This window comes from Erinaceus europaeus, chromosome X, assembly GCF_950295315.1.
Source record: "Erinaceus europaeus chromosome X, mEriEur2.1, whole genome shotgun sequence".
Classification (NCBI taxonomy): domain Eukaryota; kingdom Metazoa; phylum Chordata; class Mammalia; order Eulipotyphla; family Erinaceidae; genus Erinaceus; species Erinaceus europaeus.
Window position 1 is genome coordinate 58,101,790 of NC_080185.1, and position 144,179 is coordinate 58,245,968.

The window sequence follows — 144,179 nt, forward strand, 5'->3', positions numbered from 1 at the left end:
CTGGCATTCTGTGGTGTCAGTTGTGATATCTCCTCCATCGTTTACAATTCTATTAATTTGAGTCTTCTCTCTTTTTTGTTTGGTGAGTCTGGCTAGGGATTTGTTAATTTTGTGTAATCTTTCAAAGAACCAACATTTGGCTTCATTGATCTTTTGTATGGTTCTATTATTTTCGATGTTGTTTATTTCTCCTCTAATTTAGTGATTTCTGTTCTTCTGGTTGCTTTAGGGTTCCTTTGTTCCTCTTTCTCTATGTCCTTGAGGTGTGCAGTAAGGTCTTTCGTTTGAGCTTCCTCTTGGTGTTTAATATGTGATTGTATGGCTATAAGTTTCCCTCTCAGTACTGCTTTATCCTTGTCCCAAGTATTTTGATAGGTTGTGTCTTCATTTTCATTTGTTTCCAGGAACATTTGAATTTCCTGCTTGTGTGAGTCTCTGACGCAGTGGTTCTTAAGGAATATGTTGTTTAGTTTCCAAATTCTGTGACTTTTAATAATTTTCTGTTTGTTGTTAAATGTTAGTTTACTCCAATGTGGTCTGAAAAGATACTTGGAATGATTTCAATGTTCTTGAATTTATTGATGCTATCTTTGTGGCCTAACATGTGGTCTATCCTTGAGTATGTGTTATGTGGATTTGAAAAGAAGGTGTATTCCATTTTTTTGGGGTGGAGGAGTCTGAAAATGTCCAAGAGGTCTAGTCTGTCGATCTCTTCATTCAATTCTCTTGTATTTTTATTGGTTCTCTGCTTTGTTGATCTGTCTAAGTGTGAGAGTGGGTTATTGAAGACTCCCGTTATTATTGTATTACTATTGATGTATTTTTGAAATTCTTTCAGTAAGTGCTTGAAGTATTTATATGTTCCCTCATTGGGTGCATAGATGTTAATGATTGTTAAGTCTTCTTGGCTGATTGATCGTCTAATCATTATGTAATGTCCTTGCCTATCTTTTATTACTTGATTTAATTTAAAATCTATCGTGTCTGAGATGAGAATGGTTGTTCCTGCCCTTTTTTGTGGTCCTTTATCCTGTATGATAGTTTTCCATCCTTTCACTTTAAGTCTGTGTTTATCTTGTTGTGTCAGATGGGATTCTTGCAAGCAGCATATGGTTGGGTTATGTTTTCTGATCCATCCCCCCACTCTGTGCCTTTTGATGGGTGAGTTCAAGCCATTGACATTTATTGACATTATGGATTTAATGTATTGTAGTGCCATTGTTCAAAAAAAATTTTTTTGTTTGCTCTGATATATTGCAAGTATTATAGTGATGTTGTTGTTTATAAGAGGTCTTTTAGAACCTCTTTCAGGGCCGGTTAGGTGATGGTTGCCTCCTTTAACTGTTGTTTGTCTAAGAAGGTTTTGATCCCTCCATCTAGTTTGAATGAAAGTCTAGCAGGATATATTATCCTTGGTTGAAACCTTTTTTCATTCAGGGCTCGATAGATATCTTGCCATTCCCTTTTGGCTTTTAGCGTTTGAGTGGAGAAGTCTGCAGATAATCTTATGGGTTTTCCCTTGTATGTGACTTTTTGTTTCTCTCTTGCAGCCTTTAGGATCATTTCTTTATCCTTACTTCTTCTCATTGTGACTATGATGTGTCTTGGTGTCTTCAGGTCTGGGTTTGTTGTTTTCGACGGGTTATGTTGTTTTCGCCGGGCTGGCTTCACGGGCAGGTAACAGACGACCAGGGACTCATGGTTGAGCTGTAGGCAGTATCTCTTTATTCATGCAGGACACAGCACAATCTAAGACGAGCTAAGTTAAACTCAAAGTACAGTACTGTAAAACTCACAATGCTGTCTTTATATATCCTTGCCAAGTAAGGTGGAAACAGGATGTGACATAGAGAGGGTGGAGAGAAAAGTGACTGGTGAAAATCAGAGTGTGACAAAGAGGGGGCAGATTAGGCGAGAATCCTATCACTGAACCACAAATGCCCTGGAGGGAGGGTGGAACTTGTTAACAGTGGTTATGTAAATAGAATGAAGTGGTTATGTAAATAGAATAGTGTTAAGCAGGGGGGATTTAAACCAAATGAAACAGAAGGGGTCTCATGCATACCAACAATTCCCCCTTTATTTTTAACTAATGGCCATTGTGGGGTGAACAGAAACCTATATTGTACAGGCGTTTTCAAAAGAACTGGCATAAGACATGGGAAACAAAATAGGCGAACAGCAATAACCAGTGTGATGTCAAAGGATACGTTTCTTGCCTCAAAGGGCAAGGCCTAGCAGGCGAAAGGGCATATCTTGCCTCTGGGAACGCTTCATGCCTCTGGGGGCATCTCTTGCCTCAAAGGGCGTTTCCTGCCTCTGTGGGCATCTCTTGCCTCTTGGGGCGCTTCATGCCTCTGTGGGCATAACCTAATAAGGAGGGGGAGTTTTCTGCCTCTGGGACAGAGCCTTCAGGCGAGGGGACATGGTCTATAAAGTCTCAAGGTAATTGGCTGAAGTTAGTCTTTGAGAAACACAGCAGCATGTACCAGTAAGTCCGATGGAGGTGTCAGTCCAAAGTAGCTGACCACAGAAGAAAATGCCAGAGGATGAAACGCTGCACGTCTGTCTCGATGGGGAATGTCGGCCACCAGAATTCTGCTTTTCTGTAGAGAGTGAGCTTTGGAATCTGTGAATCTGTTTCTTCAGGTCGTGCCAGGTCTCATCATTGGTTTCCGGGGGCGATGTCAGAGAACAGGATCCAAATGGATTTCCAGGAATTCCATTTGAGTAAATGCTTTTTCATGTGAAGACTTTGACAGCTGAAATTCACTTACTTGTCAAACAAAACTTGTAGCAGATTAGAAGTTTACTATAATTGATAACTCCATTATAATTGGAAGTCCTTTCTAGTATGATTTTAAGGTTGTTTAAACAGTTTAAACTCAATAAAATGTGGAAAGGTAAACAGAAGAACCACGGTTAAAAGCCTCAGGCATGAGAATAATTAACATAATCATTGCACTATCTGCCCCACCCATAACTCATACAGTTTTCAGGATTAAGTGTTTCAGATTCATGTCAAGATGTAAAAGAGAAATCAAAGGAGGCAAAAACAATTTTTTTGATTGTTTCTGGATGTCTCTAGAAATCATGACTGCGTCCAGCATTTTTTTTAAGTCAATGTCAAACAAAAATTCAGTCATTCAAATCATTCTCTTATGAAATGCAACTTGAACCAGATTATCAAGATCTCACCATTTAGGATTAAGAATCCCCGGAGGGCATCCTAGTCCAAGAAGGTCCTCGAAATTCCATTTAGGGTGCTTCTGACTGTTCCTGCTGGATTGCTTCAGGCACCCATTTTTAAAAGCGTCTTCCCATCGAAGAAAGAATCCAATCAGGAGAGTAGAACTAACCACGTGTCTCCATACTTGGGAACTGCCAGGGTACTCGAGAATGTTCTTCAAATTAGAGTAGTCCTTCTCCACAGGAAACATTCGAGAAGAAGTCCAGAAAGTTCCAGGGGAAATCTCCATGCATATCCCAAGGTCTACGATCACAGTCATAAAGAACCAAACTGTGGCCCGGAGCAAAATGTAGTCCTTTTCCTCAGGAAACATGGGAGAGGGAATCCAGAAAGTCCAAGGAGAAATCTCAGTGCATCTCCGAAGCTCTATGATCCCAGTCATAAGAAACCAAACTTCCCGGTCAGGGAACCGAAATGTGGCCCAGAGTAAAATGTTCCAGAGACAGAGTAACTGTCTCATGATGAAACAGTAGAGGCTTTGGCAAACATCTTCATAAGTAGAAGAGGAGACCATAGTGCATAGGTAGGCAAAGTCTTCAATTATCTGGGAGTTGCGCAGGTCCGGTCCCATGTTGTAGCGCCATATGTTGTTTTTGATGGGTTATGTTGTTTTCAATGGGCTGGCTTCACGGGCAGGTAACAGACGACCAGGGACTCATGGTTGAGCTGTAGGCAGTATCTCTTTATTCATGCAGGACACAGCACAATCTAAGACGAGCTAAGTTAAACTCAAAGTACAGTACTGTAAAACTCACAATGCTGTCTTTATATATCCTTGCCAAGTAAGGTGGAAACAGGATGTGACATAGAGAGGGTGGAGAGAAAAGTGACTGGTGAAAATCAGAGTGTGACAAAGAGGGGGCAGATTAGGCGAGAATCCTATCACTGAACCACAAATGCCCTGGAGGGAGGGTGGAACTTGTTAACAGTGGTTATGTAAATAGAATGAAGTGGTTATGTAAATAGAATAGTGTTAAGCAGGGGGGATTTAAACCAAATGAAACAGAAGGGGTATCATGCATACCAACATGGGTTGATTCTGTTTGGTGCTCTCTGGGCCTCTTGAATCTTGATGTCCTTTCTGTTATTCAGGTCTGGGGAGTTTTCTTCTATTATTTCCTCTAGAATGTTTGCTTCCCCTTCCTCTCTTTCTTCCTCTGGCAGGCCAATTATATGAATGATACTTCTTTTGAGATCCTCCCATATGTCTCTGTTGTTGTTTTTGGTGTCTCTCAATCTCTTTTTAAGCTCTTTCACCTCTTTCTTTGTTTTCTCTAATTCATCCTCTGTCTGACTAATTCTGTTTTCTGCTTCTGTTAGTCTGCTTTCCCTTGCCTCAGCTTCTTTCTTCATTACAGCTATTTCAACTTTCCGTTCTCTAATTGCCTCAAGATAATCAGTATTTTGCTTGGGGGTCTCAACTGTTGTTTCCCTAGTACTGCCATTCCTTTCCTCCAATGTTGTTTTCATTTATGTGATTAATAAGTTTATTATTGCTTGCATACTTTTCTTATCTATGGTTACTTCTGGCTGATTTGTAGCTTCTTCTGAGCTCTTGTCTTCATTCATTGGAGTAGCAGTTTTATTTGTTTTTGATCTACCCATTTTTTTGATTTATGTGTTTCTTTTTTATGCTCTGTTGTTCCTCAGTTGTTGTGTCTTGAGTACCAGTAACCTGTACTAAATACCTTTATGACAATTGCACTCACCAACCTCAGGAATTACAGTAGCAATTGAAGCTAGTATTGAAGTAGTTTAATCGTTACCGGTTAGCCAAAAAATTTCTCCAGTCTGTGAAAAAATAGTAACCAAATCCCAGTGAGGGAAGAGAAAAGAAAGTAAGGATAGCAAGAATAGACAGTTATGCAAATCTACTCTCCACTGTATATTCTAGGAGTAACAAGAGGGGAAAGGGAACTAGAGCAGAGATACACACATAGAGAGTCCACTCTGAGTCAGATTTCTTCCCCAAAATAATTCACAAATTCAGAAAGGCAAAGAAGAAGGAAAAAGTGTATGACAAGATTAAAAAAAAGAGAGAGAGAGAGAGAGAGAGAGAGAGTCAAGAGAGAGAAAAGGGAAAAGATAAGATAAAGAGCTGTAATTAAAGAGCAGTGAAAGGAAATTCCCAAATGTGTATCAGTGAATTCAAAAAAGCACACTGTTTGGTGATGTGGGGCTGGGGGCTGTGACTTTGGAAGCTGTAGGATTAAGGAAGAAAGGATGACAAGAATGAGAAAAAGAAAAAGAAGAGAAAGAGAGAGAGAGAAAAGAAAAAGATAAGAAAAAGAACAGTCATAAAAGGGCAGTGAAAAGAAAAGGTTTTTTTTAAAATTTATTTATTTTTAATTATTTAATTAGCTATGTGGGGTGAGGTGGGGGGTGGCTACTTAGAAAGAAAAAAGGCCAGAGTTTTCAGAAGGGTATAGACTTAGAATGAATGATACTCCCTGTTGGGACAGGAATCTTAGTAAAGAAAGAAGCTCAGCAGGGGAGCCTGCTAGTAGCTGTTCCCCAGGGACTGGTTATGGGGGCAGAGGGAAGGGGGAGGAGATGTGCTTAATAATTTAAAAGAAAGAAAAAATTTTTCCCCTTTTTTTCTACTCTTTTTTAACCCAAATTAAGTTATAGTCACCTCCTTGGTGTCACCACTAGGACCCCTTATTGACTGGCCTACTAAAGGCTGAAAATCCTACCGTTTCCAGAAGATGTCGTCAGAGCTCAAGGCACTAGCAGCTTCTCAGTCCGCCATATGTCTTTCCTTCTATAATTCTTATTTAGTGAATCTGGCCAATGGTTTGTCAATATTGTTTATCCTTTCAGTATACTGGTGCTTGGCTTCATTGATTTAATGAATTTTTTGGGTTTGTCTTCAATGTCATTTATTTCAGTTTTAATCTTTATTATTATCTTGCTCCTTCAGTTTGCATTGGATCTTGTTCTTCTATGCAGGTGTGAGACTAGATTGTTTATTTGGGTTTTATCTTATTTCCTGATATGTGCCTGTATTATTGTGACCTTCCCTTTAAGTATTCTTTGACTGTGTCTCAAATGTCTTCATTTTCATGTTTCCAGAAAAATTTTTTCCTTTGATTTCTTTTTTGACCCAATAGCATGCTATTGACTCTCCATATTTTTAACTTTTCTTGGTATTTTAGTGGTTGATTATTAGTTTAATTTCAATGTGGTCTGTGAATATATTTGGAATGATTTCAATGCTTCTGAATTTATTGATGATGCCTCTATCTGAAAAAAAATTAGCTCAGAGCAATTCATTCCCAGAGATGGTAAAACATTGTTTCTACACATACACAAATGGCTAGTAAATATTTTAAAATATATTCAATGTCACTAGACATTAGGACAATGAATACTGACACCACAGTGAGTTGTTATTTTAAAATTATTACTAGAATGACCATTTTGAAAAATGGAAAGCACTCTGTTTTGGAGAGGATATAGAGGTTTTGGGACTTTTGTGCATTGTTCCTCATACTTTAAGATGTTTTAGTCTTCATGGAAAACCATTTGACAGTTTATCAAAAAGTTAGCCTTTCTATTCAGTTGCAGCCATCAGGTAATCCAAGATGGATTCTTATAAATGCATGCAGAAACTGTGGAGGAAGAAGCACTTTGTTTGTGGTGCACTTTGTTTTCTTATCAGAGTGTGTTGTTGGCATTATCACTAGCTCTTCACACTTTATAAAGTTACCTCCATCTAACCTACCTTTGCCTGACCTGTCCAGAAGAAAACCCACATATATAAAACCAAGCAAGTTTTTGTCATATTAAAAAAAATACTACGGAACACAAAATTTGTAATTTAAAGTATCTTCTTTTTTAATTTATTTTTTATTTAAGAAAGGACAAATTAACAAAACCATAGGGTAGAAGGGGTACAACTCCACACAATTCCCACCACCCTATCTCCATATCCCATCCCCTCTCCTGATAGCTTTCCCATTCTCTATCCCTCTGGGAGCATGGACCCAGGGTCATGGGTTGCAGAAGGTGGAAGGTCTGGTTCTGTAATTGCTTTCCCGCTGAACATGGACGTTGACTGGTCTGTCCGTACTCCCAGTCTGCCTATATCTTTCCCTAGTAGCGTGGGTCTCTGGGGAAGAGGCGTTAAAGTGCAGTGAGAGTAATCCAGGAAGTACACAAGAAGTTACACTAGAGTCAGGGAAGAAAATAACAGAATTTTCAGTTACATTGGCTTGTTTTTATTCTTCTGCCAACTCTGAATTGGGGCACTTCTTGATGCCCTTACTGACTACATAATGTATACATACATGCCTGTGTAGGTATCATGTTAAATGACATATAATGATAGAAAATAAGCTATTGGAAATTTCTTCTGTGTAATTTTTATAACTTCTCAATCAGAAATATTTAATGACCTTTTAATTTAAAGAACTCAGAAACTCCACGACAAATGGCATCTGAAGACACAGCAAATAGAGGCCAATAATGAATGGTGAGTCAGCTACTTCAGTCTCCTGGGGACTAACAACTACTCTGCCACTTTAGTATCACCACGGACTAAAAATATCTATCATAATGTAGGGATATAAAGATGTCTTCTTTACCGGTGAAAGACTTTGTCACTCTTCGACATATACAGACACAGATAAATTTGTATAAAAAATTTTTAAAACTCAAAGCTATGATAACTACAAGACAGGGATAATACTGGTACAGTGTTCAAACTGTATTATATTAAAATAGCCTGGTTAAAATGTTCTTGCTTCAAGGATACAGTAGCATTTTTCAAATTTATAGAAACCAGAATGTCATCATAATGTTCTGTTGAATGTCAGTGGACTAAGTAATCAAAAAATGCAATTCATCCCTGAAGGCCAAAGCATTATATATATATTTCAGCCATACAGTACCTTCCCACTATAATAAATGAATTAAAAAGTAAAGACAGCAGCATAGTTCATAGTTGAGTTGGAAATATCAGGTATATTTCAACCACTGGAATATGGAGGGGAAAAATAAATTTTTTTCCCAGAAGGCTACTTACTATTACCAGTGTAACATATAAATACAGATTTAAGGTCCCATTTATGATGACTTTCTAGGCTGACATAACAGTGTAAGGCTAGAAAACATCTCAAATTCTACACTGCCCTTACAACTCAAGTAACATGGAAGACTCTAAAACTCAAAGATGGGGAGAAGAAGGATATATCTGAGATATCTCCAATATATTTAACATTATTCCTCTATTCAAAAGAAACTAAAACACCTATCCAAATAAATCTTTGTACAACTATGTTCACAAAAGTGCTATTTGTAATAATCCAAACATGGAAGCAACCCAGATTTCTAACCTCAGATGAGTGCATAAGAAAGTGGTTGTGGCCTTTAGGTCCATGATTGCTCAACAATTTGTTTGGCTTTGTATGTTAACTCTCTTTTCAGCCACCAGGTTCCAGATGCCAGCATGATGCTGATCAGGCTGCTCTGAACTAAAGACCCCACCAATGTGTCCTGGAGCTCCACTTCCCCAGAGACCCACCCTACTAGGGAAAGATAGAGGCAGACTGGGAGTATGGATCGACCAGTCAATGCCCATGTTGAGTGGGGAAGCAATTACAGAAGCCAGACCTTCTACCTTCTGCAACCCACAATGACCCTGGGTCCATACTCCCAGAGGGATAGAGAATGGGAAAGCTATCAGGGGAGGGGATGGGATATGGAGATCGGGTGGTGGGAATTGTGTGGAGTTGTACCCCTCCTATCCTACTGTTTTGTTAATGTCTCCTTTCTTAAATAAAAAAATAATGATAAAAATAAAGAAAAAAAAAGAAAGTGGTTGTGGGAGTCTGGCGGTAGAGCAGCAGGTTAAGCACACGTGGTGCAAAGTGCAAGGACATGGGTAAGCATCCGGGTTGGAGCCCCCAGCTCCCCACCTGCAAGGGAGTCGCTTCACACCATGAAGCAGGTTTGAAGGTGTCTATCTTTCTTTCTTCCTCTGTCTTCCCCTGCTCTCTCCATTTCTCTCTGTCCTATTGAACAACAACAACATCAATAACAACAATAATAACTACAACTATAAAACAACAGGGGCAACAAAAGGGAATAAATAAATATTTAAAAAAAGAAAGTGGTCGTATATGCACATAATGGAATCCTATTCACCTATCAAAAATGATTAAGTAATATTATTTGGCTGGAACTTGAAGTGATAATGATAAATGAGATAAACCAGGGAGAGAATAATAAATACCATATAATATCATTCATAGGTAGAACTTCAGAAACAAAGAAAGGAAGGCAAAACACAGGGTGAAACTTGGGCCAGACTTGGTCTATGGTAGCAAGGCCAGTGACTTGGGAGGGGACAGAGAAGGAGACTGAGTGGATGTTGGGGACCTAATCCACTATGGTGAAGAAATATCAAGGTTGGCAGTGGGAATAATATAGACATATATCATGGAAAGATGAGAAATTGCACCCACATGGCAACAATTGTCTTGTAAAGTACTGCTCCTTCCATTAAAACAATAAAAAGGTATGATTGTATATATATTACTCAGGTGCAAAAAATAAGATCTTGCCTTTCACTACAAATCTGGATGGCATTGGAGGGAATCATGCTAAATTAAATAATCAAAAAGGAGAATGACAGATTCCACCCGATGTCATTACTGTGCGAGGTATAAAGGACAAGACAATCAGAACCCTGCTCAGCTCTGATTCAAAGTGGTGCTGAAGGATTAAACTAGGGAACTCAGAGCCTCAGGTATGTAATTCATTTGCATGACCATTATTATGTTATCACTCCAGCCCTATTGTGACCCCAACAGGAATTTGAGGCAATGATGTCAGCCTGAGATACAGCACACTCACAAGGGAATGTGGGTGCAGGGACTATATAAACCAGGACTTGCCTCAGCTTGCTCTCTTGATCAGATTACCTTCATCCTGGCACTGCTGTTGGTGTAGCTCTGAATTGATCCTGATCTCTTCACTTAGTGGTCTTGGGTAACTTAGTTGAGGACTCTGAGATTTTGCCTATTTTCTTAGCTAGACATCTCCTCTCACATTCACAGTGATTTTTATGAGAAGACCTCTCTTTTGTTTAACCTTAAATGGAGCCACTTGTTGTTTATAACACAGCCCTATTATAATTAAATGAAGATTCTCAACTTTTGTCTAGTTACTAGGTCTGTTTCCAGATCTACAACTCAAAAGGCATTTAAACTTCCCTGCACAAATGACTACATGGTGAAGTGTCTGGAACCCTCATCTCTCCAGAGCCCTATCCTATTAGGGAAAGATCAGAGACAGAGCAGGTCTGTCTGAAAGTATGGATCAACCAGGCTATAATCCATCTCAGTAGGTAGTAGTTCCAGGAGGTTGAAACTTTGTTTTTTAGCACCTCAAATTTTGGGTCTGCAGGAGAAAATATTGAGGTCAGAAATGACAGGCAGTACCTGGGGGAACAGACACAGCTGCACCATGCCTGAACATATATTCCCCAGACACACAAAGGTGTGCCTGGGGGAAGGAAATTGTTGCAAGAGGAAATGGAAGTGTTAACAGGTGTGGGTGTTGTTCAGAAAGGAGGTGATGTCTGGGCTTGTTCTCTGCCTAGGTGAGCCAGTCAAAGTGTGAGTAAAGTCTCCCTATAGAAAGAGAGAGGCAGGCTGGGAGGGTGGATCGACCAGTCAATGCCCATGTTCAGCAGGGAAGCAATTACAGAAGCCAGACCTTCCAACTTCTGCATCCCACAATGACCTTGGGTCCATACTCCCAGAGGGATAAAGACTAGGAAAGCTATCAGGGAAGGGGATGGGCTACAGAGATCTAGTGGTGGGAACTGTGTGGAGTTGTATCCCTCTTATCTTATGGTTTTGTTAGTGTCTCCTTTTTATAAATAAATTTTTAAAAAGGCTATCTATCTATCTATCTATCTATCTATCTATCTGTCTATCTCTATCTTTCTCTGCCTAACATGTGAATGTTCTCAGTTTTCCTGAATAAAGTTTAAACTTCCTGAAAAAAATCAAGACAACAGCAGGAACAATAAAAGGGGGTTGGGTAGTGGTGGTAGTGCACCCGGTTAGGCACACATATCACCCTGTGCAAGGACCTAGGTTTGAACCCTTGTTCCCCACCTATAGGGGGAATGCTTCATGAGCAGTGAAATAGGTCTACAGGTATCTGTCATCATTTCCCCCTGTCTTCCTTCCCATCTCAATTTCTCTCTGTCCTATTAAATAAAAATAAAAAAATTAAAAAATTGCCACCAGAGCGGTAAATTCATAGTGTATAAAGCAAACCCAAACAATGACCTTGGTAGCAAAAAAAAAAGTCAGTGAAACATTAATATATTGTTGATCTATAGCTGCAAATATGAGGATACTAATGGGTGAGATGTTATATAAAAAAAAAAAAGGCCAGCCATGACATCATCTCCCCAGACATTAACTTAGATCCACCTGCATATCAGATGTCAGGCTCAGAAAAAAAAAAAAAAAAAAAAAAAAACTACTGTAGTTATGAGCCCTTTGGAATATAACTAAAATAGGACTACTAATTACCTACAAAATGGAGACCCCGAAATCTTCATCTGCACTGTTCCAGCCTTTAAGTCCATGATTAGTCAACAATTTGTTTGTCTTTATACGTTAACTCTTTTTTCAGCCACCAGATGCTAACATAATGCCATCCGGACCTCCCTGGGCAGACGACTCCACCAATGGGTCCTGGAGCCCTGCTTCCCCAGAGCTGCGCCCCACTAGGGAAAGAGAGAAGCAGGCTGGGAGTATGGATCCACCTGCCAACGCCCATGTTAAGCCAGAAAGCAATTACAGAAGCCAGACCTTCCGTCTTCTGCACCCCATAATGACCCTGGGTCCATATTCCTAGAGAGAGAAATAGTAGGAATGCTATCAGGGGAGAGGATGGGATATAGAGTTCTGGTGGTAGGAATTGTATCGAGTTATACCCCGCTATCCTATGTTTTTGTCAGTGTTTCCTTTTTATAAATTAAAATTAAAAGAAAAGGAAAATGGCCTAATTCCCTGTTGTCAAGAAAAATAACAATTTGCTGACATGTAAAGTGTGTTAACACATATTTTGGGAAAACAGAAAGATGTACCCCTGAGATAACAAAAGTTTTATAAAAAAACATATCTTTGATTAGAATAAAAATTTAACAAGAAAAATCACAAATAAACAGCTCACATTTATAATGGAATGAACTAGAAAAAGGAAGAATCAAGCCAAAATTAGTAGAAGGAAATAAAGATCACAGCAAAAATAAACAAATAAATAAATAAAGTGTAGAATAGAAAGCAATAGGAAAAAAAAACAAAACTTAGTTGGTTTTTGAAGACAAGGAAAGCTATAGTAACAAACCTTTACTTAGACTAGATAATTGATAAAAGAGAAGGTTAAAGTAAAATCAGAATTGCAAGAAAGAATATTACTATTTATACCACTTAAATAAAAAGGATCATAATATGTTTTCATGAAAAATCAAATGTCAACAACTTGGATGTCCTAAAGGAAATAGATAAGTCTACACAAGAGTAAGTCATGATGAACCAGGAAATTTGAAGAGATACATGAGTAAGGAGACTGAATTAGTAATTGTAGATACAGAAAATCCTATGCCAGATGACTTCACTAGTGAATTGTACCAAACCTTTAGAGAATTAACATCAGTTCTTCTTCAATGCATAAAAAGAAGGAACACTTCCAAGTGATGCTGTCAACAGATGGGCAGGATAATAAGCACCCCCTCTTCATAACACCTATTGTAAACATTGGCAAGGAATTATCTAGGTTTGGAGGTGCTGAAAGTGGAGATCTCTAGATAATTTGGTTTAGCAGCAAAAAATCTGCAGTATCACAGGTAAACACTAGAGAGAAAACCGGTGTCATCGCTTGCTACACTTGCAAGTGTCTTCTACCACAGATAAGTATCAGAGGGAACTTTTGAGTATAAATAAGCAAACTTCTTTGACTAGGAAATGATGCATAAAAAATCAGAGGAAATAGAATCCAGAAGAGGGTTAAAGGTACCATCAAAATCTCAAATTGGACTGTTAGGTGAGAGTTCTCCACACAGAAAGCCAAACTGTAAAGACTGGACAAAATGCCCAAATTCTAACCAACATTAACAAGGTACACAAAAGAATGGTGAAATGTAATTGAATTAAAGAAATAAATTATTGCACCAAGGTAAAAAACTCTGGAGGGAGGGTGAGTGTAGATCTTCAGCTTCACTATGGGGGCGGGTTGGAGGTAGGGACCCAGATCTTTGGTGGTGGGACTAGTATTAATATATACTCTTATGAATTTATAGTCTTATACTTCACTATTTAGTCTGTATGAGAAGGGAAAAATGGATTGAATATCTCAAACTTTTTTATGCATAGACCCCAATTCTGAGTATATATCCCTTTAATCTAAGCACTTAAGGCTTCAAATTGGTAACCTGATTGAATTTTAACAGTGAGCTTAAGTTGTCAATACATTTCTAATAATAACTTTAAAAAAAATTAAATCACCTATAATCACAGACCAGAGAGACCAGAAGCAAGTAGTTGTGTCACTATATTAGATACAGCTATATGCAAATAGCATTAAATGACATACATCCTGGTGACATCTTGTGTGATACTGAAAATCCTAACAATGGGATTGTAAAAGTCAACCAAATTTCCAAATAACTTGGTGATAATAATAACAACTATTTACTTCCTTCTTGAACCCTCAGACAATAGCAATCCTCCCTATTCTCTATAAAACCCTCATTTTTCCCAGTCCTGGAACCTGTGGGGTGTGGTTCGTTTTTAAGCAGGCTTCTCTCGACCCATACCAATTGATACTCTATTTGCTGATCTCAACCTAATCAATGCAACCAGTACAACCTCAACATGTTTTCCTTTAGACTATGTCCACAGGTAACAGGCCTGTGATGCCAACCCTTCAGCTCCAATACTCTGACACCAAGTTGCAGACACTACCATGACGCCAACCTGACTTCCCCAGGCAGACGATCCTACCAATGTACCCAGGAATTCCATTTCTCTGGAGTCCTGCCCCACTAGGGAAAGATAGAAACAGGAGTATGAATTGACCTGCCAAGGCCCATGTTCAGTGGAGAAGCAATTGCAGAAGCCAGACCTTCCACCTTCTGCATCCCATAATGTTGTTAAAATTCGGAGACTCCAGCTGGCCGGGCTAGCTTCACAGGTGGGTAACAGAGACGACCAGAGACATACGGCTGGGCAGGGAAGCTGTATTTCTTTATTCAGGAACAACGATTTATAAACTAAGACAAACTAATCACCAAACAAAACTCTGCTGTCTCTTTGTGGCGGCGCAAGCACTCTCTCTAACTCTGCCACTCTGGAACTCTCCCCGGGTTCTTTTTGGGCGGGGCCAAGTGGGCCCGCGAAATTAGCAAGACTGATCCAATTTTCTTGGCGGGGGAGACCTAGAACAACCCAATGTAAAGCATACAACACCATAATGATCCTGGGTCCATACTCCTAGAGAGATTAAGAATAGGAAAGCCTCCAGTGGAGGGGATGGGTTATGGAACTCTGGTGGTGGGAAATGTGTGAAATTTTATCCTGATTAACCTTTGGTTTTGTCGATATTTTCTATTTTTACTTTATAAATAAATTTAAAAAAATCCTTGAAGTTCTTCTAGAAAAAAATAAATTAAATTCCCAGAAAATGATCCTATAGAAGAAGAGATGTGCTAATTACTAATCAAGAACTTTGAATAACAGGATACTTAAAGAATTAAAGGAGATCGTAAATAATACATTAAATCATAAAAATGATACAAGACCAAAATAAGTATGTCAACAAAGGAGTAGAACAATAAAAGGGAATCAAACAGAAATTATAGAAATTAAAAATATAGTAGCTTTATATAAATGTTCACTTAAATTGCTCAATAACAGTTTTAACTGTATTTAACTTCCAGGTGGAAGAATGAATTATAGAATCTAGAGAAAGCTCATTTAAAATGATCTAGTCAGAGGCAAAAAAGAAAAAGAAAAGGAAAGGAAAGAAAAAAGAAGAAAGAAAAATAAAGAATCTAACAGATTCCCAGGGCAGTGACATGAAGCAGAATAAAGGGTACATTACTGGAGTTCCAGAAGGAAAATAGTGAAAAGGATAGAGAACATACTGGAAAAACAAGTGGCTAAAATTTCCCTAAATCTGAGAGAAATAGAAACACAGTTACATTTAGTGTAAAGGAACTATGAGTAGTTGGGGAAATGGCTCAACTAGTAGAGCATTGGACTTATATGCCTATGGTTCCTGGTTCAATCCCCAGCAGCTGGAGTGGTATTCTGACTTGTTTATCTCATTATCTTTGCATAGTGTGACTGTCTCTTAAATGTAATAAAAATCTTTAAAAAGAAAATAACTATTTTAAGCAACAAGGTCTGAATAAGCAATATTTGAAATATTGTTATATTAACATTGGTTCGTTAATCATACTAAATACAGCATAGTAAAGTAAGTTGTAAGTACTTGGGAAAGTCATGTGAGGGGGCTGTGGGAATGCTGTTTTCTCAGTTTTTCTGTAAACATATAGCTATTCTACAAAATTATGTTTTTTATATTTATTTGTATAATGAAAGTGTTTATTTGTTATTGCCACCAAGGTCATGGCTGGAACTTGGTGCCTGTACAAGTCCATAGCTCCTGGTGGTCATATTTTCCTTTTTTTTTTTTCTTTCAAACAGCTTCATTGAAATGTTCACTTAAATGGCTCAATAACACTTTAAGTGAGAGAGGGAGAGAGAGAGAGAAATAGAGACAACTACAGCACTGCTCCACTGCTCATAAAGCCTCCCCTTGTAGGTGAAGATGGGGGACTGGAGCCTGGGTCCTAATGCTTGGAACGTGTGAACTGTGGGTGTGTCACCACCCACCCATCGACACACACACACACACACACACACACACACACACACACACAATTTTTTGAATAGAGATAGAAACTGAGATGGGGGAAGAGAAGAGAAGAGAGAGACATCTTCAGGAACTCTTCAACACTCATGAAGCTTTCCTTCTATAGGTTGGGGGCCAGAAGATTGAACTCTGGTCCTGGGAATATATCTAAAGGAAACAAAGACACCTATCCAAAGTGATCAGTAGGGTAAATGTTAGGGGAAGATGTCCATAGGGCTCTGAACTCCAAATCTTTTTTTAAAATATTTTTTATTTATTTAAGAAAGGAAACATTAACAAAACCATAGGATAAGAGGGGTACAGCTATGCACAAATGCCACAACACTATTTCCATATCCCATCCCCACCCCTGATAACTTTCCCATTCTCTATCTCTCTGGGAGTACGGACCCAGGGTCATTGTGCGTTGCAGAAGGTAGAAGGAGAAGAATGGTTGGTTCATAGGATAGGTCTAATTCTAGTGTTCTGATGCATCTCCAGATTATTTTCTATAAGGACTGTCTAGTTTACATTCCCACCCAAAATGCAAGAGAGTTCTTTTTCCCTTAGCTTCTCCAAAAGTTGTTCTCTCCCTCTCTCTCTCTCTCTCTCTCTCTCTCTCTCTCTCTTTCTTTTGCCTCCAGGGTTATTGCTGGTGCTCAGTGCCTGCACCATGAATCCAGTGCTCCTGGAGGCCATTTTCCCCCCTTTTGTTTCCCTTGTTGTGGTAGCCTTGTTGTGGTTATTATTGTTGTTGGGTAGGACAGAGAGAAATGGAGAGAAGAGGGGAAGACAGAGAAGGGGAGAGAAAGATAGTCTCCTGCAAACCTGCTTCACAGACTGTGAAGCGACTCCTCTGCAGGTGGGGAGCCGGGAGCTCGAACCAGGATCCTTAGGCCAGTCCTGGTGCTTTGCCCCACCTGTGCTTAACCTGCTGTGCTACTGCCTGAACCCCCCCTTTTTTTTTTACCAGAGCACTGATCAGCTCTGACTTATGATGGTGCAGGGTGATTCAACCTGTGATTTCAGAGCCTCAGGAATGAGAGTCTCTTTGCATAATCACTATGCTATCTATCTTGACCATTTCCCTGTCTTTTCTAGTGTATGACAGTCTCACTGATATAAAGTGATACTCAGTTATAGATTTTATTTGGATTCCTCTGATCATCAGTGACTATGAGCATTTTCAGTTGATCCTTTGCATTTCTTATTTGGTGAAGAATCTACTCATGTACTCTTTCCATTTATCAATGGGAAATTTTGTTTGCTTTACTGTTGAGTTTTGTGACTTTTACAAATACGTTTTAGTTATTAGCACATTGGCTGATGTGAAGGGAGAGTCTTTTTAACAAAAGGTGCTGGTAAAATCAGATCAAAATATGCAGAAATATGAAACTGGACCACTACATTTCACCACCTACAAAAGTAAACTCCCTATGGATCAAAGATTTGGATATTAGACCAGAAACTATCAAATGTGTAGAGGAAAACATTGGCAGAGCTCTTTGATGTAAGCTTTAAAACATTTCTGATGACTCAAGTCCAACTGCAAGGTAAGCAAAACCAAAAATAAACCAAATGGGACTACATCAAACTGAAAAGATTATGCACAGCAAAAAGGAATAACCACCAAAACAGAGACTCGCTATGAGAAAGAAGATCTTTAAATGGCAGTAATCATTTCTAAGAATAAACATTATGACATCCTTTTCAATATTGTATTTTATAATTTCTAACACACTTTTGTTTATCTGTAATTTGATTTTGTTTTACTATTTTGTGCTAGTATATTTATTCTGTTTTGTTGTTCTTGTTGTTTTGTTGTTGTTGTTATTGATGCCATTGTTGTTGGATAAGACAGAGAGAAATGGAGAGAGGAGGAGTAGGCAGAGAGAAGGAGAGAAAGACACCTGCAGACCTGCTTCACCGCTTGTGAAGCGACTCTCCTGCAGGTGGGGAATTGGGGGCTCAAATTGGGATCCTTACACCGGTCCTGGAGCTTTGCACCACCTGTGCTTAACCCGCTGCGCTACTGCCCGACTCCCTTGTGCTAGTATATGTAAATTGACTTCATTTTTATAATGGATACACAGAAGTTAGTTTCTGAATAAGCCATTGCCTATTATTCTTCCTTATGGGATTCCTTAAATATATATATTCATGACACAGTTTAATGTTAATTGACTCCTTTTATTTAATTAATTAATTTATTTATTCCCTTTTTGTTTTCTTGTTGCAGTTATTATTACTGTTGTTGTTATTGATGTCGTTGTTGTTGGATAAGACAGAGAGAAATGGAGAGAGAAGGGGAAGACAGAGAGGGGGAGAGAAAGATAGATGCCTGCAGACCTGCTTCACTGCCTGTGAAGCGACTTCCCTGCAGGTGGGGAACCAGGGGCTCGAACCGGGATCCTTAACTGGTCCTTCTGCTTTGCGCCACCTGAGCTTAACCCACTGCACTACTGCCCAACTCCCCATGACTCCTTTTCTTATGACTAGACTGTTTGTGTGACAAGGGTGTGGGTTCAGTCTCTTACTGTAAAGAGAATTTTAGAATGTCATAGTATAGGAAGGACATGTTAGTGTTATTAATTCTGTGACAATTTCATTATTTTTCTTCTTCCTACAGGGTTATCTGTGACAATTTCATTCTTATGATGACTTAAATGCATTGTACATTCAAGGGAGATAGAGGTTTTCAGCAAAGATATGTATTGACAAGAACATCTAAAAACCAGCTTCTGGTAGTTGGATTTTGAAGTGACCTTGCCTGTATGACATAGTGAATGAGGATACTGGTTGAAAGTTGACAGGGGGGTCTGAACCCTTTTGTCATGTGATTTACACCTGAGACAATGAAAGGGTATAGACGTGTCTTTTAGAAAATCTTTATAATGGGGGCTGGGTGATGGGACACCTGGTTGAGCAGTGCACATGTTACAGTGCACAGGGATGTGGGTTTGAGTCCCCGGTCTCCACTTGCAGGTGGTGAAGCATTGCTGCAAGTGTCTCTCTGTCTCTCCTTCTCTATCACCCCCTTATCTCTAGATTTCTGGCTATCTCTATGCAACAAATAAAATAAAAATTAAAAAAAGAAATTCTTTATAAATTATCATATTTTACCTATTAATTTTATTTCTGCTTCATTATCTATTATATTTCAAATTATTTTAATTTTTTCTCTTTTTTAAAATTATTTTCCCCTTTTATCATCGTTGTTACTATTGTTGTTGTTATTGCTGTCATTATTGTTGGAGAGGACAGAGAGAAATCAAGAGAGGAGGGGAAGACAGAGAGGGGGAGAGAAATGTAGACACCTGCAGACCTGCTTCACAGCCTGTGAAGCAACCTCCTTGCAGGTGGGGAGCTGGGGCTTGAACAGGGTTCCTGATGCCAGTCCGTGGGCTTCATGCCATGTGTGCTTAACCCACTGCGCTACAGCCTGGTTCCTTATTATATTTCAAGTTCTTGTCAGAGAAAACTGAGAAGGAAAGGGGAAAAAGAGTGGGAGAATGAAAGATAACTGAAGCACTGCTTCACTGCTCATGAAAATTTCCCCCTGCAGGTGGGGACCTGGGGTTTGTATTTTATACACTGTAACATCTACAAGTGTGCCACTAACCCCCAAATGCTTTGACTATGCTTTAATTCTCTTTAAAAGACTCTCCTTGAGAGTTTCCATGTGGAAATAAGAGCACAATTTGAATTGAGTGATGACTATTTCTTTCAGAACCAGTATGCTATGGATATCTTGTTAAAAGCGCATTGAGCTTAGACACAAGTCTGACAGGAAAGCCTAGCTGAACTGAACTGATTGCATCTAACATAGCATAGACATAGTTTATGAAGCCAACCTGACTTCCCTGCACAGATGATTTCACCAGTGTGTCCTGAAACCCCACCTCCCCAGAGCCCTACCCTACTAGGGAAAGACAGAAAAGGCTGGGGGTATGGATTGACCTACCAATGCCCATGTCCAGTGGAGAAGCAATTATAGAAGCCAGACCTCTGACCTTGTGCACCCCATAAAGATCTTTGGTCCATACTCCCAGAGGGATAAATAATAGGGAAACTTCCAATGGAAGGAAGTAGATATAGAACTCTGGTGGTGGGAATTGTATGTAATTTTTATACCACAATTGTATGGAATTTTATACCTTTTTATACCACAGTCATGTTAATCATTATTAAATCACTAAAAAATAGTTTTTCTCTAATGTATGTGACTTGGTGTTTTCTCTAATATTGATTTCCTCACTTATTGTACAGAGATTCAAGTGTCTAAGGTAGAAATTCAACTTTTGCCTCTGAGGATGAATTTGCAGAAACCAGTTGCCATAGAAAACTGATGTGAGCCATAAAAACATTATGTACTTTTTGGTTTCTATGACAACTGAACTATGCCATCTTACCATGGGGGGGACCATTTAATGTGAATGTTTACAAGAAGAAAGTGTGTGACATTTGCATCAAAACAAGAACATTCATGTATGTACCAACATTATGAGCATGTATGTCTATGAGGGTGTTGGAGTAATTGAATATATGATTGTAAGTGCAGGGACTAATCATTCTATTGTTAGTAGAGACTGGCAGGCACTGCTGAGAACAGACTGGAGAGGGTGAGTCACCGGTTATTCAATTTCCTCCTTTATTCTGTGTCCCTGGATGATACCCTACAGAGTGAGGGTTCTGTAATTTTCAATCCTGAAAAGTCAGATGTTTTAAGCCTTTTTTTCTTAACTATGCCTCTATTTTCAAGAAAAAATTTTGCAAATAGCCCTAAAAGCTTATCTTTATATCCAACAACGAATTGTGTCAACAAGGGCAATAATAATAACCACAACGAAGCTACAACAAGGGCAACAAAAGGGGGAAAAAAATGGCCTCCAGGAGCGGTGGATTCATGGTGCAGGCACCGAGCCCAGCAATAACCCTGGAGGAGGAAAAAAAAAAAAAAAAAAAAAGCTTATCTTTATATCTATACATATTAAGGAAATTGGGGGGGTACTGTGAATGCACAAATGTTGAAGTAAATGTATTATGAGACAAAATGAATACAATAGAAGTGCTAATACCTTTTCCTGGACTCTAATGGCATTTACACATGTATACCTAAACATCACTGGAAAGTACTGGTATAAAGAACTTTTAAGATATTACATCACTAATTGCAATCTGTGAATGAAATTCTATTTCTTTTTTAATTTGATTATTATTTTTTTTATAAAAAGGAAACACTGACAAAACCATATGATAAGAGGTACAACTCTACACAATTCCCAACACCAGAACTCCATATGCCATGCCCTCCCTTGGCAGCTTTCCTATTCTTTAACCCTCTGGGAGAATGGACCCGAGGTCATTGTGGGCTGCAGAAGGTGGAAGGTCTGGCTTCTGTAATTGCTTCCCCCGTGAACATGGACATTGACAGATCGATCCATACTCCCAGCCTGCCTCTCTCTTAAGTGGGGCGGGGTTCTGGGGGATCGGAACTCCCGGACACATTGGTGGGGTTGTGTGTCCAGGGAAGTCTGGTTGGCATCATGCTAGCATCTGGAACCTGGTGGCTGAAAAGAGAGTTAACATATAAAGCTAAACAAGTTGTTGACTAATCATGAACCTAAAGGCTGGAATAGTTCAGATTAAGAGTTGGGGGGGGGTCTCCATTTTATAGATAGCTAGTGGGCATATATAGTTATATTCCAAAGGGCCTGTTGCTATACAAGTTTTCTCCCCCTGAGCCTGAAATCTGATATGCAGGTGGATCCTAGTTATTGTCTGGGGAGATGATGTTATGGCTGGAAAAAGGACCAGAAAGCTGGATCAGGGAGAAATTCTATTCTTATATGCATAAAGCACAAGTTCTTTTTTTTTTTTTGCCTAAGTCTTTCATTTTTTAATTTTTAAAATTAAATTTTATTTGTTATTAATAGTTTGGTACAAGATTATACAATTACAATGTACAGTTCCACAACACACTCCCTGCCAAAGTTCCATATCCTGATAAAACTTCTAGTCTCAGTGGTTGAATTGTGTGACTTCTATAAACACAAAAATATTATCAGTTATATGATGATGCTTAGAAGATTTCACAGGTATAATTTCACACCTGACCCATCACCAAAGTGATGTCCTTACCCCAGCAGCATAACCTCCACAGTTCTCACAAAGTCTGAAAGATAGTTTTGTTTCCCCCTTATTTTTTTGAAAAATATCTAGACTTTTATTACCTATTATCTATGGGTGAGCCCATCCTGTAGTTGGATTTCACCTAATTTAATTAAGTATGATAATTTCCATTTCCATTCATTTTGTCTGGAAGGGTGCAATATCCTCTAGTATCCTACTGAATATGTGTCCCACAAATTCTTAGCCAGTTGTCTGTCAACAGGCAGTTAATATAAAAATATTCTTCATCATAAATTAAATGATTTGTACTAAATGTATAAATCTACACAAGCATAACCACAAACTCGGACATTTATAGGCTTGTAAACTGAAGCTATCTCTAAAGAGACATTTCACTGAACATTTACTTAGTAAAACATGTGCTTCAAATGATACAGTATCTCTGGAAAATGCAACTCCATAGAAATGTAAAGCAGATTTTTATTTATCTTGAGTCTGAAGTAGAAAACTGGGATAGACTGCAAATGAGCACTGATCATTTTGTAGTGGTAGAAATTTAACAAAATGAGGGTCAAATGGCGGCGCACTTGGTTGAGCACACATGTTACAGTGCACAAGGACCCAGGTTCGAACCCCCAGTCCCCACCTGTAGGGGGAAAGCTTTGCTAGTGGTGAAGTAGGGGTGCAGGTATCTGTCTCTGTCCCTCTTTATCACCTCTTTCCCTCTCAGTTTCTGGCTGTCTCTATCCAATAAATAAATAAAGACAATAAAATTTAAAAAAGAAATTTAACAAAATGAATAGAATGTGGTTTGTGACTATGTTTGCATCACTTTGTAAATACAATACAAAATAATTGTATTTTATAATTAAATATGTGAATTTTTATGTTTAGAAAATTATATCTATTTCAATCAATGAGAGAGAGGTAGTGACTATTGGACTATGACGTACTGACTAGTCATGGAAGAAAACAACTACCTCAGTAGCTGAGGGAAAACAATATGGAGCGGAATTCTTTATACTTTGGAGTCAACTTTTTTTTTTAATTCCTATGGCTTGTGATTGAATTGACAAACCATGTTGGGGTCCAGTCAACTACTATTGCCACTTGACTTGTTTATCAAAACTGAACATCCTTAAATATGTACAAACACTATGACCAGTGCAACTGTGTTATAATATGATTGACACAAACCTATCAATACCTGGGTATTCTGATACACCCATGACATCAGTGGCATGCATGGATGTAAAAGTTGCATCACTCACTCAATGACATTATCAAAGAAATGAAAAGAAAAATATGAAAGAAATCCCTTTGGGTTATATACTTGTTTGTGTTTGAGAGTGGGTCAAACAATATCTTCTCATTAAGGATTATGTCTTATCTCTTGTGATTATTAGAGGTGACACCAACATTTGGGCCTTCTGTGGAGACACCATATAGAGCTGTCCTACATGGGGATGTGGTATTACTTGGTTCTATACCCTAAGTGTATCTATACCCTAGAGATGATAAGAAACTCAATTTCACAAATTTTATTTCTTTATTGTAGACATAGGTGAAATAAAATTGATGAGTGACCAAACTGAAATAAAAATAAAATCCTGGACATTGACAACATAACTAAGGATACCTGAAAGGAAGAAGGTGAAGGTTGGGATAAAAGGTTAAAGTGGATATAAGAGAGCGTCTCAGAGCTTTGTTTCTTTTATATTTTCAGCAACAAAAGCCTAATACTGTGATTTTTTAAATGATTTTATTTATTGATTCATGAAAAAGAGGAGGAGAGAGAGAGAGAGAAAGAACTAGATACCACTCTGGCACATGTGCTGCCGGGGATTGGACTCAGGACCTCATGCTTGAGAGTCCAGTGCTTTATCCATTATGCCACCTCCCAGACCACAGTACTGTAATTTTTATAACATGAAACAGAAATCTCATACCAAAAGTTAACATTCTTTGCTTTTCTTACTCCTCATTAATGTTAAGCAAGCAGCCCCCAATTCTATCACATATATCATATTTCTAAAATTCTATTTAAAGTGAGTCATCCATTTAAAATATTAAACCTTTTTCTTTCTTTCTTTTTTCTTTTTTTGTTGTCTCTAGGATTATTGCTAGGGCTTGGTGCCAGCACTATGAATCTACTGCTCCTGGAGGCTTTACTACATTGTGGTCTGAGAAGATACTTGGGATGATTTCAATGCTCTTGAATTTGTTGATACTGTCTTTGTGGCCTAACCTGTGGTCTATCCTTGAGGATGTGCTATGTGGATTTGAACAGAATGTGTATTCCAGTTTTTGGGGTGAAGGACTCTGAAAATGTCCAGGAAGTCTAGTCTGTCCATCTCTTCATTTAATTCTCTTGTTTCCTTGTTGATTGTCTGCTTTGTTGATCTAGGTGTGCGAGTGGGGTGTTAAAGTCTCCCACTATTATTGTGTTACTATTTATGTATTTTTATAGTTCTTTCAATATGTGTTTGATGTATTTAGATGGTCCCTCACTGGGTGCATAGATGTTAATAATTGTTAAATCTTCTTGGTTAATTGATTCTATAATCATTATGTAATGGTCTTGCCTATATTTTATTACTTTATTTAATTTAAAGTCTATGGTGTCAGAGATGAGAATGGCTGTTTCTGCCTTTTTTCCTGTGGTCCATTAGCCTGTATGATAGTTTTCCATCCTTTCACCTTAAGTCTGTGTTTGTCTTGTTTGGTCAGGTGGGATTCTTGCAAGCATCATATGGTTGGGTTGTGTTTTCTGATCCATCCTCCCACTCTGTGTCTTTTAATGGGTGAATTTAAGCCATTGACATGTACTGATATTATGGATTGAATGTACTGTAGTGCCATTATTTGCTGGGGCTCACGTGGCATGACTCCAGCCAGGAATGTAAGCTGACCAGTTCCCCCTCACTAGCTCGAGGGCTCAGCGATATAGACAAGAGATACCGGTACGAACACTTGATTTATCAGGGGTGGGCTTGGGTATATATAGAAAGTTAAACAAAGAACATTTTTCAAATATGTCAGAAATTACAGGTTTCTTAAAGGTCAGCTTGCCCCCATGGTAGGGGGTTGGTATGACAAGAATTGATAAAAGTCAAGACAATTATTCTCCATGATGCAAACAGGTTAATTATCTAAAGGCATTTGAGAGAAGCATAGGGGTTAAACCAGTAAGGTAAGATGGAGAGAAGATAAACAAGGCTTGATGTAAATCATAGATTTCAAGGAACATAAAGAAATAAAAGTTTTGTGGGTTTTCTCTGTCTGATGTTTGAGGTTTAAGATGGAGTGTTTTTCTCCTTTCTGATCAGAAGGTGAGGTGAACTTTGAGTAAATGAACCTTAAAGCAGGCAGCCATGTGGCTTGCTGCTTGCAGGGAAAACTGTGAGATTTCTGTGAGGTTTGAGAGTCTGACAAGGGGGAACTGAGTCTAGGAGACTTTTCCCTCTTGGCTTATCTCTATATGAAGAGAGGCTAACAAGGGGATGTCTTTCCAGACCTCCATCCAAGGATGGAGGGAGTTTTCCCTAAGATCTACCAAGCTTTCATATAGTCCCACAATTATTCAATAATTTTTATTAGCTCTGATATATGGCAAGTATTATGGTGATGTTCTTGTTTATAAGAGGTCTTTTGGAACCTCTTTCAAGGCAGGCTTGATGGTTGCCTCCTTTAACTGTTGTCTATCTGAGAAGGTTTTGATCCCTCACTTCTGTTAGTCTGCTTTCCCTTCCCTCAACTTCTTTCTTCATTTCAGTTATAGTATTGGCTTGTTCTGCTAATTGGCCTTTTAGCTCAGCTATTACAGCTTTCATTTCTCTAATTACCTTGAGGTACCTTGTGTATTCTTTGAGGTTCTCTTCTGTTGTTTCCCTAATTCTACTAGCCCTTTCCTCCATAGCTGTCTTCATTTCTGTGATTATTAGGTTTACTATTGCTTGCATACTTTTCTTGTCTATGGTTATTTCTGACTGATTTGGAGTTTCTTCTGGGCTCCTGTCCTGATTCATTGTGGTATCAGATTTATTTTCTGTTGATTTAACCATTTTTTTTACTGATGTTGTTTTTATTTTTCTCTTCTGTCATTCTTCAGTTGTTGTATTTTTGAGTACAAGCCATGCTATACTAAAGACATTTATGACAAATACAGTCAACAATCTCAGAAATTATAACAATAGTAACTGAGGCAAGAATTGATGAAGTTTAACCAATAACATTTAGCCAAACACCTCCAGTCTAAGAAAAAATAGCAACCAAAAAAAAAAAAAAGCAAAAGAAAAAGACAGGAAAAAAGGGAAAGCAAGAATAAACACTTATGAAAATCTACTGTCCACTATAAATTCTAGGGAGAGAAAGGGAAATACAGAAGACACACACACACAAAGATTCTTCCTTCCTCTCCTTCCTAAGTAATGCCCACAGAGGCAGGAAACGCCTGTTGAGGCATGAAGTGCCCCCAGAGGCAAGAGATGCCCACAGAGGCAGGAAATGTTCTTTAGCCTGATAGGCCTTGCCCACAGAGGCAAGAAACGCCCCCCTCAGGCCTTCCCTTGGCATCACAATGGTTCTTGCTGCTCTCTTATTTGTTCCTCCATGTCTTGTGCCAGTTTTTTTTTTTTAATTTCTGTACGATATAAGTTTCTGTTCAACCCACACTCCTGATACTATGGTCAATTAGTTAAAAAGAAAAGGGGAAATTGTTGGTATGCTTCTAGTTCTGCTTCTGGGACCCCTTCTGTTACATTGCTTGATGTTGTAGTCTATTTACATGGTCATTCTATTACATTGGTTTGGTCTCACTCCCGCTGCCTCCGGGAGATTTTGGTTTAATCATTACTGGTTTGTGCTTCTTTCTTCTCCCCACCCCTATCATATGTATTTTCCGTTGTTCTTGATGCTGCGGCCGGAGGAGAGAGAAGCAGGACAGAATTGGGTCGTGATTAGAAGATAATAGATTTTTGAACTGCATCCCCGCTCGTGAATAAAGATTGAACTGCGTTCTCAGCTCAGCCATGAGTCTCTGGTCGTCTCTGTCTCCCGCCTGCAAAGCCAGCCCGGCAAAAATGACAGGCAACAAAAGAGGAAAATAAATAAATAATTTTAAAAAGATTAAAAAAATGTTTATTCAGCAAAACCCATGTAAACTCTGTGTTTATTAGTTAAATAGTTCAGGGATTCACAGGATAAATTAAGGTGGGCAAAAAGAGTTTGTTTTCATTTTTCCTCTACTTTCACTGACTTAACATTGGTAAACAATATTATAAAATTTAGGAGTATAGTTTCACGCACATGCATATGTGTGTTTATGATTTACCACAACTACAACAAAGTTCCAGTGCTATTATACCAAAAATGACCCTTATACCTATAATCCTACTTCTGCACCCTACTCTCTGACTCCTACCATTACAGTCTCAATAAAGTCTAAATACAACTTGGTCTTTATGATAATTTTTTAAGTTTCTGTGTGCTAGCTATTTGTGTTCCACAAATGAGTAAAACCATTAGGCAGTTACCTTTATGTTCTTACTTATTTAATTTAGTTTAAATACTATAAATAATATGCATTTTGTAATTATAAGGCACAGAGTATTCTTTTATGATGGAGTAGCATTCCACTGAGTATATATCTTATACCTTTATTCAATCTATTTATAGGCATTTAGGTTGGCTCCATGTTTTAGATATTGTGATTAGTCTATAGGGTTATTTTTATTTGTTTTTTTTGTTTTGTAAATAAGTGGTTTTCTTTCTTTCTTCTTTCTTTCATCTTTTGGATATATGCATAGGAGTGGCATTGCAGGATCATAAGTTTTTTTCCATTTTTAATTTTATAGTTTCTCCATTCTATTTTTCTGAGGAGGTCAACTAATTTGCATTCCCATCAACCATGTAGCAGTATTCCTTTTCCTCCACATCCTTGATTGCATTTGTCATTTTCAAATCCCATTTCTGTAGGCTATTCTCACTAGCGTGAGGTGGTAATGCTTTAGAAAATCAGGTACACTATCAAGGTGAGATATCTTGCTTGCCCTGATTGAGTCTACTCCCAAAATTCCAAGTTAGTATGAATTTTGCTAAAAGTGTACTTCACACTACCTAAAAAAAGGGAATTCTTTCCCTTTTTGGTGGTGGTGGGGTTTGGGTAGTTGTTGCTGGTGTCTTACTGCTACTGGTTCATTTTTGGACAGAAAGCAAGATACACAAAAAGAAACAAAGAAAGAATAAGAAAGACACTACAGTGCCAAAGTTTCATCCAGTGCAGGGGGAGCTGCTCTTGAACCTGAGTCACATTGGTGGCAAAATAATGTACTATCTAGTGGACTATTTTTTTTTATTTAGTGAATCTCTTTGGGAAAGTATTCCTTGCATTCCTATAGCCTCTTAAATTTTTATTTATTCATTTATTTTGGACAGAGACAGAGGGGAATTGAGAGGGAAGAGGGAGGCAAAGAGGGGGAAGAGAGAGAGAGAGAGAGAAAAAGAGAGAGAGAAAGAAAGGGGGGAGAGGGAGGGAATAGAGAGGGGAGGGAAGAGATATCTACAGCATGGTTTCACCAATTGTGAAGTTTCCTTCTTTCACCTGCAGTTTGAGACCAAGGGCTTGATCCTGGGTCCCAGCACACTAATGTGTGCTCTCAACCTTTTCTGTTGCTTCCCGACCTCACCTGTAGCCTTCTATTTGTATTTAGAACTTTTGTGTTGGGTGTTTCTAAGGTCATTAGGTGTCTGTGCACCAGTGTGCTTTTGTTGTGGATTATTCTTTCTTTTTATAAAAATTTATTTATTTTCCCTTGTATTGCCCTTGTTTTTTATTGTTGCTGTAGTTATTATTGTTGTTATTGATGTTGTTGTTGTTAGATAGGACAGAGAGAAATGTAGAGAGAAGGGGAAGACAGAGAGGGGGAGAGAAAGATATACACCTGCTGACCTGCTTCACCGCCTGTGAAGCGACTCCCTTGAAGGTGGGGAGCCGGGGCTCGAACCTGGATCCTTAGCCAGTCCTTGTGCTTTGCACCACAGGCGCTTAACCCACTGTGTTACTGCCCAACTCCCATGGCTTATTCTTTATATAAGAGACTCTTGCAGTGTGTGGGTGGGTGTGGAGTACAATTTGCTTGTGATTACTTCTTTACAGCTCTACTCGTGGAAGGTAAGAGTTTACTTTTTAAATTAGAAGAAGTATTGAGAAAATTCAGCACTGATGAGAAAAGTAAGACTTACAGAACTTCTTTCCTTTTTAAAGATGATTTTATTAATGAGAGAGATGGGGGGAGTCAGGCGGTAGCACAGGTGGCACAAAGCACAAGGACTGGCAAGGATCCCGGCTCGAGCTCCCAGCTCCCAACCTACAGAGGAGTTGCTTCACAGGCGGTGAAGCAGGTCTGCAGGTGTCTATCTTTCTCTCCCCATCTCTGTCTTCCCCTCATCTCTCCATTTCTCTCTGTCCTATCCAACGACATCAATAAGAACAATAATACAACAAGGGCAACAAAAGGGAATAAATAAATAAATATTTTTTTAAAAAATGAGAGAGTTGGGAGGAATGAGAAAGGGAGACAATCCTGGCACCTCACTCTTGAGAGTCCAAATCTTTATCCACTGCGCCACCTCCTAGACTGCAGAAACTTACAGACTCAACACAAGATATAGACACATAGAACTCTGAGAGAGATACTGTATTTTCAGGGTTAAAAGAAGCCACATAGTGCTTGCACAGAATCCTTATGTCTTTGGGGTGATGGATGTGTGACTTTGACTTATTTACAGATTATTTTCATTTAATAATTCTTTTTGTTGGTGATTTAACAAGGGCTAACAAAATCACAAGGTTTCAGGGATATAATTTCACACTCATGTGTATGTAAAAGTCACTGCACTCTATGAATATAGGATGATCTCACTCATAGGCAGAAGTTGAAAAACAAGATCAGAAGAGAAAATAAGCAGAACTTGTACTGGAGTTGGTGTATTGCATCCAAGTAAAAACTATGTGGTTGGGGGGAGGGTTCAAGCCCTAGAACATGATGGCAGAGGACCTAGTGGGGGTTGTATTGTTATGCATGTACAAACTATTGTTTTAACTGTTGATTATAAAACACCAATCCCCCAATAAAGAAAAAAAAACTAGAGCAGTTAAAACAAAAAGTCACTGCACTCACAAAGTTCCTGTGTCCCTCTAACCTTCCCTCTGATATCTACCACTGCTTTCACAAAATCTGAGACAATTTGTTTATTTCTCCTTGACAAGTTTGCTCTGGTTTTCTGTATTCCACATATAAGTGAAACCATCCAGTAGCTATCCTTAACCTTTTTACTGATTTCATATATCATAGTCATATCTGATGCTATTCATTTTGCCTAGGATGAGACAATAACATATTTGTAAATTAGAAAGCCATTCTATTTAATCTTGTGGTTATTAGGAAAAAAAAACAAAAAACTTCCTCTTCTCCATTCAACCTCTGTTGCTTACCCTGAAAATGTTTAAGACTCTGAGTCTCTATTTCTGTCTCTGGCTCAAGATTAAACAATACATGTAAAGAAATTATAGAGATGCTGTATAAACATAAAAAGGTGGTAAAACTGTTTTTGCTTCTATTAGAATGGACCTTTAAAAAAACAGTAAGGGGGAGTCAGGCGGTTGCGCAGTGGGTTAAGCGCAGGTGGTGCAAAGCGCAAGGATTGGCATAAGGATCCCAGTTCGAGCCCTGGCTCCCCACCTGCAGGGGAGTCGCTTCACAGGCGGTGAAGCAGGTCTGCAGGTGCCTGTCTTTCTCTTTCCTCTCTGTCTTCCCCTCCTCTCTCCGTTTCTCTCTGTCTTATCTAGTAACAACAACATCAATAACAACAGCAATAATAACTACAACAATAAAACAACAAGGACAACAAAAGGGAATAAATAAATATAAAAAAAAACAATTAGGATGGCATTTTGCCTGAAGGATGAAATGTGAGTATCAACGAGAGATGATATTCTTGTTGCAGCCCCATTAGAAGACAAGATGGAGAGTCCTTAAAGAAAAAAATGCCCTTCTGGGAGTATGGACCACAGTTCTTTTTGGGATGCAGACGGTGGGAGTTCTGGCTTCTGTAATTACTTCTCTGTTGTATATGGATGTTAGTCAGTTGATCCAAACCCACAGCATTTCTCCATCTTCCCCTAGTAGGTGGGACTTTGGAGGGGGTAAGGATCTGAGGCATGCTGCTGACGTTATTTGCCTAGGGAGGTCAGGATGGAACTGTAATAGCATCTGAAACTTGGTGGCTGAGGCAACATGCTTCTGTACACATAAAACAGAGAGGAAAGAGACAAAGCAGAGGAGTCCATTGGTCCATGTGGGGCTGAGGAGCCTCTTAGGAACTTCAGGCGCCCAAGTATAATACTCTACCACTTAGCAGTTTAGCACTCCAGGACAGCAAGCAAGCTCCTCCTAGTGATGCAAACCTCTGCTGTCTGGACCCTGCTCAGAGAGTATGCTTACTTCAGTGTATTTTGCAAGATTCTCAATTCTCCTCAAACATTAACACATTGGTTTTTTTTTTAAGTATTTAAGAAAGGAGACATTAACAAAACCATAGGATAGGAGGGGTACAACTCCACACAATTCATACCACCCGATCTCCATATCCCATCCCCTCCCCTGATAGCTTTCCCATTCTCTATCCCTCTGGGAGTATGGACCCAGGGTTGTTGTGGGTTGTAGAAGGTGGAAGGTCTGGAGGTTTTTTTTTTTTAAGATTTTATTTATTTGTGAGAAAGATAGGAGGAGAGAGAAAGAACCAGACATCACTCTGGCACATGTACTGTCAGGGATTGAACTCGGAACCTCATGCTTGAGAGTCCAGAGCTTTAACACTGCACCACCTCCCGGACCACACATTGGTTATTTTTAAAATTTATTTATATTTACTTATTTTTTTTGCCTTCAGGGTTATCGCTGAGGCTTGGTGCCTGCACTATGAATCCACTGCTCCTAGAGGCCATTTGCCCCATTTTGTTGCCATTGTTGTTGCTGTTATTGTTGTCATAGTTGTTGTTTAGGACAGAGAGAAATCGAGAGAGGAGGGGAATACAGAGAGGAAGAAAGGAAGATAGACACCTGCAGATCTGCTTCATTGCCTATGAAGCAAGCCCCCTGCAGGCAGGGAGCTGGGTGCTCGAACTGGGATCCTTATTCTGGTCCTTTTGCTTGCACCATGTGTGCTTAACCAGCTGCGCTACTGCCCATGCCCCCACATTGGTGATTTGTAGTTATAACCAGGGAGAAAGAGAAAGAAGCAAGACAAGAATCCAGCTCAAGCTTCTGTCTTCACTGTGATCACACACTGGGCCTCAGGTAAGCATGGTCTGTGTTCTAGAGCTGAGAAATCCATCTGCCCAACACCAGCATGTCTTCCTCACACTTTTTGCCAATGTGTAAAATGTTGAAAATTAATCTTTGTGAGTGAAAGTGGGAGTTCAGAGGAAAACAGTAGGTGATTGTGGTAATTAAAAAGTAAAGGACTTTATGTACAACTTTGGTAGGATTTAAAACAAATGGAGAGTTTATTACATGGCAGTTATTTAGGTCCAGCAAAAATGGAGAATGGGGCAGAGAGACTGGCTAGTTATTATGGCCAGAGGGGAGAATCTTAAGCTAAGTTCTACCAAAGATAAGCAACATATGTTCAAGTCCCGGGAGAAGCAGCATGGCATGGCATGGTGGCCTGAGGTGAAGGAAAGTACAGGAAAAAGAGCTCAAGTTTCAGCAGGCTGGTGCTTAAATCATTTCCAGCACACCTGCTGGGAAATTGTGCAGATGCAGAGAGGGGAGAGTCTTAAGCTAAGTTCTACCAGAGATAAGCAACATATGTTCAAGTCCCGGGAGAAGCACCATGGCATGGCATGGTGGCCTGAGGTGAAGGAAAGTACAGGAAAAAGAGCTCAAGTTTCAGCAGGCTGGTGCTTAAATCATTTCCAGCACACCTGCTGGGAAATTGTGCAGATGCAGTCACATCTGCCATGTTGTCCCCTCAGGCTACTGCTAGTTCCTGGGAGAGTGGGACATTCTCGGAGTGCCTGTTTCGCCATGTTGTGCCCTCAGGGCATTGTCTATTTCCCCGCGATATTTGGAGTGCTTTGGTCACTCCTCCCCCTTCCCATTCTCATGAGAGTTATTATCCTATCCTGGAGTGCTATGGTTACTCCTCCCTCTTCCCATTCTCGTGAAAGCTGCTCCTATAAAAGCCCTTCCTCTTCCGCACCTCACTCTCTTGCCAGCACTTCACTTCGGTGTTCAGACGCAGGAAAGGTTACTGCGTGAGGCAGCCATTTTCGCTACCTCCACATGGCCCAACCTGCTTCTCTAGCACTCAACTCTGAGGTGCCTGCGCAAATAAAGATTTGTGTTCCCTCTTCACTCCAGACCTCCTCTCTCTCTTCTCCGCGGCCCACACAACAACACACACCCAGGAAGCCCTTGTGGATTTACCTAAATCCATCAGTCTGACATCAGCCATATGTTAATTATGTACAGCCCTATGCTAATTACATTTGGCTCCCAACAGTAATGGTTTCCTGGTTGGGGGGGGGTGGGGTACAGGCAGTTGCCTATTCTTTGCCATTGGCTCTGGCCCCCAGCAGACTCCAGGCCTCCTGCACCAACTGTGAACATCAGCCCAACTAAGGGCTGCTGGCAGGGACTCTGTGACTGGGCACCATGAAGAGTCAGCCATAGGAGCCAGTGCCCTTGGTGGGCCTGGAAAGCAATTAGAACATGACAGTGGGGTGGGGGAGGTAGCTTCATGGTTTATGCTAAAGATTTTAATGCCGAGGCTGTGAGCTCTCAGGTTCAATTCCCAGCACTACCACAAGCCAAAGCTGAGAAGTGCTATTCTGTCTTTTTCACTGAAAAATAATAAACAAACTATTTTTAAAAGAAATAAAAATGGAATTACTGTATGACCTAGTACTACTACTCTTAGGCATTTATCCAAAGGACATACAAATGCTTATCCAAAAGGGACATATGTACCCCTATATTCATAGTTGTATTATTCACGGTGGCTAAAGAGTGAAAGAAGCCTAGATGCCCACTGATAGGTGACTAGCTAAAGAAGGTATGCGACATATATTCCATGGGATATTACTCAACAATAAAAAAGACAATATTGTGGGTTTTTTTTTTTGAGGGGGGAACAAAATGAATGGAACTGTAGATGATTATGCTTAGAGAAATAAGTAGAGAGATGAAAGGTCTGGGGAAACAGCATAATGGTTCTGCAAAAGACTCTCGTGACTGAGGCCCCAAGTTCCCAGATTCAATCCCCAGCACCACCATAAGCCAGAGCTGAGCAATGTTCTAGTCTTTCTGGCCTCATTTTCTCTTTATGTCTCTCTCATTAAAATAAATAAAATTTCAAAAAAGAAATGAAGGGCAAATACCAGAGGGGTTCACTCATATATGGATTCTAGAGAACTGATACACATGAACTTGCAAAAAAAAAAAAAAAGAAAAGAAGAAGAAGAAAATTGATTCTATGGAGTTGGGCTGTAGCTCAGCGGGTTAAACACACGTGGCGCAAAGCACCAGGACCAGCGTAAGGATCCCGGTTCGAGCCCTGGCTCCCCACCTGCAGGGGAGTCGCTTCACAAGCAGTGAAGCAGGTCTTCAGGTATCTATCTTTCTCTCCCTCTCTCTGTCTTCCCCTCCACTCTCCATTTCTCTCTGCCCTATCCAATGACAACAATAACAATAATAACCACAACAATAAAACAAGGGCAACAAAAGGGAATAAATAAATAAAATAAACATTAAAAAAAGAAAATTGATTCTAAAACTTGTAAAAAGTATGGTGGTTATCTTTGGGAGGTGGGAAGGTAGGAGACACAGAACTTTGGTGCTGTATGTGGTATGAGACTATACCTCTGGATTCTTTATATCTTGTGAAGCATTATTAAATCACTAACAAAATGTTTAAAAATCAAAAGAAAAAAAAAGAAGAGTTCCTCAGTAAAATGCCAGTTTCCTCACTAAGCTGAGTTGATTGTACATGACAGGAAGGACAAGGATAAATGAGCTGGACAAGTGGATCAGAGTCACTTAGTAAATAGCTTGTATGCTGAATAACATTAAAGAGAATTTGAGGGCCTGCAAGACAGTTCATTGGGAAGGTGCCTGCTTCCTCACACATTCCATCCAGGTTCGAGCCTGACCCCCACTACTTCAGTGATGTGGTCGTTTTCCCTTCATCACAACCCCATTTCATTCTTTCCTCTCTGTATTTGAAAAAGTTTTACCACAGCAATGAAATCCCAGTGATGACCAAAACAAAACAAAAGAAAACAAAACAAAACATACTTGAATGACAGACATAAAGAATCAATTAGAAGGCTACTGCAAAAGTCTAGATCAGGGGTGAAGGCTAGAACTAAAGCTAATAGAAATTGTTTGAAAAGGCCTCAGAGGGAATAAGTATCATGGAGATAACTTTGGAGAATGAAGTGAAAACAGAAGTTGTAAGTCACAAACTAAATCTTAGATAACCAAGGAACCCTTTTCTTTTTTTGTGCCAGTATCTAACGTCTTGTCCCAAAATGGAACTCAGTTATGATAAAATCATAGAGGAATAAATGACAAGATGAACATGAAGCTACTTCAAGGGTTTATTTTAGTAGAGGGATTTGTAGTGTTAAAACAGGATGTCAGACGGCAGCAGCAGACAGCATTTTTAGCAGGTGTGTAGTTAAATCTGAGATGCTAGCCTCCCTTCCCCACACACACATTCCTCAGAGGAATCTCCCATACCTTTGAGCCAATTCCTCAAAAAATATAACACTTGAACATAATAGCTCCACCACTAGCAAAATGTTTTAAGTAACAACTTTTATGTCTGCCTTTCTATGGTTTGGGTTTCCTAGAATTATAAAAATAAAGATTAGAAAGGACCTCAATTCTCAGCTGGGAAAAGCATTAGAATTATCTCCATAAAGTTACCAGTAAGTAGTAATGTAGTTTGTCCTTAAATGTCCCCAATGATGGGGGCCTCATTCCACTTTTGCCTTGTCCTCATTTTGCTTCTTCTTCTTTTTTAATTTCTTTATTGGGAGATTAATGTTTTACAATAGTTTGTACGTGCATAACATTTCTCAGTTTTCCACATAACAATACAACCCCCACTAGGTCCTCTGTTATCCTTTTCCAGGACTTGTACTCTCCCCACCCCACCCAATTAACACGTCATTAACAATTGTATATCACTATTCTACTGTGTAACTAACTACTCTTGATGTCTTCATTTCATCTCTTTTAAGCCTTGTAACATTTGATTTTACAGATGAGGAAACCGAGGAACAGAGATTGTGACTTGTGCAATGTCACATACCAGATGACTGCCCAAACTAAAATACTGACTCCTACAGCTGACTCTGGTATCCCTTAGTTATAACCTAGACTAATCAGAATCTGTCTTCTAGATTTTCTTGATGAAGAGATGAGAAATTGTACCCATGAGTCAACAACTGTTCTGTCAACTACTAATCACCCAATACAAGGATAAATAAAAATATTAAAAAACTGTCTCCTATAAATTCAATCCACATCTAGAGTTATAATACCCCTTCTTGGAAGGAGGGTGGTATGTTTTTGCTATAGTCGAAGAGCAAATCTGGGCTTCTTTCATCGTCAAAGCATGAGAAACACTGATTGAGACTATCAAAATGAAAGTCAATGGCATACAGCAAAGGTTTCAGAAAGAGAGTCTAGCACTGCTTTGTTTGACTTTTCCACACATACCACTAAGCTGTCTGCTCTCATAGTGTTGCACAGTGAATCCTCTAACCAATAAATCTGATCCTCACTTCCATTATCCTCATCTCCCATGAGCTCCAACTTCTAGAAACATTCTAGTCTCTTACTCAATGGTATGTATACATGTGGGATGGATCTTCAAGGAAGTATAGAACCATGCTGTGCAAAAAGGGACATCATAATTCATATTTTAACTAAAAAAATCAACACTTAAAATTCAAAATAGTTACTGCATAAGTAAAATGCTATAAACCAGATTATTGTTTTTAATATATAACATATATGTATATATTCAAAACCAAAGACTTTTCTTTCTTAATTTTAATTTTTTTTTATACCAGAGCACTGCTCAGTTCTGGCTTATGATGGTGCACGGTATTGAACTTGGGACCTCAGAGTCTCAGGAATGAGCGTCTGTTTGCATAACCATTATGCTATCTCCCCTATTAAGAAAAGTGAAAGACTTTTCTTAAGGTCTAGAAATGTAGAACTCTAAGAAAACATAGACAAAAGTTACATGACACTATCTCACAATCATTTCTTGGATATGACACTACAGGAACAGACAACAAAAGAAGAAATAGATAAATTAAATTATTCACAATTTTTAAAATTATGGGCCTCAAAGCATACCATCAAGAGACTTAAAAGACCACACCAAGAATGAGAGAAAATAGTTGCTCAGTATCATCAGTGCTGTGGGAGTGGTGTTCTAAATGAGTAGAAAAGGATACACAGGAAGGAAAATGGGTTGTTTGGATATAGTTAGTGAAGTCTGAGTTGCTACATTGGCCTTGGTTCATGTAAATATACAATTTGAGAAGAAAAATGATTAAAAAAACAGAAATAGTGTCTTTGATTCTCTTTTTAATAATTTGATTGGAAAGGCTAACTGGTTCACAGTACAGCTGCTGATATGAGTACAATTCCTCATCTCCCCATGGTAGGTGTCTACAAAACACTTTTATCATTAGGTGGAATGAAATAGCAACTGTGCTGCAGTCATTTGACAGAGATGACATTTACCAATACAATTTAGAGATGATCCAACTTTCAAGGACTTCATTCACTAGTTGTATAAGGAAACACAGACTAATAAGGAAAAGGGGGAATTATTAAATCTCTTCAATGCTATTATTTGTAACAGGACTAGGTCAGATCTTAATGCTATAACCAAGTTCCAATCTCAGTCACCAACCTCAAATCTGCCCCTTAAGCATACCCCAAGGGAAAAAAGTTGGTAGAACAGCATATATTTCTTGTAAGACCTCTAGTTATCAAAAGGTAATCCATATGGGAGAAGAGAAAGAAGAGTAACTGAAAGGGCCAGGCGGTGGCGCACCTAGTTAAGCAATCACATTATAGTGCTCAAGGACCCAGGTTCAAGTCCCTGGTCCCCACCTGCAGGGGAAAAGCCTCACAAGTGGTGAAGCAGGGCTGCACGTGTCTTCCTGTCTCTCTCCTCTCTGTCTCACTCTCCCCTCTCAGTTTCTCTCTCTACCTGATAATAACTAAGTAAATAAATAAATAAAATATCAAGAAGAAAAGAGCTACTGAAACTCGGCAGTATAGTGTGAATAAAAAGTTTTATTTTATAGACAGATATCATCAGCTTCTTGGGGAAGTTACACAGAAATGCATTATCTCATTTGGAAGCTCTGTCTTTGGTTTTAAATGTGACGAGGGGAAGAACACAATTTGACTGGTACAGCTCACAGCTCACTGTAGGGAAGATCACAGGTGGTTATATGCCATCTAGATTCATAAGAAGTTATTCCTGGGGCTGGGTGGTGATGCTTCCAGTTGACTGAATATATGTTACCTTTCACAAGGACTCAGGTTCAAGTCCCTGGTTCCCACCTGAAAGAGGAATGTTTCATGAAGAGTAACGTAGTGCTGCACATTTTTTTCTTCTTTACTATCTCACCTTTTCAGCTCATTTTCTCTGTCTCTATCCAATAAAATAAATAAATTTTAAAAAGTTATTACTGAGGAAACTACCAACTTGGTGGATGAGATAAAAAAGAAAGGACAGCAGAAGTACACTAGAGTTTGCAGTGAGTACCTCCCTAACACTTCCTCTCCACTATTCCAAGCTTTGGGTCCATGAGTGCTCAACAAATTGTTTGACTTCGTACGTTAACTCTCTTTTCAGTCACCAGGTTCCAGATGCCATCAAGATGCTGGCCAGGCTTCCCTGGATTGAAGACCCCACCAATGTGTCCTGGAGCTCAGCTTCCCCAGAGACACACCCTACTAGGGAAAGAGAGAGGCAGACTGGGAGTATGGACCGAACAGTCAACGCCCATGTTCAGCGGGGAAGCAATTACAGAAGCCAGACCTTCTACCTTCTGCAACCCACAATGACCCTGGGTCCATGCTCCCAGAGGGATAGAGAATGGGAAAGCTATCAGGTGAGGGGGTGGGATATGGAGATTGGGTGGTGGGAATTGTGTGGAGTTGTACCTCTCCTACCCTATGGTTTTGTTAATTAATCCTTTCTTAAATTAAAAAAATAATAATAATAAAAAAGAAAGGACATGGGAGTTGGGCAGTAGCTGCAGCGGGTTAAACCCACGTGGTGCAAAGGCAAGGACAGATTAAGGATCCTGGTTGAGCGCCCCCTCATTCCCCGCCTGCAGGGGAGTCACTTCACAAACGGTGAAGCAGGTCTGCTGCAGGTGTCTATCTTTCTCTCCCCCTTTGTCTTTCCCTCCTCTCTCCCTTCTCTCTGCCGTATCCAACAACAATATCAATAACAACAATAATAACTACAACAATGAAACAACAAGGGCAACAAAAGCAAATAAATATTTTAAAAAAGGAAGGACACTTTAGTGGTCAGTGTGGTGAGTTGTACACACACACATATATGGGTGTGAACCTTGCCCACGGTATTTTATAATTCTGTAAACCTATCATAACAAAGTTACTACAGGCTTATTTAGCTTGATAGAGGGGATTGCCCTTTACCATTCATGACTGTCAGGTGAAATACCTTCAGGTGAACTAGTTTATATGCTTTATATGTAAACCACACGGAAATAGTTTCACTATGATCAGGACATTTATCTATTAACTATGCCAATTATCGTGGTCTGGGAGGTGGCACATTGGATAAAGCATTGGACTCTCAAGCATGCGGTAGTGAGTTCAATCCCCAGCAGCACATGTACCAGAATGTTGTCTGGCTCTTTCTCTCTCCTCCTATGTTTCTCATTAATAAATAAATAAAATATTAAAAAAAGAAGCCTATGCCAATTATCCATCTGATGGTAAATAATGTGACTAAGGTGTCCCTTTCAAAGGGACACCCATATAACCTTACTAATGAAAAATGTAGGAGAAGCTTAGGAACCTTTGTTGAATTAGTTGATCTCAGATAAGAGAACAGGAAAAGGCAGAAAAGCAAATTGATAAAAACTGACTTAACATGGTGAAAAGCTACTAAGGAATAAGGTAAAGCAAATAAAAATAAGTGAAGTAGTGAGGAAACAGAAAGGGGGAAGTAACAAGAGTCATCCCAGCAAGGTGAAAATCATTAGATGATTATTTAGAAATAGAGAAGGAACCGGATGACTCAGCAGATAGAACATTCATTTTGCAGTGTGTGAAACCCTGGCTTCAGTCCTTGGCATCATGTGGACAGCAACAAAGAACTTCATGGATGGTGGAACAGTGTTTTTGTGTTTCTCCCTCACTCTCTGCTTTCTGTTTCTCTATCAAACAATACAGAGTGGGCAAAAAGATAGCTCAAATGGTATGGTATGTGCTTTAACAATGGTAAGGCTTTGGTTCAAATCCTGACATCATACAGAAGGACCATAGGTGGCTCCAGTGGATCTCCAGAGATGGTGGATTGGTTCTTCGATGTCTCTCTTCATTGTTTTTCTCTTCCTCTATCTCTAGTTCTCCCACCATCCACTTGTCTGTGTATGCACATATCTATCTATCATCTATCTGTCTATCTATCTATTATGTATCTATCTATCTGAAAGAATGAAGGGTTGAACCCCATGGAGGCTGCTCATCAGTAGTATCATGCATGTGAGGTCACAGCATTATATTAAATACACACAGACACATTAAACTGGGTCAAAAGACCGTTCGGTGGCATAACACATACACGAAACTATGGCTTCGTTCTCCAGCACTGCATGAGAGAAGGAAAGAAAGAAGGAAATGGGGAGTTGGGTGGTAGCACAGTGGGTTAAGCACAGGTGGCGCAAGGACCAGCGTAATGATTCTGGTTTGAGCCCTGGCTCCCCACCTGCACGGGAGTTGCTTCACAGGCGGTGAAGTAGGTCTGCAGGTGTCTATTTTTCTCTCCCCTCGCTCTCTCCCCTCCTTTCTCCATGTCTCTCTGTCCTATCCAACAACAACAACATCAATAATAACTACAACAATAAAAAACAAGGGCAACAAAAGGGAAAATAAATAAATAAATAAATAAAAATATTAAGAAAAGAAAGGATATGGATAAAGTAAATACTAGTGGGGTTAATAAAGCCAAGTTTTTAATACAGCATATCCAATTGCTGGAAGGATCAAAAGGTCCTCTAGTGGGCCGCCAACTATATTATAGTACCACCAAACAAATCTAGTCTAACTATCCCCCATTTAAGTTTTGGGAACATTTAAAAGTCTGAAGGCAGAGGTCACATTAAGAAATTTGAACAACAATCTCCTTGGGGTAGTTATTAAGCAGACTAATAAAATTAAAGATAGAAAGGGTCAGGTCCTTCTGACCAGACCCTATTGGGACCCCACTATATTTTTACTATTAGACATATATCTGGTTATTTCTTCAAGTCCACAATGATTTCCTGTTCCTTGAAGCTATCTTTCTTTTTTATATTTATATTTATTAATTTATTCCCTTTTGTTGCCCTTGTTTTATTGTTGTAGTTATTATTGTTGTTGGATAGGACAGAGATAAATGGAGAGGGGAGGGGGAAGACAGAGAGAGGGAGAGAAAGATAGACACCTGCAGACCTGTTTCACCGCTTGTGAAGCGACACCCCTGCAGGTGGGGAGCCAGGGCTTGAACCAGGATCCTTATGCGGGTCCTTGTGCTTAGCACCACCTGCGCTTAACCCGCTGTGCTACAGCCTGACTCCCGAAGCTATCTTTCTTTTACCAGAGCACTGCACAGCTCTGGTTCTTGGTGGCACAGGGGATTGAACTTGAGACATTGGAATATCAGGTATGAAATTGTATTGCATAACCAGTATGTTACCTCCCCTACCTTGCAAATTTGTTTTCATTATCTGTTTTTTTCTTCAGGTTGTTATTTACAATCATTTTTATCATGTAGCTATTTATTTTTGACTATGTGTTCACATATTATTGGAAAAAATCTGTAAAACAGATTTCATTTCTAGAAATACATAATATTCCTGCAGAGACTATTTTCACTTCTTTGGACTAATAGCTGGGAATATCCCCTGTCAAAGACCACTACAATGGGAATTCAGGGTTTGGAGTTCCTTGGGTCACTCATGTGAGGGTGATCCATGCAAAGGCTTGTTACTTCCAGCTCACCATTATCCCAAAGAAATAACCACCTTAGTTACAGCTTAAAATATTTGATGTCCTTAGCCGATATACTCAATTGAAACTTGACTTTCAACTTTTGTCCCTTTGTACACGAAATCATCAAAAAAGGTCAGTTTCACAACTTTCTTCTGGATTCTGCAAATGCCTTCAGGAAGTTGCTTTGAGAGGTTCTATTTTCCTCTTTAGGTTCTTGTGTTCTCAATTTTTCCCTAAAGGTTTCTTGGCTCTAGATGAAGAAGAACATTTCTTTCTTTTTTTTTTTTTATTTCCCTCCAGCTTTTACTTACTGTCTTTCCCCCTTCACTTCCTCCTTTTCCTTCTCCTTCTCCCTCTCCCTCTTCTTCTTTTTCTTCTTTTTCTTCTCCTCCTTCCTCTTCTTCTTCTCCTCTTCCTCCTCCTCCTCCTCCTCCTCCTCCTCCTTCTTCTCTCTTTCTCTCTGCATATCACCACTTCTGGGTTGCCTTTTCATTTACAAAGGTGGGGGGTGTGGGAAACCATAGTATCAGAGTTCCCCCTATAGTGGTGGTCTTAGTGTTCAAACCTGGGCCACATGCTTAGTAAGGTAATGTGTCTTACCTGGTGAGTTATCTCTCTAGTCAGTATTTCATCCAGTTTTTCAACATTGTTACAACTGTTATATACTCCATAGAGTATATAACTCTTGCAGTTTCAGAAAAGATGATGAAGGGAATTGGAGGCGATGATACTGTGTGAAGAAAGGAGCTGAAAGAGAACTACCAGGTGGACACTTTCAGAAGTAGAATATACAGATTTGAAACACAGAAAAAGAAAAAAAAGTAGTCAATTTGTCTCTAAGACTTTGTGTGAGAACAAAGGTGGTTATCATTGGGGTGAGAGTGAGGGTAGAGGAACAGACAAATGAATTTTTAGTTGTTATCACTGGAATAGTTAGGCTAATTTTTTTAGTCTGCCCTTTACAGAAGCAAAGGTATGCAACAACCTCCCAACTGTTCTGTTCATCCCGTCTCTTCCTTTTGGGTAATTCTCCATAAAATAATTTAAAGTTTCTTGATGATTACTTGCACATATCCTTCAAAATATTACTGTTGGGTGTACAATAGGATTCTAATTTCTTAGTTTAGATAGTCAGACCTAAATATCTCTCTGTTCTCTGTCTCTATCTCTTTGCAGCACTTATTCACTGAGCTGATATTTTCAGTCATTGAATGGTTGATCCTCATTAGGTCTGGTGTGTTTAGGGGACCACAATGTATCAAAGAAATTGAAATGAAACCCTCACTTTCCTTGGACACATGGGTGAGCCAGACATTAACATGGACAGTTTGTACATCTTGTCCAAAAATTCCACACTCTGGGAGGAAATAAAGCATAAGAACCATAAACCACCCAAGGTCATGTCGACCATTTACCATCAAGAATGCACAAAGAACAGATGGCTCATGATATCTTACTCCTAGTTCCAAGAACAGGGTAGATAGAAAATAATGATCGTGCTTGGTTGCTCCAATGAATAGATGACACTGGAATAGGAGACACATTGTCTGGCTCAGTCTAAGTTGCAAAATTAAAAAAAATATTTATTGCAGTTTCTCATCATATATATACAGTATATAAAATCTTCACATCAGGATTTAATTTTTGGACCAGTTCTTTCAGAGCAATTTAAGGACTGCTCCAGGGTTCATGTCCCTTCTGTTTCAAATCCTCAGTATGATTCCTCATTTAATTAAAAAATAGTCTATTTATTTCATGTGATTACACACTCACACACACATACACATACACACACACACACATAGAATCATATGAGAGAAAGAGAAGTCAGCTCACCCCTTTAGTAGATGTAGTTGCAGGGATTCAACTAGAAGCCTCATATATTTGAGTATTCTGCTAAAACAGTTGAGTTGTTTCTCCCAGACATTCCAATTCTGTTCTTTAATAAACTTAACCTTTCTTTCTCTGATAAACAAGGGACTGGCAGTGGTATTTGATTCCAGGGGCTAGGGTCAAACTCTTTCCAAGGAAATCTACTCCCACCCACTGGCCATTTCTGGATATGGCAGTCAAAATCTTCTATGAAAAAAAAAAAAAAAATATATATATATATATAATACCAAAGGTGGGGGAGATAGCATAATCGTTATGCAAAGAGACACTCATGCCTGAGGCTCTGAAGTTCCAGGTTCAATCCCCAGCACCACCAGAAGCCAGAACTGAGCAGTGCTCTGGTAAAAATGAAATAAAAGAAATATTTGAAAAGAACACTCTTCTGGTGGTGGATCAACCTAGAAACAGGGTTCTAATTTTGGCCTCTGCCACTACAGACATATAAAATGATCTTTCTAATTTTGTTGTTATCATTGAAGCTTTAGCATCATGGAATACTTTTTTTTGGGGGGGGGGCGGATGGAGAGAAACAGGGGAAGATTTGGAAAGACACAAAGATGAAACTACTCCCAGGGACTGGGGTTGGGTTTGAGTTTGGGTAATGTGCAAAGAAAAAAGATAGGCATGCTGAAGATGGGGACTGAGGATCTGAACTGGGTCCTTAAGCATTGTAACATGTGTACTCTACCAGGTATATCACTGTGTGGCCCCTCCTTTCCATTAAAATGTTTTTATTAGCAACTTATTATTATTATTTACAAAATCATTAACTCTCAGGAGTATTTTAACATCCACACATGTTGTGTGAAATCCTCACAAAAGTCCTGTTTCCCTCTTCTTCCAACCACCCTTCCTACTGAAGACATCTTAAACTCTCACAAAGTCCAAAAGACAGTCTGGATATATATATTCTTTTTTTTGCAAGTTCATTTGCCTTAGCTATCTATATTCCACACATGCATGAGTGAAACCATCTGGTAGTTGTCCATTTAACTCTCATTTTACTCAGCACGATCACCTCCAATTCTATCCATTTGCTACTCCTATGTAAAATATGTACTACGCAAAGAACAGCAAAGAACATGGAAGCATAAGGATATATGTACCACTGAGCTTATAGCTGCATTAGTTAATACTGTCTCTTCTTTTTTTGACAGGCAAAGATTGTCTACAATCTGGAATGACCAGGGGTAAAGGGTTAGGATTAAAAGTAATATAGGTGGGCTGAAATTTTCCACTACTATATCAGACGATTAATGATGAACAAGTCTCCACAGTTTTTTCTTTTATTTTTTTTAATTTATTATTGAATAGAGACAGAGAAATTGAGAGGGGAGGGAGAGCTAAAGAGGGAGAGAGACACCTGCAGCTCTGCTTCACCACTCGTGAAGCTTTCCCCCTGCAAGTGGGGACCAGGGGCTTGAACCTGGGACCCTGTGTGCTGTAATGTGAGCACTTAACCACCTCCTGGCCCCTCACACCTTTTTTTTTCTAATCTTGTACCAGGTGGGAGGGAAATTTTTGTCTCATTGTAGGGGGAAAGAAAACAGGAAGGAAAATAAATGCAAGCATGAGGGAACTCTGCTGGTTAAAGGAAGGTGGGGACTCATAAGACACATTTTTAAAGTGTGACTCTAAAAATGGTAAAAAAAAAATGGGGCTGAACTTGGATAAATATTTAAATCTTGGGGGTCAGGGCACAGGGGGTTAAGTGCATGTGGCACAAAGCTCAAGGACAGGTGTAAGGATCCCGGTTGGAGCCCCGGCTCCCCAGCTGCAGGGTAGTCGCTTCACAGGCAGTGAAGCAGGTCTGCAGGTGTCTGTCTTTCTCTCCCTCTCTCTGTCTTCCCCTCCTCTCTCTATTTCTCTCTGTCCTATCCAACAATGACTACATCAATAATAACAACAATAATAACTACAACAATAAAACACCAAAACAAAAGGGAAAATAAATAATAAAAAAATTAAATCTTCAGTGCAAGTCTCATGGTCCCATGAAGAGATCTATACAGCTGAAACTGTGCAATACTCTGGACACAAACAGTTCTAACACATTTCACCAAAACCTGAAGGAAAAGGGGAAGGGGAGAATATATCTTCTTGAATGTTCTGGTAAATGTTGAGTGAACTTGAAATCCATTTTGATTTCAACACTTAGAATTGGTATACTTTAGGAGGTTCAGGGCTGGTGAATTCTCTCTATTTGTTAATTCCCTGATTTAGGTGTCCTTTATGAAATGACTTCCTGATGGATCTAAGATGGGGAGGACAAAAGGCAAAAGCCAATGAGCACAGGCATTTTTCGTTCTCTAATAGGCTTCTATTCTACAAAATAATGTTCATAGTCAATGATCTTTGAGCTACTGCCATAAAGGCAGGATTGAGAAATATCTGGGTGGGGCATTAAAGTGTGGGACTTCAGAACTGGGTTAATGTAGAGAGCGGCTCCCACATAGAAAAATTAAAATGACATATATATATAATCACATCAATCTGACCAAGGAGCCCATATTCAGCTTAGGAGCCTATGTAACCTCTACATTCCTGTAGATCTGAGCTCTCATTCTGTGGTCATGAGTAGGAACATTCCAAGCTGCCCCCATTTCAGGAACCATCTTCCTCAGGTGGTAGATAGGGTTTGTTGTCCAGCCTCCCTTTGGAAGATGGAACATTCTTACTGTTGTTATTCCACATTGAGGGCAAGACCCTATGGGGGCCCACAAAGGGGTCCACTGTGTTGTCCTCATGGAGATGACCTGTGCCAATGGAGAGAGGGATCTATTTGAGGTCTAAGCCCATCATGTCTGTTTGGGAATCCCAGGACTCCACAAATAAGGCTCCAGCTGATGGAGAAGCCTGATACTGACTAAAGAGTCATCATTAAAGTATGCAAGTCTCTTGCCTTTATTCAGCTTTTGTAGTCCTTACTTTGATAAGGTTAGTATTGGAGTGACTGAGGGAAGTGTCATAGGAAGTAGGCGAGGAGGGTATCTAGGTCTAAGGAGAAACTATCTCATTGGAACCTTTTCTTTAGAAGGCCTTTATTAACAATCAGGTGTACCAGTATACTATATAAGATCAATACTCAAGATGGTGACATGATATAATGATTACCATGTCTTTAGTATGGTTTTTTAAGACCACTTAAACATTTTAATGGTAGACAATGTTCCATCCTCCAAAGGGAGGCTGGACAACATACTCTATGCTACACCTGAGGAAGATGGGTCCTGAAATTGGGGCAGCTTGGAATATTTGTACTCATGACCACAGAATATGAGCTCAGATATACAGGGATGCAGACGTTACATAGGCTCCTAAGCTGAATATGGGCCCCAGATCACATCAAATCAGTGGGGTTTATAGTCAACAATATTTCTACACCTTTCCCATATTTGGGAGCTACTCTCTTCCCTGATCCAGCTTTCTGGTAATTTTTCCAGCCATGACATTATCTCCCCAGACAATAACTTGGATCCACTTGCATATCAGATGACAGGTTCAGAAAAAAAAAAGAAAGAAAGAAAACTGGTATCATCTTGGGCCCTTTGGAGTATAGCTAAAATATGCCTATTAACTATCTACAAAACAGAGTCCCCAAATCTTCATCTGCAATATTCCTGTCTTTAGGTTCATGATTAGTCAGCAATGTGTTTGGCTTTATATGTTAACTCTTTTTTCAGCCACCAGGTTCTAAATGCTACCATGATGTCAACAGGACCTCCCTGGGCAGACGACCTCACCACTGTGTCCTAGAGCTCCACCCCACTAGGGTAAGAGAGAGACAGGTTGGGAGTATGGATTGACCTGCCAGTGCCCGTGTTCAGTGGGGAAGCAATTATAGAAGGCAGACCTTCCACCTTCTGCACCTCATAATTACCCTGGGTCCATACTTCCAGAGGGATAAAGAATAGGAAAGCTATCAGGGAAGGGGATGGGATATGGAGTTCTGGTGGTGGGAACTGTGTGGAGTTGTACCCCTCTTATCCTATGGTTTTTGTCAGTGTTTCCTTTTTATAAATAAAAATTTTTAAAAATTAGGTCTTTAAGATTGTGACAGACCTTACATGAGAACTACATACTTCCATGGTGAAAAAGATAAATTAAAAAAAAAAAAAAGAAAAAAAAATCAGACTGAAAACAGTTCACTTAAATTCAAGTAGCTGGATCATAGAGATTTCTTTATGAAAACCTAAATCTAGGTTGGGAAATTACCACATGTAGTCGAAGAACATTGATTAAAAGTAAACACTTTTAGACTTTAAAAATCTTTGACAGACGATTTTGTGACAGTGTTTCTCAGTAATGTCAGTGGCAATTAAAGGCTAATTTTGTTGTGGATTAATTTTCCAGAGTTACTGAATAATCTGGGGCCCTCAGATTAATTCTGTAATCTGTTACATAGCTATATCACATAGAGAGTGGTTAATATTACCACAAAGCGAAGAACATTGGAGCTGGTTTTAAACTTTTGGACACTTTCATTTTAGCTGGAACAGGCTTGTATCTAGTCTCCTATAGAGATAAACATAATAAAGTTAGCAATTTAAGTAGAGCAATTATACTGTAACCTTAAGGATAGTTAAAAACCATGTCAGATTTTTGGCTAGCTAGTGTTTAAGACTCGACTCATTTGAATGAGCACTAAGGATGGGTCTGAGGTAGGATTTTCAGGGGGCTCATGTGAAGCAAAAATGAACACCCTTGAGACCCTTTTAAGGTGAGACTAAAATCTGGGTAGCTCTGTGAGGCAGGAAGCAATTCAAAGAAGAATTTTACATACTTTAGCTCATCTTTTCTTCCCTCTTGCTAGCAATATAAATCTAGATGAATAATCACATGATAAGCTTTAGAACCATAACAGGGCTATGTTACCCCATTTGGCAAGTTTGTACCCTGGCCACATGACAATACAGTAATGCATCAGGTGTTTCAGTCTGTCCCCGTGTACCCAAACTTCTCCATTCTTTAAGAATGATTCAGGGCAGAGGGTAGAAAGCTTAATGGTTATTCAAAGAGACTCTCATGTCTGAGGTTCCAAAGTCCCAGGTTCAACCCCCCACACCACAATAAACCAGAGCTGAGCAGTGCTTCCGTAAAAAAAAAAAAAAGTTTCTAAGTGGTGATTCCCGTGGGATCCCTGGAGGTACTGAGTTGCAACTTCCCTTTTGTATTAAAATATGCTTTCTGGTAGGGAATTCGCCCATAGGGCCACTTAGACCCTCCTATATCTGCTTGATCTCCCAATAAGCGTCCTTAGTGAAAGCACACACAGTGGGGAACAATTAAGATGTCTCCTTTTCTTAGTTCCCCTGGCATTTCCTATTCATACTTCTGTGAACTGAGTAGTTATCTGGCTAAGCGTGCACTCTAGTGCCTTACCAGCAAGGTTACGAGTAATCATAGAGGCAGAAGTTGTTGTAAAACTCTCCACTGTATTCTTAAAACTGGGTTGTAACATAAACTCTCTTTAGTAATGGTCTGTTAATCTAGTTTTAGAACATAAAATAAGAGCTTCTTTGGCCAGAGGAAAAGCTGGGAAAAAAGGAAGAAAGAAATGGAACAATATTATTATCCAAATGAAAATGTAAAAATATCTCATTGTTGTCTTGATTTGCATTTCTCTGACAATCAGAGACTTGGAGCATTTTTTCATGTGTTTCTCGGCCTTTTGGATCTCTTCTGTGGTGAATATTCTGTCCAATTCCTCCCCCCATTTTTGGATGGGGTTATTTGTTGTCTTGTTGTTGAGTCTGGTAAGCTCTTTATATATGTTGGTTAAAAAAATGCTCCAAGTCTCTGATTGTCAGAGAAATGCAAATCAAGACAACAATGAGATATCACTTCACTCCTGTGAGAATGTCACACATCAGAAAAGGTAACAGCAGCAAATGCTGGAGAGGGTGTGGGGTCAAAGGAACCCTCCTGAACTGCTGGTAGGAATGTCAATTGGTCCAACCTCTGTGGAGAACAGTCTGGAGAACTCTCAGAAGGCTAGAAATGGACCTACCCTATGACCCTGAAATTCCCCTCCTGGGGATATATCCTAAGGAACCCAACACATCCATCCAAAAAGATCTGTGTACACATATGTTCTTGGCAGCACAATTTGTAATAGCCAAAACCTGGAAGCAACCCAGGTGTCCAACAACAGATGAGTGGCTGAGCAAGTTGTGGTATATATACACAATGGAATACTACTCAGCTGTAAAAAATGGTGACTTCACCGTTTTCAGCTGATCTTGGATGGACCTTGAAAAAATCATGTTGAGTGAAATAAGTCAGAAACAGAAGGATGAATATGGGATGATCTCACTCTCAGGCCGAAGTTGAAAAACAAGATTAGAAAAGAAAACACAAGTCGAACCTGAAATGGAATTGGAGTATTACACCAAAGTAAAAGACTCTGGGGTGGGTGGGTGGGGAGAATACAGGTCCATGAAAAATGATGAATGAAATAGTGGGGGTTGTATTGCTAAATGGGAATCTGGGGAATGTTATGCATGTAAGAAAAAAAAAAAGAAGTAGAAACGCAAAGCAGAAATTGACTGAGTTTGGAGTATGGCACCAAAGTAAGAAAGCAGAAGTATACTAGAGTTTGCAGTGAGTACCTCCCTAATACTTCCTCTCCACTTTTCCAATCATTGGGTCCATGATTGCTCAACAATTTGTTTGGCTTTGTATGTTAACTCTCTTTTCAGTCACCAGGTTCCAGGTGTCATCAGGATGCCGGCCAGACTTCCCTGGACTGAAGACACCACCAATGTGTCCTGGAGCTCAGCTTCCCCAGAGACCCATCCTACTAGGGAAAGAGAGAGGCAGACTGGGAGTATGGACCGAACAGTCAACGTCCATGTTCAGCGAGGAAGCAATTACAGAAGCCAGACCTTCTACCTTCTGCAACCCTCAATGACCCTGGGTCCATGCTCCCAGAGGGATAGAGAATGGGAAAGCTATAGGGGGAGGGGTGGGATATGGAGATTGGGCGGTGGGAATTGTGTGGAGTTGTACCCCTCCTACCCTATGGTTTTGTTAATTAATCCTTTCTTAAATAAAAAATAAATAAATAAATAAATAAATAAAAAGAAAATGTAAAAATAAGTGAGAAAATTAAAAATAATAATACAAATCTAAGTAGTAAAATGTTTAGGAATTAATTTAACATGCTATAAAACATTGTTCCAGTAAGTCCTAAACATTTCACATGAACTAAGTCTCAAGAAAAAACATTAACCATCCTAGATTTTTTCAAAAAAAAAAAAAAAGAAAAAAACAAAACTTTTCAAATATGGTAGACATACCTTGCATCTGAGATCACGTGGTCGGTAGTCACGGTAACTTTAAACCAAGATGGCTGCCTGTAACCACGTGGTAAGTAGTCATGGTAACCATAAACAAACATGGGCTCAGAGACCAAGCAAGTGTTTGAAGGCAAAACCAAGATGGCGCCCATGGAGGCAGAGATGGGACCATGGTCATGTGATTAAAAATACAATTGAAGGGAACCGGCGTTAAGGATCCCGGTTCGAGCCCCCGGCTCCCCACCTGCAGGGGAATCGCTTCACAGGCGGTGAAGCAGGTCTGCAGGTGTCTATCTTTCTCTCCCCTTCTTTGTCTTCCCCACCTCTCTCCATTTCTCTCTGTCCTATCCAATCCTAATAACGAATTGCGTCAACAAGGGCAATAATAATAACTACAACGAAGCTACAACAAGGGCAACAAAAGGGGGGGAAAATGGCCTCCAGGAGCGATGGATTCATGGTGCAGGCACCGAGCCCAGCAATAACCCTGGAGGAGGAAAAGAAGGAAAAAAAAAAAGAAAAATACAATTGAAAAGGGAGAAAATAAAGAAAAACACAGGACTTCCTTGGTCAAGTCTCTTGGGTAAGGAAGACACAGATTGGCCCTCCTATTCCTTTCAAAGGACACGCTTATTAGGATTAAACACGTGGTTACAATGGAGATTGATTTAAGAGAAAGCCTAGTCTTTTAATTTTGTTAGGTTCGGTAATCCAAGAAATTCACCAAGAGACCAGGGTGATGTAAAGACAAAGAGCTTTATTTACTAGCCCGGGATAGGGGCTAGGGCCGAGACCCCACAGCTGCATTGGGTGCTCGACCCCTTATCTAAGTCTTACTAGGGTTTATATACAATTCAGAATATGAGGTACATGACAGTGTTACAACTATGGTTATCTATTACATATGTATGGGGAAAGTGAGGATTCTTTTTACAGCCCTGTGGTTATCTTCTTTTCCTGCCTTCGGATTCTCAGAGGTGTCTTTTTTTTGTTATGATTTCTCACCTCACCTCAGGGGGCTGCAGCTGCAGCCTGCACTGAATTGCTTTCTCTAATTGTTTGAATAGCTTTCAGGGTGCTGGAGTCCAGGCCTGCCTATCTTTTAATTACCAATTTTACATTTATTTTTCAGCTCATCTCTACAATTTAACCATAATTTCAGGTCCCATCTGGGTCGCCATTATGTTAAAGGGATGTGGGGTTGGGGTGGGGAACAGCCTCTGTCCCTGTTCTGAGAGTTTGCCATATCTTAACACTGAATTGATAAGAGAGCATTATTCAGGTAAATTAAACTTTTATTGAAAACAAAACATGTTAGGGAAAGAGAGACAGAGATAGAGATAAAGAGAGAGAAGAGAACTAACAAGCTTTATGTTCCCTGGTGGTCCCAGGAAAGAGCGAGGTACCCCCTCCAAAGGTTCACCCTTTAAAGCCAAATGCCCCACCTGCACCTACACCTTGCAACCACTCCCATTTCTGGGTGTGTCTTCTCTCCCTCAACAATACTATCCATAATAATAATACTATCCAGAGGTAGCTCTTTTTAGCACTTAGATTCAAAAAAAAAAAAAAAGGAAAAGAGAAAGGAAAGAATGAAGGAAGAAAGAAAGAGAGAGAGAAAGGAAGAAGTCATTTTGCTGAAGCATTAGAGAGGTCTGCTTTACAGGGACTAACTCCCTCAAAGACTGACACACTGAATTTTACTGTCTTTCTCTCCTCAGGTGTCAGCAGAAACTGAGCCTCACATGTACTCTGAATCCCTTAGTTAAGGGAGGTTGGAGGGATGAGTACTCGGAACCTAATTTCTCTTCTGACAAAGGACTAGTCCAGATGCCACTAGAGCAAAATCATAAAACCCACTGGTTGATCTTCATCGTTCCCCACTCAAAGGTGAGACACTCAGGTTCAGTCAGGTATCTACAGACAGACTATGACCCACATAGTCAACGACTGCCACCTCTCCAGATTCAAAGGAGGTCTCGAAACTTTACATCAGGCTCAACCTGACGCTGTTGACTGGCTACTGAAGAAGGGCAAACGCTAGAAGAAGAATAAGTCAGGTGTCTTGGGGAGGGCCTGTAATCCAGTTCTTTCAGGTTCCCCAAAGATATTCAGCTTTTTCAGAGTGCAGATTCAGTAAGGGCAGTCAAATCACATCACTCCCTTCAGCACACAAAGAGCAAACTCTTGGGCATGTGCTGTTGTTCTCAGAGAAAAGCATCTTTTGCAATTTTGTGGAGGACAACGGCAGGGCGGGACACACGAGTCGCCAGAGAACTGGAGTTGGCCCGGGAATACCTACATAGTTCTGGAGTAGAGGGACACAACACTGCCTAGGTTGTAGTAGCAGGAGAGATCGCTGGACCCTCCCAGTGGCTTTTGCTCTGGGAATCTATGGGATTGACTAGTGTCCCACAACCTTGTCGGGTGGAGCTAGAAGCAAGGCTGCTTCCAGAGTCACAGAGTGACAGCTGGAAGTGGATTCCGAAGGCGCGAGCTTTAAATCTGTTGGATTCATTCTTTGGCTGTTGCTGCCTAGCGAGGAGACTTTGGGTTGCTGCTCCTCTAGCTATTCAGTGGCTATGGAGCCCTGACCAACACCCCGCTCTGCTCTCTCTGCACCACTGTCTCTTGATGCATTTTTTGTTTGTTTACTTTAGAAACAACTTTTTTTTTCCCAGAACAAACAGTCTCCTCCCCACCTCTCCAGCTCCCTCCCTCCTCTCCCCCGCAATTTAGTTTCCTCTAGCCTAGCTTTTTCTGCTTTATGCTTTTTCTGTCGTCTTCACAATGCACGACTGTTCACACCCCCCCCACCATTGTATCAGTCTAGCTATGGTATCCAGGGCCTCCTGGGACATCTGTGCTCCTACTGCTCATAAAGATTCACCTCAAAAGCTCACTTTGACTTGTAACCTCCTTTCCTCAAGAGTCCCTGATGTCGTTCTGGGCCCCTTTAATAGGTATGTGGCTAAGTAAGTGGCATCACTAGTTTGCCATGAGCTTGGAGGGCAGTGGGTAGTAGGCAACCTCTGAATGAATCAGCTGGGGAAGATGTGATTCTGGGTTTATGAGACTCTGCTCACATTCTCTGCTTGATGGTCAGCTCCTTAGAAAGTTGGTGGTGAGGATGGGAGGGGACAGTTGAGTTGGGGCACATTGGTTCAGCCCATATACTACTGCGGCAATAGATAGCACCTGGTATGTGTTCACATTACAGGGAGTGGGACTGAAGATACCCTTGGGGACAACAATCTCTTCCCAGTAAGTAAGATCCCAGGCATTGTGTGTGTGTGTGTGTGTGTGTGTGTGTGTGTGTGTGTTCTGGTGCTTTTATAACTTTTTTGTGCAGTGACAGATTAAAACCAGCATTTTTAACTTATTGGTTGTCCTTTTAAGATTTCACAGAGATAATTTCCTTTCCAGAATAAATTATTCTTACACTGATTTTTGTTTTGTTTTAAGATGTATTATTTATCATGGAAGACGTAAAAGAGAGACTGAACCAGATACTGCTTAGATCTGGTATAAGGTATGGTGCTGGGATTGAATCTATGACTTCTGGGGCCTCAGAAATGCAATTTGTTTTTCTAACAGATTGAGTTGTCACCCTGTCTAATGCTGATTTGTTAACTCAACAAGCTATATTTCACCACTATTACGTACAATATATGGTAGGGAATATAAGGAATGCAAGGTCTTAAACTCCAACAAAAAGTTTGCATTACTTTGAAAAATGAAAAGCACCAAGCATGAATACAGAGAAAGGAAGCAAATTAAATTGAAACAAAAGTCCACAATTTAATTTCTAGGGGAGCCAACATTAGCTAAGAGTTTATATAGCAAAACATTTGGCATTTTTCTCGCAGAAAGAGGAAGGGATGCACCTGTAGTTAATCCCTCGCCCAGGTGTCATGATGCTAGAAGCCTCTCCCTTAACTTGGGCCAAATTAAATAATGAACATTGGTATTAATACATAATTGATAGTATTATCAACATAAATTCACTGCATTCAATCCATTGAGTAGAGTAGCATGTCCATGATAAATGATAGAAACCATAGGGTCATCAAAATTGAGTAAATTTAAGGCATTCGTCAGTCTTGAAGTCCTAAACTGCAACAAGTGGCCTCAACTGTCTATTTTTGTCAACTCTTGGCTATTAGCTAAAAGTTTCCCCCCTTGGGGTAAAGGAATCTAGTAATCATTTGTCTTATACAATACATGTGTAACTACACACATATAAATACATATTCATACACATTACATAATATATATATATATATATATATATATATATGGATACACATATGTATATCCTCTCTCTTTCTCTCTCTCTCTCTCCCTCTCTCTCCATATATATTCTGGTTGTTACTGGGACTTCACCACTCCAGGCTAAGTTTTTAAGATAGAATGACAGAAACAGAAAGAGGGAGACAGAGCGAGACACTACAGCATTGAAACTTCCTTTAGTGCACTGGGGGCTGGGATTGAACCTCAGTTGTGCACATAACAAAGCAAGTGCACTATCCAGGTGAACTATCTTGTCCTTCCTCCATAGGTTTTGTTTTTGTCATCAACAGAATTTCGTAGCTACAAGCTTATTTTTTTTTTCAGATGGAGAGAGACAGAGAGAGATGGAACAAGAAAAAGATGCCACAGGACCTAAGCTTTCTCCAGTGTGGTGGAGACTGGGCTTGAATCTGGACTGCACATGGCAAAGCCGGGACACCATCCAGGTGAGCTGTCTTGCCTGCCTGGCCCTTTTCCCCTGTATATTCTATATTGAATTTATATACTGAAATTATAATCCACAAAGTAACTTTATTTGGATATAGGCCCTTTAAGGACACATTTAAAGCTAAATGAGGTCATATGGATGGGACCTTATTTCAATAGATTAGTGTCTTTAGAAGACTAGATACCAGAAATCTTTCTCTCTTTCCACATATATACAAGGGAAGGTCCCTCTGAGGACATAGCAGGAAGTTTGCTGTCTGGTAATGACAGAGATCTTATTACAATTTTTATCATGGACTTCTAGCCTTCAGAGCTGTGAGAAAGTAATTTTTGTTTAAGCCGACTAGTATGTGGTATTTTAATGGTGGTCTTAGTAGACTAATACATAGATTAACTGATGTCTCTTCAGACCCAGTCAGTTTCTTGTTATTTGTAGTAATGTTCTATAAAGTCACCATTGGTTGATATTAAATTACTGTGTGGGGTTAATATAAGGTTTGAGTTTTTGTGAGCCTTTGATCACAACATTTTCTCTAAGTAGTTGACACTTAAACTTGTTTTAGTGTTTTGTTTTTTGTTGTTGTTTAAAGGCACCTTATATATCACTGACTTATTTTCATTTATTTTACTGACTACTGTTACTCTTGCCTGAAACTTTTCTTCTCCATGTCACACAGTCTTCTTGTGCTTTGAGACATTAAACAGGTCCTTATTATAGCTGCAGAGCATATTAAGCTACCAAATCATTAACAAAAATGTGAACTATGTAGCAGTAAATAGACTATTAAAAAGTTACTGCTTAATAGTATGACAGTTGAAACAGGTTGGTGCTGCCTTGTTGAACTTCAGCTGGTGATGTGTGGAGGAATAACTCAGATGCTTTTGTCATAAATATGCTCATGAATAACAATGTAAACACTGCGAGTATTTGGGAGTTATAAGTCAACATTAGCAAGCCAATGAATTTACAAATGCATAATATACAAAAATGAGGTTCAGTTATATGAAGGCTATAGCTGATTACAAGGGATAGTATTTTAAGAGTTTGTAGTAATCCATTTGCCCCCTTTGCACTGATATTTGCCTGCTTCCTCCCTTCTCTTCCTCTTGGAATACCTCTCCTATGCTATTCCTGCCTGGTAATATGGAACCAGTCTTGGTTCTGCATCCCCTGGATGAAAGCTGGCAGTGTTGGGCTAGCGTCATGCAAGAGAGAGATGACCCAGGAACTAAGCTTGTGGTGACAAGGAAGTACAAATATTTATTAATTTGGGTGCCCCAGAGTCGGGCGGTAGCACACCTGGTTAAGCCACATGGCGCAAACTGCAATGGCCGGTGTCAACCTCTTGGTCTGCACATCTGCCCTCCTCCAGATCGGGGCATGGAAGAGACAAGACAGAAACAGAAGTGGCTTGACAATACCATACATGGTTAGGAAAGGGGCAGAGAAAAGCAAAAGGGGCCGGGAATGGTATGGACCTCCCCAGCAATTGTTGCTAGGGGTTCAACTGGTAGGATTAGCAATACCCTGCAGGGAATTAGGAAGGAGAACTTTAGTTATTTGTAAGACAAAGCAGAATATTGATATGTAGATAATAAAAGGAATGCAGAGTGGAGCAGGCTCAATGTTTTAAGGAATGCTGGCTCCAGGAGGCAGGAAGATGCAGGATGTTTTGTGAGGCAAGGAAGATTTATATGGCCAGTGACCTTTTGAGGTTTCTGTGTCCCCCCTTTTGCTCAACCCCTCCATAGAGAGAGAAACTAACAGGACAGACTCACCCCTCAGGTCAAACCCTGCCAGGGTCCACCACATCCCCACAACCTCCTTACATCTCCCCCTTTCTTTTTATCTAATTGCCATATTTAAATTGGTCAATGTCTGCAAAAGACTCCATTTTTGACAGAGGAATAGCAGTGTTGGGGTGAACAGAAACCTTTTGGGCAGAAACCTAAGTGATATTGAGCAGGCATTTTCAAAAGAACTGGAACAAGACAGGGAGTGACAAGTAGGAGAGCAGCAAGAGCCAGCGTGAGACCGAGGGGAGGCCTGGTGGGCTGAGGGGGCTGCCTGAGGGGCAGAGGGACAGGGCCATGGGGGGCGAAAGGGGCGATCCAGTGCTACAGAGTTCCGAGACAGCTGGCTGCGAAGTCCATGTACTGCTGCAGTCAGTCCTTGAGAAGTCCAGCAGTGTAAAGGGAGTGTCCAAGAGCTCCACCAGCAAGTCCGATAGAAGTGTCAGTCCAATGCCAATGATCAGGGGAAGAAACACCACACATCTTATCTTGGTGGGGGAGGACAGCCACTGGAATTTTGCTTGTCTGTAGAGAGTGAGTTGAGACCACCAAAACGTGACAGGTGAAGCAGAAGCAGGAAGGGAAGACAGTGATGGGTGAGGGAAGAGCGGTAGGAAAGCTCTGTCCTTGGACTCTGTGAATCAGGTTCTTCAGATTGTGCCAAGTCACATCATGGGTTTTGGGGGGCACTGCAGTCGAGCCATCTTGTGGGCGATGTCAGAGGGCAGGGGTCCAAATTAGACCTAATTGTTGTGTTACTTGCTGACTCACCATGGAGCAAGAGGGTTAGAGGCTAGAGTGTTCCCATATGACTGCATTTCTGTATGGTTCAGGAGAAAGAAAGGCACTGGAGTGTTGTTAGTGGGAGTGTGTTCTCTACTGTTTGTTCTCCTTGAAACAATATGGCACTACTTATAATTATTATGTTTCTGCATAATACTGCAAATGCAACTTTTCCCAAAGGTTTTGGACAGGTTGCTAACAGGAAATACCCATCTGATTCCAAAATTTGGAGGTAAATCATCTGTAACCACTTTGGATCTTTGTGTTTAAGCTCAGTGGAGCTGAGACATAACAAGCCAATGCCATTGGAATGAGCTTAATGGTGGCCTTCCCCTAGTATATATACTTCCAGATTCCAACTTCTTGGCCTGCTAAGACCTACAACTAATTATTCCCCAGTTCTCAACACAAAGACCTTTTCCTTTGACCCTGGAATTTCTCTTTCTTTTTTATGTACACAAGTGACCCTCTTCTCTGTCAATTCTTCTTATGAGAGTATCATAGCCAAATCAAACTCTCTTATTTGACTAGAGGAGCACTACCTACAAAACAGGCATATAGGTAATAAGGCTTTTTGCTTCTCAAGCTAGAAGTTTCTTTTCCACCTGATATATTTTATGGGGAGGGCACTTGAGCACACATTCTCTGTGCTCTGGGCAATGATGCTGCTCATTTTCAAAACTGAGCACATGATCTCTGTCTAGTTAACTTTGCCTATCCAGATCCTAGGTATTTCACCCTCAGTCTCACAAGACCTCAAATGCCACCAAATTCTGATTCTACTTCTAGAAAACATTCCAACTCTGTTCTTTTTGTACCAATGGTCATGAGGCAGTCCCCAAGATCAGACCATAAACATCTTGCTTACTGAATTACTACTGTAACAATTTCCTACTGTATGTCTCTGACACTGGTGACAGCCTGATTATCTCAGGATTTTTTTTCCTTTTGCTTCAATGACTTTCACTAGATCTTCATGTCTAAATGATTCAATCACTCCTAGAAGACTCTTTTTAAGATGGAGGGTGAGAGACAGAGAGGGAGAGAGAGAATCCCATACAGCGGCATTCCACTCTTTGTAAAGCTTTCCTTTTTCATGATGTTCCCATGTGGTAGTTGGGGGTGGGGAGCTCAACCCCTGGCTCTTGCACATGTGAAGTGTGTGCTCTACTGGGTGAACTATTGTTACGGAAAATTTTGTGTTTCAGCTCTGAATGTTACAGCTAGAATGCAGCTAAAGAACAAGACTGAGGCTAGGTGGAGGTCAGGGAGTTATGTTTATTTCTTGTCAGCGGTTTCAGGATGATTCCTACCAGGCCAGAACAACCTTCTGCCTCTGCAATGAACTTTTATCCTTTTCAAACTGGGCACAATGCTGTATAGTTACAGACAGGATCGAAAGGGTTTGGGCTGATTGGTTACAGAGTCCTCCAAGGTGTACCAAACAAAATCAAAGTGTGAGAGTGGATTCACTGCAAACAGAATTGGCCAAGGTTTCCACTCGGGACACTGTGATGAAAATTCAAAGTCCACCACTTGCAGTGGTTTTCTCTCCTCCCTGTTCATTTTTTGCCTTTGAACTTTTCATTTAATTTTTATTTTATCTTCCTGTCCCATTAGGAATTTCTGATGACTTTATGTAACTATCAGGCAAAATCTAAATTCTGGCCAAGCCTTTAAATCTCTATAACAGAGATGAGAAATGGGAAGGAAGCCGAAGCACAAACCACCCAGAAATGAGTAAGCCAGTCTCTTTCTATATTTCTTCTTAGCCTTTTCCTTGGAAAAGACAGCTTGCCTGGGCTACCCAGCTTTAAGTGACTCTGAGAACATAGAATAGTGGTAGTGTTTCCTGCCCTGGAGGACACACAGGAAATTAAAACCAATGGCAGGCAGAAGAACAGTACATTAAATAGCAGTTCTTTGTGAGATTAAACTAGATATTACTCTAAAATGTAAAAATAAAAAAATACTAAAAATTCACATTTGTACAAATGAATAGAGATTTTCCAAGAACCCAAAATGTTTCAACCTTAAAGAGGACACAATTGTATTTAGCACTTGGGTTAGATCATTGGGGAGAACTAGTTATATTTGCTGTGAAACTACCTTGAAAACCAAGTTGTTGTTTTTTTTTGCCCTGGAGCCTGAACTTGGAGATGGTTCACTTGTTACACTCTCTTTGCTCTGCTGTTGTTTCCAGGGTGTTTGGATATATGTAAGGTTATATATATATATGTAATGTTATATGTATATATATATATGTAAGGTTATATGTATATATATATGTAAGGTTATATGCATAAATATATGTAAGGTTATATATATGTAAGGATATATGTAAGGTTTCAGGGTGCATGTGTATTGGAAACTGGAGTTAAAGAAAATAGAAGGTGGACTCTTTCAGTAGTTACCCTAGAAGGACACGGGTGCTTCCCCATGATACCCCTATGGAGCAGACCAGTTCCCTTGAGGAAGAGGTTGGGCATGTGGGAACAAATGGGAACAAGATGTAGGAGCACAGCCAGTTCTCTCTCTTGTATGATATTAATGTTTGGTCTATGGCCATACCACCCTGAACATGCCCAATCTCATCTGATCTCAGAAACTAATGTTTGGATTAATTGGGCCAAATGCAGATGGCCATCAAAGGGGGTAGCTGCCTCATTCTGTCTCTCTCTCTCTCATTTTTATTTACAGACCCAAGGTCCATTTTTAAGAACACCATTAAAAATTTCCCAATTTTGAAAGTCTTCAGAAGAGAGGAGGGGCACTGCTGAACTCTACCCACACTTAATGTCTAACCTAACTGTAGTATCTTTTGGTGGGAGGTTGTTCAGGGGATCTTGTGTCATCTTAAACCCATCTACCTGGAGTTTCCTGATAATCACCCTTTTTATCTGATGATCAGGCCACTCCTGCCTTCTGAAGAAAGGTGGTTTCACCTAAAATAATCTTTTTTTTAGAAGAAATTATTATTATTATTATTTTTATATTTTATTTATTTATTTTCTCTTTTGTTGTCCTTGTTGTTTTTCGTTGTTGTAGTAGTTATTATTGTTATTGATGTTGTCGTTGTTGGATAGGACAGAGAGAAATGGAGAGAGGACGGGAAGACAGAGGGGGAGAGAAAGACAGACACCTGCAGACCTGCTTCACCGCTTGTGAAGCGACTCCCCTGCAGGTGGGGAGCCGGGGGCTTGAACCGGGATCCTTATGCCGACCTTGTGCTTTGCGCCACCTGCGCTTAACCCGCTGCGCTACCGCCCGACTCCCTAAAATAATCATTTTTTAGCTAATAAACTTATCCTATCTTCCTTCTGTCTCAGAAATCCTTCCATTTGTACAAGCCCCTATGGTATCCTTCTTCTTTCCACATGGGATGTTGTGCTTGTCATGAACCAATAAAGACAAGTAGATCTAAAAACAAAAACAAGGAGAAGAGAGGGGTGAGGACCAACCATAGGTGATTGACTCCTGTGGGTATTTCATGTTATCTGAGGCACTGTTCTGGAGAATCATGTAATCATGTGATCTGCCTTGGTTCCCTATCTTCTAGAAATAAAGACTGTTGTCTAGAAATTAAACCTTGTAAGCAACAAGGATGTATTTGGTGTAGCAAAAGTCCAGAAAATATAGATTACTATTGTTAGTAAGGTAAAGGAAGTATACTCAGCACTCCAGAGAATTCAGTGTGGTCTGTCTTAAGATGGGAGGCTGCACTGTAGACTGTTGGGAAGGCAGTTTTAAGGGCTTTTATGTGGTCTCTTTTTACTTTTCACTTCTTCCAGCCTCATACATATTTGGTGGCCATCTCTGCAAACACCATGCACCGTGTTTAGTGTGCCCTATCTGCCCGTGCTTAACAGGTTGGAAAAATCCCACGATCCTCAACATCAAGGTCACTGCTCTGGCCTGGATATGCATACCTGAGGGATGTTCTATATGTGACAGATGTGGTGGGAGCAGGGTAGCTGCTGATTACAGCAGACATAGAATTTTCTCTTTTAAAATTATTTTATTTGTTTTATTTTAAAATTATTTATTTTATATTACAGAATCACATGTCAACAGGGGTTTGAATCCACACCATTCCCACTACCAGAGTTCTGAATCTTCAGTCTCCCCACTACAATCTATCACAGTTCACCTAAGGTTGTAGACATGGGCCAGCCATCTTCTATACAACTTCTATACACATTTACATATAGTTGCCCCTTCTTATTGTGATTCAATCCTCTCTTTCCCTCTAAGACACTCATGACATCATAACTACCTCCATATGTCCCTCTCCTTTTCCTTCTCTCTCTCTCTCTCTGGGTGCTGATGGAGCTGGAGTTCTTATCTTCATTCTTATCCTCTTATCTTCATCCTATCACTTCTCCCCTTCTGGGAGTGTGGAGCAAGGTTATTTATGGGGAGCAGAAGGTGGGAGTTCTGGCTTCTGTAGCTGCTTCTCTGCTTAGCATGGGTGTTGACAGGTCGATCCATAGATCCATAGTTCCAGCCTGTTTATATTTTTCCCTAGTGGACCAGAGCTCTGGAAATTAGAGGGTCCAGGACACATTGGTGAGGTCGTCTGCCCAGAGAAGTTGGGGGTGGAGTCATGGTAGCATCTGTAACTTGGTGTCTGAAAGGTGACATGACCTAAGTTGAGACAAGATGGTTAATTAACAGGGAACAAAACATAGGATTAAAGCAGATGAGATAGTGATTTTAGGGTAGAAGAAAGCTAGGAAAACCATTTTAGACATGTTCCTGGGGGCATACAACTATGGTAGTTTTGCTTAAGTTTGGTAGATAGCCTGAGGTTCTATAAGAATATTGTCTAAGAAAATGGTGTCAGAGTAAAGAAAAGGGCTAGGAAGTTGAATTAGGGCAGGGAGTAGCTCCCATTCATATATATATATATAATTCTGTGGCTAAAATTAACTTTTTACCTCCATCCGCCTATGTATATATATATATATATTTCTGTTTAGCACCTGAGCCTGTGTAACATTAGGAGTTGGTTTTTGTTTGTTTTGTTTTTTACCAGAGTATTACTCAGCTCTGGTTTAAGCTAGTACAGTGGATTTTGGACTTTGGAGCTTCAGGCATTAGAGTCTGTCTGCATAACCATTATGCTAGCTACCCTCCAGACATAGAATTTTTTTTTTTTAGATAAGTTTTTTTAATATTTATTTTTTATTTATTCCCTTTTTTTGCCCTTGTTGTTTTTTTTATTGCTGTAGTTATTATTGATGTTGTTGCTGTTGGATAGCACAGAGAGAAATGGAGAGAGGAGGGGAAGACAGAGAGGGGGAGAGAAAGATAGACACCTGCAGACCTGCTTCACCACTTGTGAAGCGACTCCCCTATAGGTGGGGAGCCAGGGGCTCGAACTGGGATCCTTACGCTGGTCCTTGCGCTTTGCACCATGTGGGCTTAACTCTGCACCACGGCCCGACTCCCCAAACATAAAATTGTCTGTTCAAAGCTTTGTCTTCCAGCTCATGTTTGGCTAACTACCTACAATTGCACCTCACCACCATTTTTCAAACAGACATATATTTACACCCAACTGTTAAAGTGAGAGGCAGTCCAGTTACATTGTTTTTTGGCATGCAGACCTGAGGCATATGACAAAAGTGGGGTTCCTGGATTGATTTGACCAAGCGATAGATGGAGCAGTGGGTGAGAAGGGTGAGGACCATTAGGAAAGGAGTGGAGATTTGATAAGACCTAATAATTCATGACCTTCTTTAAACTGAAGGAGAACATTGCAAACTCTGAGCATGGTGTTGTTATGTATGCATGGTGCATATAGAGAGCAGAAGACCAATAGATGGGATGGCTGCCCACTGAATGGAGTGGGCAGCTGCGATGGTGGAAGCAGAGATCAAAGCAGAACACCGTGATGTTCATTCTAGGAGATAGTTTCCTCACTGGGTTCTCAACTATAGCATGGTCTTCAGTGGGGAGCTTAGCTGTCTGCAGCAGGAAAGGCAGAAGATGAGCACCAGCCACTGGCCTGTGAGTGATAAAGGACAAAAAGACCTGCTGTCTTATGTCAGTCTCTATCACACCAGCCTTTTGTAACTTTTTAAAAATAATGATATAATCTTTATTTATTTATAGGCTAGAGGCAGCCAGACATCAAGATATAAGGAGGTGACAGAGAGGAAGAAGACAGATGGAGGGATAGAGGGAGAGAGACCTGCAACACTGCTTCACCACTTGCAAAGCTTTATCCCTGTAGGTGGGGACCAGGGGTTCTAACCTGGGTCCTTGCACAGTGTAACATGTGTGCTCAACCAGTTGCATCCCCCCACCCCCCCCAACACCAGTCTTTTGTATGAAGGAATTTTTTGCTTTACTGCACAATCCATGGTTGGGGTTCATTTAGTATTTTACTTTATTATTTTATTTTTATTTATTTATTGGTTAGAGACAACCAGAAATTGACAGGAAAAGGGAGACAAAGAGGGAAGACAGAGAGATACCTGCAACGTTACATTGCCACTTGTGAAGCTTTCTCCCTGCAGATGGGGATATTATTTTATTTTTTAAAGATTTATTTTATTATTGATACTTATGAGAGAGAAAGAGGGAGAAAAAAGAGCAAGAGAATTAAAGCATTACTCTGGCATATGTGATACTGGGGATTGAACTCAGGACCCTATGCTTCAAAGTCCAGTGCTTTATTCACTGCATCCACCTTCTCTGTATGACAGCTGGAGTTCATTTAAACTCAGATCATACTTTCCACTTCCCAGTAGTTACCACTTTCTACTGATAAAGATGAAGAAAGTGATTCAAGCCCCCCAGCTCCCCACCTGCGGGGATGGGGGAGTCGCTTCTCGGGCTATGAAGCAGGTCTGAAGGTGTGTATCTTTCTCTTCCCCTCTCTGTCTTCCCATCCTCTCTCTGTCCTAGCCAACAACAACAGCAATGGAAACAATAACAATAACAACAACAAGAACAACAAAATGGGGGAAAATGGCATCCAAGAGCAGTGGATTTATAGTGCAGATACCAAACCCCAGCAATAACCCTGGTGACAAGTAAATAAATAAATAAATAAATAAATAAATAAATAAATAAAAAGAGAAAATCCAGGATGTGGATTTTCCGTGCTTTCCAAAGAGTGTGAGAAGGCCTGGTCCTGTACTTTCCCTGTCCATTTTTCCCACTGTAACAAGGGGGTAGAGCCACCAGGAAGGGAGTGTGAATTTGATGAGTCCTAATTACTAGAGTTAAGTTCCAAGTTACCAGTCTTTGGCAATCTTCTTCCTCTATAATTATGTCAGACAGTCCAAAACAGTTTTTTGGGGGCTCGTTTTCATGAGCATCATCGAGGTAAGACTTGTGTTACTAGAGGGATTTTTTTTTTTTCTGGGAGAAGAGAGGACCATAATAGAGGTAAACCTCCTGGTTCTGGAGGAGAGGAATTAGCATAGTAGAGTACATGTTAATTTACATTGAAATTGAAAGGCGAAGGATGCAGTAGGGAATGGAATAAGAGCTGGTATTGTACAGAAATCAATATAGAGTCTATGACAGAAAGAGGAAAAGGATACAGTGCAGTGAGGATAAGAGGGAAGACCTTCCACCTTCTGCATCTCATAATGATCCTGGATCCATGTTCCCAGAGGGATAAAAAATAGAAAGCTTCCAATGGAGGGGATGGAATACAGAACTCTGGTGGTGGGAATTGTGTGGAATTGTACCCCTCTTATCTTATGGTCTTGTTGATCATTATTCAATCAATAAATAAAAAAGGAAGAAGGAAAACACAGCCTAGTAAGTAGTAGACCTTGTATCAATAGCACTTAAAACACATTAAAATAATCACCTGTGTTTCCGTCTGACAAGTTCAGTGCAAGCCTATTGGCATGACTGCCATGTTAGGGGTAACAATCATAATCCAGGCAGTGGCACCTACCCCATGAAGGTCACCTACCCTTACGTCCATTCCTTCTTCCAAACATAGCTCCTGGGAGATTGAGCCAAGGTCTTCAGGGTTTCAGGGTGTCTAGATCTCCCTATAATCTCTACTACTATTTAGAGTCAAATCTTCAGTGCAAGTTGGGATAGTGTTCCAGGGCTTAATTTATTCTTCCATTTTCCTGTAAAATACTCACAAGTAGCAGCCTTATTGATTGTATCTCAGTTAATTTCAAACAGGAATTTTATTACTTTCTTGAGAAGGAAGGGACAGTGAGAAGAGTAAGACTTGGAAAACTAGCAAAACTTCTGGTAGCCACAAAATTGTGAAAAGAAGCTTCTGGGGATGTCACCCCGCCCAGCACCTGGCCCCTTTACTTTGTGGACTATAAGAATAAATGCACTTTGGGAGTCGGGCGGTAGCGCAGCGGGTTAGGCGCACGTGGCACAAAGTGCAAGGACCCACATAAGGATCCGGATTCAAGCCCCCGGCTCCCCACCTGCAGGGGAGTCGCTTCACAAGCGGTGAAGCAGGTCTGCAGGTGTCTATCTTTCTCTGTCTTCCCCTCCTTTCTCCATTTCTCTCTGTCCTACCCAGCAACAACGACAACAATAATAACTACAACAATAAAACAACAAGGGCAACAAAAGGGAATAAATAAATATTAAAAGAAAAAAATTAAAAAAAATTTTAAAAAGACGAAATGCACCTTTTCTTTTTTTTTTTTTTAAATTCACTGCTCAGCTCTGGCTTTTATTGGTGCTGGGAATTGAACCTGGGACCTTAGGGCCTCAGGCATGAAATACTGTGCATATCCATTATGCTATCTTCCCAATCCTAAATGTAACATTCATTCTGCCATTCAGCTGTTCTTTGAACACTGAACTTGTGATGAATATTAGCAAGGAAGAGAAGTTGGGGCAAGTGAAGTTTTGAAGAAGGAGGGAAGTGCTTTTTTGCCATCCTGAGCTCATCAGAGAGGACAGTGGTGGGATATGAAACCCAGATGGTAACTCCCAAAATGAGTTTTAGATATTTTATCTGTAGGTTTCTTGCTTTATTTCTAGTTACTATAACACATACTGTAGAGTATGTGGCAACATTAAACATTTTTATACTTGTAGAGGTTGGGGAATGTAACATCAAGGTGCTAGCCAACTGGGTTCCTGGCGCCACAGTTCTTCCTGCCTTGTCAACAGCTGCCTTCTACTGTGAGCTCATGTGCTGGAGAGAGGCAGAGCTCTGGTCTCTCTCCTTATAAGGTCATCATTCCAATCATAAGGACCCACCCACATGACCTCATCTAAGCAGAATTACTTCTTTTAAAAATATTTATTTATTTATTTTCCCTTTATTGCCCTTGTTGTTTTTTATTGTTATAGTTATCATTGTTGTTGTTATTGATGTCGGCACTGTTAAATAGGACAGAGAGAAATGGAGAAAGGAAGGGAAGACAGAAAGGGGGAGAGAAAGATAGACACCTGCACACCTGCTTCACCGCCTGTGAAGTGACTCCTCTGCAGGTGGGGAGCCGGGGGCTCGAACCAGATCCTTGCACTTGTCCTTGTGCTTTGTGCTATGTGCGTTTAACCTGCTATGATACCATCCGACCTCCCAGAATTACTTCTTTAAAGACCCCCCACCTCAGAATTTGATCCCAGTGAAAAATAGTCCTTTAATTTATGAATGGAGTTGGGACATAAACATGAATTCATAAAACTTCTCTTTCAATTATCCTTTAGAATACTATGGGTAAGTTCTCATACTGATCATTGATAACACATAAAGTAGTCCATTGGGGGAGTTACATTAGAAAAAGTTTCCCTTCCTCTGGGCTGTATCTCTCTCTGTGCCAGGGCAAATGTCACTGCATAGCACTATGTTTGGGCTTATTCATAGCAGTCCTGAATGCTGGTGTCTAGGCTTGTGCTCTCACACACAGATTCATTTACTTCTAAGTGATCATTCAGACAATTATTCCCAATAGTAATTTGCTTTCTCAAGTATTGGGTTTGAAGCAAAACATTTCTCTCAGTAGCTCAGTTTCTGGGCAGTCAGCCTGCAGTAAAGTCAGCAGGCTGAATCACCAGGGTCACCCTTGTTTCCATAGCAGCAGCGTGATGTAATAGAGTATAGAGGATAATGCATCCTTGTTATAAAACGGGTTGTAAGCATTTTGTGCCAATGGAGAATAAAAATGTATTTGTTCATAGTACTGACAGTTTGTTGTCGCTTCTCCACATTTCTGGTCACATTTGAATTCTGCCAGTGGGATTGAGCCTGAAAGACACCCCAAGAGGAAGAAACACAGTCACATACATACATTTGCACTCATTTATTAAAATAGCTTACAAAAACATTCCTGCACAGTCATAAAAGCACATGTGTGAACACAGTCATGTTTTACCATCTTCAAATTAACATACACACCACAGGTTCACATATTTCTCACACATGAATATGCTAGTGCATTCATTAACAAGTAGAGTTATTCACATTTTATCGAGTTCACATACACAGAACTCACAACTTAACTTACATAAAAATAAAAACAGAGTGCCGAGCTGGTGTAGTGGCTCTGCACATGGACTCTGAGGCAGACAGAGTTTCAGGTTCAAAGCCTGTCCTCACCAGAAGCCACTGCTCTGGGAAAAAAGAAAGAAAGAAAAGTAAACACTAACAAGTAATGCCTACACTTTATTTACATACAAAAACATGCTCAGTCCCCAGACAACAACTTGGATCCACCTGCATAGCAGATGTCAGGCTCACAAAACAAACAAACAAACAAACAACTAGTGTAGTCAAAGGCCCTTTGGAATATAACTAAAATAGTCCTAATAGGTATCTACAAAATAGAGACCCCAAATCTTCATCTGCAATATCCCAGCCTTTAAGTTCATGATTAGTCAACAATTTATTTGGCTTTATATGTTAACTTTTTTTTTCAGCCACTAGGTTCCAGATGCTAACATGATGCCAACCGGACTTCCCTGGACAGACAACCCCACCAATGTGTCCTGGAGCACCACCTCCCCAGAACCTCGCCCCACTAGGGAAAGAGAGAGACAGGCTGGGAGTATGGATCGATCTGTTCAGCCAGAAGAAATTACAGAAGCCAGACCTTCCACCTTCTTCACTCCATAATTACCCTGGGTCCATACTCCTAGAGGGATAAAGAATAGGAAAGCTATCAGGGGAGGGGATGGGATACGTAATTCTGATGGTGGGAATTGTGTGGAGTTGTACCCCTCTTATCCTATGGTTTTTTTCATTGTTTCCTTTTTATAAATAAAAAATAAAAAAAAAACATGCTCAGGCACTTACGGATACTCTTAGGCAATAATATGTTCACAAAATACTAATATTCACTTATCTGTGTACAGAAATTCACTTAAAAATTTCTTAACTTTTATTTTATTTTATCTTATTTTATTATTTCCACTAAGGTTATCGATGTGGCTCCATGCCTACAATATGAATCCACCACTCCTGTCAGCCATATATTTTTTTAACTTTTCTCTTTTTGTTTTTATTTATTTTATATTGGAGGTTAATAATTTACAGTATAAGCTTTAAAAAAATTTTTTATTTACAAAAAGGAAACATTGAAAAAACCGTAGGATAAGAGGGTACAACTTCACACAATTCCCACCACCAGAACTCCATAACCCATTCTCTCACCTCACAGCTACCCCTCATATATTTGCATTAGCACATGTTGATATAATCATACACTTGAACAAGTTGACATAATCTGTGTGCTCATAAACAATCATATATATGCATTAAGATATTTGATTACTTCAATGCACATTCACTCACAAACATGAACACCGCCACATATTCACACACAGATATGTTCATATTCATTTATGCAGTTATCCCCAAACTAAGGAATATACTAATACTTGCACAGGACCACACATGGACACTCTCACATAGTTTCCACACAAGCAAATGTATATTAAAAAATATTTTGCAATTTACATAACCGTTAATTTAGTGATAAATTCTTATAATTTCATAGATTATAGTCCAGATATTTTTAAACCTCAGCTTCTTACCAATATAGTAATAGTAGGCAACCAAGAAGCTAATGAAAGTATATTAAGTGAATAATTAAAAGAAATCAATACTGTCTTTAAGCTCTTTCACCTCTTTCTTAGTTTTCTCTAACTCATCCTCTGTCTGACTACTTCTGTTAGTCTGCTTTCCCTTGCCTCAGCTTCTTTCTTCATTACAGCTATTTCAGAATTCAGTTCTCTAATTGCCTCAAGATAATCAGTATTTTCCTTGGGGGTCTCAACTGTTGTTTCCCTAATACTGCCATTCCTTTCCTCCAATGTTGTTTTCATTTGTGTGATTAATAAGTTTATTATTGCTTGCATACTTTTCTTATCTATGGTTACTTCTGGCTGATTTATAGTTTCTTCTGGGCTCTTGTCTTCATTCATTGGAGTAGCAGTTTTATTTGTTTTTGATCTACCCATTTTTTTGATTTATGTGTTTCTTTTTTTATGCTCTGTTGTTCCTTAGTTGTTGTGTCTTGAGTACAAGCAACACTGTACTAAATACATTTATGAAAATTATACTCACCAACCTCAGGAATTACAGTAGCAACTGAAGGAAGTAATGAAGCAGTTTAATCACTACCAGTTGGCCAAACAATTTCTCCAGTCCGTGAAAGAATAGTAAACAAATCCCAGTGAAGAAGAAAGAGAGGGAAAAAAAAGGGATAACAAGAATAGACAGTTATGCAAGTCTACTATCCACTGTATATTCTAGGGGTAACAAGAGGGGAAAGAGAACTAGAGCAGAGATACACACATAGAGAGTCCACTCTGAGTGAGAATTCTTCCCCAAAATAATTCCCAAATGTGTATCAGTGAATTCAAAAAAGCAGACTGTTTGGTAGTGTGGGGGCTGGGGTCTGTGGCTCTGGTAGCTGTAGGATTAAGGAAGAAAGGATGACAAGAATGAGAAAAAGAATAAAAAAAGAAAGAGAGAAAAAAGAAAAAGATAAGAAAAGGAACAGTCACAAAAGAGCGGTGAAAGGAGTTTTTAAATTTATTTATTTATTTTTAATTATTTAATTAGCTATGCGGGGTGAGGTGGGGGTGGGTTGGCTACTTAGAAAGAAAAAAGGCCAGAGGTTTCAGAAGGGTATAGACTTAGAATGAATGATACTCCCTGGTGGGATAGGAATTTGGTAAAGACAGAAGCTCAGCAGGGGATTCTGCTAGGAGCTGGTCCCCAGTGACTGGTTAGGGGGGGGGGGAGGAGGCGTGCTTAATAATTAAAAGGAAAAAAATTTTTTCCCTTTTTTTCTACTCTAATTCTTAACCCAAATTAAGTTATAGTCACCTCCTTGGTGTCACCGCTAGGACCCCTTATTGACTGGCCTACTAAAGGCCGAAAATCCTACCGTTTCCAGAAGATGTGATAAGAGCTCAAGCCACAAGCAGCTTCTCAGTCCACCATCTTCCAGGAACCCCTATGGACATCTAACCTTTGATAAGGGGGCCCAAAGGATTAAATGGAAAAAGGAGGATCTCTTCAAAAAATGGTGCTGGGAAAACTGGGTTGTAACATGCAGAAGAATGAAATTGAACCACTGTATCTCACCAGAAACAAAAATCAACTCCAAATGGATAAAAGACCTAGATGTCAGACCAGAAACAATCAAATACTTACAGGAAAACATTGGTAAAACACTTTCCCAACTACACCTCAAGGACATCTTTGATGAATCAAACCCAATTCCAAGGAAGACTAAAGCAGAAACAAACCAATGGGACTACATCAAATTGAAAAGCTTCTGCACATCCAAAGAAACTATTAAACAAACAAAGAGACCCTTCACAGAATGGGAGAAGATCTTCACATGCCATTCATCAGACAAGAAACTAATCACCAAAATATATAAAGAGCTCAGCAAACTTAGCACCAAAAAAGCAAATGACCCCATCCAAAAATGGGCAGAGTATATGAACAAAACAAAACATTCACCTCAGAGGAGATCCAAAAGGCTAACAAACATATGAAAAACTGCTCTAGGTCACTGATTGTCAGAGAAATGCAAATGAAGACAACACTAAGATACCACCTCACTCCTGTAAGAATGGCATACATCAAAAAGGACAGCAGAAACAAATGCTGGAGAGGTTGTGGGGACAGAGGAACCCTTTTACATTGCTGGTGGGAATGTAAATTGGTCCGGCCTCTGTGGAGAGCAGTCTGGAAAACTCTCAGAAGGCTAGACATGGACCTTCCATATGATCCAGTAATTCCTCTCCTGGAGTTATACCCCATTGACTCCATAACACCCAACCAAAAAGAGGTGTGTATTCCTATGTTCACAGCAGCACAATTCATAATAGCTAAAACCTGGAAGCAACCCAGGTGCCCAACAACAGATGAGTGGCTGAGAAAGCTGTGGTATATATACACAATGGAATACTATGCAGCTATCAAGAACAATGAACCCACCTTCTCTGACCCATCAGAGCTAGAAGGAATTATGTTAAGTGAGCTAAGTCAGAAAGATAAAGATGAGTATGGGATGATCCCACTCATCAACAGAAGTTAACTAAGAAGATCTGAAAGGGACACTAAAAGCAGGACCTGACCAAATTGTAAGTAGGGTACCAAAGTAAAAACCCTGAGGTGAGGAGTAGACATGCAGCTTCCTGGGCCAGTGGGGGGTGGGAGTGGGTGGGAGGGATGGGTCACAGTCTTTTGGTGGTGGGAATGGTGTTTATGTACACTCCTAGTAAAATGTAGTCATATACATCACTAGTTAATTAATACGAGGGGGAAAATTAATTGTATGTCTCGAAGTTTTTCAAAACACAAACTGAATCTTTTTAATATATAGGCTGTGTAATTGATATGAAGACTCTCTCAAAAGCCTAGACCAAGTAGATCAGAAGCAACCAATAGCACAGCTATATACAAGACACTGGGTACTATACAGCAAACCCTAACAAAAGGACTTTTCAAAGTTAACACAATTACCAAATAATGTGATGATAACATTAACTATCGATTGTCTTTTTGAACCCTAAGACAGCAGGAACCTCACATCTCCACTATAGATGCTCTACTTCCCCCAGTCCTGGAACCCTTGGATAGGGCCCACTTTCCCGTATGCCTCTCCCAATCCATATCATATAATATTGCATCTGCCGATCACAACCTAGCCAACACAACGATTGCCACCTCAACATGCTTCACTTCAGACTGTGTCCAGAGACTACACGTGTGGAATGACAACCCTTCAGCTTCATTACTCGGGTGAGACCTTTCCTTTCATAGTATACTCTAATTCCATCCCAGGTGGTTCACTTTCTAACAACGTCCCAAAACCTAGATATACACCAGTCTCTGAGAGAGAGCATATGTTCACACGTATCCGTAAACTACTGCAAAATATATATCTGAAAGCAGAAGTACACTAGAGTTTGCAGTGAATATCCCCCTAACACTTCCTCTCCACTATTCCAAGCTTTGGGTCCATGATTGCTCAACAATTTGTTTGGTTTCATGTGTTCACTCTCTTTTCAGCCACCAGGTTCCAGATGTCATCAGGATGCCGGCCAGGCTTCCCTGGACTGAAGACCCCACCAATGTGTCCTGGAGCTCAGCTTCCACAGAGACCCACCCTACTAGGGAAAGAGAGAGGCAGACTGGGAGTATGGACTGACCAGTCAACGCCCATGTTCAGCGGGGAAGCAATTACAGAAGCCAGACCTTCTACCTTCTGCAACCCTCAATGACCCTGGGTCCATGCTCCCAGAGGGATAGAGAGTGGGAAAGCTATCAGGGGAGGAGGTGGGATATGGAGATTGGGTGGTGGGAATTGTGTGGAATTGTACCCCTCCTACCCTATGGTTTTGTTAATTAATACTTTCTTAAATAAAAAAAAAGAAATCAATACTGTCAACAATATTTGCTTTATGTACCCTGTAAACATCTCTTTATATCTTCCCATTTTTTCAGCAGTTCTGTCTTCTTCTCTAAGTTCTAAACCTATTACTACTTCTGAATGTGTTTCCTTTTTTCATCTTCTCTCTCAGAAAAGAGAAATAGTGCTTGGAATCCTCTGGTTTTTTCCAAATTTGCTTCCTTCATATTTATGGTATAAAAACAATATTCCTGGGGGCCGGGCGGTAGCGCACTGGGTTAAGCGCACGTGGTGCAAAGCACAAGGACAGGTGCAAGGATCCCGGTTTGAGCCTCTGGCTCCCCACCTGCAGGGCGGTCGCTTCACAGGCAAGTCTGAAGGTGTCTATCTTTCTCTCCCTGTCTCTGTCTTCCCTTCCTCTCTTGATTTCTCTCTGTCCTATCCAACAGCAATGACCACAGTAATTATAACAACAAGGACATCGAAAGGAAAAAAAAATAACCTCCAGGAGCAATGGATTTGTAGTGCAAGCACCGAGCCTTAGCAATAGCCCTGGGGGCAAAAAAACCCAAAAACATGACATGATCGGTATCCACAGACAGATACTACCACATACATAATTCATGCATTTATTCATAGAATCATGCATACATTAACAGCTCATACAAAGAAACATGATTACACATTCACTCACTGATGTACAAGCTAGCATTCATGCACACGATCATGAACTCATTAATGTGGATGATCCCACAGAAACACAAACTGAAATTAATGTACTTAAACCAAGATCAAAACAATTAACTTTGACACATACACACGAATTCACTTGGACATTCTCAGATTTAGTCTCACTCATAGATCGTATGCGCATATTCATTCAAACATGAAAATAATCTTGAATTGATATATTCCAGTATTCATTTACACCTGAGTATGCCTTTGTGCGCCATGCATCTGTACACTCATAAATCTGCTCCTGTGGGTTAGCATACTCACCCATCAGATGCTTACAGGAACACATGATTACGCATTCAGTCATATTCATATGCAGGACCACACACATTCAAATATACAGACGTATGCATATAGACATATATATATATATGGCCACACTCAAAAGATTCACTAACATTAAATAATATTCACTCGAATATGCTCACAAATTTACCCATGTACACAGAGTGAAACATATGATCATGCTTAGATTCACTTGCAAAAATACTCATATGTTTACACATGGGTCTGCTTACAAATCTCCAAGTCACTCATTATCACATTATGCACTTATATTTACCTGCACATGCATAATGATGTGCTCACAAGCAGTAACATATATTGAGTTGTCGGAAAAAGTTATGAAATATTTTTGCACAGAAAAAGGTCGTAACTTTTCTGACAGCCCAATACATTTATAGACATCACAAAGATACGTTCACTAAATTCACATTTTGTCTATTCTTTATTTTTTGTTGTCTCTGGGGTTCACCATTCTTGGCTGACTTTTTCAGGCAGAAAGAGAAAGAGATAGATGGGGAGAGAGAGAGAGAGAGAGAGAGAGAGAGAGAGAGAGAGAGAGAGAACAATACCACAGCACGGAAGCCTTCTCCAATAGAGTGGGGCCTAGGCTAGAACCTGTATTGTACATGTACAAAGTAGGCACACTATCCAGGTGAGGTAGCTTGCTAGCCTTCTTATTAGCAAAAACACACCTACACATTAATAACCTTACACAAAGCAACAATTACATGCTCAGTCACTGGTTTTTTTTTTTTTTTTTCCTCCAGGGTTATCCTTGGAGCTCGGTGCCTGCACTACAAATCCACTGCTCCTGGAGGCTATTTTTCCCTTTTGTTGTCCATGTTTATCATTGTTATTATTATTGCTATCATTGTGATTGGATAGGACAGAGAGAACTTGAGAGAGGAGGGGAAGACAAAGAGTGGGAGAGAAATATATATACCTGCAGACCTACTTCACTGCTTGTGAAGCCATGCCCCTGCAGGTGGGGTGCCCGAGGCTTGAACCGGGATGCTTACACCGCTCAATGCACTTTGTGTCCTGTGTGCTTCTCCTGCTGCACTACCACCAAGCCCCCCGTAGCCACTCTTATTTTTTCTTTTACATTTTATTTATTTATTTATTTATAAAAGGAGACATTGACAAAACCACAAGATAAGAGGGGTACAACTACACACAATTCCCAGCACCAGAACTCTGTATCCCATCCCCATCCACTGATAGCTTTCCTATTCTTTAACCCTCTGGGACTATGGACCCAAGGTCATTGTAGGATGCAGAAGGTGGAAGGTCTGGCTTCTGTAATTGCTTCCCCACTGAACGTGGGCGTTGACAGGTCCATCCATACTCCCAGCCTATCTCTCTCTTTCCCTAGTAGGGTGGTGCTCTGGGGAAGCTGAGCTCCAGGACACATTTGTGGGGTTGTCTGTCCAGGGAAGTCTGGTCAGCATCCTGTAAGCTTATGGAACGTGGTGGGTGAAAAGAGAGTTAACATACAAGGCCAAACACATTGTTGATCAGTCATGAACATAAAGGCTGGAATGGTGCAGATGAAGAGTTGGGGGGTACTCCATTTTGTAGATAGCTAGTAGGCATATTTTAGTTATATTCCAAAGGGCCTGTGACTATACTAGTTTTTTTCCCTGAGCCTGAAATCTGATATACAGGTAGATCCAAGTTATTGTCTGGGGAGATGATGTCATAGATGCATAAAGGACCAGAAAGCTGAATCAGGGAAGAGAGTAGCTCCCAAATATGGGAAAGGTGTAGAAATATTGTTGATTGTAAACCCCATGGATTTGATTTGGTCTGGGGCCCATATTCAGCTTAGAAGCCTATGTGACCTCTGCATCTCTGTAGATCTCAGCTCACATTCAGTGGTCATGAGTAGGAACATTCCAAGCTGCCCCAATATCAGGACTCATCTTTCTCAGGTGGAACATAGAGTATGTTGTCCAGCCTCCCTTCGGGAGCATGGAACATTCTCTACCATTGTTGATCCAAGTTGAGGGCAAGGTCCTTTTGGGGCCCACACAGGGGTCTATTTTGTTGTTCCTCATAGAGATAACCTGTAATAAGGCGAGAGGTATTTATTTGAGGTCTAGGCCCATCATGTCTGTTCGAGAATCTCAGGACTGTCCGAATAGGGTCCCAGCTGATGGGGTGGCCTGATAGTAACTAAAGAGTCATCGTTAAAGTATGCCAGTCTCTTGCCCTTATTCAGCTTTTGCAGTCCTTACTTTGATAAGGTTAAGTTTGGAGTGAGTGAGAGAACTGTAATAGGAAGTAGGTGAGGAGGGTATCTAAGTCTATGTAGACACTATTTCATTAGGAACTTTATACTGACTCACTGCAGACTATTGTGTATTTTTGTTTTCAGCCATATATTTTGCCTTAATTTATGGATACTTGTGAACATATGTTCTATCTCATAGGACCTGGTCTATATCTAGGTTTTGGGACTTATTTTAGGAAGTGAACCACCTGGAATGGAATGAGAGAATCCTATGTAAGCAAAGGTCTCACCAGAGTAATGAGTCTGAAGCGTTGACATTCCACACCTGACATCTCTGGACACAGTCTGAAATGAAGCATGCTGAGATGGTACTCATTGTGTTGATTAGGTTGGGATCCACAGATGCAATATCATTTGGCATGAATTGAGAGAAGAGTGCAGGAAAGTTAGCCCCATCCTAGAGGTTCCAGCACTGGGTTAACTTTAAAAAATTCCTTTGTTAGTATTTGCTGTATCACACACAACACCACTATAATTTATGTCTTTTGACATTATTTGTATATAGCTATATAACTGTGCCACTGGTTGCTTCTGTCTCCCTCGTCTAAGCTTTTAAGAGAGTCATCATATCAAAGACTCGGACTATGGTCTGTGCATTAAAAAATCTGAGACATTCAATCAATTTTCACCCTCATATTAATTAAATAGTGATTTATATGACTACAAATTCATAGGAGTGTATGTAAACACCATTCCCACCACCAAAAGACTGTGTCCTATCCTATTCTCCCTTTTCTCCCCCCAGTGAAGCTTTACTTCCACCCTAGCCCTCAACCCAGAGATTTTTACTTTGGTGCCCTACTCCAAGTTCAGTCAAATCCTGCTTTGAGTTTACCTTTCTGTTCTTCTTTCTCAATTTGTATTTATGAGTGGGATCATCCCATAGTCATCTTTTTCATTCTGACTTAGCTCACTTAATATAATTCCTTCTAGCTCCATCCAAGATGGGTCATAGAAGGTGGGTTCATTGTTCTGAATAGCTGCATAGTATTCCATTGTGTATATATACCACAGCTTTCTCAGCCACTCATCTCTTGTTGGGCACCTGAGTTGCTTCTATGTTTTAGCTATTACAAATCCTGCTGCTATGAACATAGGTGAACACATATCTTTTTGTTCGGGCTTTATATAGTCCTTGGGGTATATCCCTGGGAGAAGAATTACTCGGTCATATGGAAGGTCCATGTCTAGCCTTGTGAGAGTTCTCCAGACTGCTCTCCACAGAGGTTGTACCAATTTACAATTCCACCAGCAGTGCAGCAGAGTTCCTTTGTTCCCACAGCCTCTCCAGCATTTGATGCTGCTGTCCTTTTTAATGTTTGCTTTTCTCATAGGGGTGAGGTGGTATCTCTAGGCTGTCTTTATTTGCATTTCTCTGACAATCAGTGACCTGGAGCAATTCTAATGTGTTTGTTAGTCTTTTGTATCTCTTTTGTAGTGAATATTCTGTACTATCTTTGTGGCTTAACATGTAGCCTATCCCTGAGGGTGTGCTGTGTGGATTTGAACAGAATGTGTATTCCAGTTTTTTAGGGTGAAGAACTCTGAGAATATCCAGGATGTCTAGTCTGTCCATCTCTTCATTTAGTTCTCTTGTTTCTTTGTTGATTCTCTGCTTCGTTGTTCTGTCCAAGTGTGAGAGTGGAGTGTTGAAGTCTCTCACTGTTATTGAATATGCTATTGATGTACTTTTGTAGTTCTTTCAGTAGGTGTTTGATGTATTTAGATGGTCTCTCGTTGGGTGCATAGATGTTAATAATTGTTAAATCTTCTTGGTTGATTGATTCTCTAATCATTATGTAATGAACTTGCTTATATTTTATTACTTTATTTAATTTAAAGTCTATTGTGCCAGAGATGAGTATGGCTGTTCCTGCCCTTATTTGTGGTCCATTAGCCTGTATGATAGTTTTCCTTCCTTTCACTTTAAATCTGTGTTTGTCTTGTTTGGTCAGGTGGGATTCTTGCAAGCAGCATATGGTTGAGTTGTGTTTTCTGATCTATCCTCCCACTCTGTGTCTTTTAATGGATGAGTTTAAGTCATTGACATTTATTGATATTATGGATTGAATGTATTGTAGTGCCATTACTCAACATTTTTTTAAAATTTCTTTTTTTTTCATTTTTTTATTTAAGAAAGGAGACATTAACAAAATCATAGGATGGGGGGGGTACAACTCCACACAATTCCCACCACCCAATCTCTATATCCCATCCCCTCCCCACTAGCTTTCCCATTCTCTATCCCTCTGGGAGCATGGACTCAGGGTCATTGTGTGTTGCAGAAGGTGGGAGGTCTGGCTTCTGTAATTGCTTCCCCGCTGAACATGGGCGTTGACTGGTCGATCCATACTCCCAGTCTGCCTCTCTCTTTCCCTAGTGTTGGGACCATGTGAAAGCCTGATAGAGCTTAGGGAGAACCACCCCCGTCCTTGGATGGAGGTCTGAGAAGATAACCTCTTGGTAAGTCTCTCTCAACCGAGGTGAGCATAAGGGGGGAAACCCAGACTTGGTTCTTTCCTTCTTGACTCTCAGGCCCACAGATACCCCAGTACTTCCCTCCATTAACTGCAGGCCATATGGCTGCAGATTCACTTATTCAAAGTCACCTTCTGATCACAGAAGAACACACCTTATCACACACTTCATCACACACCTCAGACCCCAGACAAGAGAAATTCTGAATTATATGGCTCTTTGATATCCATCTTCTCTCTGTCTCACCCTACGGGTTTAACCCCTATGCTTCTCTCAAATACCTTTGGATAATTAAGTTGCTTGCGTCATGGAGAATAACTGTCTTGTATCTCATCAATTCCTGTCATACCAGCCCCCTACCTTAGGGGCATGCCGACCGTTAAGAAACCTGTAATTTCTGACATATTTCAGTAATATTCCCTTCTTTTGTTTTTCTATTTAACTCATGTCCACTTTGCTAATAAACGGAGTCTACGGATTCTAGGATTCTAGGATTCTAGGCATGGTAAGAGTCCCCTGGTGTCTTTTACTTCGTGTCACCCCTGTCATGAGCGAGAAAGAACCAGTCCATTACCTTTCCCCTGGAGACCACCCCAACCAGAGAGAGAGAGATACCGAAATCTGGCGCCCAGAGCATGGGGCAGAATTTCCCAACCCCAAACCAGAGAGAGATACCGAAGCCCTAGTAGGGTGGGTCTCTGGGGAAATGGAGCTCCAGGACTCATTGGAAGCCTGGCCGGCATCCTGATGGCATCTGGAACCTGGTGGCTGAAAAGAGAGTTAACATACAAAGTCAAACAAATTGTTGAAGAATTATGGACCCAAAGGTTGGAATAGTATAGATAAAGTGTTGGGGGGTACTCACTGCAAACTCTAGTGTACTACTGCTTTCAGGTATATATTTGCCCTGGTTTATGGATACGTGTGGACATATGCTCTATCTCCTGGAACCTGGTCTAAATATAGGTTTTGGGACTTTGTTAGGAAGTGAACCACCTGGGATGGAGTTAGAGAATACTATGAAAGGAAAGTTCTCACCTGAGTGATGAAGCTGAAGTGTTGTCATTCCATACCTGAAGTCTCTGGACACAGTCTGAAGTGAAGCATGCTGGGGTGGCACTTGTTGTGTTGACTAGGTTGCAATCAGCGGATACAATATTATTTGATAAGAATTGGGAGAAGCATACTGGAAAATGGGCCCTACCCTAGGGTCCCAGGACTGTGGGAAGTTTAGGCTCTATAATGGAAATGTGAGGTTCCTGCTGTCTTAGGGTTCAAGAAGACAATGGATAGCTATTGTTAACATCACATTATTTGGTAATTGGGTTAACTTTGAAAAGTCCCTTTGTTAAATCAATTTTCCCCCTCTCATATTAATTAAATAGTGATTTATATGACTACAATTTAATATGTGTGTACATAAACACCATTCCCACCACCAAAAGATTGTGTCCCATCCCACCCACCCAACCCTATCCCCACCCCCACCCCCCACACCCGCCAGCCCAGGAAGCTGCATGTCCATCCTCCCCCTCACCACAGGGTTTTTACTTTGGTGCCCTACTTTCGATTTAGTCAGATCCTGCTTTTAGTTTCCCTTTCTGATCTTCTTTCTCAACTTCTGTTGATGAGTGGGATCATCCCATACTCATCTTTATCTTTCTGACTTAGCTCACTTAACATAATTCCTTCTAGCTCTGTCCAAGATTGGTCAGAGTTGAGTTCATTGTTCTTAGTAGCTGAATTAAATTTCTTTATTGGGGAATTAATGTTTTACATTCAACAGTAAACACAGTATTTTATACATTCGTAACATTTCTCAGTTTTCTATATAACAATACAACCACCACTAGGTCCTCTGTCATCCATTTTGGACCTGTATTCCCCCCAACCATCCATCCCAGAGTCTTTTATTTTGGAGCAATAGACCAATTCCAGTTCAGGTTCTACTCGTATTTTTTCTTCTGATCTTGTTTTTCAACTTCTTCCTGAGAGTGAGATCATCCCGTATTCATCCTTCTGCTTCTGACTTATTTCACCTAACATAAATTTTTCAAGGTCCATCCAAGATCAGCTGAAAACAGTGAAGTCACCATTTTTTATAGCTGAGTAGTATTCCATTGTGTATATATACCACAAATTGCTCAGCCACTTATCTGTTGTACCCCTGGGTTGCCTCCAGGTTTTGGCTATTACAAATTGTGTTGCCAAGAACATATGTGTACACAGATCTTTTTGGATGGGTGTGATGGCTTCCTAAAGATAGATCTCCAGGAGAGGAATTGCAGGATCATAAGGTAAGTCCATTTCTAGCCTTCTCACAGATTCACTCATTCATGTCAACAGTCATATCCAGTTAAACATGCAAACTCATACATAACTCAACAGACTCCCAACTTACTGTTTCATACATACATGCTTATGTGCATACACTTGGTCACACTCACTTGCGTAAATATCCTCAGTCCCTCATTCACCTTGCTTACAAATTCCCTCAGATTTTCTTATAAACCTCATCACATTCACATATGCTTACAGCCGCACTCACATTTGCTTATGCACATGTAAGAAGATGCTCACATATTTTATCACATGTATATTTATTCACACTTAGATATCAGTGCATTTCCAAATAGATCAATACTTTAATCTTTTTAAATAATATTTATTTATTTATTATTGGATAGAGGCAGAAAGAAATTGAGAAAGGAGGGAGAGGGAGAGAGACAGGGAGACACCTGCAGCCCTGCTTCACCACTTGTGAAGCTTTCTCCCTCTCGTTGGGGACCAGGGGCTTGAACTCCGCTCCTCATGCACTGTAATGTGTGTGCTTAAACAGCTGTGCCATCACCTGGCCCTGTCGGGAAATTGTGCAGATGTGGTTGATCTTGGCATGGTTCACAAAGCACCCTGTATTCCTGATACTATGGCCTATCTATGTAATCATTGTTTTGCCTGAAAGATCCCCACCCATTCCATTCCTTTGATCTATCTTCTTTCTACCCTCAAGACCCTCCTGCCTGCAGGGTATCATTAATCCTACCAGTTAAAACCCTCACTACAGTTCCTAAGGAAGTTTCTACCTTCCCAGCCCCCTTTTGCCTTTCTCTGCCCCTTTCCTAGCCATTTCTGTTTCTGACTTGCCACTTCTGGGTCTACCCTGTAAAAGCCTTGGCTCTCTGATCAATAAAGATATTGCACTGTCTCACCACCTTGTGTCTGTTCCTGAGTCATCTCCCTCGTGTCGTTGAGTGAGTAGCAGCCCAGGCTGGCTCCAGTCGAGTTCTCCCCAACCCAGAGAGCAAGCTCCCAGGAAGAGGTACCCTCATGCTAGTCCGGCATGGCCCCAGATCAATATTTTAAAAGTATGACATAAATATACATGCAAATTCACTTACACACAGAGCATGCTAATGTTTATGCATAAGGCCACCTATGCATTCATACACATACAGGCACTTGCTTCATCACACAGATGAATCTCTGTTAACACAGGCTTACTCCAACAGGCGCACACACTCACTTTTTAATGTGGACATTGTTTTACAAAGGAGCCAAAGATGGCCTCTATTTATGGGTCTTACTTGTTTGCGTCTTCACATCTGGCTGGAACACATTATCTCAACATCTGGCCAGCATCAACCAAGCCCAGTAATTTTTATGCATTCATTTGCTTTAAGTACAGACAAAATAAGCAGATTTTTATCTATGGGTAGTCTTCCTGCTTTTCTTACCATTCAAATCTGTACCCAGCATCTTCTAGCTATAAGTAAAATAAATCCTATAGCTCTGAATGACCCTGAGTCACTACTACCCATAAATAATCTGACCCAGAAAATTCCTGTCATGCTGTTGAGTTACAGTAGCTAATAATTAAAGTCCTCTGGCTTATTATTTTCTTCCCTGTGAATTCCCTTGCCTTCCTTTTCTATTCTGAGGCTCACTGGAAGTAGTCTTCGGAAGGTCTACTGTTTATTTTATTATTATTGTTACTGATTTAATTATGATTGACAAATCTGTTGGATGAGAGGGGTGTGACTCCACATGATTACCACCACCAGAGTTCCGCATCCCATCCTTTCCATTAGAGGCTTTCCTATTTTTTATCCCTCTGGGAGTATTGATTTTTTAAAATATATATGACTTCCATGGTACTAGGCCTCCAAATAAAAGATACTGTGTGTTACTGCCACCTTGTGGCCGTATCTTTTTTCCTTGATTAATGTACAAATCCCTGAAATTCTAAGGGTTTTGCTGATGATCAGAAAATTAATATAGGATCCATCCTGTCAGAAGGAAACTGATCTACAGAATGATTTCAGACAACTTTGAGTGAATTGGCTTCAAATTTTGGAATGTCTCCATACCAGTTGGGTATGGGATTATTCTGTCATAGACTATTCTATATTTTAATGGTCTTCCATTGTGCTTCCCTATTACCAAGCTGTAGCAGTTGATGTATGAATCAACGCATATCACTGCAACTGATGAGTGGGGTCAGAGGCCCTGAACTCCTCAAAGAAGTCCATTCTGGCTGACTGCCTGGATCCCTCAACAGGCAGGGAATAGACATGGTGAGACTTGTGGGCTGAAATAGGAAGTGGGGGGCTGGTTTGCAAACCACGGGACATACAATGAGCTACTCTTGACCCCATAATGGGCTATAGCAGGAGAAGCTTTTCCTGCAACTGGGCTAGGAATTTGGGGGGACATCCTCATTTCTGGGGACCTTATAGCAGGTAGACTAGTTAATAATTAGAGAGGGGAGGCCTAGGCTAGGCTGTTTTTTTTTAATTGCCACCTGGGTTATTATTAGAGTTCTGTGCCTATAACAAATATTTTACAACTTGGTTATCAGGCTAATGCAAACTCCTCTGGTTTTTGTTTGTTTGTTTGTTAATTTGTTTTTACCAGAGCACTGCTCAGTTCTAGCTTATAGTCGTGCGTGGAATTGAACCTGGGACTTTGGAACCTGAGGCATGAGAGTGTCTGCATAACTATTATGGTATCTACCACTGCTCCTCCAGTTGTTTCCTAAGAAATATGTCTTAAAAAATGCCTTTGTTTTCATGAGAGAAGGTAGAGAGATAAAGGGAGGGATGAGCACCAGCGAGAGCACTGCTAAATTCTGACATATGTGCTGGTGTTGGGGATTGAACGTGAGGTTTCTGGGGCTTTAGGCTTACCAGTTTGATGTACTGTAGCTGCACAGTCTAGTTGTCCCATAAGAATGTCTTCTTTGGTAGTAGTATTGGCTAACTGGCTAACACTAAAACAATTCAAGATGGCTGGCTGTCTTGGATTTAATAGAAACTTGTAGTCCAGTGTTGCCTGCTAATTAATTCTACAAACAATACTCCATGTGGCCTATATCAAAATTATACTAACATAATACTGTTATGGGTTATTGGAAAAGCCATGACACATGGTTCTGTGCAAAAAAAAATGCATCATGATTTTTCTGACAACTCAATATTATTTTCCTAGGTCATACAAATCATTTACAGCCAGGCTCCCTCATCAGTTTAGCTGAAATGAACGAGAGGTTTTACTGAACCCTAAGATACAAGAGGGATCCCAAAGTAGGGGATCTTTGGCAAAATGTGGAACACTTGCAGTATTTACTGGAGTTACATCGTAATCTAGACATATTTCTCCTTCAGGCTTGTCTTTCATGATGCTTCTGATAATTACTCCCACCCCCCACCCCCCACCCCCCTCCACCCTACCCCTACCCCCTCCACCTTACCCCCTGTGGCAAAGCCCTGTTTCCACATTGGTCGCCATCTTGAGTTCACAAAGCAGGTCCCTTTTGGCACACGATGATTTTTATGCACATTAACTGTGGTTTGGGCTCCAAAATATTGATAATGTTGGCTGGTTCTTACTTTCACTCTGCAGATTAGAACTAATCAGTATTATTAATATTTCCCAGGAAGACTAATATGCCTAGTGCCTAATGTTTCTCAAGACTTCACTGAAAAGTAGAACACTTATAAATGACTCAAAAGATAGGTACCAGCAAATATCTGAGGAGAGGAACGTGTTAACATCAGAATAAAAATATTCCTATCAAATGCTGGGTCTTCTTTACTGACATAGAAAGTTGGAACACTGGGAATTTTTTTTTTTCTGAATTGGAAATAGTTCTGGTCTTGTTTCTTAAATTCCACTTATAATGAGAACTTCTGGCATTTGTCCCTTTTTGACTTATTTCATTTAACATAATGCCTTCAAGTTCCACTCAGGATGGCAGAGGAAATGTCTTTATCCCTTTTGACAGCTGAGTAGTATTCCATTATACATATATGCGTATATATTACAATTTTTTAAAAATTTTTCTTATTTATAAAATGGAAACATGACAAGACCATAGGATAAGAGTTCTACAATTCCCAACACCAGAGCTCCATATATCATCCCCTCCCCTGAAAGCTTTTCTTGAGAATGCACTGAGGGAACGGGCGGTGGTGTACCTGGTTTAGTACATGTTTTTTTTTTCAGATACAAAGTGTTTTTTGGGGTGTAGAAGAAGGTGTTTGGCCTCTTGATGGTGAAGAGCGCCTTGAGCTGGCGCTGCAGGATGAAGGGCAGCATCAGGAACTTGAACTTGGACAATAATGATACTTCATTTTCCCCCCTGTTTCATTGGAAAGGGAAGAATATTTAAAATCTACGGTACTGGAAGTGAGTAAGTTTTATGTAAACTTCTCCATATGGCATTTCCATATTTTATTTTTGGTATGTAAATACTGAAATGGAGGCTGTAAAATAGCTCACCAGTAGGGGACTAGTCTTTGCATACACAAGGCCCAAATGCAAGCTCCTGCACCACTTGTGTGTGCCATGACACTAAAATAAGCTCTGTTACTGTGACATTCAACCCTCTCACTCCCCTTCTATTTGAAATAAAATTAAAATAATGAAAAGGTCAGTCCATAAGTGGTGAAATTTTATAATACATGAAGCCTTGTCTAAATAAATAAATAAAGGAAGCAATGGTTCTTTGTTCAAATTTTCTTTTTTATCTTTTTATTTCTATATTACAGAATTACATGTCTACAGGGCTTTGAATTCACACCATTCTCACTACCTGAGTTCTGAAACTTCAGTTTTCCCACTGCAATCCATTACAGTTCCCCTAAGGCTGTAGACATGGGCCAGCCATCTTCTCTACAACTGTCTTTTCACATTTATACATAGTTGCCCCTTCTTTTTCTGATTCAATCCTCTTTTCTCCTCTAAGACACTCATAACATCATAGCTACCTCCATATGCCCCTCTCCTTTTCCTTCTCTCTCTCTGGGTGCTGATGGAGATGAAGTTCAGAACCCTCTTATCTTCATCCTATCCATTTTTCCCCACTGGGAGTATGGAGCAAGGTTGTTTATGGGGAGCAGAAGGTAGGAGTTCTGGTGTCTGTAGCTGCTTCTCCGCTGAGCATGGGTGTTGACAGGTCGATCCATACCCCCAGTATTTTTCTATCTTTTCCTAGTGGACCAGAGCTCTGGAGATGCAAGGGTCCAGGACACATTGGTGAGGTCCTCTGCCCAGAGAAGTTGGGGTGGAGTCATGGTAGCATCTGTAACTTGGACCTTGAGAGCTTGTTTGGAGGTTCTAGCAGGGCAGCGCAGCTACTCCTATACCCTCGACCGAAGACCAGTCTGTCTCTATTCGGGGAAGTGCACAGCTTCAGGAGGGACACACATGGAGTGGTGAGGGAGGAAGGGGACACCCGCCTAGCCAGCCAGATCAGCCGAATCAACCCTGGCAGTCAATGGGGTGACAGATGTCGCAGCCAGATTACCCTCACATCCAGCATCTATAACTTGGTGTCTGGAAGGTTGCATGACCTAAGTTGTGACAAGATGGTTAATGAACAGGGAACAAAATGTGGGATTAGAGCAGATGAGATTAGGGATTTTAGGGTAGAAGAAAGCTAAGGAAAACATTTGAGACATGTTCCTGGGGGCATACAGCTATGGTAGTTTTGCTTAAGTTTGGTAGCTAGCCTGAGGTTGGATAAGAATATTTTCTGAGAATGGTGCAAGAGTAGAGAGAAGGGCTGGAAAGTTGAATTAGGGGAGAGAGTAGCTCCCATTCTTATAAAAAAAAATTCTGTGGCTAAAATTAGCCATTTATCTCCATCCACCTGCTTCAGGGCCCATATATAAATACATACTTATATTTAGCACCAGAGCCTGTGTAACCTCTAAGTCCCTATTGGTCTGAGTTTATAGCCCATGGTCACTTATGTGGAACATTTCAGACTGCACTTGAAATGGACCAGTCTTTTTAGAGTGGCAGGGCAGGATACCCTTAGCCTCCCTTTGGAGACTGAGACTACCCCTACTGTCACTGCTTTATGGTAAAGCCAAGGTCCTGGGAGGGCTCACAAGACGCTATTCCTTATGGAAGTGACCAATGGCAGTGGAGAGAGGGACCCTTTAGAGGTCAAGGCCCATCATATGTGTATGGGAATCCAAGGATTCCCTAACCAGGGCAACAGATGATCAGATGGTGTGATATTGACCAAACAGGCCACTATTAAGTGGGCCAGTCTCTTGCCCTTATCCAGCTTTTGTGGTCCTTTCTCTATATGATGATCTTAGATTTTCTCTCAGTTTTAGGCATTGACTACCATTTGTTGAGCTCAGCCAGAGTTAGGCTTTGGGGATCTGTCTTCTTTAGGCCTTTTCTGCTAGGCTGTCCTGCTAATTTGCTGTAAGTCCAATCAATTACAGAATTTATGATGCTTTCTTTAGGCACTTCAACCATAGCACTTTGATTTTGAGTTATATAATTGCCCCTTGTTCATAGATACATGTACACATGTATCAAGTACCCTAAACCCTAGCCTAATAGATATATGTACACATGTATCCAGTACCCTAAACCCTAGCCTAATAGATATATGTACACATGTATCCAGTACCCTAAACCCTAGCCTAATCTGGTATCTGTTAATTAAATGATGTGCCATCTAAATTGGATGTAGGTAGTCTCATGTGTTAGGAAAGGTCTCACCAGATGCTTATTGACTCCTCTGGTTACAGTCCACAGTAGAATTTCATTAGCAGCATAATGTGGGATGGCAGCAGCACTAACAATTTGGTTGAAGTCGACAAAGTTCGTATAGCCATTAGGAATCATAGAGAAGGAATTTCAAGAAGTATGGGCATGTCCTAGAGGTACCAGGACCAGGAGAAATGAGGGTCTTAAATAGAATGCAAGGGGTTTCTTATAGTCTTAGAAAGAGTTAAAATATCAATAATTAATTATCATAGCAGGTTAGTTGGGGGGGGTTAGTATCTATATTAATATACTTGACTACAGTATGCTTTGAACTCTTTAAATGGTATCTGAACCTCTTTGTATTTTAAATACTTACAAGGTCAAAAGGTCTTGACCTGTCTGGCCTAAAGCTATAGTTGATTTAGATGTTTGCAGATATATTTTCAGATACATTTTTAGTTTTGCTCAAATTTTCTATTGCACCTAATATTTCTCATTACCTTTGGTGGTAGGACAATTGGGTAACAGCTATAATCTGAACTGAAAATTTTATACATGAACATAATGGAAAGGGAAAAAAAAGAAATCTGAGAATAAAAGGAAAATGCTAAAATGGAAACAAACAAACACTGATGATGAACTACTACTTTTTATTTTATTAGAAATATTGGGGAGTTAAGGGTTTATAATAATCTTTAACACACAGGCACAGCCTTCCATTTCCCCTTGATTCATGTCTAGGAGACCCACGAGTACACCAATGTTCCTTCACTTTGTCCTCTTCCCTTTTTCCGTAGGGTCCTTTGCTTTGGTGCAATATACCACACCCAGTCCAAGTTTCTACTTATGTTCTCCCTTACTGTCCTTTGTTCTTAAATTCCATCTATAAGCAAAATCATCTGTTATTGGTCTTTCATTTTACAATTGTCTCACTCAACATGATGCCTTCAAGTTTTGACCACAATACTGTCAAAAAGAAGGATGGCTTCATTATTTTTATTAGCTTCATAGTACTCCGTTTTGCATATTTACCATGACTTCCTTAGCCATTAATTTGTCCTTGGGCATTTGGGTTGCTTCCAAGTTTGGGCTGTTACAGACTGTGCTGCTATGAACATTGGTGTGCGTAGGTCTTTTTGGATAGGTTTCATACTATTTTACTTTGCTAAGTTTGTCCCTAAATATTTAATTGTTTTTTTTTTTTTTGCTGCTGTGATGAATGGAGTTGATGTTTAGATTTCTTTGGTTTCTGGAGTAAAGCAGTTTTTTTAAAAAATAATTTTCTCTTATTGATAGTTTGTTATAAGACTATTAGATTACCATGTACAGTTCCACACCGTACCCACAGGCAAATAGTACTCATTTGGTGTAATTAATTAATTTATTTATAATTTCTTTATTGGGGGATTAATGGTTTACAGTCAACAGTAAAATACAATAGTTCGTACATGTATAGCATTTCCCAGTTTTCTACATAACAATACAACCCCCACTAGGTCCTTCTCTGCCATCATGTTCCAGGACCTGAACCTTTCCCCCACCCACCCCAGAGTCTTTTACTTTGGTGCAATACACCAACTTCAGTTCAAATGCAGTGTTATTTTCATAAAGACTTCAGAAGTTGAGTGGTTTTATGATAAAACTTCAATTACTGTGCACTAGAAAGTGTAAAACTGTTTCAAATGGGGAAAAAAATGCTTAAGTTCCCAGAAATAGAAACTGAAGAATCTGTACCACCCAAATATATGCAATAGTAGAAGATTCCTCTGCAAATATGAAAGGACTCATTCAAGTGAAAAAAAATACAGACATAATTTTACTCATATCTCCCAATACATGAAAAAGCAAAGCATGTATTTTACTCAGTAGTAGGCAGTTTCATACATTCATACATTATTGCTCATTTGTTACTATGTCAAGTGCTCTTTTTTGTCTGATTTTACTAAAGTAAAAGGGAGAAGTCTTCAGTTTGTTTTAACTAAGTAAAATGGGGAACTCTTCATGCTAATAACCAGCTTTAAGAGGCCATACTATTTCCAACCATCACTCATAGCCTGAAACATCAAAAACTGGCATTTATTGAATAATTCAAGCATATAGATAGATATCCTTTGCACAGCTGTAGTTTAAGTGGAACTTTCTGTGAAAAAATACAATGATTTAGTTGTACAAATATGTTCACAGAATTGTTTAGAGATTCATGTAAAAGATGTTAGTCACAGCAGTTAAAGAACTGTGCATAATGAATAGCAGTCCCATCCTTCAAATAGAGAATAAATACACTTTCGAACTACTGATTTAGTTTTGTTTGTTATAGAATTGGCTTTTATTTTATTTCAATTAGTTAATTTATTTTTGCCTAAGTCATGCATTTGCATTACTTTTGGTCACTTTTTTTTTTATTTAGAGAGAGTGAAACACAAGGAGAGATATTACAACACCAAAGCTTCCCCCAACTGTTGTGGCACTCACATATGATACCAGAACTTGTAAATAGTCCACATGCATAACACATGCAAGCAATTCTACCCAGAGAAATATATTTCTATTACATGGAATCTTCTTTAAAATGTCACAAAAATGCACATCAAGTTGACTGACTTTTCTCAAGTGGTATGCTTCAAAGTTCACATTTATGCTAAGAGAAAAGTCAACAAAAGACTTATTCAAATAAGTAACTTTCTCCTACCTTCTCCCTGTGATCATTTACACAAGTCATATATGTTTTGATTTTTCTGTCCTCAGAGAGGTTTCTCCACTCCTAGTATGTTACTAGATAGTATCATGCGGACAAATTGTATATGAATATGTTCACATCAAGAAGTTCACAATTTCATTCATTTACTTAAAGCCAGTACATTCATTCCACATAAAGGCTTACAGATAACCTTATTCTAATATGTTTATACATAAACAAGGTCATACAAAAACATTTCTCATTAATTCACATGCTTAAAATTCATGTATACAGATAGACTACAACATTTACTTTAAAAACACAGGTTCATACCAAGAAAATACTGTAACCCGTGAGTATTATCTCACATATAGGGCTCACTCACAGACTTGGTCATGTACATACCCTCCCTAAACACGTTTGAATATGTCCACAAATTCACTTACATTGAAAAGCACATGCACATAAACAGCTATATGCATACACTGACATATTTATTGCTAGATTCAAACACTCACTCACACAAGAACTCATAGTATATCTGAAATACACACAAACACACACACACATACACACATACACACACATACACACACACACATTTCCTTATGATCCCATTTGTGCTTTTACTTAAAATCAGAAACACCACACACAACTATACATTTTTACTTGGACCACAGATTCAAACACCTACTCAGACAAGTGCACTTAATTTCACATGTTTACATTATCTCACACAAATACACACACACACATTAATTAGCTCACAGGAACAAATCTGATACACAGTTCCTCAATCACATGAATATGTGAACAACATCCTTATTATGAATAGACATTGCATCAAATGGAGTTTGACAGACTATGGTGTTTGAAATCAGGACTATTGTAATAGACTAGACATGGGGGAAAGAAGTAAAGTTCAATGCCACACACACAAGAAACATAAGAATTTGTGATCATTGAATAGGCTGAAGAAATGTAAAATGACTAAGAGGAACTTAATGTGTCAACTGAGGTGAGCTAAATTATATCTAAATAGCTGGTTAGTCATGTTTGGCTGGGAAAATATTTCTGACAGAAATGTGGACAGAGTAAAGAAAACCACCTTTACCAATGTTTTTGACCTCATTCAAATTCATGAAGGACATGAGTGGGACATGAAGGAGAAGGAAGGATGATTTTTTTTTTTGCTTGAACTGAGACATCCCTAATCTCCTTCCATTGGATGACATCAGTGCTTTTAGATTTTAAAATTTCAGATTTGGACTTGGACTCAACCATTGTCTCTCTCCCTCCCCACTAACCATTGGATCTTTGGGCTTGACCATGTGACACTTAAACCATCAACACTTCTGATTCTCAAGCATTTCATCGTCAACCTTCTAATCGGCAGAGGGAAAGTTAGGGGGCTTCTCACTTCCATAATTGCATGAGCCAATCCCTGTATTATGGAGAATATTTAGTGCAGGAATTGGCTTATGAATGGAGGCGGAAAAGTTTTGCAAGCAATCATCTCTATCAGTATATTACATTACATTATGTAAACATCAGAGAATATGTAGCAGAACCAGTAAGATCTCTATGGAAACATATATATGGATATCTTATGTATGGCCCTCTGTACATATCATATATATTGTATACTTGTGTATAACTATACATATATATATACATATATATATAAACATCACATTACTATATAGTAAGATATATAATGGTATAGAATAATTCATACTGTACATAGAAATACATAGTTATGTGTCAAATAATAGCATTTCTTTTTTTTTTTTTGCCTCCAGTTTATTGTTGGGGCTCAGTGCCTGCACTATGAATCCGCTGCTCCTGGAGGTTATTTTTTCCCCCTTTGTTGCCCTTGTTGTTTATCATCATTGTTGTTATTATTGTTGTTTTTGTATAGGACAGAGAGAAATTGAGAGAGGAGAAGAGGGGAGAGAAAGACACCTGTATACCTACTTCACCACTTATGAAGCCATCCCCCTGCAGCTGGGGAGCCAGGGGCTAGAACAGGGATCGCTGTGCTGGTCCTAGCACTTGTACCATGTGTGCTTAACCCACTGTGCTACTACCTGAACCCCAAATAATAGCATTTCTATCAGTGACAGACCACATATTTGCAAATGATCCCCTTTTATAACCTAGGTTTGTAGTAGGGTATACTATCTGGGTTAGTGTAAGTATACGCTTCTATTTGCACAAATAAGAAATTTACTAATCATTTATTTCTCAAAACTCATCCTAGTTGTTAAGTAATATATGACTCTAGATAATATTTTCTAGATATTTGTTTGATATATATTATATATATTATGTATATATTACTAAGTATACATATATCAACATCTAGATATATTTTAGATATTCATAGTATAGATATAGTGATAGGTATGTATATATTGATATTTATGGTATAGCTACAGATAAATATTCTTATATATATATCATTGGTTCTGTTCTTCTGGTGAGCTATGACTAGTACAGATATCAAAGGATGGTGGTGACAGATATTAAAGGAAGAATGAAAAAAGTCAGTAATATGAAGTAACAGGATACTTGATGGTTTAGATGCAGTCTTGTTAAAATTGGTCAGAGGTAGGATCAAAAAAGAGACTACTCAAGGATAGGACTCAAAACAATTTTTTAATATTTATTTATTCCCTTTTGTTGCCCTTGTTGTTTTATTTTTGTAGTTATTATTACTGTTGTTATTGATGTAGTCATTGTTGGATAGAACAGAGAGAAATGGAAAGAGGAGGGGAAAATAGAGAAGAGAGAAAGACACCTGCAGACTTGCTTCACCGCTTGTGAAGCGACTCAGCTGCAGGTGGGGAGCTGGGGGATCGAACCAGGATCCTTAAACCAGTCCTTGTCCTTTGCGCCACGTGCGCTTAACCCGCTGCGCTACCACCTGACTCCCAACTCAAAACTATTTAAACTGTGCTCAAGGAGCAAGTTCTTGTCAATCCTTCTCTTGTTCAAAGTAGAAGAGACTTTCTTTTGAACAATGTAAGTCTTCTTTTCATCAGTTGTTTTTCCTACTCGGGGTTGGAAGGGGCACTCTTCTTTCATTTCATTTTAGTAATATAAGTATACGGTTCCTTAAAGATTTATGTTTTTATTATTTATCTAATTATAGAATATGAATTTGTGCCAGAATATCACTCTGGCACAAGCGATGCTGGAAATCAAACTTGGGACTTCGTGATCTCAAGTTTAAAATGCTAGTCACTGCATCACTTCCCTGTTCCCAATTTTCTTTTTTTTTTCATTAAGGCCCAGCTGAACTATCTGTTAATACTTGGTAGTTGAACACTTTTGGTGGATGGTGTAAGCAACTAGGCATTTAGTAGGGAGATACCTATGAAAAAGAAAGTAAATATTAATACTTGGAGCAGCATATTTAATCCCAGTTTTCAAGTTCAAAGAAAAGCTAGTTGAGCAAATTTCTGGATGTTGTGCTTCAAGCATTTTTCTCTGGTACAAAGGAAAAAGCAATGGACATCTGATGGATTTCCTAGTTCACAGTGAATTTTTGTTTTTCTATAGCTTAGACATCAAAGACCTATCACTAAGAATGTCTGTGATTGTTGGTTATTTCCTGGAGCAGACTATGGAAGATTAGTGGAATTCCTGAGTGTCCTCACAGCGTTAGTTTCAAGCAAAGACTGTCCATACATGTATGATATACTGTAGTGAGGAGTTCTTTGAAGTTTAAGTCAAGTTATCAGGCTTCATCTCACAGAGCTTCTTTATATCCTGTATAAGAGGAAAGATAGTTACAAGATAACCTAGAGATTCAGAAAGGATCCATGGAGTAAGCTTCAAATTCTTAGTGATGTTTGTAAAGGTTGCAAAATAACTGAAAACATTGGTTTGAAGATTTGCAGCTAGATATTGAAGGGAATTAGAAGAATGAACAACTTGGTAAGAATCAGAAAAAAATGTGCAAGACAATAAGATCTAGTTCAATTTACAGATAACCAATAAAACCATGTAGTTTACAAAAATAACTTTGACACAATAACAGAACCAGAATTTAATACTTCACAAGAGCATACTTCTTAAAAAAAAACAAAACACATTATTTATTTATTTATTTATTTACCTTTTGTCGCCCTTGTTGTTTTATTGTTGTTGTTATTGATGTCACTGTTGTTGGATAGGACAGAGAGAAATGGAGAGAGGAGGGGAAGACAGAGAGGGCGAGAGAAAGATAGACACCTGCAGACCTGCTTCACTGCATGTGAAGCGACTCCCCTGCAGGTGGATAGCCGGTGGCTTGAACTGGGATCCTTAAGCCTGTCCTTGTGCTTTGCGCCACGTGTGCTTAACCCTCTGCGCTACCGCCCAACTCCCAAAAGCATACTTCTATTTGAATATACAGTTTTCTCCATAGTCATCTCTTTTAAATAATTTTATTTATTTATCAATGAGGGAGAGGGTATGAATCAGATCATACGCAGTGTTGGGGATCAAAACCAGAGCTCAATCATGCAAGTCTTGCATTTACCACCTCTTCAGCCACAGTATCACCAGATCCCCTAATGACATTACTTAAATAATTTTGAAGGTACACTACTAGGCTGACTCAGGACTTCTAAAATTCTAGTTCAAAGACTGATGGATTCATGACATGGTTAATCAAATAATTTTATTTATTTATCAATGAGGGAGAGGGTATGAATCAGATCATACGCAGTGTTGGGGATCAAAACCAGAGCTCAATCATGCAAGTCTTGCATTTACCACCTCTTCAGCCACAGTATCACCAGATCCCCTAATGACATTACTTAAATAATTTTGAAGGCACATCACTAGGCTGACTCAGGACTTCTAAAACTCTAGTTCAAAGACTGATGGATTCATGATATGGTTAATCCAAGATTAAGCAAAACAAGACGTAATTACATAGAGCTGAGTGGACTAGTAAAGAATTATTGTGGCTTTTCTTTGGACTATTTGCATATGCTTTGATGTTCTGTTTTCTGTACATAAGAAATTCCTTCCTCTTTAAACATCAGCTATTAACCTATTACATGTAGTAATTTATACTTTTAGAAATAGAAATGAAGCACTAACCTTCTCCCCTGCCTATTCAGTCAATAATTTGAGTATTCTTATTAAATACAGTTGACCCCCCAAACAGTGCATACATTGAGGTGCCAACCTCCACACATTTGGAGACCTATGTGTAACTTTTGTCAACCTTAAAATGTAATTGCAAGTCTTACTAATAACACAATCAATTAACACAAGTTTTATGTATTATATACGGTATTCTTATAATAAAACAAGTTAGAGAACCAAAATTTTGAGTAGAATGTCACATTTGAGAATGATATATATAGTCATCTATGACCAGATTACTTTATAGAACTAAACGTTATTTTGTGTAGTTATTGCTAATAATACACATATTTTAAAAATGGACTTAATATGTGGCTACAAAGGTCACATTCTGACAGGTAAAGTAATCTTAGGATATTTTAGGAACTTCAAAAATTAAATAATTCAAGCCTATAGGTACTTCCAGTACACTCTGGCATTGCATTCTTGACTTAATGTACTAGTCTCGAGATTTTTTAAAGTTCAATGTGAGATTCTGCATGAAAAGATCCAGGAAAACAAACTAGAAGTAAGCATGTGGTCAGTTACCATTTTTTCTGTACTTATTTATATATAATCATACCAAATCTGATGAGACCAGACTTATTTTATAAAATAAGATATCGTTTAGAAATTGAGGAGACTTATTTGTTCTGGAATAAGTTTCTAAAGTGTTTGGCATAAGGCTTTACATGCTACTCAAAACTGTCCCTTTTGTTGAAGACATCTATATTGGTCTCTTGATATTTTGGTTTGATTGCAAGAGCTTTCAAGGAGGTATAAAATTGATAGTGGAAAAGGACCCAAGTTGAGGTGATAGTGTTTTACAGACACCTATCATGGGATGAGAAATTGTACCCATGTGTCAACAACTATATTGTAAACCATCATCCCCCCAATAAAATTATATTAAAAAAAACACTGGTATAGTTATGGGCCCATTGGAATATAACTAAAATAGGCCTACTATCTATAAAATGCCTACTAACTATAAAACGGAGACCCCCCCAAATCTTCTTCTGCACTATTCCTGCCTTTAGGTTCATGATTAGTCAACAGTTTGTTTGGATTTATATGTTAACTCTTCTTTCAGCTAACAGATTCCAGATGCTACCGTGATACCAACCTGACTGCCCTTGGCAGACGACCCCACCAATGTATCCTGGAGCCTTGCTTCCCCAGAGTCCCACCTCACTAGGGAAAGAGAGAGACAGGCTGGGAGTACGGATAGACCTGTCAACGTCCATGTTAAGCGGGGAAGCAATTATAGAAGCTAGACCTTCCACCTTCTGCAACCCACGACCCTGGGTCCATGCTCCCAGAGGGTTAAAGAATAGGAAAGCTATCAGGCGAGGGGATGGAATAAGGAGATCTGGTGGTGGGAACTGTGTGGAGTTGTACCCCTCTTATCCTATGGTTTTTGTCAGTGTTTCCTTTTTATAAAGAAAATTATAAAAAAAGAGGAAAAAGTAAAAAAAAACTGTCAGTGCTGACCAAATACTTAATATGTATATGATAAAAGATGGAATAAAAATTCATTATACAAATATTGATAATACGACTGACATTTTGATGTTTCTATGGCATACATTTTAAAATAATACTAAACTCTTATTCTTTGGAATAAACAATTTTTTATTTTTTAACAGAGTACTGATCAGCCCTGGTTTATGGTGGTTCAGGGATTTGAACCTGGGACTTCAGAGCCTCAGGCATGAGAGTCTCTTTGTATAACCATTATGCTATCTACCCCCCTGTGAAATCAAAATATTTTCTTACTACAGTCTGTTATTCAAAACAGTAGATTCAGAGTTGGACTCACCTATGAATCTCAGTCAGAATTGAAGATAGAGTTGTCAGAGATATACTTTAGATTATGGGTGAGAGATCTCAGAACCTAGCAATGAATATGATTTCTCTGTGAGTCATGGCCCTAGAACTATCCAAGAAGAATTACATGCATGGAATTAAATAGAAAAAATAAGACTTTATTCAAAACTATTGCAATAGAAGACACAGATCATGGTAGTAGGGTGAATTACACCCTATAAACGCTACACAAATAGATAAGGACATGTAACCAATGGACAAAATGAGGAGTCAATGGATAAAGAATTCCTAAAATGGACTTAACTACTTATCCAGGGTGAATAGAAGAAAATATTGATTAAATATGAAGAGTGAGGAGTGAGGGGTAGGGGAAATAGCACACCATGTAGAGAGGGAACTTTCCCATACATGAGGACATGGGTTTGAGTACTAGGACCATGGTAGTAGGGGAAATGCCATGGATGGTGGAATGGTGCTGTGGTGTCTTTCTCCATCTATCTGAAACAAAAAAGAAAGAAAGAGAGAAGAAAAGAAAGAAAGAAAGAAAGGAAGGGAGAAAGAAAGAGAGGAAGAAAGGAAGGAAGGAAGAAAGAAAAAAGAAAGAAAGAAAGGAAGGAAGGAAGGAAGGAAGGAAGAGAGAGAGAAAGAAAGAGAGAGAGAGAAGAGAGAGAGAGAAAGAAAGAAAGAAAGAAAGAAAGAAAGAAAGAAAAGAATTGGTTTGAGAACAGTGGTAGAATCTCGTAAATATTATGCCTTAGCTCTAAGGCTGTAAAGGATAAAAAAGAAAAAGAAAGACTGGCATGATTAGATATCATGTAAGAGAACTCTTGCTAAAATGATTCAGCAAGATTCTTTCTAAAACTATATTTGATAGGTCAAAAGTGAGACAAAGCATGAGACCTACTTGATCCTCAAATTTGGTCATAGAGACTCCTTATGAAAGCACATCATTACAAACTCACACGGTGACTTCCATGTACACAAACACTTGTTAACATTTGTTAGTATACCTACATTAACAAATTCTCTGTTATACAGTTTCATATGTTCACACTCACAGATGTGTATGCTTACGTATGCATTCACTCATGAACACAAAATTCAAATGCACATAATAACAAGTTTACTCATGCATATATACATTTCTTTTGTTGTCGGAAAAGTCATGATGCATTTTTTGCTTAGAAAAACATAGAAACAGGAGCTGAGTGGTCGTGCATCTAGTTGAGTACACATGTTACAATGCACAAGGACCTGAATTCAAGCTCTGGCCCCACCTGCAGGGGAAAAGCTTTGCCAGGGGTGAAGCAGGGCCATAGGTGTCTCTCAGTCTCTCTCCCTCTCTATCTTCCCTCTTGATTTCTGGTTCTTCTTCTTCTAGCGTTTGCCCTTCTTCCGTAGCCAGTCAACAGCGTCAGGTTGAGCCTGATGTAAAGTTTCAAGACCTCCTTTGAATCTGGAGAGGTGGCAGTCGTTGACTATGTGGGTCATAGTCTGTCTGTAGCTGCAGGGGCAGTTCGGGTCGTCTCTGGCTCCCCAGCGATAGAACATAGCAGTGCACCGGCCATGGCCTGTTCGATAGCGATTGAGGAGGGCCCAATCATAACATGCTAGGTCAAAGCCGGGTTGACACTTGCAGGGGTCTGTGATGAGGTGTTTGTTCTTTACCTCAGCTGACTGCCAACTCTGTTTCCAAGAGACTGGAACAGAGAAGTTCAGTGTAGGCGTAGGGGACCAGATTGGGTGACGAGACGTCAAGCGTTGAACAGGGTGGGTGAAGATATCCGCGTATATTGGCAGGTCCGGTCGAGCGTAGATGTGGGAAATGAACTTAGATGATGCCGCATCCCGAAGAATATCTGGCGGGGCGATGTTGCTAAGAACTGGCAGCCATGGAACCGGGGTGGGACGGATGGTTCCAGAAATTATCCTCATGGAGGAATATAATTTGGAATCGACCAAGTGGACATGGGGGCTACGGAACCATACTGGGGCACAGTATTCTGCAGTGGAATAGCATAATGCCAGAGATGGTGATCATAGTGTGGAAGCGCTGGCCAGTCTTGCAATGATGTTATTCCTCGCACCCACCTTTGCTGCAGTTTTTATGAGATGTTCATGGAATGACAGGGTGCGATCGAGAATAACGCCAAGATAGACTGACTGGGCTTCACGCTGGATTCTCGTATCTTCAAGCTGCACATTAAGCTCACTCGAGGCCGAGGCATGGTGTAGATGGAAAACAGATGATACTGTTTTTGCAGTGCTAGGGGTTAGTCGCCATTTTTTACAGTAATCAGATATCAGAGACATGTCTTTCGTGAGTGTTTCCTCTAGGATGTCAAACTTGGATGCCTGAGTTGCACAGCAGATGTCATCGGCGTAGATGAACTTCCTTGAAGAAGTTTCTGGAAGGTCATTGATGTAAATATTAAATAGCATAGGAGCCAGAACAGAGCCCTGGGGGAGGCCACTTGAGACAAGTCTCCATCTGCTAGACTTGTCACCCAGATGCACCCGAAATCTTCTGTTTGGGAGAAGAAACGATATAGTGTTGGCCACCCATGGAGGCAGACATCTTGAGATCTTGACTAGGAGACCACGGTGCCAGACCGTGTCATAGGCTGCTGTGAGATCAACAAAGACAGCACCCGTCTTTAAATTCTTCTGGAATCCATTTTCAATGTAAGTTGAGAGGGCCAGGGCTTGTTCGCAGGTAGATCTTCCTGGGCAGAAACCAGCTTGGGCGGGTGATAGGAATTTATCTGTAAGAGGAGAAATACGTGACAGAAGCAGCCTCTCAAGGAGTTTGTAACACATGGAGAGGAGAGAAATTGGTCTATAGCTGGTGGCCAGTGTTGGGTCTTTCTTTGGTTTCAAAACTGCTATTATCTTCACACGACGCCAAATTTTGGGCATAGATTTCGGATTCCAAGATGTGAGACAGGAATGAAGTGAGCCACTTCTTTGCCGCGGGGCCCAAGTTAAGAATGAGTTCTGGGGTGATGTTATCATAGCCAGCAGCCGTTCCCGGTTTAACCCTCTTCAAAGCGTCTTCCAGTTCAGACAGTGTAAAGGGAGAGAGTTTTGGAGATGGAGAAGATAAACGGAAGTGGGATGACCACTCATGGGAAATTTCTCTTTTCCAGACTGGGTCGATCTTAGCATGTCCAGCTTGAATTAGGTGACTGGCCACTGAGTTTGGAGATACAGGAGGATAGGAGACGGGAGAGGGTTGGCTACCGGCACCCAGACTATGAAGAAGCTCCCAGGCCTTCCTACTTGAGTGGGTGAAGTTCAGACTTTCCGTGAGTTGTTGCCAGCGGGCTTGGCGTGCTGCATCCAGGGAGGTAATGAGATGGTCAGCCACATCTGGGTCACCCGACTCATACTGCTTTAGTAGTTGCTTGCATTCAGCATCAAGACAAGGCGTATAGTTAGCACGTCTCCCACGAGGAATAGCTTGGGAAGCTGCTTTGAAGATGGCTTGGCGGAAGCGCCTGTAGGAATCTTCAGAGGGGATAGATTTCTGGTTGTCTCTATCTTCAGAGGGGATAGATTTCTGGTTGTCTCTATCCAATAAATAAAGATAATTTAAAAAAGAAAAAAGTAGAAACATATGTCATGATATATATGTTAATATACCTATTAACATATTTGTACAAAATTACCCACATATCATTTAATCAAATATTATTAATCACATATTACCATGACTAGACATATTAATATTTCAGACATACTCAGTATATTTATATGAATACACAAATATTATCACCTTTATAAAATATAATAAAAAATAGCAATATACTCCACATGTTAATATGTATAGAAATACTGTTGTACCACAATCATGGGCATATTCACTTATATACAGATTGTTATAGTCATGGATACCATGATGCTAACCCAACTTTCTTGGGAAGAGGACCCCACCGTGTGTCCTGGAGCCCCCCCCCCCATATCCCTGTCCCACTAGGGAAAGAAAGAGGCTGGGAGTATATATCGATCTTCCAATGCCCATGTTCTGTGGAGAAGCAATTACAGAAGCCAGACCTACCACCTTCTGTACCTCACAATGATCTGGGTCCATACAACCAGAGGGATTAAGAATAGGGGAGCTATCAAGGGAGGAGGTTGCTCCGGAGGTGGGCAATGTGTGGAAATGTACCTCTGTTATCCTATGGTCTTGTCAATGTTTCCATTTTATAAATAAATAATAAGAAATAAAGTAAAAAATGTTACATTCACTCATATGCACACAAATTGCCTCATTGATATGTAATCACATATCAACAATATCTCACATAAAAAACACTTATTCAGGTCTGCAGATATCTCACCTTGTAGACTATATACTTTACCATGCATATGGACCTGCGTGTTCACAGTCCCAACCACCATATGAGAACACAATGCATGGGCGAAGCCTTAGGAGCCCTCAAGTGGTGCTATTGAGTCTCTCTATCTCCTTCTCTCTTCCTCTCTGCCATTCACTCTCTGTCTAGGAAAAAAAAAGAGTCTTCTAAGAATGATAGAATTATACAGAAGCACAAAAGTCTCAGTGAAGCCCAGGTGGTAAAGTAAAAAGCAATTACTCGCATGCTACACATAAGAACACAAATATGTATTCACTTGTTTATAATAAAGTCATTCATACACAAGAGAGAATGTATATATAAATTTATATATTCATGCCATAGAAATTTATCTAATAGGCTAATATATGCATTGTCTCACACAGACATGCTGATTTCCACATGCATATAAATTCACTGATGTGCAAGACATGATGTTAATAACTATTCATTCAAATGTTCCCACAAAAGAAATTATATTTAAAGACTCATGTGTTTATCGGAATGCATGTTCATTCCTTTCTACAAGCATGGTAACATTCATACACATCACCAACAATTCACGTATGTACTTGAGGACACAAACATTTACTCACAAAACATATTTGAATACATATACAAAAATTTCTGCCTCCCGGATTATTATTTTCCTTTTATTATTGCGCGAGAAAAAGAGAGAGGGAGAGATATATAAAAGAAGCACTACACACTGCTCTTCCACTCGTGAAGCTCTCTCCCTGCCCCTCCCAGGTAAGGATTGGGACCTTGAACTCAGATCCTTGCTCCTGGTAATGTGTGAAATTTACTGGGCATACCACCATAGGACTACACACACACACACACACACACACACACACACTACATGTGCACATAAACAAAGTCACCAACATGTCCACATAAACGTGCACATTCAAACCTGCACATTCAAACCTTACATGTCACAAAAACTTTTAACATTCACTAACACAAAAATGCAATCACATGTATTCATGTATATTTCAATCACACAAATACACTCATGTTAATTAATTTGCTACAGTGAAACCCATAAATGTTTACTTATACAAACATGCTAGCACTCACACCCATGGGAACATATTCAGGTGTATACTTGAACACAATCATTTATGTAATTCTCATTTTGTCTCATCAAAGCATTCAATTATAGAAGTTTAAACACTCATTCTAAAGAATATCATGCAAGGCCATCAAAAAAGTTCATCTGCATAGTGCACTTGCTTTGTCATGTTTGTAACCCAGGTTCAAGCTCAGCCCTCATTGAATTGGAAGAAGCTCAGGTGGTGTGTCTTCTCTCTCTGCCCCATCTCTGTCTCTAACTGAAAATGTCATCTGAAAATAGTAAGGTAGTAGCAACAACAAAAAATAATATATATGTGCGTATAATATATATATGTGTATATATATTACACATAATAATTTCCTCACATTATGGTGGTTATAAAGGACTCATTAAAATACATATGTGGGGGGGCACCTGGTTAAGAGCACACATTACAGTGCTCAAGGATCTGGTTTTGGATACCCTGCTCTCCACTTGCAGGAGGAATGATTCATGAGTGGTAAAGCAGGTCTGCAGGTGTCTGTCTTTCTTTCTCCACCCTTCCCCATCTCCCTCCTCTCTCAATTTTTTTCTGTCCTGTCAAATAAAAAATAGAAAGAAGTGGGGGACTGATACCAACTGGATCACACATAATTTCAGCCATGTGAACATCACACGACTATGGGGTGGGGGTACATTGGCTATGCAAAGAGACTCTCATACCTGAGACTCCAAAGTCCCAGGTTTAATGCACCGCACCACCGTAAACCAGAGCTGAGCAGTGGTCTGGTAAAAATAAATAAATAAATAAATAAATACTAAAATATTAAAAGATCACATAATTATGTTCATACACACACTCATATATCTCTTCACATATATACTAGAACATATCTATGGCATCAAAGGTCCCAAGTAGCACCACCACAAACCAAAGCTGAGGAGTAATTTGGAAAGAGAGAGAGAGAAAGAGAGATAGAGAGAGAAAGTGGGAGGAAAGGAGGAAAATAACATAATGGGCTTGAAAATTTTCTCACTCAGACAGGGTTACGTATGCATTTACATATGCTCCCACATTCACTACTATATATAAATGCATTCAAATTAGCCTCAGATACATCATATATATATATATATATATATATATATATAATGTTCAAACATTTATTTATTCACCTACCTGAATATGCTCACATGAACAGTCATTTACACATTTACTTACATCAGTATGCAAACCCATGAGTGTACTTAGTATTAATTTGTGCACACATTCACATTCACTCACATACACAAACATGCTTAAACATAGAGGCCACCCCACATGTCATTATTTGCTTAAACTCACACATTCCTATTTGTACATTAACACACATAGAAATAAAAATATGCTCACTTTTCGTCAATGCATATACATCTCTTTTTTCAGAAACAATAATAATAATATTTATTTTATATTTATAAGAAACAATATTTTCAACATAATTGTTTGGTTTCAAGTGCCTTTATTATTTTTTTATTGAGGAAATAATTATCCACTAGACTGTTGTCACATGAGAACAATTTCTTTCTTAAAATACTTTTTTTTTCCCTCCAGGATTATCACTGGGGCTCGGTGCTTGCATTGTGAATCTACTGCTCCAGGAGGCCATTTTTTTTTCCATTTTGTTGCCCTTGTTGTCGTTATTGTCATTGTTGTTATTGTTGTTGGACAGGACAGAGAGAAATCGAGAGAGGAGTGGAAGACAGAGAGGGAGAGAGAAAGATAGAAACTGGTAGACCTGTTTCACTGCCTGAGAAGCAAAGCTACCCCTCTGCAGGTGGGGACCCGGGGGCTTAAAACTGAATCCTTATGCTGGTCCTTGTGCTTGGTGCCATGTGAGCTTAACCTGCTGCACTACTTCATTAAAAAAAAAAAGTATCTTTATTTATTGGATAGAGACAGCCAGAAATTGAGAGAGTAGGGAGAGAGACAGTGAGGCATCTGCAACACTGCTTCGCCTCTCGCAAAACTTCTCCCCTACAGGTGAGGATAGGGTCTTGAACCCTTGGCCTCGTGCATTATGAATAGTGCGCTTAACCAGGTGCACCACCACCTAGCCCCCCCAAAATACTTTATCTTTTTAATGAAAGCTACATAAAAATATATATGTGTGTGTGTGTGTGTGTGTGTGTGTGTGTGTGTGTGTGTGTGTGTATGTGTGTGTGTGTATGTATGGAGCGAGGAAGAGAAGGAGGGAAGAAAGGAGAGAGAAAGAAAGAGAGAGAGAAAGAGAGAGAGAGAGAGGAGAGAGAGAGAGAACCCAGAACCAGAACAATGTACAGCTCTGGCTTATGGCGGTTTTGGGATTGAACCTGCTTGAGATCTCAGAGCCTCAGACTTTTTTTTTTGGATAACCATTATGGTGTCTTCTTCTTCTTCTTTTAAAAAATCTTTATTTATTGGATAGAGACAACCAGAAATCAAGAAGGAAAGGGGGGATAGAGAAGAAGAGAGACAGAGAGACACCTGCAGCCCTGCTTCACCACTCTCAAAGCTTTCCCCCTGTAGGTGGGGACCAGGGGCTTGAACCCAGGTCCTTGTGCAGTGAAACATGTGCGCTTAACCAGGTGCGCCACCACCCAGCCCCTATGCTGTCTTCTTAGCCTAGAAACAATAACTTTCAAGTAGTCTTTTCAAATAGTAATGGTAAAAACAATGATTTAAATGTTTTACACTTCTGGATCCTTAGCGATGAAGACAATAGTTCTTGAGGGAGAATTGACTATGTACTAAGTAGTTAAATATATACCACCCTTGATATTCAGTAAAATGGAAAAGGTGAGAGTGGCCTGGGTGGTGGTGCAGTGATTATAGAGATGGACTTGTAAGTCTGAGACCCCAGGTTAGATACTCCACACTGCATATGTCAGAATGATATCCTCTCTCTCTCTCTCTCTCTCTGGACATACATCTCCATGTGCGTGAGCATGTGTACAAGTTCACAAGATTTTTGGTATAAGACATTTTATCTGTAGAGAAACACCTCTCTGGTAGTGTAGGTAGCATAATGGTTATGCAGAGACTCTCATGCCTGAGGCTCCAAAGTCCCAGCACCACCACAAGCCTGGGCTGAGCTGTGCTCTGATAAATAAAATAGAAAACAAAAAAATAATAATTCAAATTTAAAAACGAGAAGCATCTCTGGAATATGTACATGAATTGAGTTAGTTAACATCTTTACTATATTGATATTTTCATTTCATGAACCTGGTATCTATCTCTTGATTTATTTACTATTCATTTGTTTTATAATATTAAACATTTGTTTTCAGCATGCAAACCTTCACAGAGTTTCTTAACATTTTACATAGACATTTATGGAAAAAATATTTAGTTGATCTTTGTTCAGGGTCCTGGCACGGTTATGAAATCCTTGGAATTTCTCAAGTGATAACAGTATCTTTGTACTTCTAAGTAGATGATTCAGGACAGCAGCCAATCACCAAAAAGAGGAACTCTGATTAGGGGGTAATGGCACTAAGCCATCCTCACTACTAGATAGGGTAGGAGACTGTTTTAGATTAGAGTAAAACATAGCCATTACTTCAACTATTCATGTTTAACATAATGAAACCTTTGAACTCAAAGAGTGATGGCGACACTCTAATTCCATAAGGAGGCAAACACAGAATCTCCCAAACATCCCCATTCCTTCTTATTTAGATGGTCCTCCTGATTTGTATCCTTTATAATAGCATGTTAACAATGAATAAATGACATTTCTAAGTTCTGTGATCCATACAATTGAATTATCAAATGTGAGGTAGTCATAGGTACTTCTGATTTTGTAGCTAGTGAGAAATGTGGGTAACCTAAGAACCCCTGATGTGTGACTGGCATCTGAAAATAGTCCTCTCTTGTGGACCACTGAACCGTTGATTTGTGAGGATTGTGCTAACACTGGGTAGTTAGTTCAAGAATTGAACTGCAATTCACCATTTTGTGCACTGTAATAATTGGTGTCAGAATACATGGGGCTTACTATAATGGCCCTGGCACATAGAATCATATTTTCAAAAGAGAATAGATGAAAGGACTTTTGATTCCTGGGTGGTCACTGGATCGACACCCATTATATGAGATTGCAGCAGCATTGCCATGATCAGTTTCTAAAGTTGAAAAATTACCAGTGGGATGTAGAGATGATAGATAAATGCTCCTGAGAAATTGGCTCACATGATGAACAATATAACACAAAATAATAAGGAAAAAAGAGAGAAATTTATTTTTCCTTAGTTATTGTCTGCAACTAAAATGAAAGTGACTGGGGATGGATATTGATGCTAGACATAAGTCAGATTTCAGTCAATCAGTGCTATCACCAGTGATCTCAAAGTAATTCCTCAAAGGAAAACTTATTATGGGATAATAAAGAAAGTCTAAGACCTGTGGTCACCAAGAAGGTAGTTCAAGTCAAAGTCAAGAGGATTTAGTGCTAAATCATTAGAGTCTACAGTGAAAGGAATGGTTACATTATGTAGATTAGTATAATCAACTTCTTTTTTAAAAAATTTATTTACTGGGGAATTAATGATTTAAAGTCCACAGTAAAATACAATAGTTTGTACATGTGTAACATTTCCCAGTTTTTCACATAAAAATTCACCCTCCACTAGGTCCTCCTCTGCCATCATGTTCCAGGATCTGAACCCCACCCCCACTCCCCAAGCCCAGAGTCTTTTACTTTGGTGCAACACACCAACTCCAGCTCAAGCTCTGCTTAGTGTTTTCCATTCTGATCTTGTTTTTCTTCTTATTTTTATTATTTTTATTTAAAAAAGGAAACACAAAACCATAGCATAAGAGTTGTACAACTCCACACAATTCCCTCCACCAGAACTCTGTATCCCATTCCCTCACCTGATGGCTTTCCTATTCTTTTTCCCTCTGGGAGTATGGACCCAAGATCATTATAGGGTGCAGAATGTGTGGAAGGTCTGGCTTCTGTAACTGCTTCCCCGCTGAACATGGGTGTGGGCAGATCTATTCATACTGCCAGCCTGTTTCTCTCTTTCCCTAAGATCTTGTTTTTCAACTTCTTTCTATGAGTGAGATCATCCCATATTCATCCTTCTGTTTCTGACTTATCTCACTTAACATGATTCCTTCAAGCTCCATTCAAGATGGGGTGAAGAAGGAGTATCACCAACTTCTTGAAGAAAGTTACTGAAACAGATTGTGAGAGTGACTGTTTTAAGGGCAATAGCTTTGGTTTGAAAAGCTAACAGAATATAAAAATGTGAGAATCTGTAAGATTAGGGTGAAATTTGAGTGAAGGTTTGAATGTGTAATCAGGTTTGTTATAGGATTGTATCTCTCTTACCAGATTTTTTTTGAATGATTAAGTCTGTTGTAAAATAGAAGAAATGCAAATTCACACTTTAAAAACAATACTTGGACCTGCTAAGTGGGGACTAATAAGATCTCATGAGCTGATACATTATAAAATAGAATAGTGCTAAAGAGATATCATAATGGTTGTGTAGACTACTTTCATGCCTAAGGCTCTGAACTCCCAGGTTCAATCCTCAGCATTACCATAAGCCAGATTTGAGCCGTGCTCTGGTGAAAAAAAAAATCTTAGAATAGAAGCTACTCTTTGTATGGACAAATTCTGAGTATAGATCAGGGAGTGTGATAACAGCCTGTGAGTGTCTCAGTGTTATGAATACTGGGCATTAGACTGGAGAATTTCTGTGTAAGGGGAAATTATTGATTGTTATCAGATAGTAATTGAAATTGCTTCATGTCATATAGATATAAACACTCTTGAAATCTGAAATTCTGAAATACTCATATTTTGTGTGGGATCAGAGAAATGCTTTGATAAGGAATATAATTATCCAAAGAGTTCCACAATGAAATGCAAATGGTTCTATGTAAATATGCTATTAGAGGAATTCAGAGCATTCATTGGTTAGCATACTCACAAGTAGGTAGATTCTGATCAGTTTCTCTGCTTGTTTACTTGCTTGTTTGTTTTCTGGTAGTCACAGGGGCCTTTACCCCCCTGAGCTGAATTTTTTTCAGATAGGAAGAGAGAGGCAGAGGGAGAGAGAGAGAGAAAGCTACCACAACACTAAAGCTTCCCCCAGTGTGGTAGGAACCAGGCTGAAACCTGGATGGTGCACATAACAAAGAAGACACCTTCCCAGGTCAACTATCTTGCCTGTTTTCAGGCTGTCTCTTCCCCTAGTATGGCCAACCTGAGGACATGCCAGCTTCTGTTGTCACCTGAATGGTTTCTTTCCTTTTTTTTCTTTTCTTTTCTTTTCTCTTCTTTCCTTTCTTTTTCTTTTCTTCTTTTTTCTTTCTTTCTTTCTTTCTTATTTTATTTTTTTTTTACCATCCACAGCTCCAGGCTGCCACCACCTCCATTTTGTTGCTGTTGTTGTTTATTATTGGATAGGACAGAGAGGAACTGAGAGAGGAGGCAAAGACAGAGAGAAGGAGAGAAAGACTCCTGCAGACCTGCTCCATTGCTAGTGAAGCAAACCTCTCTGCAGGTGGGGATCTGGGGGGCCTCCAAACGGGATCCCTCCACAGGTCCCCGTGCTTCACACTATGTGCACTTAACATGGTGCACTGCCCAGCCCCTGATTTCTTTGTAACATGTAAGCTCTACCAGGTATGCCACCACTCAGCCCCTGTATGGTTTCTTAAGGACCTGATAGGATGGGCTAACAGTGAATTGAGCTCTACTATCAACTGGTGAATATAGCCAACTATTTCTTTTTTAAATTTTTTGAAATCATTATTTATTGGATAGAGACAGCCAGAAATTGAGAGGGGAAGGGGAATTAGAGAGTTAGAGAGCCAGAGAGATACCTGCAGCACTGCTTCACCACTCTTGAAGCTTTCCTCCTGCAGATGGGGACCAGGGACTTGATCCTGGGTCCTTGAGCATTGTAGTGTGTGCACTTAACTAGATGTGCCACCACCTGGTCCCTAGCCAACTGCTTATGTACCTATGTCATCTTACCCTATGTGAACAGGAGTGGACTGATAGCCAGTCACTTGCTCAATTTGCAATGCTATCTGCAGTCTAGACCAATGTAGTGATGAAACCTGATCCAAAGGTGTCAAAGCCTGGGTATAAATGGAGAAGTTAGCATGTGGTGTTATCTTCAAAATAAGTGTTATATAATGAGGGAAATCCATTATGTTAAGACTTTAAAAGAAGCTCAGAGAAAAAGGTATCATCTTTTAGTTCAATTATACCAGAAACCCGACAGAGTGAAATATATATTGCTGAGTGTTGAGTTGTTCTCTGTTTCTGGGCCTGAGGAAGGAGGAGACACAAGGAATGAATATGAAACATCAGTGGAGGACCAACAGTCTCTAGGACTGAAGGCACTTTATTGGATTCTGTTACAGCTTTTATAAAGAAATATTGTGATAAAAAGCATTAAATTAAAGTGACCTTTAGTTATAACAATGTGTTTTTAGTTAAACTTTCTAAGTAACTTGTGCATATGATCAATCCTTATTGTCTCTGCTCTCAAGGACCTTTCCCAGAACAGGTAGTAAAGTTCATTCTCTTTGAGGTTTGCCTTCAGAGAGGGACATCTGTTGGCAGAATGTTATTAACCTGTTGTTTTGGGTTTTTCAGTGTTTGAGAACAGAGCCAGCTTAGGTCAACAGTGCTAAAGGTGCTGTTTTTTTTTTCCCCACAGCTGAGATCATTTCTGGGTTTGGAACTTGATGTGATAAAATGGAAGCCTCCAAAACCAGTGGCCTCACCATAGGAGACATATGGACTAAACCAGTACTTAATGACTTAGACCCGAATAAGGTACCAACATCTTTTACCTCTTATTGTTCAAGTTATATCTACAATATTTCAATATAGTCTAACACAGGTATGTTGGTAGGATTGTAAAACTGATAATGATAATTAAACACATTAGAAAATTGAGTTCAAAGCTTCCTCGCCTTACCCCAGATTGATTTCTCCAAGTATTAGGAATACTGGTGTTATAATGCTACACTAAATGTAGATATTCAGAAAGGTTTGTATATATTATTATCATTATTATTATTTTACTTTATGAATACTATGGCCACAAATCAGTGTAATATTTTTGTTCCAGATTTTCAGCACAGAGCTTCTAAATTCTTTGGAATTTCCTAAGTAATAGGAGTACTTTTGTTATTATGAGCCCCCTGGTATAGTGACTGCATTTTTGCTGACAAAATGATTTAATCTGTCATGGAAGTTGCTCAGCAGTAGAGCACTGCACAGGATTTATATCCTCTAGGATATCCAGCACTGCGATGTACTGGAGCAATGTTCTGACCTCTCTCCTCTCTCTTCTCACCCTCTCTTGAAATCTCATTCTCATGAAATAATAATAATAAAAAATCTTACAAAAAAGTGAAACACACAAAGTGATTTAAGATTATTGGAGATGAGCACCAGAAAGGCCAACCATGTGATTAGAGGGTTGGGCTTTAACCTTGCATGGTCTGTAGGGAGTGGAAGGAGTTGAAAATTGAGTTCCTATTCCCAGCCAGTGACTCATTACACGTACTCAAAAAACTCTGAAAACTGAGGTTTGGTGGAGTTTGCTGGCTGGTGAGCATGTCTACATACTGCGAGGATAATATAACCCAATTCCTTGTTAAAGGAAACCCAAGCTCTGAATTCAGGACCTTCCCCTTTGTAACTCCTTATTTGGGTGTTCCTTATGATTTGTATCTTTTGTAACAAAGCAGTGATTATAATGACATCCCTTTCCTGAGTTCTGTGAAAGTTATTCTATTATTTACAGAAACCTGAGTTTATCACAGGAACCCTCAAATTTGCTACTTGACTGGAAGACCAGGCAGCCTGGGACCCAGGTCTTTTTAGGGAGTATTTAAGCCACCTGGTTAGTCTCAGGATGAAAATTCTAGATACCAGGTTTTGTCAGATTAACAGATACTTCATTATAAGTGGTGCATATGTACCTTATTCCCTATCATAGGATGAAAACATTTACTATTTCACTATTAACATTTTGTTAACTGTTGGTTTCTTGTTTTTTATCATGAAAAGGAAATTCTCCATTATTATTTTTATTGTTATTAATAATAATAATAATAATATTATTATTATTATATTGACTCTAGGGTTATTGTTGGGTCTCGGTACCTGCACCACAAATTCACTGCTCCCAGAGGTTATTTTTTCCTTTTGTTGCCCTTATTTTTTAAAATCATCATTTTGGTTAATATTGTTGTTATTATTATTATTTATGTCATTGTTGTTGGATAGGACAGAGAGAAATGGAGAAAGGAGGGGAAGACAGAGAGGGGGAGAGAAAGACAGACACCTGCAGACCCACTTCACTGCTCATAAAGCAACCTCCCTGCAGGTGGGGAGCCAGGGTTTTGAATGGGAACCTTTGTGCCATGTGTGATTAACCCGCTGTGCTACTTCCTGACCCCTCTCCACTTTTTTCATTTTTTTAATGCCACAGGGCTTATTGCTGGGGTTTGGTGACTACACAATAAATCCACTATTCCTAGTGACTATTTTTTCCTTTTTTTAAAATTAAATAGGAGAGAGAAATTGAGAAGGGATAGGGAGAGAGAGTGAAGGAGGGAGGGAAGGAGAGAGGGAGGGAGGGAAGGAGGGAGAGAGAGAGAGAGATATAGAGAGATGAAACCAGCTGCACTGCTTGTGAGGTCTCCATTATCAATAACTTGTGAAGATTTTTTTTTTCATAGATGGATGTAAGATTTTGTTAGATGCTTTTTTGGTGTGTCAAATTACATGGTCAATTGACTTTTTCCTTTATTGTCTTGAGGTGATATATTTAAATTTTCCTGTTATTATTATTAGTAATTTTTCGGGGTTTCACAAAATTATAAGATTCCAGCTTCTTCTTCTTCTAGCGTTTTTCCTTCTTCCGTAGCCAGTCAACAGCGTCAGGTTGAGCCTGATGTAAAGTTTCAAGACCTCCTTTGAATCTGGAGAGGTGGCAGTCGTTGACTATGTGGGTCATAGTCGGTCTGTAGAAGCAGAGGCAGTTCGGGTCATCTCTGGCTCCCCAGCGATGGAACATAGCGGTGCACCGGCCATGGTCTGTTTGATAGCGATTGAGGAGGGCCCAATCATAACGTGCTAGGTCAAAGCCGGGTTGACGCTTGCAGGGGTCTGTGATGAGGTGTTTGTTCTTTACCTCAGCTGACTGCCAACTCTGTTTCCAAGAGTCTGGAACAGAGAAGTTCAGTGTAGGTGTAGGAGACCAGATTGGATGACGAGACATCAAGCGTTGAACAGGGTGGGCGAAGATTCCAGCATTATAATTCCATACCTATACATGGTTTGGTAAGGCATCACACCTTTTGCCAACATTTTTATACCCCTCTCCTAACCACCATAGTCTTCACAAAGTCTGAGAGACAGGTTAGTTACCATTTTTGCAAACTTATTTGTTCTAGTTATCAGTACTCCACATGAGTAAAATCATTTCATAGTTGTCCTTTATCTCTTACTTCACTTAGTGTAATCACCTCTAGGTCCATTCATTTTATTTCAAATGATACAATATCATATTTTTATTGCAAAGAAACATTCATATATATATATATATATATATATACCCTTTAACTTCTTTTTTTAAAAATTCATTTATTTATAAAATAAAAACACTGACAAGACCATAAGATAAGAGGGGTACAATTCCCACCACCAGAGCTCCATATCCCACCCGCTTCCCTGATATATTTCCTATTCTTTAACCCCTACATAGTCATCTGCTCTTGGAATTTACATTTTGTACACAGTGCAATTATGAACATATATAAATCCCTTCAAATTAATGATCCCATGTACTTTGGCTATATGCCTAAGAGTGGTATTGCTAGATATTAAGATTTTCCCACTGTTATTTATTTAAGAACTTGCTGGGCTAGCATAGCCAGAGAGAAGAGACCAGGAACTGGTGGCGGAGCAGGAACACAAATCTTTATTCATGCTGACGCCCCAGAGTCGGGTGTGAGTACGGTGGGTTTAGGCCAAGTGGAGCTAGCAAAATGGCCGCCTCCTGCTATGCACGCCTGCCTTTCTCCAGGTTGGGATGCAGAAGAGAAAGAGAGAGAGAGCGTGGAAACAAAAGTGACTTTTATAGGAGAATTTCGGAAATGGCAAGTCAGGACAGAATTGGCTAGGAAAGGGCGAGGAGAAAACAAGGCACTCTGGGAAGGTAGAAAGCTTCTGTAGCAACAGTTGCTAGGGTTTTTAGCTGGGGGGAACAGGAGATACCCGTATGGGGTAATATGGTGGCATAGGAGTCATTTTTAAAACAAGGCAGAAGATTGATATGTAAATAATAATACTCTCATGGAAATATGGTGGTTTGTGGGTCCTGCCTAACTCAACCACATCTGTACAATATCCCAACAAGAATTCTCTGCACTGTTTACTGTAGAGAATTTACCAGCTTGCATTCCTAATAACAGTGTAACTGAATTCCTTTTTCTGCACATCTTTGCCCACACTTGTTTCCTGTGGCAGTTGGAAGTTAAACAATGCTGCTGCAATACTTTTGGGATGAGCCTCTGGTCCCTGGAGTGTGGTGGGGTCACCAATCTCCCTTCAAAGAATCTGTCTCTAGGTACGTAAGTCTACTGGAACAGAACTGTGGTTTAGTGCCTGCAGTAGCCCCCTGTTTCAGGTGGTCACCTAAGACAGAGATGTTGCTGAGATCCAGAGATTCCTCCTGTTGTAATGTGCCAGCCATCATGATACTATGTCTGAGCCAGGGAGGGTCTCATGTATTCTTCCTGTAGAGGTTGGATACTGAGGATGGGTTGCAGGCAGTTCTGGGGTAGGGCCCATGGAACCTGCCTTCTGAGATTGTAGCATGGAATGACCTGGTAGGGATGCTGTTTAATGTGGTCCTCTGCAAGATTGGGTTGATGGTGTCACTGATAACCTGGGAGGGCACTCAGAAATCTGCAGAACCAGGAAGATAGCATAGTCATTATTCAAAACACTTTTATACATGAAACTGATATCACAGGTTGAATCCCCAGCACTGCTATAAATCACAGATGAGCACTGTTCTGGCTTTAAAACAAATTCTACTGCAGAGGTAGTCTGAGACAAAACCAAAGTGAATGCCCAGGAGAGGACCCCTGAAACCCCTGCAGAGGTAATTTGAGGCATTGCTGTATTAGAAGCCAGGGAAAGACACACAGCCCCCCACCCCCTGTGGAAGTAGGTCAGGAGATTCCTGTAAAGCTGTAGAGAAAGACTTCAGGGCCTGGGAAGTGACACACCTGGTTGAGTGCACATGCTATAATATGCAAGGACCCAGGTTCAAGGTCCTGGTTGCCACCTGCTTTGGAGAAGCAGGGTTACAGGTGTCTCTTTCCCCATCTCTATCTCCCCCTATCCTCTCAATTTCTGGCCATCTCTATCCAATAAGTAAAGATAATAAAAAAGAGGAAAAAATACTTCATTTCCTACATATACAAGCATGCCAAAGAGTATGAAGCTTCTGCTGCAGCCAGAGAAAAGCCACAAAGTCTAGCAGAGATATAGAGTTAGTTAGTCCACTTCTTATTCCTGCCAGAGCAGGAAAGCCTAAGACCTGAAGTTGATGTTGAAGTGTGTGAAGGCCTTGTAAGAGCGATTCTCTGACAGACCAGGTAGACAGAGTGCTGGCCTGATGGAATTTCTTCATGTTCTGAAAGCCTGTTAGGTCTTGGCAGATCCCCACTGCAGAAGTGAGTAGTCAGAGCTGCAGAACATCTGATCTGACTGAGAAATGTAACCAACACCTATTACCTGGTTATTTCACCAGACAGCCTAACAGTTGACATCAGGTATATTCTGCTACCAAAGAACAGGTTAAAGAGAAGCTATATACTCCCACTGTGCTCAGTCTCAGAAGCAAGCCTGGTCTGCTGGCAGACTGTCCTTTCACTGGTCCTTGGCTCAGAATTGTGACCCACTGTATACCCACAGCTGCTAGAATGGTGCTATGATGCTGTGCATATGTCCCCTCAGGCTAGTGCCAGTTCCCACGAGAGTTAATATGATATTCTCGAAGTGCCCTTCCCAACCAATCCTGTCCCAGCTCGTCACTCCCAGTTTTTGCCCTATAAATCCCTTCTTCTTCCATCCCTCTCTCTCTTGCCCCCTTTTAACTTCGGTGATTAGACGCAGGGAAGGTTGCTGCGTGAGGTGGCCATTTTGGCTACCTCCACATGGCCCAAACCACTGCGCTCTCACGCAACTCTGAGGTGCCCACGTGAATACAGAATTGTGTTCCCTCTCCACTACGGATCTCCTCTCTCTCTCCTCCGTGGCGCAGCACAACACTGTGAGATCTGAATATTTGGCTAGTTCAGAAGACTTGGCCTGACAACAGCAATGTAGGAGGCCAGTCTGGAAGGTTTGAGCTCCTAGCCTCCAGTATCTGCTGACTACAGGTTGAGAGGCTGGAAACTGTGATTCACTCCCAGAACCAGCCACAGACCACATACAGAGGGCAGGTTTTGAACTGGGCAGCAGAGCTGAGCTTCAGATGGGTCCCATTCTCCTTTCCTTTTTTGCCTTCAGTGTTATCCCTAGAGCTTCATGCCTGCACTATGAATCCACTGCTCCTGTGGCCATTTTTAATTTTTTTTTGACAGGACAGAGAGAAATTTATTGCAGAGGGGAGGACAGAGAGGAAGAGAGAAAGACACCTGCAGATATGCTTCACTGCTTGTGAAACTACCTCCTTGTAGGTGGGGAACTGGGATCGTTGTGCTGCATGTCCTTACACTTTGTACTATGTGTGCTTAACCCAGTGCTCTGCCGCCTGGTCCCATGGGTCCCATTCTCCTAATGAAAAGTTCACTGATCCACCTGCATATCAGTTTTCAGTCTCAGGGGAAAAAAAACTAGTATAGCCACAGGCTCTTTGAAATAGAACTAAAATATGCTTACTGGCTATCTACAAAATGGAGAACCCCCCAACTCTTCGTCTACATTACTCCAGCCTTTAGGTTCATGATTAATCAACAATTTATTTGGCTTTGTGCGTTAACTCTCTATTTATCCACCAGTTTCCAGTTGCCAGCATGATGCCAACCAGACTTCCCTGAACAGACAACCTCACCAATGTGTCCTGGAGCTCAGATTCCTCAGAACCCTGCCCCACTAGGGAAAGAGAGAGGCAGACTGGGAGTATGGATCGACCTGTCAACACCCATGTTCAGCAGGGAAGTAACTACAGAAGCCAGACCTTCCACCTTCAGCATCCCACAATGACCTTGGGTCCATATTCCCAGAGGATTAAAGAACAGGAAAGCTATCAAGGGGGAGGATGGGATACAGAGTTCTGGTGGTGGGAATTATGTGGAGTTGTACCCCTCTTATCCTGTGGTTCTTGTCAGTGTTTCTTTTTTATAAATAAATTTTAAAAAAAGTTCACTGACCAGTTTCCTACAGCCATAGGTAGGGTGCCTCTTCTTTGTTTAGGGTCATGGCTGACACAAGGACAACTGAAAGATGACATGCTGAGATGACATGACAACAAGAATTACAGCAGGAGTCTTCCAAGTCTAGCAGGTACAGAGCAGGGGCTATTTCCCAGAGAGTTTCACCCCATGGAAGTGGGTCCACACAAATTTTAGGATGGTTCTGTTTCCTTGAGGAAGGCACAGGGATTTTGATAGGCATTGCACTGAATTTATAGATTAAATTAGAGAGTATGGCCATTTTTCATATCTGCTTTTACAGTTAATGAATGGGACATCCTCCTATTTTTGTGTCTCTCTTTTAGTTTTAACACTGTCCTATAGTTTTCACTGTATAGGACTTCTACCTCTTTAGTTAGATTTACTCTAAAGCTCTGATGCAGCTATTTTTTCACCTTTTTGCTAGATTTACTCCAAGGTATTTTATCTTTTTCAGTTCAGTTTTGAATGGAATTACTTCTTTCATTTCCCTTTCGAATGACTCATTATTGTGTACAAAAATACCATAGATTTATGTATATTGACTTTGTATTCTGCCACTTTCTTAAATTTATTGACAGTTTCTAGTAGTTTTGGAGGAGTTCTTAGGGTATTCTATGCATATTTTCATGTCATTTGTAATAATTACAGTTTAACTTCTACCTTTCCAATGTGGATTAATATTATTTCTTTTCTGATTGTTCTAGCAAATAAACCCAGGACTATATTGAACAATAATGATGAGTGTGATCATCTTTGGATAATTCCAATTTTATGGCAAAAATCAAAAGATTTTGTTGTTAGCCACTGAGTATGATCTTAGCAGTGGAATTATTGTATGTGGTCTTGATTATATTGAGGGATTTTTTTTGCTCCTAGTTTACTTAGAGTCTTTATTATAATGTGTGTGTGTGTGTGTGTGTGTGTGTGTGTGTGTGTGTGTGTGTGTTGAACCCTGTTGAATGCTTTTTTAGCATCTATTGATATAATCATGTGGTTTTGTCTTCTTATTGATGTGGTGCATTACACTGGTCTGCATATATTTAACCTTTTCTGCATCCCTGGGATGAATCCCACTTAGTCTTGAAAGAGTATCATCTTGATATATTTTTGGATTTGATGTGCCAAGATTTTGTTGAGGGTTTTTGCACCAGTATTCATTAGGGATATTAGTCTAGTTTTCTTTGGCTGTACTATCTTTTCCTGCTTTGGATATCAGAGTGATACTGGTTTGTAGAATATGCTTGGGAATACCCTACCCCCACTTCAGTTTATTTATTTATTTATTTATTTATTTATTTATTTATTTATTTATTCATTGGGAAATTAATGTTTTATATTCAATAACCACTTCAGTTTTTGGAAAGAGTTTGAGTAGGATGGATATTCTTCTTTCAAAGTCTTCTACAACTCATAAGTAAAGCCATCTTAATCTGAGATTTATACCTGGGGAAGCTTTTGTCTAATTTGTGTGCATATAGATGTTTATGTCCCTTGAGATCACTGAAAACTTACTTTGTGTATTTGGATGCACCCATGTTGGATGGTAATAATTATGTCTTCTAGTTGGGTTGATCTTTTGATCACCGTATAGTGTTTCTCTCTCCTCCTTATTGCTTTTTGTTGTTGTTGTTAAATGTTTATTGTATTTGATATGAGAATAGTAGCTCCTGCCTCTTTTTCTGTATCACTGGCTGGAACACAGTTCTTTAATTTTTCACCTTTATTCTAAGTATGTCTTTAATTCAGATGTAAGTTTATTGCACACATAGAATAGTTGAGTTTGCTTTTGCTTTACTTAACCCATTCAGGCATTCTGTAACTTTTGTTTGTTGAGTTTAGGTCATTCACATTAACGTTGATTAATGATATATGTGGTATACTCACTAAAACTTTCATTTGTTCCCTGATTGTAGTATTTATTTATTTTTTTATTTAAGAAAGGAGACATTAACAAAATCATAGGATGGGGGTTACAACTCCACACAATTCCTCCACCCAATCTCCATATCCTATCCCCTCCCCCGTAGCTTTCCCATTCTCTATCCCTCTGGGAGCATGGACCCAGGGTCGTTGTGGGTTGCAGAAGGTGGAAGGTCTGGCTTCTGTAATTGCTTCCCCGCTGAACATGGGCGTTGACTGGTCGATCCATACTCCCAGTCTGCCTCTCTCTTTCCCTAGTAGGGTGAGTCTCTGGGGAAGCGGAGCTCCAGGATGCATTGGTGAGGTCTTCAGTCCAGGGAAGCCTGGCCGGCATCCTGATGGCATCTGGAATCTGGTGGCTGAAAAGAGAGTTAACATACAAAGCCAAACAAATTGTTGAAGAATCATGGACCCAAAGGTTGGAATAGTGCAAATGAAGTGTTGGGGGGTACTCACTGCAAACTCTAGTGTACTACTGCTGTCAGGTATATATTTGCCCTAGTTTATGGATACATGTGAACATATGCTCTATCTCCTGGAACCTAGTCTTTATCTAGGTTTTGGGACTTTGTTAGGAAGTGAACCACCTGGGATGGAGTTAGAGAATACTATGAAAGGGAAGTTCTCACCCGAGTGATGAAGCTGAAGGGTTGTCCACACTTGAGGTCTCTGGACACAGTCTGAAGTGAAGCATGCTGGGGTGGTACTCATTGTGTTGACTAGGTTGTGATCATCAGATGCAATATTATTTGATAAGAATCGGGAGTAGCATATAAGAAAGTGGGTCCTACCCTAGGGTCCCAAGACTGGGAGAAGTTTAGGCTCTATTTGGAAATGTGAGGTTCTTGCTGTCTAGGGGTTCAAGAAGAAAATGGATAGTTACTGTTATCATCACATTATTTGATAATTGGGTTAACTTTGAGAAGTCCCTTTGTTAGACATACAATCAATTTCCCCCCTCTCATATTAATAAAATAGTGATTTATATGACGACATTTTAGTAGGTGTGTACATAAACACCATTCCCATCACCAAAAGATTGTGTCCCATCCCACCCACCCGCTGGCCCAGGAAGCCGCATGTCCACCCTCCCCCTCACCATGGGGTTATTACTTTGGTGCCCTACTTACAATTTGGTCAGGTCCTGCTTTTAGTTTCCCTTTCAGATCTTCTTCCTCAACTTCTGTTGATGAGTGGGATCATTCCATACTCATCTTTATCTTTATGACTTAGCTCACTTAACATAATTCCTTCTAGCTCTGACCATGGTGGGTCAGAGAAGGTGGGTTCATTGTTCTTGATAGATGCATAGTATTCCATTGTGTATATATACCACAGCTTTCTCAGCCACTCATTTGTTGTTGGGCACCTGGGTTGCTTCCAGGTTTTAGCTATTATGAATTGTGCTGCTATGAACATAGGAGTACACACCTCTTTTTGGTTAGGTGTTATGGAGTCCTTGGGGTATAACCCCAGGAGAGGAATTACTGGGTCATATGGAAGGTCTATGTCTAGCCTTGTGAGAGTATTCCAGACTGCTCTCCACAGAGGCTGTACCAATTTACATTCCCACCAGCAATGTAAAAGGGTTCCTCTGTCCCCACAGCCTCTCCAGCATTTGTTGCTGCTGTCCTTTTTGATGTATGCCATTCTTACAGGGGTGAGGTGGTATCTCAATGTTGTCTTAATTTGCATTTCTCTGACCTTCTCAGTGACCTAGAGCAGTTTTTCATATGTTTGTTAGCCTTCTGGCTCTCCTCTGAGGTGAATGTTTTGTTCATATCCTCTGCCCATTTTTGGATGGGGTCATTTGCTTTTTTGGTGCTAAGTTTGCTGAGTTCTTTGTATATTTTGCTGATTAGTCTCTTGTCTGATGTATAGCATGTGAAGATCTTCTCCCATTCTGTGAGGTATCTGTTTGTGTGATAGTTTCTTTGGCTGTGCAGAAGCTTTTCAATTTGATATAGTCCCATTTGTTTGTTTCTGCTTTAGTCTTCCTTGAAATTGGGTTTGTTTAATCAAAGATGTCCTTGAGGTGTAGTTGGGAAAGTGTTTTACCAATGTTTTCCTCTGAGTATTTGATTGTTTCTGGTCTAACATCCAGGTCTTTAATCCATTTGGAGTTGACTTTTGTGGTTCAGTTTCATTCTTCTGCATGTTTCAACCCAGTTTTCTCAGCACCATTTATTGAAGAGAGCCTCCTTCTTCCATTTAATACTTTGGGCCCCCTTATCAAAGATTAGATGTCCATAGGTGTCGGGGAACTGTTGTATTTTTGTCTCTTTCCCCACATGCTTCTATCTACCAATCAGTGTGTTTGGTTGTACATTTTTGCTCTTTCTTCATTTTTGCCTTTTATGGGCTAAAATCTAAAACAGTATATATGCCCCCTTTTCTCTTTCTGGGATTCTTATAATCTTGACACAAAACTTTCTAATGGAATCTCTTATTTCTCAAAGAGTCAATTTCCTTTTCCCACGTTATTTATTTATTTACTTATTTATTGCCCATCTTCTTCCATTTCAGAGATTGTTATACTTTTATTTTACAACACTGAAATTATTTCCTCTACATGATTGAGACCACTTCCAGGGCTTTCCAATTAAGGCTGCATTTCATTCAAAATGCATTTTATAGCCTGTAAATGTTTGGAATGTTTCCTTCAAGCTTTCATTTGTTTGGTAAGGTCTTCCTTGAGTAATTCTATCAGTTAATTTTTATATTAAATGTATTTCTCTATTATCTCCCTGGATCCAGCTTTCTAGTCCTATTTCCAATTCTGACAACACATTTAGCCCACCTGCATGTTAGCTGTCGGGCTCAGATAAAATTAGTAGTCACAGCCCCCTTGGAATATACTTAAAATAGACTTCTTAACATTTTCCACAATGGAGACTCTAAATCCCATCTGCTATATTCTTACCTTTAAGTTCCTGATTATTAAATAATTTGTTCTGTTTTATATCTTAATGCTTTTCAGCCATCAAGTTTAGGGAAAGATAGAAACAAGCTAGAAGTATGGATTCCACCTTCTGCACCCCATAAAGATCCTTGGTTTATACTCCCAAAGGGATAGAGAATAGGGAAGCTTCTACTGGAGGGGATGAGATACAGAATTGTATGGCATTGTATTCATCTTATCTTACAATTTTGTTAATCACTATTAAAGCAAAAAATGTTTCTGTATATTGAGTGTTTGCAATTTTAGTTATTTTTCCAGTGATACATTTTAAAAATTCCTCCTCTGGTAATTCCTTTGGGTCTTCATCTTTATTAATGTGTACAATGGGCTCACTTTTTGTAACAATCTCTCTGTTATTAGAAGGATTGTTAGTAGTAATTTTTCTGTGACTGTACATTAAGTTTTACTTATGCTATTGACCAGCATGTGATTCTGTGGTCATACTGCTGTACTTCTCCTTTGTTTATGAGCCCTGGTGGGGAAAATGTAGTGGTGAAGGAATGAAGTGCCAATATGGCACCCAGCATATTTGTAACAGTATATGCATTATGAGAGGATATGAACCAACACTGCCCTTTTTGGATTCTTCAATGCAGGAAAGTGCTTCACAGAGAAGTATCAATTTCCCATCTGGCAGAAGGTGGACCAGACTGGACTAAATCTTATGGCATGCTCATCTGATTTGACTGTCTATCTTTTCTGCCACAAAGGTGAGCCCTGTTGGCAGTTTAGTACCTTGAATTTCCCTGGGAATTCCTTGGGACCAGACTTCAAGTGCTGGAGTCTCTATTCTTATTTGAGCCTGCTGAGAAAGCCATGTGGTTTGCCAAGATGGAGCTGGCCACTAAGGAGCACTGAATTTCCATCCTAAGGTTTTTCCCCCTCATTATGGCTCAGCACCAAGCTTTTGCTGGCTTTCCTTTCTGCCTAAAGGCAAATATTTGTGGGTAGTTTTTAAGAACCTACAGTCTTCCTTTTCCCCAAGCCTGGTGCATGCTATTTGCCAAGATGATTTTGAAGGGTTCTAAGTGCTATGTCTCCACCCTGAAGTTTTCTTCCCTGTCCTTTTCTCTGCATGCTGGAAACATGTATCATCTACCTTAAATGTTAATTTTCTTTCCTAGAAATGTCAGCTGTGCTCTATATTGAGGTCAGTTGTGCTATTTATTGTAATATCAGTGTTTTAGAGGAGCAAAGTCTGTAGATGACAATTTCACCATGGCTCTACCTCCAGAAGGTCTGTATATTTTCAAATGTTGACCTGGCCTCTTGTGCATTACCATTTGCTAATGGTATACTATTGTTTTTAATGTATTATTGACTTTGACTTGCTGTTATTTTGTTGAGGATTGTTGTATCTAAGATTATCGGTATTGTTTTGTAATTTTCTTTTTTATGGTAGTTTGGTTTTGGTGTCAGTATAACAGGGGCCTTAAAATGAGTTTGATATCCCTGTTATTGGCTGCACTCTTAAAAAAGGAAAGAGAAAATGAGTATGAATGTGTTTCCTTTTCTCTGTTCAAGAATAGATTTTACAAAATTGCTGTTAATTTTTCATTAAATGCCTCATACAATTATGTAGTGATACCATCTGGGCATGGAATTTCTTTTTAACTCTTAATTATGCTTTAGATGATTGCCTTTACTAAATCAAGTTATAATTTTTCTGGGTTCATGATTTAATAGTTTTTAATTTTATTATCTTTATTTATTGGGTAGAGATAGTCAGAAATTGAGAGAGTAGGGGAGATATACAGGGAGAGAGACAGAGAGACATCTGCAACATTGCTTCACAACTTGTGAAGCTTTCCCCATGTAGGTGGAGACCGGGGTTTTGAACGTGGGTTCTTGCACACTGTAACATGCTGTCAGCTCAACCAGGTGTGCCACTGAACCAGCCCCTATGATACTGGTTTAACCACTATTCTTCTCTCAAATGCCTTTGGGTAATTAAATGTCTGCATCAGGAGAATAACTGTCTTGACCTTTATGTATTGCATCAATTCTTGTCATACCAGCCCCCTACCATAGGGGCAAGCTGACCTTTAAGAAACCTGTAATTTCTGATGTATTTGAAGAATGTTCTTTGTTTAACTTTCTCTATATATACCCAAGCCCACCCCTGAATAAATTGAGTGTTTGTACCAACATATTCCCTGGTGTCTCCTTTCTGATCTCTGGGCTCCTTAGAGCCGGAGAGGAAGAACCAGTAAGCTTAGCTTCCTAGCTGAGGTCACTCCACGTGAGCCCCAGCAAGTTCTGTTCTATTTAAAGATTGTCTGTGTATGATCACAGACTAATAATAACTAATAATAATAACTAATAATAATAATAATAACTAATAATAACACTAATAACTTACCTTTTAAAAATATTTATTTTAATTTTATTTCATTACTGAGAGAGAGATAGACAGAATAACACTCTGGTACACATGTGCCAGGAATAATTGAACTCAGCATTTTAGGCCTACAAGTCCTAAGAGTTCCACCACTGTATCAACTCCTGAGATTCTTACATTTTTTTTTTACACTAAGCTACATGCTTTGTTGGAGTACAATTACAATTTTTTGAATTATAGGGAAAGCAGAAGTAGGAAAATCAACAAAACTGTTCAGTGTAGGGAAAATTATAATCTCTCTCTTTTTACACATCAAATGAACAAAGGGGAAATATAAGCAAAAAGCATATGTGCAGTAAACATATGCTGGAGATGATGAATCCTCTTTTACATCTCCAGTCTTCAAATGTACTCATAAAAGTTACATAAACTACTCTTTACCTGTTAGGATTGCCAATGTTTAAAATAAACTGAATACCTTGCCTTAGATAAGATATATAGAATGCAACACATTACTGATGATATTGTGTATTAATTACTACAATGACTTCAAATTAAATACTTACTGGATTTTAAGTTTAAATGCTATGATTTTTTTCTCACCAACAATATTAGAAAAGTTTATTTCCCCCATACCCCATAGTCTATTGCAAAATAACATTTTCATAATCATACTTTTTCAACATTCTGAAAAAAGTTGTCCAAAGTAATACTGGCTGTGTGTGTTATTATTCAATGTTTCATCATCATAGTTGTATTTATATATTGTCTTTAGTTCTATTTTGTATTGCATTTCTTTAAAAAAGGGAACAAAATTATCAGCTGATTATGCATATATGGAACTTAAATCAGTAGTTTTAATGTTTCTATTTCTTTCTTTATTAAATTAAAATACATAACTTTTATTTGGAATTTTTCTTTTGAGAATATATAAAATATTTTGAAAAAAATCTTAACATATATTCTATGGATAATCATGAAAAACTTATTTCATAATGAATGCCAAAATTGCAAGTGTTCATTTTTAATTTTCTCAATTCTAGAAGCTTTCAGAGGACTATGATCAAAAGAATTCCACTAGATTATCTTCACCTGAAAATCCATCATAAAATTGTATTATATAACTAAAATATCTGAAGCATTTCTTCTATTAAAATTAGAGAACATTATTGACTCATAATGAACACTTACATTAAACAATTTTTATTTTTTATATTATTGAAGGGATTAATGGTTTACAGTAAATACAGCTATTGCTAGCTTTTTTCTTTCTTTTTGTTTACTTGAGTCTACTTACAAAATTACATTTAATCACACAGATCAATACCATTTCACATGTATATGCTACCTTATAACTACTACTCAAATGTAAATGTAGAACAGTTCTCAAATCTCAGAAAGTTTTTTTTTTTTTGCCTCCAAAGTTATCTCTGGGGCTCAGTGCCTGCACCAAGAATCCTCTGCTCCTGGAGACCATTTTTCTCCCTTTTTTTTTTTGCCCTTGTTGTTTATCGTTGTTATCATTATTATTGTTGTTGTCATTTCTGTCGTTGTTGGATAAGACAGAGAGAAATCCAGAGAGGAAGGGACGACAAAGAGGGGAAGAGAAAGATAGATACCTGCAGACCTGCTTCACTGCTTGTGAAGCACCCCCCCCCCCCCCCCCCCCCCCCCCCCCGCGGGTGAAGAGCCGCGGGTCCCAACCGGTATTTTAAGCCGGTCCTTGAGCTTTGTGCCATGTGCGCTTAACCAGCTGCGCTACCGCCCAACCCCCAGTTTTCTTTTCTTTTTTTTTTTTATGAAGAAAAAGTTATTTTACAGGCCTTATCATCACATAAGTACAGACTTACATCTCTCACATAGGTGTCAGCACACCTCCCCTAGGCTTTCTTTCTTTTTGCTCAGAACATTTTCTTTTGTACCTCTTTAATATAGGTAAGTTTTACATGTTTTTGAATGCTATATAAATGGAATCATAGCATGTACTATTTTGCAGGTTTCTTTCACTACACATCTTTGAGATTCATCCATGTTCAGTTTATCAACACTTCATTTATCTCCATTTTAAAGTTATAATGAATGATATCTTTTGTTTATATTCTTTGTAGATTTTATGTGGACATACACACTCATTTTTGTTTTTGCTATACACTTAGGGTCAGAGGAATGATGTATACATATGTTTATTAGAAACTTTTCATAATAACTCTCTCTAAGTTTACATTACAATGGGTCATTTTACATTACAGTGGGTTATTTTACATTACCATGGTTGACTATGTAACTAACATTTTGTCACTTTATAAAGCTGATTTAGTGGCATATTTTGTGACATGAAATTGATGTTTTCTATGGAGATATGCTTTTCACCTTTATGTATGCTTGCTGATTATTGGATAGTATTTTGTGAAATTCTTGTTAATTATTCTTTATTTCAAAATTAATTTTTTGTGAATTATGGATACACATCAGATTGACATTTTCAATTTTTATGGTTTTATTCCCAAATAGTAGTGGAGTCATATCATTTTTTTCTGCATAATGTTTATTGCACCATACATTTTATTGTTTTATATTTTATCTCCATCTATTATTGAACTCAAATTAACATTTTCGATGTGTGGAGTAAGCACCAATTTTCATTTTTCTCCATTTATATGTTGAATTGCTCCAGTACCACTTCCTGAAAATAAAAGCCACTTTCTACCTCAATTGCATTTGCCACTAGAAAAAGATTCATATATGTGTTTGTATTACTGGACTTTCCTCATGGGGCACGAGCGCTTCCACACTACGATCATCATCTCTGGCATTATGCTATTCCACTGCAGAATACTGTGCCCCAGTATGGTTCCGTAGCCCCTATGTCCACTTGGTCGATTCCAAATTATATTCCTCCATGAGGATAATTTCTGGAACCATCCGTCCCACCCCGGTTCCATGGCTGCCAGTTCTTAGCAACATCGCCCCGCCAGATATTCGTCGGGATGCGGCATCATCTAAGATCATTTCCCACGTCTACGCTCGACCGGACCTGCCTATATACGCGGATATCTTCACCCACCCTGTTCAACGCTTGACGTCTCGTCACCCAATCTGGTCCCCTATGCCTACACTGAACTTCTCTGTTCCAGTCTCTTGGAAACAGAGTTGGCAGTCAGCTGAGGTAAAGAACAAACACCTCATCACAGACCCCTGCAAGTGTCAACCCGGCTTTGACCTAGCATGTTATGATTGGGCCCTCCTCAATCGCTATCGAACAGGCCATGGCCGGTGTGCTGCTATGTTCCATCGCTGGGGAGCCAGAGACGACCCGAACTGCCCCTGCTTCTACAGACAGACTATGACCCACATAGTCAACGACTGCCACCTCTCCAGATTCAAAGGAGGTCTTGAAACTTTACATCAGGCTCAACCTGACGCTGTTGACTGGCTACGGAAGAAGGGCAAACGCTAGAAGAACTGGACTTTCCATTCTGTTCCATTCATAATCTGTCCATCCTTCTGCCAATACTACTCTCTGCTATTTACTGTAATTTTATACATCTTGTTATCTGCTAGCATGCATTCTGAAACATTTATAGTTGAAAAAGTATTTGTCTCTTCAAGCCAACTTGCACTGCCATTTCCACTTTAGAAATTATTGGCCAATTTCCACAAAAAATTATGAAGTGACTTTTGTTTGGAATGCATTCAATTACCAGTACATCTAATACATTGTTTAATAAAAGGTTAGAACACTTGAGGCCACTTATTCCATAAGAGGCAACACATATGCTTGAATAGTACACTGGTCTCCTTTCCTCTCTCTCTCTCTCTCTTCACCTCATTTTTTTAAAAAAAAACTAAACAGTAATTATGTCCTTGCTTGCCTGAAATTAGAAGCACTTTAAGTGTTCAACATTTAAACATGAACCCTCAGATAGGAAGAACAAACAAGGAAACAAACCTGATATTCCTTTTTTGATGAAAATTTATGTTAGTGAATTGTGTAACTTTCTGAATTTGATGATAGGGTAATTAAATTTTTTTCTTTATGGTTGAATTAATTTATAGTGAAATGCAACAGTAAAGTACAATAGTTTGTACATGTGTAACATCTCTCAGTTTTCCACATAACAATTCAACCCCCAGTAGGTCCTCCTCTGCCATTCTGTTCCAGAACTGAACCCTACCCCCACCCCATAGTCTTTTACTTTGGTGCAATTCACCAATAAGAAAGTTTTTTTAAACCTTTATTAATGCTGTAGTTTTGAGGGAACACATTTTTAGTAGTACTATGTCTAAATCCATATGAAAATTCCATGAGTGCTAATTTATAAGAAATGTACGTCTTGGTAATTCAGCTGGCCAAAATACATTTTATATTTATTTATTTATTTACTTATTTATTTAGCTTCTAATATTCTTGATGGGGATTGGTGCCAGCATGACAAATCCATTTTCCTGGTGTCCATTTTTTTCTTTTTCTTTTTTAAAATTTTTATTTATAAAATTGAAATATTCACAAGACTATAGGATAAGAGGAGTACATTTCCACACAGTTCCCACCCCCAGAACTCCATATCCAATCCCCTCCCTTAATAGCTTTCCTATTCTTTATCCCTCTGGGTGTACGGATCCAGGGTTATTATGGGGTACAGAAGGTGGAAGGTCTGGCTTCTGTAATTGCTTCCCCGCTGCACATGGGGGTGGCAGGGTTGATCCATACTCTCAGTCTGTCTCCCTCTTTCCCTAGTGGGGCAGGCAGGATTCTGGGGAGGCGGGGCTCCAAGACACACTGTTGGGGTCATCTGCCCAGTGAAGTCAGGTTGTCATTATGGCAGCATCTGGAACCTATTGGCTGAAAAAGAGTTAAGATATAAAGCAGAACAAACTACTGACTAACCAGGAACCTAAAGGCAGGAATATTTCAGATGAAGATTTGGGGTCTCCATTTTGGAAAAAAGCTAGTAGGTCTATTTTAGGTATATTCCAAGGGTCCCGTGGCTTTACTAGATTTTGTCTGTGCCTCACATCTAATATGCAGGTGAACCTAGGTTATTATCTGGGATAAAGGACTAGAAAGCTGGATCAGGGAAGAGAATAGCTCCCCCAAATGGGGAAAGTGTATAAATATTGTTAACTGTAAACCCCATCGATTTGATCTGGGGCCCATATTCAGCACAGGAGCCTATATAACCTCTGCATCCCTGTAGGTCTGAGCTCACATTCTGTGGTCATGGCTAGGAACATTCCAGGCTACACTAATTTCAGGACCCATCTTCCTCAGGTAGTAGGTAGAGTATGTTGTTCAACCTCTCTTCGGAGAACAGAACATTTGATAGGGTAGTTTTTATAGTCTTATTGATCTATAATCAGCATATAATAATATATACACAATTGAAATGTGTATTTTGATCAGCTGTGAAATATGTAGCAGTATCTAAAATCATCAGTAATATAAAAATTACCAACATTCCTACCATTTCCAGGTTTTATTACCATCCTTTTTAAATCTATCCTTCTCTCCAGTTTCTCAGGTAATCACAGATTTGTTTGATATCAGTCTACATGTTGTGCATTTTCTATTAATGGAATATATATAACCATGAATGAAGCTACCAATACATATAAACATGCATTTTAATTAAATATTGTAAAAGAAAATAATGGCTGGGACATGTAGGAGGGTAATATTTAATTATATTTTAAAATGCCCAAAATATTTTCCAAAACAGTTTTCCACTATATATTCTCAATATTAGTGAAAAATATATGTATTCACTGACCTACCTTGTCAAATTTGGAATTATTATTATTTGTATCTATTTTTTAGATGCTTTATTTTTCGACACTGAGGTTTTGTGTCTGCTTGGTTCCACTGTTCCCGGTGGACTACTTTTTTTCCTTTTAATTTCAGATAGAGACAGAGAAGAACAGAAAGAGAGACAGAGAGAATGAAATATACCATAGTATTGCTCCAAAATTAATGAAGCTTCCTTTGGTACCGTGCATGGTTCCTCATGTAGTGCTGGCAACTCCAACCTGGTCCTTGCATGTATTAAAATGTGTGCCCTACCTAGTGAGCTATTTTCCAGCCATATGTATATATAACTAGGACCTCTGCTACCAGAACTTGAAGCTGGGCAATATACACACCCTAGCCAGAGCACTATCTCTTCAGCCCTGCAGGTCTTCTTATATTTTGGACATTTCACTAGTTTGTAATGGTATTTTATTCTATCTTAAATTTGCATTTGCTTGATGAGTAATGATGTTGAGCATCTGCTCATATATTTATTTGCCATCTGTTTTCCTGGATGAATTTTCCGTTTATATCATTTGAACATTTTTAGCAATTAGTTTGTCTTCTTTTTGAGTTCTTTGAACAATATATATGTATATGTGTGTGTATGTGTGTATATATATATATATATGTTGGTACAAGGACCTTATCAGATATATGATTTGTGAATATTTTCTTGGCAGTCTACCTTTTATATATGTATGTGTGTGTGTGTATTTCATAATCAGGGACTGATCAGTTCTGACAGTACTGAGGATTGAACCGAAATGAAAAATCTGCAAGAAAAAATGAAAGAGAAGAGGAAAATGCAGCAAGTGGTAGACTCTTACTTCTGCATTCCAGTGCCCCAGTGGAAACCTTGGCAGATTCTGTCTGTAGCCAATCCAGACAGTTTCTGACCATGCACCTGGGCACTCTGTTTGTACCCAGTCAGTTTGCCCATGCCCAGATTGAAAAAGATGAAAGGCAGGGTGCTGAGGCAGAAAACTGTTCATGACTGGTAAAAATCTACCTGAAACCTGGTAATGAGAAATAAACCTAACTCTTTACACTCCAGGTAGCCTCTGTCTCATTCTTTGGCTATGTTTGAGCTGTAACACTGGAGAGCAGAAACTTGGATTTTTTTGTAACAGAACCTAGGAATTCCTATGCCTCAGGCATGAACATATGCTACCAATGGCACTATCTCTCCAGCCTTCTATTTTCATCTTTTTAAACAATGTCCTTTTAAGGGCAACAGACTGGGGCCTAGTAGTGGTTCACTGGAAGATTGCACACATTAAAGAGAAAAAAATTGACTTTATCAGTAATTTTTTTTATAGAGGGCAAATCAGAGAGGGAGACAGAGACAGAGAAAGACTTGACAGACCTACAGTACTGCTCTTATGAAGCTACATCCCTGCAGGTGGAACCAGATGCTTGCACATGGTAACATGTATTCTACCAGCTGATTCACCCGCTAGCCATGACTTTATTAATTTTGAAAAGGTCCAAATTATTAATTCTTATGCTTCTCTTGTCTGTTTTCATTTTAAATAATAAAACTGTCACTGACACAAGATCACAATGTCTTTACCCAGTTTACTTCTAAGTCATTTTAAATTTATTGTGGTAGGTCTGAGAGCATTTTCAGTTTACATTTTCTTTATTCTTTTTAATCAGAGCACTGCTCAGCTCTGACTTATGGTGAATAGGGGACTGGACCTGGGACCTCAGAGCTTCAGGCAACAGAATCTGTTTGCTTAACCATTATGCTACCTCCTTTGCCTATATTTTGTAATATCACATGAGAGGCCAACGTCTATATCTATTTTCCCAAACAATTATGTCTATGTGACACAGAGTTCAAGATGAAAAGATCTTCATTTGCTCTTGAATTTATTTTAACAATATATTAGAAATTAAGTTGACCATATATGTGCAGAGTAATTTCAAACTCTTCTTATTAATAGCTCCTTTTCTGTCTTTTTGCTAAAGTAAATTGTTTTTCTGACTGGGACTTTACATAAAATCTTAACATCATATAACCCCTCCATATTTTTATTTTCATAAAGTGCATTTGTTTAAAATGTACTTTGCGGGGGTCAGGCGGTAGCACAGTGGGTTAAGTGCACATGGTGCAAAGTGCAAAGACATGAGTAAGGATCCCGGTTGGAGCCCCCGGATTCCCACCTGTAGGGGAGTCTCTTCACAGGCAGTGAAGCAGGTCTGCAGATGCCTTTTTTCTCTCCTCCTCTCTATCTTCCCCTCCTTTATCCATTTCTCTCTGTCCTATCCAACAACAATGACATCAATAACAGTGATAATAATAACTACAACAACGATAAAACAACCAGGGCAACAAAAGGGAAAAAATGGTCTCTAGGAGCAGTGGATCGTGGTGCAGGCACCGAGCCCCAGCAATAACCCTGGAGGCAAAAAAAAAAAAAAAAGATTAAAAGGTACTTTGCAGGTACATACGACATTTAGATTTTCTAATATATTTTAAACATCTGCTGATATATATTTTTATTTTTTTATTTATAAAAAGGAAACATTGAAAAAACCATGAGATAAGAGGGGTACAATTTCACACAATTCCCACCACCAGAACTCCATATCCCATCCCCTCCCCTGATAGCTTTCCTATTCTATTTTTAAAAATTAATTTATTTATTTAAAAAAGGAGACATTAACAAAACCATCGGGGAGTACGGACCCAAGGTCATTGTGGGATGCAGAAGGTGGAAGGTCTGGCTTCTGTAATTGCTTACCCACTGAACATGGGCGTTCACAGGTCGATGAATACTCCCAGCCTATTTCTGTCTTTCCCTAGTGGGGAAAGGCTCTGGGGAAGCGGGGAAGCAGAGCTCCAGGACACGTTGGTGCGGTTGTCTGTCCAGGGAAGTCTGGTGGAGATCATGTTAACATCTGAAACCTGGTGGTTGAAAAAAGAGTTAACATACAAAACCAAACAAATTGTTGACCAATTATGGACCTAAGTCAGAATAGTGCAGGTGAAGAGTTGGGAGGTACTTCATTTTGCAGATAGCTAGTAGGTATATTTTAGTTAAATTGCAAAGGGTCTTTGGCTATACTAGTTTTTTTTGTTTGTTTGTTTTTCTTTTTGCCCCTGAGCCTGAATTCTTATATGCCAGTGGATCCAAGTTATTGTTTGGGAAGATGATGCCATGGCTGGAAAAAGGACCAGAAAGCTGGATCAGGGAAAAGAGTAGCCCCCTAATATGGGAAAGGTGTATAAATATTGTTGACTGCAAATCCCATCAATTTGATGTCATCTGGGACCCATAATTAGCATAGGAGCCTATGCGACCTCTGCATCCCTCTGTATCTGTGCTCACATTCTGTGGTCATGAGTAGGAACATTCCAGGTTGCCCCAATATCGACCCATCTTCCTCAGGTGTAGCATAGAGTATGTTATCTAGCCTCCCTTCAGAGGATGGAACATTCTCTACCATTCTTGATCCAAGTTGAGGGCAAGGTCCTATGGGGGCCCACAAAGGAGTCTATTTTGTGGTTCCTGATAGAAATGACCAGTAACAATGGAGAGAGGGATTTATTCGAGTTCTAGGCCCATCAAGTCTATTTGGGAATATCAGGACTCCCTGATTAGGGCCCCAGCTGATGGAATGGCCTGATAGTGACTAAAGAGTCATTGTTGAAGTATGCCAGTCTCTTGCCCTTATACAGCTTTTGCAGTCCTTGCTTTGATAAGGTTAACTTTGGAGTGAGTGAGAAAACTGTAATAGGAAGTAGGTGAGGAGGGTATCTAGGTCTAAGTGAACACTATTTCATTATGAACTTTATACTGACTCAATGCAAGCTATTGTGTATTTTTGCTTTCAGGTATATATTTTGCCCTAATTGATGGATACATGTGAACATATGCTCTATCTCATGGGACCCTGTCTATGTCTAGGTTTTGGGACTTTGTTAGGAAGTAAACCACCTGAAATGGAATTAGAGACTCCTATGAAAGGAAAGGCTTCTCCCGAGTAATGAGGCTGAAGGGTTGATATTCCATTCCTGATGTCTCTGGACACAGTCTGAAGTGAAGCATGCTGAGATGGTACTCATTGCATTGATTAGGTTGGGATTGACAGATGCAATATTATGTGGTATGAACTGAGAGAAGCATGCAAGAAAGTGTGCCCCATCCTAGAGGTTCCAGGACTGTGAGAAATAGAGCCTCTATAGTGGAAATGTGAGTTTCCTGCTGTCTTAGGGTTAAAGAAGACAATAGATAGTTATTGTTATAATCACATTATTTGGTAATTGGGTTAACTTTGAAAAATCCCTTTGTTAGGACTTGTTGTATAATATGCAACATCACCATAATTTATGTCTTTTGACATTATTTGTAATACTTGCAACATATCAGAGAAAACAAAAATTTGTTGAACAATGGCACTACAATACATTAAATCCATAATATCAATAAATGTCAGTGGCTTAAACTCACCCATCAAAAGGCACAGAGTGGGGGGATGGATCAGTAAACATAACCCAACCATATGCTGCTTGCAAGAATCCCATCTAACACAACAAGATAAACACAGACTTAAAGTAAAAGGATGGAAAACTATTATACAGGCTAATGGACCACAAAAAAAGGCAGGAACAGCCATTCTCATCTCAGACACAATAGATTTTAAATTAAATAAAGTAATAAAAGATAGGCAAGGACATTACATAATGATTAGAGGATCAATCAGCCAAGAAGACTTAACAATCATTAACATCTATGCACCAATGAAGGACCATCTAAATACATGAATAACCTACTGAAAGAATTTCAAAGATACATCAATAGTAATACAATAATAGTGGGAGACTTTAATACCCCACTCTCACACTTAGACTGATAAACAAAGTAGAGAATCAACAAAGATACAAGAGAATTAAATGAAGAGATGGACAGACTAGACCTCTTGGACATTTTCAGAGTTCTTCACCTAAAAGAACTGGAATACACCTTCTTTTCAAATCCACATAACACATACTCAAGGATAGACCACATGTTAGGCCACAAAGACAGCAGCAATAAATTCAAGCATTGAAATCATCCCAAGTATCTTCTCAGACCACAGTGGAGTAAAACTAACATTTAACAACAAACAGAAAATTATTAAAAGTAACAGAATTTGGAAATTAAACAACATACTTCTTAAGAACCACTGGGTCAGAGAGTCACTCAAGCAGGAAATTCAAATGTTCCTGCAAACAAATGGAAATGAATACACAACCTATCAAAATATTTGGGACAAAGCTATAGCAGTATTGAGAGGGAAACTTATAGCCATACAATCACATATTAAACAACAAGAAAAAGCTCAAATGAATGACCTTACTGCACACCTCAAGGATTTAGAGGAAGAGGAACAAAGGAACCCTAAAGCAACCAGAAGGACAGAAATCACTAAAATTAGAGCAGAAATAAACAACATCGAAAATAAGAGAACCATACAAAAGATCAATGAAGCCAAATGTTGGTTCTTTGAAAGATTAAACAAAATTGACAAACCCCTAGCCAGAATCTCCAAACAAAAAAGAGAGAAGACTCAAATTAATAGAATTGTAAATGATGGAGGAGACATCACAACTGACACCACAGAAATCCAGAGAATCCTGCGAAACTTCTATAAAGAACTATATGCTACCAAGGTAGAGAATCTGGAAGAAATGCAACAATTCCTGGAAACATATGACCTTCCAAAACTGAACCAAGAAGAACTACAAAACCTAAATGCACCAATCACAGAAAAAGAAATTGAAACCGTTATTAAGAATCTCCCCAACAACAAAAGTCCTGGACCAGATGGCTTCACAAAAGAATTATACAAAACTTTCAGGAAACAGTTAATACCCATACTTCTTAAGCTTTTCCATAAGATTGAAGAAACAGGAATACTCCCTTCCACCTTCTATGAAGCCAACATTACCCTGATACCAAAAACTGATAGGGACAGAACAAAAATAGGAAAACTACAGACCAATATCTCTGATGAATATAGATGCCAAAATATTAAACAAGATCTTGTCCAACCGGATACAACAGCACATCAAAAAGATTGTTCATCTTGATGAAGTGGGATTCATCCAGGAATTCAAGGCTGGTTCAACATCCATAAGTCAATCAATGTCATTCACCACATCAATAAAAGCAAAGCCATAAACCACATTATTATCTCAATAGCTGCAGAGAAAGCCTTTGACAAAATCCAACACCCATTCATGCTCAAAACTCTACAAAACATGGGAATAGATGGGAAATTCCTCATGATAGTGGAATCTGTATATAGCAAACCTACAGCCAACGTCATACTCAATGGACAGAAGCTGAAAGCATTCCCCCTCATATCGGGGACTAGACAGGGCTGTCCACTGTCACCATTACTCTTCAACATAGTATTGGAAGTTCTTGCCATAGTAATGAGGCAAGAGAAAGAAATGAAAGGAATACAGATTGGAAGGGAAGAAGTCAAGCTCTCACTATTTGCAGATGATATGATAGTATACATAGAAAAATAGTATACATAGAAAAGAATCCAGCAGAAAACTACTGGAAGTTATTAGGCAATATAGCAAGGTGTCAGGCTACAAAATCAATGTACAAAAATCAGTGGCATTTCTTTATGCAAATACTAAATCTGAAGAAGAAGACATCCAGAAATCACTCCCATTTACTGTTTCAGCAAAATCAATCAAATACATAGGAATAAAGTTGACCAAAGAAGTAAAAGACTTGTATGCTGAAAACTATGAGTAGCTACTCAAGGAAATATAAACTGATACCAAGAAATGGAAAGATATCCCATTCTCATGGATTGGAAGAATAAATATAATCAAAATGAATATTCTCCCCAGAATCATAAACAAATTTAATGCAATACCCATCAAAATTCCACCAAGCTGCTGTAAGACAATAGAACAAACACTACAATCATTTATCTGGAACCTGAAAACACCTAGAATTGCCAAAAGCATCTTGAGGAAAAGAAACAGAAACGAAGGCATCACACTCCCAGATCTCAAACTATATTATAAAGACATCATCATCAAAACAGCATGGTACTGGAACAAAAATAGGCACACAGAGCAGTGGAACAGAATTGAAAGCTCAGAAATAAATCTCCACACCTATGGGCATCTAATTTTTGGTAAGGGAGCCCAAAGCATTAAATGGAAGAAGAAGGCTCTCTTCAATAAATGGTGCTGGGAAAACTGGGTTGTAACATGCAGAAGAATGAAACTGAAAAACTTTGTCTCACCAGAAACAAAAATCAACTCCAAATGGATCAAAGACCTGGATGTTAGACCAGAAACAATCAAATACTTAGAGGAAAATATTGGTAAAACACTTTCCCACCTACACCTCAAAGACATCTTTGATGAATCAATTGCAAGAAAGACTAAAACAGAAACAAACGAATGTGACTACATCAAATTGAAAACCTTCTGCACATCCAAAGAAACTATTAAGCAAACAAAGAGACCCCTCACAGAATGGGAGAAGATCTTCACATGCCATACATCAGACAAGAAACTAATCACCAAAATATATAAAGAGCTCAGCAAACTTAGCACCAAAAAAGCAAATGACCCCATCCAAAAATGGGCAGAGGATATGAACAAAACATTCACCTCAGAGGAGAGCCAGAAGGCTAACAAACATATGAAAAACTGCTCTAGGTCACTGAGAAGGTCAGAGAAATGCAAATTAAGACAACATTGAGATACCACCTCACCCCTGTAAGAATGGCATACATCAAAAAGGACAGCAGCAACAAATGCTGGAGAGGCTGTGGGGACAGAGGAACCCTTTTACATTGCTGGTGGGAATGTAAATTGGTACAGCCTCTGTGGAGAGCAGTCTGGAATACTCTCACAAGGCTAGACATAGACCTTCCATATGACCCAGTAATTCCTCTCCTGGGGTTATACCCCAAGGACTCCATAACACCTAACCAAAAAGAGGTGTGTACTCCTATGTTCATAGCAGCACAATTCATAATAGCTAAAACCTGGAAGCAACCCAGGTGCCCAACAACAGATGAGTGGCTGAGAAAGCTGTGGTATATATACACAATGGAATACTATGCATCTATCAAGAACAATGAACCCACCTTCTCTGACCCATCTTGGACAGAGCTAGAAGGAATTATGTTAAGTGAGCTAAGTCAGAAAGATAAAGATGAGTATGGGATGATCCCACTCATCAACAGAAGTTGAGTAAGAAGATCTGAAAGGGAAACCAAAAGCAGGATCTGACTAAATTGAAAGTAGGGCACCAAACTAAAAACCCTGTGGTGAGGGGTAGACATGCAGCATCCTGGGCCTGTGGGGGGTGGGGGTGGGTAGGTGGGATGGGACACAGTCTTTTGGTATTGGGAATGGTGTTTATGTACACTTCTAATAAAATGTAGTCATATAAATCAATAGTTAATCAATATGAGAGGGGGAAATTAATTGTATGTCTCGACGTTTTTAAAACACAGACTGAGTCTTTTTAATATATAGGCTGTGTATTTGATATGCGGACTCTCTCAAAAGCCTCGGCCAAGTAGATCAAAAGCAACCAATGGCACAGCTATATACAAGAATCTGGGTACTATACTGCAAACCCTAACAAAAGGACTTTTCAAAGTTAACCCAATTACCAAATAATATGATAACATTAGCTTTCCATTGTCTTTTTGAACCCTAAGACAGCAGGAACCTCACATCTCCACTATATTTCCCCCAGTCCTGGAACCTTAGGATAGGGCCCACTTTCCCGCATGCCTCTCCCCATCCATATCAAATAATGTTGCTTCTGCAGATCGCAACCTAATCAACGCAACGATTGCCACCTCAACATGCTTCAGCTCAGACTGTGTCCAGAGACTTCAGGTGTGGAATGACAACCCTTCAGCTTCATTACTTGGGTGAGACCTTTCCTTTCATAGTATTCTCTAAGTCCATCCCAGGTGGTTCACTTTCTAACTAAGTCCCAAAACCTAGATATAGACCAGGTTCTGTGAGAGAGAGCATATGTTCACACGTATCCATAAACTAGTGCAAAATATATACCTGAAAGCAGAAGTTCACTAGAGTTTGCAGTGAGTACTCCCCTAATACTTTCTCTATACTATTCCAACCTTTGGGTCCATGATTGTTCAACAATTTGTTTGGCTTGTATGTTAACTCTCTTTTCAGCCACCAGGTTCCAGATGCCATCAGGATGCCAGCCAGGCTGCCCTGGACTGAAGACCCCACCAATGTGTCCTGGAGCTCTGCTTCCCCAGAGACCTACCCTATTAGGGAAAGAGTGTTGTTGTGGTGGTCTGGTGTCGGGCTGCACCGCGGAGAAGAGAGCGGATGTCCAGAGCAAAGGGGTACACAAATCTTTATTATAGGATGGGGGGGTTTGGTTCAGACCACGTGGAGCCAGCCAGCAATGGCCGACCATGGGGGGATAGCAGGGAGCGAGACCTCAGAGAGGGAGAGCTGAGAGCCCAGAGGGGGGGGGGTGAGGGGGCTTTTTATTGGGTGACAACCAGAGGTGACGTGTAGGGCCAGGATTGGTTGAAGGGGGCAATGCTAGGGTTTCGCACGGCGTAGTAAAACCTGGGGGCGGAGACTGCATCAGAATAACTCCTCAGAAACAAAAGAGAGAAGCAGACTGGGAGTATGGATCGACCAGTCAACGTCCATCTTCAGAGGGGAATCTTCCACCTTCTGCAACGCACAACAACCCCGGGTCCATGCTCCCAGAGGGACAGAGAATGGGAAAGCTATCAGGGGAGGGGATGGGATATGGAGATTGGGTGGTGGGAATTGTGTGGAGTTGTACCCCTCCTACCCTATGGTTTCGTTGATTTATCCTTTCTTAAATAAAAAAAAATAAATTTAATATATATATATTATTAGTGACTTAATAATGGCTACAAGATAATAAAATTACTGGGGAATAGTTTCACTCCACACATACCATCACAGTTCTTGCCTCTTCCCACTCCCCTATCTTTCCACCTTTCCCGCAAGGATAATTACCTAGTTTTGACAAAGTCTTTATTTCCCTAGCTAGGTGTCATGGCAGCTAGTTCCACCTTGGTAGCTGTACAGAGGAATACATTGTTAGTATTAGGATGGCAGCTAATTTCTGGGTACTTAACCTGTGAACTCTGCGGCAATAGGATATTGAACTGCCCACAAGGACTTACGGTGTATATGGGGAAAACTTGGGCAAGAACTAAAGTCCTGTTGTCAGCTCAGACCCCCACAACCAGCTAGAAGATTAAATCCCAGCCAACATCTGGAGATATGGTCAAGGACTATTAATTGTGGCACTTCATTCCCTGACTAACTAGTCAAGGAAACAAAACAATCATCTGAAAACTCACGAGTGTATACATGTGACTTTTCAAGAAACTCACTTAGCCACAAATGGGTGAAGATACACCTGGGCAGTGGATGGAAGAAAGGGGTGAGGGAGAGAGTCTCAGGATTTAAGAAGCCATGCTTAGGGGCAGCTGACTCATTTCGACAGTGCACAGCAGAGAACATTGTTGGAAGAAGGAAGGCAAGACATTTCTGGTGCTTTAACTTGTGAATTCAGGGTAAAAAAAATATTGAACTGTCCACAAGGATCACCATGACTTAAGGGGAAAATTTCACCAATAACTAATTAGGCCTTGGCACCTAGCTAGAGAAATGAATAAATTCTGCTTTTTTTTTGAGCACTCAGGAGAAAGCAATTCTCCCATGTTGTTATCTTCAATGGATGGAAGTACGGCAGGGTGATTCAGTATTGACATCACAGACACTAAACTTGTTCATCCAGATAGGATAGAATCTCCTCTTTCCACCATGATATATAAATAGGCAAATACAAACACTGTAATTACAGTGCCACCTACTGGCACAACAAAAAAAGTCATACTAAATGCTGAAGCTTAGAAATACCACACAAATAGCAATGTAAGAACATCCCCCTCCTCAGATTTTAAGCACTAAGAACAAAATTACATAGCAACTTAAATTGTTTTGCTCATAGGTCGTAAGGAAGAATATATCTCAGCTGGAATAATTCATGCCTTGCCATAAAGGAGGGATTAGTTTTAGATCCCATACCACAGGGAGTATTAAGCACCATGGGAATTTCCAGTTCTCTGGTATCTTTACCCTTCCCTGTTCCCCTATCTCTCTACTTAGCTCTCTGTATAGATTATAAGTAAAGGAAAAGATCAACCAAAAGTCAAACATGTTTTAAGTCCAGCATACAAAAATGAATACATTTTAATCTTTTGTAGGATAAAAAGATGATTAAAATATAAAAAATAATTTTAATATTAACTAGTTTTAAAATAAGTTTGTACTAATATCATATGGTTTCACTCATATGCAAAATATAGATAATTGAAAACCATGAACTTACAAAATAAACAAACAACAAAGTAAGCCCCACTCACAAAAAGAAAAAAAAAGAAACTACAAGTGACCAAACAGACAATAATATGGAAAAAGTAGAAGAAATAGACTTTAGAAGATTTATTATAAAGGAAATTTAAGAAATAAAACTTCACATACAGACACAAATTCAAGAACTCAGAGATCATTTAACCAAACAGTTACAAAACACAGACAAAAAAATGCTATAAGCAGAGATGGACACTTCAAATGCAGTTTAGGCTCAGTTAGAGGAGTAGGAATTAGATGATCAGGTGGAGGAGTGAATATAAGTGTCAGAAGATGCAGCTATCACACTTTTAATTTAAAACTGTTGGAGAGGAAAGGCTTAGGAAAAATGAA